Source organism: Taudactylus pleione, unplaced genomic scaffold, assembly GCF_031769625.1.
Source record: "Taudactylus pleione unplaced genomic scaffold, aTauple2 ptg000361l, whole genome shotgun sequence".
Taxonomy (NCBI): domain Eukaryota; kingdom Metazoa; phylum Chordata; class Amphibia; order Anura; family Myobatrachidae; genus Taudactylus; species Taudactylus pleione.
In genome coordinates, this window is record NW_028284762.1 from 1,129,159 (window position 1) to 1,258,172 (window position 129,014).

General features: G+C 48.1%; 1 protein-coding gene across 1 annotated transcript; it reads left to right on the forward strand.

Moving 5' to 3' along the window:
- The first annotated feature begins 49,222 nt into the window (after window positions 1-49,222).
- Window positions 49,223-111,299, forward strand: MAEL (maelstrom spermatogenic transposon silencer). Its single transcript, XM_088444390.1, has 13 exons — window positions 49,223-49,476; window positions 68,958-69,056; window positions 84,438-84,473; window positions 86,963-87,029; window positions 88,436-88,591; window positions 88,932-88,973; window positions 89,074-89,201; window positions 89,315-89,369; window positions 95,551-95,692; window positions 96,263-96,325; window positions 109,018-109,153; window positions 109,353-109,407; window positions 110,168-111,299. Exons 1-13 carry the CDS (start codon window positions 49,345-49,347, stop codon window positions 110,314-110,316), a joined length of 1,260 nt encoding a protein of 419 aa, XP_088300516.1. The 5' UTR covers window positions 49,223-49,344; the 3' UTR covers window positions 110,317-111,299.
- The last annotated feature ends 17,715 nt before the right edge of the window (window positions 111,300-129,014 follow it).

Consider the following 129,014-nt stretch of genomic DNA (forward strand, 5'->3'; position numbering starts at 1 on the left):
CAGCAGCGTCATTGACCACGTCACTTGGTTATTTTTAACTCAGAACTGCTTGCAAAATAGCGGTTGAAAAAACCAACCACAAGAATAGCGAGCAGTTCATACGCTGTACGATGTACTCGATTAATCTATTAAATAGCGGACATGACGTATGGTGCGAGCAGCCAGGAGGCGAATTTTTCAAAATTACAACCGCAAGTTTTGCTCGCTCGTTCAGACTTAGAGGCTTGAACAGACCGCAAAGTGCGAACGGTTCATTTGAATAGCCACCCCCTTTTTAGAAAACGAACGACCGCAAATAGCGAGCGGCTCTGAATCAGGGCCTTTGTTAGATGTCCACAGCCTGTAGATGGTGCAAGAATTTCTATATTCTTTTAAAACATCCAACAATAATTTGAATAAGACATTCTTTTATTCAGTCATTTCTCAAGATCGGTTTATACTATCTATCTCACGGACATTTTCTTTTTTTGATTTGGACATTATATATTTAATATCTTATGTATTTTGATTTTTTATGTACTGTTTTTATTTTTTATGATTATTGTCATTATATTTTTTCATCATTTATATTGGTTCAATCGATTGCTTTTTTATTAATACCAATGAAATATATGTTTCCTATATTGTGGATATTATATTCAAATTACCTTTTTCAATCAAGCCGTATAGAGTCATACAGTGGATTATGAAATGTATTGATTCATTGCATATGTATTTTTAGGTATCATCTGCATATATTGATAGGTTCTCTAGTGCTGTTCATACCCACTTCCTCCCTATAATATATCACTAGCTGACACCTCCACCTGAACTAGCTGCTTCCCGACAGCGCCAACTGACATCCTCTCCTTTTTTTCTATTAATGTATAAAAATCTTTCCCTTTTTCAATCGATTGCAGATTGCCACAATCGATGGAAAAAGGGAAAGATGTTTATACACAATCGATTGCAAATTGCACGATTGCTGCAATCAATCTCTGATGTATGGGGGCCTTTAGATCCTGTCTCATCAATAATTTGGAAATCTAAATTTTTCAATTTCCTACATGTGTTGTATATTTTTGTACAATAAGGCAAAATCCCCCCCATAATGCAGCCAGAAGGGCCCTGCGCAGATCAATGTGAGAGGTGGAGGTGACATCACAATGCCATCTGTGACCTCATCCTGGCAGGGTAGAAAGGCAGCAACACACTGATAGTGCCCTAAGTCCTGTAACATCTTCAGGAATGGATCCCACCGAGCCATCGCTGCGTGAGTATAACCTTACATCCGGCTGTTTCCTAGCACTGAGCAGGGACAGGGGGCAGATAGGTCTGTACTAAATAATGATCTATAGGGCTGGTGTTAAAATCATAAGTATGTATATTCCAAAGACCGTGATTAAACAACCTGTGGCCCTCCAAGTGTTGTAACTCTATAACGCAGGCATGCTGGGACTTCTTGTGCTACAACAGCTGGCGGGTTACAGGTTGTGGACCTCTGCTGTACATAGAACAATTTTTTGATAATGTATTGGAAGGGTAAACTGGGATTTGTAGTCCTACAAAAGATGAAGAGTCACATGGGTTATTGGAATCTGCTGTAGGCCAAAGCATAGATTTTACTGTAGAATGGGAAATCAAGTACTTCCTAATATTACATTACTGGCCTCATCGCGGAGTGTCCGTGTGTGCGGCATGGAGGGGGAATGCGAGACCCCCTTATCCCCAACCTGATCACAGCTGCTCTGGTGAAGGCCACACACATCCCCAACCGCCGATGAGAAAATAACTGCAATGTCAATGATTCATAAGTTTTACAAATTAGTTTTTTTGAATTTAGATTGTGTGTGTGTGTGTATATATATATATATATATATATATATATATATGTGTATATACATACACAAACATCATGGGGTGCTCCTTTAAAAGGCATATACCCCAAAACACAAAAAATCCCCCAAAAAGGGCACTCGCCGCTCTTCATGCAAAGAGATTTGTTCTTTTATTTCAACTCACAAATCATCATTTATTGACAATTTGTTCAAACAACAGTTTTTGTCCATTTTCTGGCATTTGGGAGCAAATTGCCGATTGTCATTTGCTTTCATTCCTTACCAGATTTTCATTCCAACCAATCATCTAGTTGGATGGTTGGACTGAAAATCTTTAGGTGTGTACCCAGCCTAACTTGCCACGGATTTCAGAGCAATTCATCATTGCTCCGGCGCGGTGACAGCTGATCCGAAATTCAGCTATCCCGCCAGAGGCTTCACTGCTCCTTTTCGGAGCTGTAGGTTGCTCATGCACACGAGAGCCCCGACGTCCGGCGGAAGGAGCCGGACAGGTGCGGAGGGATCAGATCCCTCTTCGCGACTCGTGACTCCTTCCCATAGGGAAGGAGTGGGTATCGGGAGCATTCGCCATCTGAAGATAGTGAATGCTCCCGCACTCAGGGGTCTTGGATCATGCATGCGTAGCCGCGCCGTCGGGGAGTGGTTATGTAACGCAGTTACTTCTGTAGCTGCAATACTAACCGAGGGGAAAGCTGCTTTTCAGAGCAGCCGTCCCCGCACCGAGGCAATGATGAATTGCCCCAATGTACACTGTCCCTCGCAGCGAGTTCAACACTTAATCATCTGAGGCCATCGGTGATATCTCATGCTTTACCTTCGTGATGAATGGCCCGATAATGTTCATTTTCACCTGATTTTGAAAAAAATTAAGCGATGATGAATAGGCCCCATAGTCACAGACTAAAATCTATCTATAGACAGCAATAGCAACAGCAGACACCAGCAGCCTACGAGATGGCACTGCAGTAAGCAATGGTTGCGTCACGCCTGAATGACGTCTTCCCCAGCAATAACAGCTCTTACACTAACACTGTAGCATTGGGGCTCAGCGATGCTACAAAGAGACTAACGGCTCACACATCTCATTTCCTGTTTATGGTCATCTAACATATCACTGATTTATATATAGACTTATTTCTGTCTAATTACAGCTAAGATTAGGCCCAGGCACCGTCCTTCTAAGCTGGTCGTCTGCCTTCTCCACGACGCAGTGTACCAGTGCCCCATGACGCACCATAATCACCAGCATGTCTGTGACGGACGAATAAGTGCAGGACCGTGTCCCACCTATAGGGGATATAACCATTTCTGGCCGTACGAGTGCCCTCTGTGCGCCCACCCAATGATGATAGTCACCAATAGTAGCTGAAGAGGGAGCAGCCGGTCTAACCCGCAACATCACAGAGGTCAGAGGAGCCGATACTGTATGATAACTACAAATGAGGTGAGGCCACAACTTACTGTATGTACATTACATAGGGGATCGTACCCTATACATCCGCGTTACATCAGTGGTGGGCAGCAGGCGGCTGCTGGTTTATTACACATAGGGGGTCTCTGATTAATTGTGTTGATGTCACTTATTATTGAGATAAGAGTGAGGTGTGGCCCTTTTGAAGGTCATAGGGTCACCAAATGTGGCCCCAAAAGTGTCTCTAGCTGCCGATCACTAAATCGTACAGTGGACAGTCCTGCCTGGGTCTATCACTGTAAATATATTACGGGATATAGTTATTATCCGGGTGGTCGGGATACCAGTGCTGGAAGAATCCCAACACCAGTCACAATCCCGGCGTCGGCACCCCGACCACCGGCATGCCGACGGTAAGTATTGGGGTTAGGGGGGTGGGTTAGGCTGTGGGGGGGGGGGGGGCGGTGGTTAGGTTTAGGCTGTGGGAAGGGGGGATTACAGTTAGGGGAATTGTAATATACCAGGGGTCAGGTAACTTTTTTACCTCTTACCCCAAAATATATTTGGATACGCCGATGTTACCCCCTTGATTTGAAAGGAAGGAAATCATATAGTAGTGCTCCCATATAATGTCCCTGTAGTAGTGCCCCCATATAATGCCTCTGTAGTAGTGCCCCCATATAATGTCCCTGTAGTAGTGCCCCCATATAATGCCCCTGTAATAGTGCCCCCATATAATGCCCCTGTAGTGCCGCTTGTACAAAAAAAAAAAAAGGTAAAAAAACACTTACCTTAATCCCCGCTCCTGCATCCGCCGCCATCCTGTCTGCCCGGCTGCTCCTCAGAACTATGGGAGATACGTCATGACGTCTCTCCCATAGTGCACATGGAGAGAGGCGGAAGCTGGAGTTCAGAAGAGAACTCCAGCTTCCATCAACCAGAAGAGAACTCCAGCCTCCATCAACCAGAAGAGAACTCCAGCCTCCGGCTAACGCGGCGCTGCATTAGCCGCTGGTCAGACCTGCCTCAAGGGCAGGATGGCTGCTCGAAGTGCGTCGATGTTACTGATATTTACGCAGGTAACCGAAGTCGTACGCAGATGAGAAGGCCGCAGTGGGCGTCCCTATGCTCTGCTTATCTTTGGAACTATTAGCATGTTTTCGCTGCTGCGAATTCATTAGCATCCATCGCTGAATCAGGCCCATGGAGCGCTACCTCCGATCTGTGTACCAGGATCACACGTAATCATATATCACTGCATTACACCATAGAGAGTCTCTCATACTGTACTCCAAGATGTTACCGCTATTCTACAAGATGCTGCCTCCGCTAGGTTACAGTAGAAGCCGCAGCGATTAGTGTTGGGATGAGCTGGTCACAGGCTGAAATGTTTCTTTATTTCTAAATTTAAACTATTTGTATCCGCAGGATGGAGCTGGGACCTCCTCATACCCACCGTGACGCCTGAACAGTGGAGCTGGTTTAGAGTAACATATTGCAGCAGAGGCCATTCAGAACACCTGGTGACCCCATACGGGACATGCCGCTGGCACAAAGCAGGGTAATTGCTCTGCAGTCTGGGTCATCACAGAGCTAATATGACCCACGGAACCACAACATAGGTTGGTCAGGTCTACAGTCCCTATAGAATGACTGGACACGTAGCATGACCCACGTGGCTGGAGAAACACCGCGCAGCAACCAGTCTGGTGATTACATAACTAAAGCCCAACAAACAACAGGGTTCCAGCCACACCTGCAATGCCAATCTGAGAACTGCCGACCCAGGGCGCCATTACTGGGCTCTCGTCATAACACCTTACGTCTCTAATCAACACAGCACATGAATAGGCCCCATAGTCACAGACTAAAATCTATCTATAGACAGCAATAGCAACAGCAGACACCAGCAGCCTACGAGATGGCACTGCAGTAAGCAATGGTTGCGTCACGCCTGAATGACGTCTTCCCCAGCAATAACAGCTCTTACACTAACACTGTAGCATTGGGGCTCAGCGATGCTACAAAGAGACTAACGGCTCACACATCTCATTTCCTGTTTATGGTCATCTAACATATCACTGATTTATATATAGACTTATTTCTGTCTAATTACAGCTAAGATTAGGCCCAGGCACCGTCCTTCTAAGCTGGTCGTCTGCCTTCTCCACGACGCAGTGTACCAGTGCCCCATGACGCACCATAATCACCAGCATGTCTGTGACGGACGAATAAGTGCAGGACCGTGTCCCACCTATAGGGGATATAACCATTTCTGGCCGTACGAGTGCCCTCTGTGCGCCCACCCAATGATGATAGTCACCAATAGTAGCTGAAGAGGGAGCAGCCGGTCTAACCCGCAACATCACAGAGGTCAGAGGAGCCGATACTGTATGATAACTACAAATGAGGTGAGGCCACAACTTACTGTATGTACATTACATAGGGGATCGTACCCTATACATCCGCGTTACATCAGTGGTGGGCAGCAGGCGGCTGCTGGTTTATTACACATAGGGGGTCTCTGATTATTTGTGTTGATGTCACTTATTATTGAGATAAGAGTGAGGTGTGGCCCTTTTGAAGGTCATAGGGTCACCAAATGTGGCCCCAAAAGTGTCTCTAGCTGCCGATCACTAAATCGTACAGTGGACAGTCCTGCCTGGGTCTATTACTGTAAATATATTACGGGATATAGTTATTATCCGGGTGGTCGGGATACCAGTGCTGGAAGAATCCCAACACCAGTCACAATCCCGGCGTCGGCACCCCGACCACCGGCATGCCGACGGTAAGTATTGGGGTTAGGGGGGTGGGTTAGGCTGTGGGGGGGGGGGGGGGGGGCGGTGGTTAGGTTTAGGCTGTGGGAAGGGGGGATTACAGTTAGGGGAATTGTAATATACCAGGGGTCAGGTAACTTTTTTACCTCTTACCCCAAAATATATTTGGATACGCCGATGTTACCCCCTTGATTTGAAAGGAAGGAAATCATATAGTAGTGCTCCCATATAATGTCCCTGTAGTAGTGCCCCCATATAATGCCTCTGTAGTAGTGCCCCCATATAATGTCCCTGTAGTAGTGCCCCCATATAATGCCCCTGTAATAGTGCCCCCATATAATGCCCCTGTAGTGCCGCTTGTACAAAAAAAAAAAAGGTAAAAAAACACTTACCTTAATCCCCGCTCCTGCATCCGCCGCCATCCTGTCTGCCCGGCTGCTCCTCAGAACTATGGGAGATACGTCATGGCGTCTCTCCCATAGTGCACATGGAGAGAGGCGGAAGCTGGAGTTCAGAAGAGAACTCCAGCTTCCATCAACCAGAAGAGAACTCCAGCCTCCATCAACCAGAAGAGAACTCCAGCCTCCGGCTAACGCGGCGCTGCATTAGCCGCTGGTCAGACCTGCCTCAAGGGCAGGATGGCTGCTCGAAGTGCGTCGATGTTACTGATATTTACGCAGGTAACCGAAGTCGTACGCAGATGAGAAGGCCGCAGTGGGCGTCCCTATGCTCTGCTTATCTTTGGAACTATTAGCATGTTTTCGCTGCTGCGAATTTATTAGCGTCCATCGCTGAATCAGGCCCATGGAGCGCTACCTCCGATCTGTGTACCAGGATCACACGTAATCATATATCACTGCATTACACCATAGAGAGTCTCTCATACTGTACTCCAAGATGTTACCGCTATTCTACAAGATGCTGCCTCCGCTAGGTTACAGTAGAAGCCGCAGCGATTAGTGTTGGGATGAGCTGGTCACAGGCTGAAATGTTTCTTTATTTCTAAATTTAAACTATTTGTATCCGCAGGATGGAGCTGGGACCTCCTCATACCCACCGTGACGCCTGAACAGTGGAGCTGGTTTAGAGTAACATATTGCAGCAGAGGCCATTCAGAACACCTGGTGACCCCATACGGGACATGCCGCTGGCACAAAGCAGGGTAATTGCTCTGCAGTCTGGGTCATCACAGAGCTAATATGACCCACGGAACCACAACATAGGTTGGTCAGGTCTACAGTCCCTATAGAATGACTGGACACGTAGCATGACCCACGTGGCTGGAGAAACACCGCGCAGCAACCAGTCTGGTGATTACATAACTAAAGCCCAACAAACAACAGGGTTCCAGCCACACCTGCAATGCCAATCTGAGAACTGCCGACCCAGGGCGCCATTACTGGGCTCTCGTCATAACACCTTACGTCTCTAATCAACACAGCACATCTTCTGGGCATCACTCATGGGCTAACAAGTGCCCTAATCCTTCCATCACTTCCCTAAGACAAAGCAAGAGTCTTGTTACTGCCTGATGTGCCCATTTGTCCTGACATCTGCGAGCACGTCTTGCTGTCACTACATCTCAAACCTTTCTTATAACAGGGAACCAGAATTCTCTTACTCTCTACCATATCGCTCCACTTCTGACCTGGAGTATAAAGAGGACTCTTCAGCAGCTTAAGACAACATTCAGACCTTGTTACTAGGGATACGTTGGTATGGCATAAAATTAAAGGCACAAATCAAGGTCCATTCTGCTTATGTCTTTATTGCAATTACAGTTTAAATCTAAATGTAAGTAAAATACAGGAATGTGTATCATATGTCAAAGAATAATTGTAGCATTAACCATTTTAGTGCTAAGGATGAGTGGGGCTTGTTCTCAGAACGTACCTCAAAAGTGCAAAAGCAATATGACTTCTACTTACAATTATGGGCCATGGGGGAGATTGGAGGGAGGCTTTATGTGACTTGTGTGTGACTGGGAGGAGGCTTTATGTGACCTGTGTGTGACAGGGGGGAGGCATTATGTGCTGTGTGACTGGGGGGAGGCATTATGTGTTGTGTGTGTGACTGGGGGAGGCATTATGTGCTGTGTGTGATTGGGGGGAGGCATTATGTGCTGGCTGGGAGGAGGCATATGTGCTGTGTGTGAATGGGGGGAGGCTTTATGTGCTGTGTGTGACTGGGGGAAGGCATTATGTGTTGTGTGTGTGACTGGGGGAAGGCATTATGTGCTGTGTGTGTGACTGGGGGAAGGCATTATGTGCTGTGTGTGACTGGGGGAGGCATTATGTGCTGTGTGTGACTGGGGGAGGCATTATGTGCTGTGTGTGACTGGGGGAGGCATTATGTGCTGTGTGTGATTGGGGGAGGCATTATGTGCTGGCTGGGGGGAGGCATATGTGCTGTGTGTGAATGGGGGGAGGCTTTATGTGACCTGTGGGGACCCATATGAAACCGCCACCGGCGTTACAATTAAGTTGTGTTTTTTTGCCATACCTAAGGGCCCACACGAGGGATGGAGAATATGACCGGTGCTGGGGGAAGGGTGATCAGAGCCAGGGGGTCACGTGTGGCATCAGCGTGTGTGTGTGTGTACAGCCGATCCATACAGAAGTCTCAGTACTAGAGAGCTGAAGGGAGGCTCCATCCCCTGCCTTCCTTTACCTGCTGCTCAGGCCGATCTTAACAATTGCAGAGTCTCTCCACGTCTACCCGGTCCCGATTAAGTCAGAAGGCAGTGATGTCAAGGAACTGATGGATTCCGGGGGTGCACACTGGGGTATCCCTTATGGGGCCGGTGTGTATGTTTCAGGTGAGCTGCTATTATTGCACAGGCACTGAAGGAGGGGAGAAAGTGGTGTACTGTGAAGTGAGCAGGGGCCAAAGGATCGGGTAAAGTTGGAGGGGGCAGGCAAGATGCAGGGGGTAATATGGTTGATGGAGGTTATAGCAATGGGGGACGATGGAAGGGAATGAGGTAAGTACATGGTGGGAAGCGAAAACTTATGGAAATAGGCAGGTGAAGGGAATGAGTGAGGTAAAGAATAGGGGTGAGAGCGAGGAATGAGAGAGGCAAAGTATAGGGGTCAGAGGAATGAGGGAGGTAAAGTATAGGGGTGAGAGCGAGGAATGAGGGGTGAAGCCGGCAGGTAATAAAGGGACTGTAGGTAAAGAGGGCGGAGGTATAAATAGAGAGGCTGGTGTAAAGGGAAGAGGAAGCACTATAGGCAGAAAATCAGAGGGTGGTGTATAGATCCCCTTCAGTTAATGTATCCAGGTGTGATGTCGAATGAGGGCGGAAGTGTGGTTCCGTGCCCTTAAAGCGCTGTTAATTTATCCCAAATGTAGTATCTGGCCCCCAACAGTAAAAACTTGTACCCTTGCGAGCTCGCTACACTTCGGGCATGGTGGCGAGCGAAATACTATTCCCAACAGATGTCCAAGCGGATAGTAAATGACGTCAGGGCACATTTACTGAAGGGGATCTACCCCTAACCAAAATGAGATGTGAAGGAAATGAGGCATTTACAAAGGCAGAGGAAAAGATGGGTAACAAGTATGAGGTGTGGGTTTAGGGAGTTAAAAAATATTGAGGTTATTGAAGGAGTAAAGGCAATCAGGCATGTAAAGAACGTAACATAAAGAGGCCCCTAACAACAATTCAGACTGGCTGGGGATTAACAGATAGACAGTAAAAAGGTTGACAGTGTCTAGATAGACCCCAGATGTTAGACGGTGAATGGGTCGACTGGGCGAAAAGGTTGACATGTAAGAAGGTCGACAGGTACAAATGGTCAACGTGAAAAATGGTCGACATTTTTTTTTGTCTTTTTTTTTAGCCCTAACCCTCCCCTTGGAGCCTAACCCTAACCCTCCCTCCTGGTGCTTAATGCTAACCCTCCGGTAAGTGCCTAACCCTAACTCTTGGTGCCTAACCCTAACTGTCGGGGTAAGTGCCTAACCCAAACCCTCCCTCTTGGTGTCTAACCCTAACTGTCGGGGTAAGTGCCTAACCCTCCCTCTTGGTGTCTAACCCTAACTGTCGGGGTAAGTGCCTAACCCTCCCTCCTGGTGCCTAACCCTAAAAGTCGGGGTAAGTGTCTAACCCTAATTCCCCATGAGGGAGGTAAAGAATAGGGGTGAGAGCGAGGAATGAGGGGGGGAAGTCGGCAGGTAAAAAGGGACTGGATAGGGACTGTAGGTAAAGAGAGAAGAGGTATAAAATAGGATTTTGGTACTTACCGATAAATCCCTTTCTCCGATTCCACAGGGGACACTGGAGCCTCAATACAATGGCGTATAGGAGTGTGTTAACCGGGAGCTGGTACCTTTGAATAAAAAACTACTGGTAGCTAGCTCCTCCCCCTCTATACCCCCCCCCCCAGGTCAGTCTAAAAACAACTGTGCCCGAGGGGAGCTGGAAAGGAAGGAGAAGGAGACAGAAAACCTACATTAATCACATATACATAAGAAAACAACATATACATGAAAACAAGAACAGGTCAGTCAGACAAAATTAAACGCAAACTAGCGTCTGAACCTGTAAAAATAGTAACAATGCAGGCAGAACAGCGTAGGGTGGGTGTCCAGTGTCCCCTGTGGAATCGGAGAAAGGGATTTATCGGTAAGTACCAAAGTCCTATTTTCTCATTCATCCACCAGGGGACACTGGAGCCTCAGTACAATGGGGACGTCCCAGAGCTTACATCCTGGGTGGGAGAGCGCTGAGTGCCCTGCAAGACCGCACAGCCAAACTCCGAAGCGGAGGCCGCAAAAGTATCAAAACGATAGAATCGTACGAAGGTATGCGTGCCTGACCAAGTGGCTGCTCTACAAAGCTGGTTTAAGGAAATCCACCGAGCAGCCGCCCATGAAGGACCTACCGAGCGCGTAGAATGCGCCGTAATAGGACCCGGTGATTGTTTGGAAGCCACCACGTATGCTTGCTTGATAGTGAAGCGAATCCATCTAGAAATGGTCTGTTTGGAGGCCAGCCAACCTGGACGGGCCACATCAAACCGAATAAACAAAGCATCCGATTTACGGAGGGAGGCAGTCCTGTCAACGTAAATCCGGAGTGCTCTGACTACATCCAAGGATTTTGAATTGGAAGAGCCATTCTTAAACACCGGAACCATGATAGGCTGGTTTATATGAAAAGCTGTCACCACTTTGGGAAGAAAAGCCCTTTGAGTACGCAGGTCCGCCCTATCTTCATGGAAAATAAGATAAGGAGGGCGGCAGGATAAAGCACTGAGTTCTGACACACACCTTGCCGAAGCGAGAGCCAACAGCAGAACCACCTTCCAGGTTAAGTACTTTATCTCCACTCTCTGTAATGGCTCAAAAGTATGAGACTGGAGGAGGGCCAACACCAAATCCAAATCCCATGGTGCTGTGGGAGGCACAAAGGGGGGTTGAATCCTCACAACTCCCTGGAGAAAAGTCTGTATATCCGGAAGCAAAGCCAATTTTCTCTGAAAGAAAATGGACAACGCGGATACCTGTACTTTTAATGAACCCAGACGAAGGCCTGCTGTGAGACCAGCCTGAAGAAAAAGAAGGAGACGTGACACCTTAAAGACTGAAGGAGGAGAATTACATCTCTCACACCAAGCCACATATGTCTTCCATATGCGGTAGTAATGTTGAGAAGTGACTTCTTTCCTAGCCTGAATTATTGTGGGAATGACACTAGACGAATACCCTTCTTTCTGAGGACGGCCCTTTCAGTAGCCAGGCCGTCAAACGAAGCCGCCTTAAGTCGTGATAAACAAATGGGCCCTGACGAAGGAGGTCGTCCTGAAGATGCAGTGGCCACGGCTCGTCTAGTAACAGATTCTGTATCTGGGAGTACCACGCTCGTCTGGGCCAATCTTGTGCTATCAAGAGCACCTTGATCCCTTCTCGCTTGATTCTTTGAAGCAAGCCCAATGACCGGTATGTTTCCCTTTCTTTTGTTTAAAAAATTATTTTTAATTGGATATACAATGTCTTAGTTATTTGCCACTGATACATATCACACATGTCAAAACACTCATTCTTGGGGATTTTTGGTTTACCCTAACAAGGGTACTTCGTCCTTTTTGGGTAGCCTTTTTGTGTGTTCATTTATAATTTAGTATTGATACCATCTTAGCATTTGCCAGTACTTGTTTTTTTTCCGCAAAACTGGATCTTGTTTGCAACTAGATTTATTTGTTTAGTTTGTTTATTAAACTTATAATGTAAGGTGTCATTTCATTAAGGATCCCTTTTTTTTTTTACCAACAGAGGACCAGAGGCGGTTGCATGGTATGCAGGAGGGCTTGGCCGCCTTGCTCGGCCACGTCATTGCCATGCTAGTGGTCCTGGACCACATGGCGGCGCTCCTTCGGAGCTGATTTTTTATTTTTTTGGTATTCTGTTTTGTATTATTTCAAAAATAAAATAGCGTTGTAGGTTGAGTCTAATTTCTTGACTGAAAATATTACATTGTTTAACCTTCCATAAGTCCACTATTTGGTCATGTTCTTTAAAGTTAGGTAAATTAGATTGTACAAAGCGCTACAAAGTATGTAAGCTGCCACATTAAACACCTCACCATACCAATAAGTTTGTAGAAAAACCAACAGTTTGTTGTTTTTCTTGTGGTGGGTAATGTAAATAGAAACTGAAACCTGCTTAGGCCTATTTTTAACAAACTACTGATTCACCCTAATACCTTTGTTGTTTTTTCAAAGCATGTTCAAAGACTTAACCATTTCACACATTACAGGATTCGGCATTATGAAAGGTGGCATTTTTTGAGCCAGGTTACACGTGCTTGTAATGTGTAAATAAACAGTCTTTATAACGGAAAAGAAAACTTTAATACACAGCAAACACAAACAGAAAGTGAATTGTGACAAGCAATTCACACAGTGAAAACACACTACAAAAAACAACCTACACCAAACTCAAAAAAAAAAACAACACTCAAGAACTGTTGAAATAAGTAGCAGGCCAACATGAATTCACAAATGATGCAATGAAATAATTTTTCCACAAGTTAGTTCCAATGTGGCCACATGTAGACAATTTAGTGGATCAGGTAGTAGGCATCGTTTTTACATGGTTTTTAAAGGAAGACAAGAAAAAAAAAAAAGAAAAACAAGATTAAAAAGGCACATTACAATCGTACATGTAGACATTGGGACAATTAAGTAAATGTTTGTCAAAAATTACCTGAAAAATCTGGCCACCAAATCATCGCGTATGGCCCCCCCACATACTGACCTCCGACCAACCTCGGGGGGGCCATCCTCAGGTAAGGCATCCTCTGGCTGCATTGGGACACCACTCCTTATGGCGATGTTGTGAAATATCCCACACAGGACCACAATTTTCGAAACCATAGCCGGCAAATACATGAGTTCGCCACCACAGCGGTGGAGGCATCTGAATCGGCCTTTTAAAAGGCCGATACAGCGCTCCACCACCTGCCTGGTGGCTGTAAGTGCGGAATTATACTCACTTTGTGGCCCTGGTGTGGGAGCCAAATAAGGAGTGAGCAGCCAGGGCGTGCAAGTGTAGCCACTGTCTCCTGTGAAAAAACAAATACAACAATCAGGATCACTGTGTATCAAGCTTTGCATTGGTTTCAACTAAAGGGCTCCACTTACCCAGAAGCCACACATCACCAGCTTGTAGGTTGTCTAATTTATGCCAAATCCCTGATTGCCGGATGACGAATGAGTCATGTGCACTCCCGGGTAATTTTGCATTCAGGGACAGGATCTGGAGGGAGGCATCACATACCACCATTACATTCAGTGAGTGATAGTGCTTGCGGTTCCTAAAAATTGCCTCCAGCCGTGCTAGAGGCTGAAGTGGTATGTGAGTACCATCCACAACCCCTATGATGTGTGGGAAGCCAGCTATTTGGTAAAAATTGGCCTTCGCCACACTAAGGGAACCCATATCCAATGGCATGTTAATAAAATGATGGAGGTGCTTGAAAAGGGCCTCCATCACTGCCCACAGGATCCTTGAAAAGGAGGATTGGGAGATTCCGGCCACTATTCCCACCGTGGTTTGAAAGGATCCTGAGGCACAGAAATGTAACACCGCCATTAATTGCGTAAGTGGTGGTATTGCTGTAGGACTGTCAATTTGCCACTCCAGATCACTCTCTATTAATGAGAGTGTCTATGATGATTTGTGGAGGAAGACGGTATCGTCTTAAAACCTCATCATCGGGAATTCCAAAAAGGGTGACACGTGTTCTATATATCTTGGGCCTTGCACGCCTACGATGCCTACGCCTGGGACGAGGTTGGTCGGGTTCCGGAAGCATGGCCAAAATAAGACGACCAACATCAACCTGAAATGGTAAGCCAGGTAGTTAATGTTTGTTGAAAATGATCTTTCAAAAAAATACTTATCTTTGCCGCAAAATCCAAAGATGCTTACATGCCGGGGTATTGTCATGAGTGCAACAACCTACATTTCTAAATTAGAAATTCGTTTTAGAATTTTGGGGGGCCAGATTTGAATTTTTTAAATTTGGCAAAATGCGTTCAAAGATAGGGTGGAGCACACATTATTTGGAAAATGCACCCTACATTGAGTGGACAAACAAGAATGCCCAAATTTATAATATAAAAATCATTCTTGCGCTAAATAGTTTGCATTTTTACATGGGGAATAAGGAAACATTAGTGCGCTAAATAGTTTGCATTTTTACATGGGGAATAAGGAAACATTAGTGCGCTAAATAGTTTGCATTTTTACATGGGGAATAAGGAAACATTAGTGCGCTAAATAGTTAGTATTTTTACATGGGGAATAAGGAAACAGTGCGCTAAATAGTTCGCATTTTTACTTGGGGGATAAGGAAACATTAGTGCGCTAAATAGTTCGCATTTTTAAGGGATAAACAAAGGAAATATATTTGGCTAAACATTACGCTATATTTAGTGTTAATACATGATTGTTAAACTTAGAAATAAAACAGTAATGTACAAAATATATGAGAAGACCAACACATCAAATTTGGAAAATCAGGAAAAAAGATAAACTTACAGAAATTCGACTAATAAGTCACAGTCCAAAAACTTCAATGGGGCCCAGCCAAAATAACTGTAAAAAAGTAAATAAAAAAAAAATAAATAAGAACATTTGGTTTGTAGATCCCTTATTTTTTAAAGGAGTTGTAAAAAATACTTACTCAAAAAATACCCGACAAAGAAAATAACCGCAATAAAAAAAAGCGAATGGAAAATAAGGAAAAATAAACAAGAACCAACTCCTACTCCAAAAACCCGCCTCAATCCACTAATCCCGCCAACAATCCACTACTACACACGAAACCTCCAACAATCATCACCCGCCACCTCGACTCGAGTCGCCAAAAGCCATAGTCTTTATTTTCCCGCTCAAATTAAGGACGGATCATAGGAGCGCACAATCAATGATGCGGACGAATAATATGGACGCATGTATAAATACGTTATGGAAAATCCAAAAAGGTCTGCAGTAGTTCAAGTTGGTGTGCTCAAAATGGCTACAGAGCAGCAAAACAATGGCCAAGAGGCGCCCGGTAAGTATTTGACTCTTTTGGCTTAAATGATTATTTAGAACCAGAATTTAGAGAAAATTGAACATCTAAATTTAAACAATGTTTTTGAAAAAAGGTGTTGAGGATGCCATGGAAGAGGCTGCTGGGCCGAGTAGGCCAACAAAAGAATCCCCCCAAAAAAGGCAGCCACAATTCACAAGAAAGGAGATGGAGGTTTTGGTACAAATGTGTGTTGACATCCTGCCACAGGCAGATCGGAATATGGGTGCAAGCCAGAAGTGGAAAATGTGGGAGGATATAGCCAGTGCTGTCAATAGGGTGGGTGAGTTTGAACGTCTACCCCGGGATGTTAAACGCCGGTACGTAAAAACTACATTTTTAAAAAAAGTGGTTACAGGGCCAAATACTGCAGGAATAATGCCAACTTTTTCACCCACAGATGGACCGATTATAAATATCAGCTGAAACAAAAACTGGCAGAGAGGGCTAGGCATGCAAGGGGGACAGGTGGGGGTCCCACCCCTGTGTCATTGGAGTTGAATGACTTGGAAGAGCTGGCACAGGGGTGTGTGCAGTATGAGGAGGTGTGTGGCGTGTCCAACATGGATACGGACATGCCAGACTTTGCGGCTACTCATGTTGTCCCAAGTAAATGTTGTTATGTTACCAACTCTGAAATGTGTTTGTGACAATATGTAGATTCTAATGTTACTCTTTTCTCATTTTTCGCACAGAGACACAGGCGGATGAGTCTGCTCCAGAGGGGAGCCTTGGCCGCAGAATTTCTGCTGGCTCTGCAGGGGAGGAAGCAGTAGATCCGGCTGGGGACCCTGCAGAAGCCAGTCCAGGGCAATCCCCCTCGCAGGCAGTGGCCCTCCTCACGGATCGCAATTTTAAATCGGATCACCACACGGAGATTCTGCTGAGGATGGACGCCAGTCTGCTACGGGTGGCGGAGGCCATGGAGCAAAATGCTGCGGCCAAAGTGACCATTGGTCAGGCCCTGGCGGAAAATACCAGGGCCAACATCCGAATTGCCAATGCCCTGGAGCAGCTCGTTCGCCAGCACATGGTGGAGCCGCCCTCCCTTCCTGCCGGAACATCAGGATCCTCCACCTCTGGCACAACAGCCATCCCTCCAAATGTGCCTAGCCCTCTGCCTACTCCAGAGGCCCCAACATCTGCCTTTGGAGAGGCCAGCCAAAGGGACATCCCGGACCCGGTCAGGCTCCCACCCTACCCCAGCCAAACGGGGCAAAAAGCGATGACAGCACTGGCTAATTTTCCCACAATCCTTCTGTGTGCTTGCCCCATATTCCTTAAGGGCCAAAACTTCCCTCTCCTTTCTTGTGAATTGTTTTTAATGTGTGTTATTTTATTTATGCAAAATGCCACTAATTTTGGGCCTGATTCAGAGCCGCTCGTAAGCGGCCGCTCGTTCGTTTCGAGCGATGTTTGCCCAACTGCGCATGTGTACGGATCCTAATACGCATGCGCGAACCAGTCAGTGCGGCCGAAAATTGTTTGTTCGCTAAATAGCGAATGCCTGCTATTTTGAGTGACAGAATGAGGCGTATGTGGGTGGTAACAGGGGAAGGTGCTTGAAAACGGGGAGTGGAGATCAGAACGCTGGCGTGCTTAAAGGTCAAAACGGGCGTTTTATGGGTGTGCATAATTAACAAAGCAGCATCATTGAACACGTCACTGGGTTATTTTATAGTCAGAACTGCTCGCATGATTGCGGTAGGAAAAACCAACCACAAGAATAGTGAGCAGTTCATACGCTGGTCGATGTACTCGATTAATCTAATAAATAGCGGACATGACGTAGGATGCGAGCGGCCAGGGGGCGTAGTTTCCAAAAAAACGACCGCATGTTTTGTTCGCTCTTTCAGACATAGAGGCGTGAACAGACCACAAAGAGCGAACGGTTCATTTGAATAGCCACCCCTTTTTTCAGAACGAACGACCGCAAACAGCATCCGGCTCTGAATCAGGCCCTTTGTGTTTTCAATTTTTGGCACAATTATTGACGTAAGCCAGAACTGCAAACTGGCAAATGCACATGAAAATATAAAAATGGGTGTAAAAAATAAAAACAATTCAAAATCTGCTCCATTGTAATGTGACATTATTCTCAAAATGGTTTTTAGGTAATCCCGGCCCCCAAAAAAAAACGAAAAAAAAAAAAACAACAACAGATTACAAAGGGTTAAAAACCATTTAGGAGTTTAAAGGAACACTTTGCCCAAACAAAATGGATAAGAAATTTCCGGGACCATTAAAAATGTAGCTAAAACACAAACATGATGACAATATTGTTGCAATAACACAAAACCCCCCCAAAAAAACAAATAAAAATAGAAAAATTGGTACGCTAATTGATTGTCTAAGCCAGAAATTAGCAGCTGAGTACTTCACCTGCGTACGGTTTTGTGCTACTAAAAAAAAAAACTAGTTGCTAGACACATTTGTTTTCAATTCGAAGTTGATTGCTTTTCTGGCCTGAAATGATAAATCGAAGAAACATCGAAGAGGCACGGGAAGGAGGACGAGACCATCAACATTGTTGTAGAGTATACCAGACCACAAGCTGTGCTAGCAGTTTGAACGGAAAGTGGATCAGACAGTGACGTATGACTTGTTCCGATCACATTTGCCGTTCGCATGAGATAACTTAGGGACGCCCACAAAATGCCTCGCCACGCCTGCATTTTCCCATCTCCACCCCAGTCACCGCCCAAAAACGGCCTGTTCTGTCAATCACATTTGACATGTCACTTCCTGTTCGCTATTCGACGAATGACTTAAAAAAAGCTCGCAATCAGCCGTACGCACATGCGCAGTGTAACACCAGCGCATGCGTGGTTTCACAACATCGGAATGCTACGAGCGTACTGCTGCTTACGAGCGGCTCTGAATGAGGGCCTTAATCCCCTCAGCCAGCTGCAGCGCCCAGGCTTCAATGGCCTTATTCACCCAACAACTAACTAGTGCTGGACGCATCAAAACCCCTGCAACTGTATACAAGGATTTTAATGTGTGTTCCATCTTCCTATCCGAGGTCTCTTTTAGGGAAACCGCGCCAGGCACCGGAAGCACCGTTTTCTTAGAAAGACGGGCTACTGACGGGTCCACTGCTGGAGGAGTTTCACATAATCTCCTACTGTCAGGTGGAAAAGGGTAATAAGACAGATATTTCTTAAGCTGCATACACACACGATTTTTTTAATGAACGATTTTAGTAAACGATTTTTTCCCTTGAAAAAATTAACTAAAATCGTTTACTAAAGTTGTTCATTTACTAAATGTCATGAACGATTTTTATGAACTACAAACGATTTTTGCATATTCCCTTAATGAAAATCGTTGAGTTGACAAGTCTGACTGAACGACAAACTACAAACTACAAATGTGAATGAACGATAATCGTTCATCGTTTGACTGAGAAAGTGAACGATTTTTGCCATCAATTATCGTTAAACGATATCGTTTAACGATAATCATTAAAAAAATCCTTGTGTGTGTATGCAGCTTAAGAAATTTGAATTTTTTTGTCTGGATGTTTCCATGCGGAAGAGAGAATCAGTAACCTCTAAATCCCCTACATGCAACACCTGGTGTACTGCTGAAATTAAAGCATCCATGCCCTGAGATGCAGGTTCGGGGTCCTCAGGAATGTAAGTTTCCTCTTCCTGAACCTCGCCCTCTTCAGTGCCCTGCAACTCCTCATCTGACTCATCCCAGTGTAAGGGATTATGAATCACTCTCTTACTAAGGACCTGAGCAGGAGAAGAAGAAGCAGGTGGAGCCTGGGACATTGCTTTTGTAAGTCCCTCAACAGATCTGGCCAGAGAGCGAGCCCAATCTGGTTCAGCTGCTGTTTGTCTCAGCCTCTCCCTGTCCTTACGAGCTGCTTCCAGCTCTGATGACAGATTTGATATAACTGCAGTCAATTGATCAGACCACCTAGGCTGGACTACAAGATCAGTATCTTGAGGTAAAGACACACATTTATCACACAGTAAGGAAGTATTAGACTGTCCCTGTGTGAATTTTTCACCACAAGTCTTACATGAAAAAGACTTTTGTGCAGCTTTAGACCCCTTGGTAGACATGTCTATAGTACAAACACCACACCCACAGACAGAGAAAAGAGGACAGTAAGACTGCAATAACAGATTACAATCACACAACACAGAGACCCTACTGAAGGGGGCACAGAGGGAGATAAACTATAATGTTTGCAGCGCTAACAGAATAGTGCTGATAACAAGAATAAAAATGCAAGTGCTGATACACAGAGTACTAGCCTGACTCCTGCACAGCTCTCTCTCCACCCTGTAGTGCGTGTAAAATGGCCACCAGCGTCCTTCTGGAAGCGCTGATGGGAGGCAGGAGCAGAAGGAAAACTTAGGCTCCGCCCCCCCGCTATGGCGCTCTCAGCGCTAGCGAAGCGCACTGTGAATGCCCGCCTAAATACTTGTCCTGGCTCCTCTGCTAACCAGGGAGCCAGGGAACACTAACCTTAGCCCTGCCTGTGCTGCCGGCGGCAGCCATATGCTACTGGGTCCCGCGACGTGCACTGCATGCAGCGCGTCTTTGGGTACCCAAGAGACTGAGGTCTCTGTAGCAGGAGACCTCAGCGCAAACCGCATGCAGCAGCGGTGAGGATCTTCCCGGCAGCTCCCTCGGCGCAGACAGGCAGGGGCAGTAGGCTGCCTGTCTGTCCTCATGCTGATAGAGATCATATTTTCAGATCCCTAAGGAGGCTTACGTCCAGCTCCCAGGGCACATTTTTTAGACTGACCTGGGGGGGGGGTATAGAGGGGGAGGAGCTAGCTACCAGTAGTTATTTATTTAAAGGTGCCAGCTCCCGGTTAACACACTCCTATACCCCATTGTACTGAGGCTCCAGTGTCCCCTGGTGGATGAAGGAGAAAGATGAGGTTTCACTTTTTTCTCACCCTATTTAGGTTACATGGGCCTAAAGGTCTCCTTACATCTGAGATTGATTGCAGCAATGGTGCAATTTGTAATCAATTGTGTATAAAAATCTTTCCCTTTTTCAATCGATTGCAGATTGCCACAATCGATTGAAAAAGGGAAAGATGTTTATACACAATCGATTGCAGATTGCACGATTGCTGCAATCAATCTCTGATGTATGGGGGCCTTTAGATCCTGTCTTATCAATAATTTGGAAATCTACATTTTTCAATTTCCTACGTGTTGTATATTTTTGTAAAATAAGGCAAAATCCCCCCTATAATGCAGCCATGGGGGCAGAGCAGAAGGGCCCTGCACAGATCAATGTGAGAGGTGACATCACAATGCCATCTGTGACCTCATCCTGGCAGGGTAGAAAGGCAGCAACACACTGATAGTGCCCTAAGTCCTGTAACATCTTCAGGAATGGATCCCACCGAGCCATCGTTGCGTGAGTATAACTTTATATCCGGCTGTTTCCTAGCACTGAGCAGGGACAGGGGGCAGATATGTCTGTGCTAAATAATGATCTATAGGGCTGGTGTTAAAATCATAAGTATGTATATTCCAAAGACCGTGATTAAACAACCTGTGGCCCTCCAAGTGTTGTAAATCTATAACGCAGGCATGCTGGGACTTCTTGTGCTACAACAGCTGGCGAGTTACAGATTGTGGACCTCTGCTGTACATAGAACAATTTTTTGATAATGTATTGGAAGGGTAAACTGGGATTTGTAGTCCTACAAAAGATGAAGAGTCACATGGGTTATTGGAATCTGCTGTAGGCCAAAGCATAGATTTTACTGTAGAATGGGAAATCAAGTACTTCCAAATATTACATTACTGGCCTCATCGCGGAGTGTCCGTGTGTGCGGCATGGAGGGGGAATGCGAGACCCCCTTATCCCCAACCTGATCACAGCTGCTCTGGTGAAGGCCACACACATCCCCAACCGCCGATGAGAAAATAACTGCAATGTCAATGATTCATATGATTTACAAATTAGTTTTTTTGCATTTAGATTGTGTGTATATGTGTATATATATATATGTGTATATACATACACAAACATCATGGGGTGCTCCTTTAAAAGGTATATAGCCCAAAACACAAAAAATCCCAAAAAAAGGGCACTCGCCGCTCTTCATGCAAAAAGATTTGTTCTTTTATTTCAACTCACAAATCATCATTTGCCGACAATTTGTTCGAACAACAGTTTTTGTCCATTTTCTGGCATTTGGGAGCAAATTGCCGATTGTCATTTGCTTTCATTCCTTACCAGATTTTTATTCCAACCAATCATCTAGTTGGATGGTTGGACAGAAAATCTTTAGGTGTGTACCCAGCCTAACTCGCCACGGATTTCACAGCAATTCATCATTGCTCCGGCGCGGTGACAGCTGATCCGAAATTCAGCTATCCCGCCAGAGGCTTCACTGCTCCTTTTCGGAGCTGTAGGTTGCTCATGCGCACGAGAGCCCCGATGTCCGGCGGAAGGAGCCGGACAGGTGCGGAGGGATCAGATCCCTCTTCGCGACTCGTGACTCCTTCCCATAGGGAAGGAGTGGGTATCGGGAGCATTCGCCATCTGAAGATAGTGAATGCTCCCGCACTCAGGGGTCTTGGATCATGCATGCGTAGCCGCGCCGTCGGGGAGTGGTTATGTAACGCAGTTACTTCTGTAGCTGCGATACTAACCGAGGGGAAAGCTGCTTTTCGGAGCAGCCGTCCCCGCACCGAGGCAATGATGAATTGCCCCAATGTACACTGTCCCTCGCAACGAGTTCAACACTTAATCATCTGAGGCCATCGGTGATATCTCATGCTTTTCCTTCGTGATGAATGTCCGATAATGTTCATTTTCACCTGCTTTTGAAAAAATTAAGCGATGATGAATAGGCCCCATAGTCACAGACTAAAATCTATTTATAGACAGCAATAGCAACAGCAGACACCAGCAGCCTACGAGATGGCACTGCAGTAAGCAATGGTTGCGTTACGCCTGAATGACGTCTTCCCCAGCAATAACAGCTCTTACACTAACACTGTAGCATTGGGGCTCAGGGATGCGACAAAGAGACTAACAGCTCACACATCTCACTGTTTATGGTCACCTAACATATCACTGATTTATATATATACTTATTTCTGTCTAATTACAGCTAAGATTAGGCCCAGACACCGTCCTTCTAAGCTGGTCGTCTGCCTTCTCCACGACGCAGTGTACCAGTGCCCCATGACGCACCATAATCACCAGCATGTCTGTGACGGACGTATAAATGCAGCACAGTGTCACACCTATAGGGGATATAACCATTTCTGGCCGTACGAGTGCACTCTGTGCGCCCACCCAATGATGATAGTCACCAATAGTAGCTGAAGAGGGAGCAGCCGGTCTAACCCGCAACATCACAGAGGTCAGAGGAGCCGACACTGTATGATAACTACACAATGAGGTGAGGCCACAACTTACTGTATGTACATTACATAGGGGATCGTACCCTATACATGCACGTTACATCAGTGGTGGGCAGCAGGCGGCTGCTGGTTTATTACACATAGGGGGTCTCTGATTGTGTTGATGTCACTTATTACTGAGATAAGAGTGAGGTGTGGCCCTTTAGAAGGTCATGGGGTCACCAAATGTGGCCCCAAAAGTGTCTCTAGCTGCCGATCACTAAATCGTACAGTGGACAGTCCTGCCTGGGTCTATCACTGTAAATATATTACGGGATATAGTTATTATCCGGGTGGTCGGGATACCAATGCTGGAAGAATCCCAACACCAGTCACAATCCCGGCGTCGGCACCCCGACCACCGGCATGCCGGCGGTAAGTATTGGGGTTAGGGGGGTGGGGTAGGCTGTAGGGGGGGGGGGGGGCGGTGGTTAGGTTTAGGCTGTGGGAAGGGAGGATTACAGTTAGGGGAATTGTAATATACCAGGGGTCAGGTAACTTTTTTACCTCTTACCCCAAAATATATTTAGATACGCCGACGTTACCCCCTTGATTTGAAAGGAAGGAAATCATATAGTAGTGCTCCCATATAATGTCCCTGTAGTAGTGCCCCCATATAATGCCCCTGTAGTAGTGCCCCCATATAATGTCCCTGTAGTAGTGCCCCCATATAATGCCCCTGTAGTGCCGCTTGTACAAAAAAAAAAAAAAAAAGGTAAAAAAACACTTACCTTAATCCCCACTCCTGCATCCGCCGCCGTCCTGTCCGCCCGGCTGCTCCTCAGAACTATGGGAGATACGTCATGACGTCTCTCCCATAGTGCACATGGAGAGAGGCGGAAGCTGGAGTTCAGAAGAGAACTCCAGCCTCCGGCTAACGCGGCGCTGCATTAGATGCTGGTCAGACCTGCCGCAAGGGCAGGATGGCTGCTCGAAGTGCGTCGATGTTACAGATATTTACGCAGGTAAGCAAAGTCGTACGCAGATGAGAAGGCCGCAGTGGGCGTCCCTATGCTCTGCTTATCTTTGGAACTATTAGCATGTTTTCGCAGCTGCGAATTCATTAGCGTCCATCGCTGAATCAGGCCCATGGAGCGCTACCTCCGATCTGTGTACCAGGATCACACGTAATCATATATCACTGCATTACACCATAGAGAGTCTCTCATACTGTACTCCAAGATGTTACCGCTGTTCTACAAGATGCTGCCTCCGCTAGGTTACAGTAGAAGCCGCAGCGATTAGTGTTGGGATGAGCTGGTCACAGGCTGAAATGTTTCTTTATTTCTAAATTTAAACTATTTGTATCCGCAGGACGGAGCTGGGACCTCCTCATACCCATCGTGACGCCAGAACAGTGGAGCTGGTTTAGAGTAACATATTGCAGCAGAGGCCATTCAGAACACCTGGTGACCCCATACGGGACATGCCGCTGGCACAAAGCAGGGTAATTGCTCTGCAGTCTGGGTCATCACAGAGCTAATATGACCCACGGAACCACAACATAGGTTGGTCAGGTCTACAGTCCCTATAGAATGACTGGACACGTAGCATGACCCACGTGGCTGGAGAAACACCGCGCAGCAACCAGTCTGGTGATTACATAACTAAAGCCCAACAAACAACAGGGTTCCAGCCACACCTGCAATGCCAATCTGAGAACTGCCGACCCAGGGCGCCATTACTGGGCTCTCGTCATAACACCGTACGTCTCTAATCAACACAGCACATCTTCTGGGCATCACTCATGGGCTAACAAGTGCCCTAATCCTTCCATCACTTCCCTAAAACAAAGCAAGAGTCTTGTTACTGCCTGATGTGCCCATTCGTCCTGACATCTGCGAGCACATCTTGCTGTTACTACATCTCAAACCTTTCTTATAACAGGGAACCAGAATTCTCTTACTCTCTACCATATCGCTCCACTTCTGACCTGGAGTATAAAGAGGACTCTTCAGCAGCTTAAGACAACATTCAGACCTTGTTACTAGGGATACATTGTTATGGCATAAAATTAAAGGCACAAATCAAGGTCCATTCTGCTTATGTCTTTATTGCAATTATACAGTTTAAATCTAAATGTAACTAAAATACAGGAATGTGTATCATATGTCAAAGAATAATTGTAGCATTAACCATTTTAGTGCTAAGGATGAGTGGGGCTTGTTCTCAGAACGTACCTCAAAAGTGCAAAAGCAATATGACTCCTACTTACAATTATGGGCCATGGGGGAGACTGGAGGGAGGCTTTATGTGCCTTGTGTGTGACTGGGAGGAGGCTTTATGTGACTTGTGTGTGACTGGGGGGAGGCATTATGTGCTGTGTGTGACTGGGGAAGGCATTATGTGCTGTGTGTGATTGGGGGGAGGCATTATGTGCTGTGTGTGACTGGGGGGAGGCATTATGTGCTGTGTGTGACTGGGAGGAGGCATTATGTGCTGTGTGTGATTGGGGGGAGGCATTATGTGCTGTGTGTGACTGGGGGGAGGGATTATGTGCTGTGTGTGACTGGGGGAGGGATTATGTGCTGTGTGTGACTGGGGGAGGGATTATGTGCTGTGTGTGATTGGGGGGAGGCATTATGTGCTGGCTGGGGGGAGGCATATGTGCTGTGTGTGACTGGGGGGAGGCATTATGTGTTGTGTGTGTGACTGGGGGAAGGCATTATGTGCTGTGTGTGACTGGGGGAGGCATTATGTGCTGTGTGTGACTGGGGGAGGCATTATGTGCTGTGTGTGACTGGGGGAGGCATTATGTGCTGTGTGTGATTGGGGGGAGGCATTATGTGCTGGCTGGGGGGAGGCATATGTGCTGTGTGTGAATGGGGGGAGGCTTTATGTGACCTGTGGGGGCCCATATGAAACCGCCACCGGCGTTACAATTAAGTTGTGTTTTTTTGCCATACCTAAGGGCCCACACGAGGGATGGAGAATATGACCGATGCTGGGGGAAGGGTGATCAGAGCCAGGGGTTCACGTGCGGCATCAGCGTGTGTGTGTGTGTGAACAGCCGATCCATACGAAGTCTCAGTACTATAGAGCTGAAGGGAGGCTCCATCCTATGCCTTCCTTTACCTGCTGCTCAGGCCGATCTTACCCATTGCAGAGTCTCACCACGTCTGCCCGGTCCCGATTAAGTCAGACGGCAGTGATGTCAAGGAACTGATGGATTCCGGGGGTGCACACTGGGGTATCCCTTATGGGGCCGGTGTGTATGTTTCAGGTGAGCTGCTATTATTGCACAGGCACTGAAGGAGGGGAGAAAGTGGTGTACTGTGAAGAGAGCAGAGGCCAAAGGATCGGGTAAAGTTGGAGGGGGCAGGCAAGATGCAGGGGGTAATATGGTTGATGGAGGTTAAAGCAATGGGGGACAATGGAAGGGAATGAGGTAAGTACATGGTGGGAAGCGAAAACTTATGGAAATAGGCAGGTCAAGGGAATGAGGTAAAGAATAGGGGTGAGAGCGAGGAATGAGGGAGGTAAAGAATAGGGGTGAGAGCGAGGAATGAGGGGTGAAGCCGGCAGGTAAAAAGGGACTGGATAGGGACTGTAGGTAAAGAGGGCGGAGGTATAAATATAGAGGCTGGTGTAAAGGGAAGAGGAAGCACTATAGGCAGAAAATCAGAGGGTGGTGTATAGATCCCCTTCAGTTAATGTATCCAGGTGTGATGTTGAATGAAGGCGGAAGTGTGGTTCCATGCCCTTAAAGCGCTGTTATTTTATCCCAAATGTAGTATCTGGCCCCCAACAGTAAAAACTTGTACCCTTGCGAGCTTGCTTCGCTTGCTACACTTCGGGCATGGTGGCGAGTGAATTACTATTCCCAATAGATGTCCAAGCGGATAGTAAATGACGTCAGGGCACATTTACTGAAGGGGATCTACCCCTAACCAAAATGAGAGGTGAAGGAAATGAGGCATTTACAAAGGCAGAGGAAAAGATGGGTAACAAGTATGAGGTGTGGGTTTAGGGAGTTAAAAAATATTGAGGTTTTTGAAGAAGGAGTAAAGGCAATCAGGCATGTAAAGAACGTAAAATAAAGAGGCCCCTAACAACGATTCAGACGGGCTGGGGATTAACAGATAGACAGTAAAAAGGTTGACAGTGTCTAGATTAGACCCCAGATGTTAGACGGTCAATGGGCTGACTGGGAGAAAAGGTTGACATGTAAGAAGGTCGACAGGTACAAATGGTCAACGTGAAAAATGGTCGACATGTTTTTTGTCTTTTTTTTTTTTAGCCCTAACCCTCCCCTTGGAGCCTAACCCTAACCCTCCCTCCTGGTGCCTAACCCTAACTGTCGGGGTAGGTCCTAACCCTAACCGTCCCTTCTAGTGCTTAACGCTAACCCTCCGGTAAGTGCCTAACCCTAACCCTCGCTCTTGGTGCCTAACCCTAACCCTCCCTCTTGGTGTCTAACCCTAACTGTCGGGGTAGGTGCCTAACCCTAACCGTCCCTTCTAGTGCTTAACGCTAACCCTCCGGTAAGTGCCTAACCCTCCCTCTTGGTGCCTAACCCTAACTGTCGGGGTAAGTGCCTAACCCTAACCCTCCCTCTTGGTGTCTAACCTTAACTGTCGGGGTAAGTGCCTAACCGTAACCCTCCCTCTTGGTGCCTAACCCTAACAGTCGGGGTAAGTGCCTAACTCTAACCCTCCCTCTTGGTGCCTAACCCTAACTGTCGGGGTAAGTGCCTAACCGTAACCCTCCCTCTTGGTGCCTAACCCTAACAGTCGGGGTAAGTGCCTAACCCTAACCCTCCCTCCTGGTGCCTAACCCTAAAAGTCGGGGTAAGTGTCTAACCCTAACTCCCCATGAGGGAGGTAAAGAATAGGGGTGAGAGCGAGGAATGAGGGGGGGGGAGTCGGCAGGTAAAAAGGGACTGGATAGGGACTGTAGGTAAAGGGAGCGGAGGTATAAAATAGGATTTTGGTACTTACCGATAAATCCCTTTCTCCGATTCCACAGGGGACACTGGAGCCTCAGTACAATGGGGTATAGGAGTGTGTTAACCGGGAGCTGGCACCTTTAAATAAAAAACTACTGGTAGCTAGCTCCTCCCCCTCTATACCCCCCCCCAGGTCAGTCTAAAAACAACTGTGCCCGAGGGGAGCTGGAAAGGAAGGAGAAGGAGACAGAAAAGCTACATTAATCACATATACATAAGAAAACAACATATACATGAAAACAAGAACAGGTCAGTCAGACAAAATTAAACGCAAACTAGCGTCTGAACCTGTAAAAATAGTAACAATGCCCGATTCCCTGTGGAATCGGAGAAAGGGATTTATCGGTAAGTACCAAAATCCTATTTTCTCATTCATCCACCAGGGGACACTGGAGCCTCAGTACAATGGGGAAGTCCCAGAGCTTACATCCTGGGTGGGAGAGCGCTGAGTGCCCTGCAAGACCGCACGGCCAAACTCCGAAGCGGAGGTAGCAAAAGTATCAAAACGATAGAATCGTAGGAAGGTATGCGTGCCTGACCAAGTGGCTGCTCTACAAAGCTGGTTTAAGGAAACTCCGCGAGCAGCCGCCCATGAAGGACCTACCGAGCGCGTAGAATGCGCCGCAATAGGACCCGGTGGTTGTTTGGAAGCCACCACGTATGCTTGCTTGATAGTGAAGCGAATCCATCTAGAAATGGTCTGTTTGGAGGCCGGCCAACCTGGACGGGCCACATCAAACCGAATAAACAAAGCATCCGATTTACGGAGGGAGGAAGTCCTGTCAACGTAAATCTGGAGTGCTCTGACTACATCCAAAGGATTTTGAATTGGAAGAGCCATCCTTAAACACCGGAATCACGATAGGCTGGTTTATATGAAAAGCTGTCACCACTTTGGGAAAAAAAGCTCTTTGAGTACGCAGGTCCGCCCTATCTTCATGGAAAATAAGATAAGGAGGGCGGCAGGATAAAGCACTGAGTTCTGACACACGCCTTGCCGAAGCGAGGGCCAACAGCAGAACCACCTTCCAGGTTAAGTACTTTATCTCCACTCTATGTAATGGCTCAAAAGTATGAGACTGGAGGAGGGCCAACACCAAATCCAAATCCCATGGTGCTGTGGGAGGCACAAAGGGGGGTTGAATCCTCACAACTCCCTGGAGAAAAGTCTGTATATCCAGAAGCAAAGCCAATTTTCTCTGAAAGAAAATGGACAACGCGGATACCTGTACTTTTAATGAACCCAGACGAAGGCCTGCTGTGAGACCAGCCTGAAGAAAAAGAAGGAGACGTGACACCTTAAAGACTGAAGGAGGAGAATTACGTCTCTCACACCAAGCCACATATGTCTTCCATATGCGGTAGTAATGTTGAGAAGTGACTTCTTTCCTAGCCTGAATTATTGTGGGAATCACACTAGACGGAATACCCTTCTTTCTGAGGATGGGCCTTTCAGTAGCCAGGCCGTCAAACGAAGCCGCCTTAAGTCGCGATAAACAAATGGGCCCTGACGAAGGAGGTCGTCCTGAAGAGGCAGTGGCCACGGCTCGTCTAGTAACAGATTCTGTATCTGGGAGTACCACGCTCGTCTGGGCCAATCTGGTGCTATCAAGAGCACCTTGATCCCTTCTCGCTTGATTCTTTGAAGCAGGCGCGGAATAAGCGGAAATGGAGGGAATAGGTAGATGTAATGAAACTTCCACGAAGCCGTCAGTGCGTCCACTGCAGCTGCCCGTGGGTCCCTTGTTCTGGAGTAGTAAACTGGTAGTTGGTGGTTTAACCTTGACGCCATCAGGTCGGCTTGAGGACAGCCCCACCTCAGAGTTAGTTGCTGGAACACCTGAGGATTGAGTGACCCTTCCCCTGGATGAACGTCCTGCCGACTGAGGTAGTCGGCCTCCCAGTTTTCTACTCCTGGGATGAAGATCGCAGAAATCGCTACTGCGAATTCCTCTGCCCAAAGCAGAATCCTGGTTACCTCCCTCATGGCGGCTCTGCTTTTTGTGCCGCCCTGCCTGTTTATATTGCAGTGGCGTTGTCAGACTGGACTCTGATTGCCTGCCCCTTCAGCAGCGGATGCACCAGCTGGAGAGCATAAAATACTGCTCTCAACTCTAGGATATTTATGGGCAATCTGGCTTCCTGCTGCGTCCAGTGCCCCTGAAAATGCTTTCCCAGAGTCACTGCTCCCCAGCCCCTCAGACTTGCGTCCGTGGTGAGGAGGGTCCAATCCCACACCGCAAACCTTTTCCCCGCCAGCAGGTGGGAAGGGTTCAGCCACCAAATGAGAGATGTTCAAGTCTGAGGCGCCAGGAGAACTCTCTGATGGAGAAAGAGGTGGGATCCTGACCACTGGGAGAGGAGATCCAGTTGAAAAGGACGGGCGTGAAATCTTGCATACTGAATCGCCTCGAAGGCCGCTACCATCTTGAATTTGAAATCTCGAAGATGAGGGTTTAAATCCTTGAGATTGAGTATGGGTCTCATGGAGCCGTCCGGTTTGGGCACCACAAACAGGCTGGAATAAAACCCTTGACCTCTCTGGTGGGTCGGAACATTCACTATTACCTGAGACAATAACAGTTTTTGTATTGCCTCCTCGTTTTTCTGCAACCAGAGGTAAACCGGTTTTGAAAAAACGAGAAGGAGGATTGACCCTGAAGTCCAATTTCAGGCTGTGAATAATGATGTCCCTGACCCAGGCATCCTGGCAAGACTGGATCCAAATCTCCTTGAAACGTAAAAGGCGCGCCCCAACCCTGGGATCCCCCAAATGAGAAGGACGTCATGCGGCAGGCTTGGCAGCTGCCTTGTCCTGCTGAGTGTTGGAGGCGGCTGATGCTGAAGCTCTACCTCGGCCTCTAGAACCTCTGGAGAAGGCCGGACCTCCTCTTGAACGCCCTCTAAATCTTCCAGAGGCACGAAAGGATCGAAAGGAGGGACCTGTCAAAGGTCTTCTAGTAGGAGGAGGAGCTGCAGATGGTAGGTAAGTGGATTTCCCACCTGTAGCTTGTGAGATCCATTTATCTAACTCCGATCCGAAAAGTACCTCCCCAGTAAAGGGAAGGGCCTCTACCGCTCTCTTTGACTCTGCATCTGCCTGTCATTGACGCAGCCACAGAGCCCTTCTAGCAGATATAGCTAATGCTGAAGATCTGGCGGGTAGATTACAAATGTCCTTAGACGCTTTTCCCAGGAAAGCAGCCGACTCTGCAATCTGTTCGGCAAACTGAATTAAGTATTCAGTTTGCGTACCTGTCTTAATCCCCTCAGCCAGCTGCAGCGCCCAGGCTTCAATGGCCTTATTTACCCAACAACTAACTAGTGCTGGACGCATCAAAACCCCTGCAACTGTATACAAGGATTTCAATGTGTGTTCCATCTTCCTATCCGAGGTCTCCTTTAGGGAAACCGTGCCAGGCACCGGAAGCACCATTTTCTTAGAAAGACAGGCTACTGACGGGTCCACTGCTGGAGGAGTTTCACATAATCTCCTACTGTCAGGTGGAAAAGGGTAATAAGACAGATATTTCTTAGAAATTTGAATTTTTTTGTCTGGATGTTTCCATGCGGAAGAGAGAATCAGTAACCTCTATAACCCCTACATGCAACACCTGGCGTACTGCTGAAATTAAAGCATCCATGCCTTAAGATGCAGGTTCGGGGTCCTCAGGAATGTAAATTTCCTCTTCCTGAACCTCGCCCTCTTCAGTGTCCTGCAACTCCTCATCTGACTCATCCCAGTGTAAGGGATTATGAATCACTCTCTCTTACTAAGGACCTGAGCAGGAGAAGAAGAAGCAGGTGGAGCCTGGGACATTGCTTTTGTAAGTCCCTCAACAGATCTGGCCAGAGAGCGAGCCCAATCTGGTTCAGCTGCTGTTTGTCTCAGCCTCTCCCTGTCCTTACGAGCTGCTTCCAGCTCTGATGACAGATTTGATATAACTGCAGTCAATTGATCAGACCACCTAGGCTGGACTACAAGATCAGTATCTTGAGGTAAAGACACACATTTATAGTGTTCCCTCTAGCTCCGGCGGGAGGCAGGGCGCCGGAGCTAGAGAGGGCATGCCCGTGCGCGCACCTTCGGCGCGCGCGCGACCGAGAAGGGGGCGTGTCTATAAGACGCGTCCCCTTTTCGTCACTCTTGGGGGCGTGCCCGGCACTTACGGACACGCTGGGCAGCCTCCAAGCCCTGCAGACAGGGAGACTAGATGCCGGGCGCATGCGCCCGGCGTCTATTCTCCGGCGGTGACAGGGTCACCGCATGTTTCTCCACCCGCGGGACACTGCGTCCCGCGGGTGAGAACGGCTCCCGCAGGCTGTGAGGGCAGGGCACTTTTTGCCCTCCTCCTGGAGGGCAGGGTGCTTTTTGCCCTCCAGAAGGAGGGCAGGGCGCCGCGCCCCGCCAAAACAGCCTAGCGGGAACGCTACATTTATCACACAGTAAGGAAGTATTAGACTGTCCCTGTGTGAATTTTTCACCACAAGCCTTACATGAAAAAGACTTTTGTGCAGCTTTAGACCCCTTGGTAGACATGTCTCTAGTACAGACACCACACCCACAGAGAAAAGAGGACAGTAAGACTGCAATAACAGAGCCCAATCACACCACACAGAGACCCTACTGAAAGGGGCACAGAGGGAGATAAACTATAATGTTTGCAGCGCTAACAGAATAGTGCTGATAACAAGAATAAAAATGCAAGTGCTGATACACAGAGTACTAGCCTGACTCCTGCACAGCTCTCTCTCCACCCTGTAGTGCGTGTAAAATGGCCACCAGCGTCCTTCTGGAAGCGCTGAGGCTGATGGGAGGCAGGAGCAGAAGGAAAACTTAGGCTCCGCCCCCCCGCTATGGCGCTCTCAGCGCTAGCGAAGCGCACTGTGAATGCCCGCCTAAATACTTGTCCTGGCTCCTCTGCTAACCAGGGAGCCAGGGAACACTAGCCTTAGCCCTGCCTGTGCTGCCGGCATATGCTACTGGGTCCCGCGATGTGCACTGCATGCAGCGCGTCTTTGGGTACCCAAGAGACTGAGGTCTCTGTAGCAGGAGACCTAAGCGCAAACCGCATGCAGCAGCGGTGAGGATCTCCCCGGCAGCTCCCTCAGCGCAGACAGGCAGGGGCAGTAGGCTGCCTGTCTGTCCTCATGCTGATAGAGATCATATTTCAGAGCCCTAAGGAGGCTTACGTCCAGCTCCCAGGGAACATTTTTTAGACTGACCTGGGGGGGTATAGAGGTGGAGGAGCTAGCTACCAGTAGTTATTTATTTAAAGGTGCCAGCTCCCGGTTAACACACTCCTATACCCCATTGTACTGAGGCTCCAGTGTCCCCTGGTGGATGAAGGAGAAAGATGAGGTTTCACTTTTTTCTTACTCTATTTAGGTTACATGGGCCTAAAGGCCTCCTTACATCAGAGATTGATTGCAGCAATCGTGCAATTTGTAATCGATTGTGTATAAAAATCTTTCCCTTTTTCAATCGATTGCAGATTGCCACAATCGATGGAAAAAGGGAACGATGTTTATACACAATCGATTGCAAATTGCACGATTGCTGCAATCAATCTCTGATGTATGGGGGCCTTTAGATCCTGTCTCATCAATAATTTGGAAATCTACATTTTTCAATTTCCTACGTGTTGTATATTTTTGTAAAATAAGGGAAAATCCCCCCCATAATGCAGCCATGGGGGCAGAGCAGAAGGGCCCTGCACAGATCAATGTGAGAGGTGGAGGTGACATCATAATGCCATCTGTGACCTCATCCTGGCAGGGTAGAAAGGCAGCAACACACTGATAGTGCCCTAAGTCCTGTAACATCTTCAGGAATGGATCCCACCGAGCCATCGCTGCGTGAGTATAACCTTATATCCGGCTGTTTCCTAGCACTGAGCAGGGACAGGGGGCAGATAGGTCGGTACTACTAATGATCTATAGGGCTGGTGTTAAAATCATACGTATGTATATTCCAAAGACTGTGATTAAGCAACCTGTGGCCCTCCAAGTGTTGTAACTCTATAACGCAGGCATGCTGGGACTTCTTGTGCTACAACAGCTGGCGAGTTACAGATTGTGGACCTCTGCTGTACATAGAACAATTTTTTGATAATGTATTGGAAGGGTAAACTGGGATTTGTAGTCCTACAAAGGATGAAGAGTCACATGGGTTATTGGAATCTGCTGTAGGCCAAAGCATAGATTTTACTGTAGAATGGGAAATCAAGTACTTCCTAATATTACATTACTGGCCTCATCGCGGAGTGTCCGTGTGTGCGGCATGGAGGGGGAATGCGAGACCCCTTATCCCCAACCTGATCTCAGCTGCTCTGGTGAAGGCCACACACATCCCCAACCGCCGATGAGAAAATAACTGCAATGTCAATGATTGATATGTTTTACAATTAGTTTTTTTGCATTTAGATTGTGTGTATATGTGTATATATATATATATATATATATATATATACACATACACACACACATACATACATACACAAACATCATGGGGTGCTCCTTTAAAAGGCATATAGCCCAAAACACAAAATTCATCATTGCTCCGGCGCGGTGACAGCTGTTCCGAAATTCAGCTGTCCCGCCAGTGTCTTCACTGCTCCTTTTCGGAGCTGTAGGTTGCTCTTGCACACAAGAGCCCTGACGTCCGGCTGAAGGAGCCGGACAGGTGCATTGGGGCTCAGGGATGCTACAAAGAGACTAACGGCTCACACATCTCATTTCCTGTTTATGGTCATCTAACATATCACTGATTTATATATATACTTATTTCTGTCTAATTACAGCTAAGATTAGGCCCAGGCACCGTCCTTCTAAGCTGGTCGTCTGCCTTCTCCACGACGCAGTGTACCAGTGCCCCATGACGCACCATAATCACCAGCATGTCTGTGACGGACGTATAAGTACAGGACAGTGTGCAACCTATAGGGGATATAACCATTTCTGGCCGTACGAGTGCCCTCTGTGCGCCCACCCAATGATGATAGTCACCAATAGTAGCTGAAGAGGGAGCAGCCGGTCTAACCCTTAACATCACAGAGGTCAGAGGAGCCGACACTGTATGATAACAACACATGAGGTGAGGCCACAACTTACTGTATGTACATTACACAGGGGATCGTACCCTATACATGCGTGTTACATCAGTGGTGGGCAGCAGGCGGCTGCTGGTTTCTTACACATAGGGAGGCTCTGATTAATTGTGTTGAGGTCACTTATTATTGAGATAAGAGTGAGGTGTGGCCCTTTTGAAAGTTATGGGGTCACCAAATGTGGCCCCAAAAGTGTCTCTAGCTGCCGATCACTAAATCGTACAGTGGACAGTCCTGCCTGGGTCTATCACTGTAAATATATTACGGGATATAGTTATTATCCGGGTGGTCGGGATACCAGTGCTGGAAGAATCCCAACACCAGTCACAATCCCGGCGTCAGCATCCCGACCACCGGCATGCCGACGGTAAGTATTGGGGTTAGGGGGGTGGGTTAGGCTGTGGGAGGGGGGCGGTGGTTAGGGTTAGGCTGTGGGAGGGGGGCGGTGGTTAGGGTTAGGCTGTGGGGAGGGAGGATTAAAGTTAGGGGAATTGTAATATACCAGGGGTCAGGTAACTTTTTTACCTTTTACCCCAAAATATATTTAGATACGCCGACGTTACCCCCTTGATTTGAAAGGAAGGAAATCCTATAGTAGTGCCCCCATATAATGCCCCTGTAATAGTGCCGCCATATAGTGCCCCTGTAGTAGTGCCCCCATATAATGCCCCTGTAGTAGTGCCCCTATATAATGCCCCTGTAATAGTGCCCCCATATAATGCCCCTGTAGTAGTGCCCCTATATAATGCCCCTGTAATAGTGCCCCCATATAATGCCCCTGTAATAGTGCCCCTATATAATGCCCCTGTAGTAGTGCCCCCATATAATGCCCCTTTAATAGTGCCCCTATATAATGCCCCTGTAGTAGTGCCCCCAAATAATTCCCCTGTAGTAGTGCCCCCATATAATGCCCCTGTAATAGTGCCCCCATATAATGCCCCTGTAATAGTGCCTCCATATAATGCCCCTGTAATAGTGCCCCCATATAATGCCCCTGTAATAGTGCCCCCATATAATGCTCCTGTAGTAGTGCCCCCATATAATGCCCCTGTAGTAGTGCCCCCATATAATTCCCCTGTAGTAGTGCCCCATATAATGCCCCTGTAGTAGTGCCCCCATATAATTCCCCTGTAGTAGTGCCCCCATATAATGCCCCTGTAGTAGTGCCCCATATAATGCCCCTGTAGTAGTGCCCCCATATAATTCCCCTGTAGTAGTGCCCCCATATAATTCCCCTGTAGTAGTGCCCCCATATAATGCCCCTGTAGTAGTGCCCCCATATAATGCCCCTGTAGTAGTGCCCCCATATAATGCCCCTGTAGTAGTGCCGCTTAGCTCTCCCTCAATCTATGCACCATACAAGCATGGAGTCCGATTCAGAGATGGACATTAATGCGATTTTTATGCAGATCGAGCGATTGTTTGCCATTGCGCTTGTGTGTAAGTCGCCTGCGATTGGTTTGCAATTACGCACACACAGAGGATCCATTCACAAAGTGAGTGACAGGTAGTCAGCTTTTGGGGGAGGGGTGGTTAATAATACGCAGTGCATAAACTACTGCGCGTCAGGAGCTCGGCTGTGTTTGCCGCTGGTCAGACCTCCCGCAAGGGCAGGACGGCTGCTCGAAGTGCGCCAATGTTACAGATATTTACGCAGGTAAGCGAGGTCGTACGCAGATGAGAAGGCCGCAGTGGGCGTCCCTATGCTCGGCTGATCTTTGGATCTATTAGCATGTTTTCGCAGCTGTGCATTCATTAGCGTCCATCGCTGAATCAGGCCCGTGGAGCGCTACCTCTGATCTGTGTACCAGGATCACACGTAATCATATATCACACCATAGAGCGCCCTCGCATACTGTACTCCAAGATGTTACCACTCTTCTACAAGATGCTTCCTCCGCTAGGTTACAGTAGAAGCCGCAGCGATTAGTGTTGGGATGAGCTGGTCACAGGCTGAAATGTTTTTTTATTTCTAAATGTAAACTATTTGTATCCGCAGGACGGAGCTGGGACCTCCTCATACCCACCGTGATGCCCGAACAGTGGAGCTGGTTTAGAGTAACATATTGCAGCAGAGGCCATTCAGAACACCTGGTGACCGCATACGGGACATGCCGCTGGCACAAAGCAGGGTAATTGCTCTGCAGTCTGGGTCATCACAGAGCTAATATGACCCACGGAACCACAACGTATATTGGTCAGGTCTACAGTCTCCCTATAGAATGACTGGACATGTAGCATGACCCATGTGGCCGGAGAAACACCTCGCAGCAACCAGTCTGGTGATTACATAACTAAAGCCCAACAAACAACAGGGTTCCAGCCACACCTGCAATGCCAATCTGAGAACTGCCGACCCAGGACGCCATTACTGGGCTCTCATCGTAACACCTTACATCTCTAATCAACACAGCACATCTTGTGGGCATCACTCATGGGCTAACGAGTGCCCTAATCCTTCCATCACTTCCCTAAGACAAACCGAGAGTCTTGTTACTGCCTGATGTGCCCAGATACCGCTCTGAGCCCACAACCATTTTCCTGATATCTGCGAGCACGTCTTGCTGTCACTACATCTCAAACCTTTCTTATAACAGGGAACCAGAATTCTCTTCTCTACCATATCGCTCCACTTCTGACCTGGAATATAAAGAGGAGTCTTCAGCAGCTTAAGACAATATTCAGACCTTGTTACTAGGGATACGTTGTTATGGCATAAAATTAAAGGCACGAATCAAGGTCCATTCTGCTTATGTCTTTATTGCAATTATACAGTTTAAATCGAAATGTAACTAAAATGCATATCATAGGTCAAAGAATAATTGTAGCATTAACCATTTTAGTGCTAAGGATGAGTGGGGCTTGTTCTCAGAACGTACCTCTAAAGTGTAAAACCAATATAACTCCGACTTAAAATTATGGACCACGGGATAAGGACTGGTAATGATGATGTCATTGCACTGATGCGCCATGACAGCACTAAGCCCTGGCCTACAGCAGAATAATATGCAGAGCCCGGAGATGAGGGGAGAACACTAAATGTGCCCCATCTCCCCCATCCTGACACCCCACACTAGGCACAGAGATATGTTGTCCCTATTAAACACATCGGGGCTAATGCAGAGATTGCAGAGTGACTCACGCATGTTTACGCACGGCACATGCTCTGGAAATGAACATGCGAATGTACAGGTGATGCGGAGCCATATGCCGCTCAGGAGCATCTCAACTTGCGGACTTTGCAGAGTTGTCCAGAAGCAGAAATCCGCCTGTTTTCAGAGGGATCTTTTGCACCAAGAATAGGGCTGGTGCAATTGTGCCCTTATGAGAACGGGTATGCCACCAAGCGCACGGATTGTATAGATGAGTACAACACTACTTATGGGTGACGATATACAATGTAAGAGCAATTATGGCAGAATTGCATTCCACACCGCAACAGCCCTATAGTATGTACTAATGTACAGAGGGCCTGATTCAGTCCTGTTCGCTATCTGCGTACGCTCGCTGGATGCATATGCAAATTTGTCAAAGTGACGCCATGGGAAGTGAACGCTCGCCAAGGCATAAGCACGCCCACCATGTCTTAGCGAGCGGCCAGTTTGTCTGAGCGTACGCCCAATCGCACAGGCAGAGCCGCCCACCAGCAACACGTCATCTCCAGGAAGCGTATTAAAACATTGGTACATCGAGCACCATCGGATGTGAACGCAGTGCTTGAGGTAGCTTTACCCTACCGCAAGCATCGCGAGGAAATCAGTGTAAAAAAATGGCAAGTGACGTGTACTATGATGCTGCCTGTTAATTATGCACGCCTCTAAAACGGCGTTGAAACACTCAGGCGCGCCTGCGTCCGCACCTCCACTCCCCGTTATTAGTGTCCTGCCCCTGTTACCACCCACAAACGGCCTCTCCTGTCACTCATTACCCTGGGCTGCCTTTGCTGGGCGAGCGAGAGGGATGCGATCGCACAGAGTAGTTTGCGCACGCGCAGAACGAAGCGTGCGCATGCACAGAACATCGGGCCACTTGCGAACGCACAGCGTGAGCGAGCGGCTCTGAATCAGGTCCAGAGACCCCTTGTTATGCGTTTCCCATTAGACTCCACGTTACCCTTTTGGAATTGGGCTGCAAAGGTGACATACAGGCAACAGGGCAGCAGGCATCTCCTTATCTGCTTGGGGGCTGCCCGGCGTGTCCGTAAGTCCTGGGCACACCCCCAAATATGACGAAAAGGGGACGCGTCTTATAGACACGCCCCTTTTCATGGCCACGCCCCCTTTTCGGGCCTAGCTCCGGAGCCCTGCCTGCCGCCGGAGCTAGAGTGAACACTATGGCCCTCATTCAGAGCCGTACGCTCTGAGCAGAGCGCACGCTCTGAATGAGGGCCGGGCTCCATTTTCATGGAGCGTCCTCCTGGACGCTCGTATAGCTGTGGGTCACCACCCACAGGCTATACGAGCGTGCTTTTTGATGGCCGCGATGGTCGAGACCATCGCGACCATCGAAATTGCGAGCCGGAGCCTGCGGTTGAGGTTTTCAACCGCAAGCTCCGGAGTGATTTTGGCTCTATCAGAGCCAAAATCACTCCCACTGACATCACTAGTGATGTCAGTGGGCCGGCTTCTGACGGGAGGCGTTCCCGTGGGAACGCCCCCGTCAGGGAGGCACGCCCCCGGCACGCCCACCAAAGGGGGCGTGCTGTCAATCAACATTGACAGCACGCCCCCTTTGATCGGACACAACGAGCGAAGGACTTTCCTTCGCTCGTCGCGTCTGGCGCATGCGCACGACGGAGCTCCCTCCGTCGTGCGCATGCTCAGTGCATAACATCGACCCACTTGCGAGCGGACAGCCGCTCGCGAGTGGGTCTGAATCAGGCCCTATGATGCTTATTATTATTTTTTATTTAACATATTATACAGCACAGAACTACTGCAAACAAATGACATGAAACAATGAAACGTACAATCTGAGGTACGCTGCATGCATAAGGTAATAAAATAGCATGAGTATGGTCCATAGACACAGGTACAGCACCAGCTCCTGGCAGCAGAGGCACAGCACTGATTCTGGCTCTCTCGGCAGCTGGTGTGCACAGCATATTAGACCATCCGGCTACAACCGCTCAGCACCAACATTTACATGACATTGAGGTGAAATGCTGACGTATGCACAGGATTGCATGTGTGTCAACTTTAAATGTAGGTTTATAACCATCACGTGGCCTATTATGAATCTATAACCGCCCAGTGGCTGGAGAGGTTTAAGCAGCAATGAAGCATAGGAAAATGATTGATAGGCAAATGCAATAATTAAAAATAAATAAATGTAAATGTTAATTACTATTATTGACAAATCAACAAATAAACCTACTATGGGGCCTATTTATCAACGAGTTTTACCACTCGTTACGTATGACAAATGGTGCTCCAGCCAATCATCTCCCAACTGTCATCTGTTTGAAAAATGACAGCTGGGAGCCGATTGGCTGAAGCACCATTTATCATACGCAACGTGTTTTATCACTCGTTGCGTATGATAAAACTCATTGATAAATAGGCCCCTATATATGTAAAAGGTGCATACATAATATAGATTTATAGGATTAGATGATGGGGTCATTACATTTGCCCAATGACATCACTGATTTATTTATTTTTTTACATGGGTGTTGCCTGGATATGGAATATTTCAGTATTACATGCTAGTATAATGGAGTTGGCATATGACAGGTCATAAGGTGGTTTAACCATCGATAGCATCTGTCACAGATACTCCTCCTAGTGTATGCAGCAAGAATGACGTTGGCAGCCATCGGAGAGATCTCCATTAGATCAGGAAAAATTGATAGCTACCAACCATGGGTTTCCAATCCCCATCCCTAAGTGGGATCCAGGGGAGTGGCCTGCTCTTCCAGACTCCCCGGGGGAGAATAGGCAAACAGGTTACTCAGGGAAAATCCAGCACCTCATAGCATAGACCATTGTCCATATTTTCCAGGAATAGTAATAGGTGGGAGGCATTATGTGCTGTGTGTGACTGGGGGGAGGCATTATGTGCTGTGTGTGTGACTGGGGGAGGCATTATGTGCTGTGTGTGTGACAAGGGGAGGCATTATGTGCTGTGTGTGTGACTGGGGGAGGCATTATGTGCTGTGTGTGCGAATGGGGGAGGCATTATGTGCTATGTGTGTGACTGGGGGGAGGCATTATGTGCTGTGTGTGTGACTGGGGGAGGCATTATGTGCTGTGTGTGTGACTGGGGGGAGGTGTTATGTGCTGTGTGTGCGACTGGGGGAGGCATTATGTGCTATGTGTGTGACTGGGGGGAGGTGTTATGTGCTGTGTGTGTGACTGGGGGGAGGCATTATGTGCTGTGTGTGTGACTGGGGGAAGGCATTATGTGCTGTGTGTGTGACTGGGGGAGGCATTATGTGCTGTGTGTGTGACTGGGGGGAGGCATTATGTGCTGTGTGTGTGACTGGGGGAGGCATTATGTGCTGTGTGTGTGACTGGGGGGAGGCATTATGTGCTGTGTGTGTGACTGGGGGAGGCATTATGTGCTGTGTGTGTGACTGGGGGAAGGCATTATGTGCTGTGTGTGTGACTGGGGGAGGCATTATGTGCTGTGTGTGTGACTGGGGGGAGGCTTTATGTGCTGTGTGTGTGACTGGGGGAGGCATTATGTGCTGTGTGTGTGACTGGGGGAGGTATTATGTGCTGTGTGTGTGACTAGGGGAGGCATTATGTGCTGTGTGTGTGACGGGAGAGGCATTATGTGCTGTGTGTGTGACTGGGGGAGGCATTATGTGCTGTGTGTGTGACTGGGGAAGGCATTATGTGCTGTGTGTGTGACTGGGGAAGGCGTTACGTGCTGTGTGCGTGACAGGGGGAGGCATTGAGGCATTATGTGCTGTGTGTGTGACTGGGGGAAGGTGTTATGTGGTGTGTGTGTGACTGGGGGAGGCATTACGTGCTGTGTGTGTGACTGGGGGAAGGCGTTATGTGCTGTGTGTGTGGCTGGGGGAGGCATTATGTGCTGTGTGTGTGGCTGGGGGAGGCATTATGTGCTGTGTGTGACTGGGGGAGGCATTATGTGCTGTGTGTGACTGGGGGAGGCATTATGTGCTGTGTGTGTGACTGGGGGAGGCATTATGTGCTGTGTGTGACTGGGGGAGGCATTATGTGCTGTGTGTGTGGCTGGGGGAGGCATTATGTGCTGTGTGTGTGACTGGGGGAGGCATTATGTGCTGTGTGTGTGACTGGGGGAGGCATTATGTGCTGTGTGTGACTGGGGGAAGCATTATGTGCTGTGTGTGTGGCTGGGGGAGGCATTATGTGCTGTGTGTGACTGGGGGAGGCATTATGTGCTGTGTGTGACTGGGGGAGGCATTATGTGCTGTGTGTGACTGGGGGAGGCATTATGTGCTGTGTGTGTGGCTGGGGGAGGCATTATGTGCTGTGTGTGACTGGGGGAGGCATTATGTGCTGTGTGTGTGACTGGGGGAGGCATTATGTGCTGTGTGTGTGACTGGGGGAGGCATCATGTGCTGTGTGTGTGACTGGGGGAGGCATCATGTGCTCTGTGTGTGACTGGGGGAGGCATTATGTGCTGTGTGTGACTGGGGGAGGCATTGAGGCATTATGTGCTGTGTGTGTGACTGGGGGAGGCATTATGTGCTGTGTGTGTGACTGGGGGAGGCATTATATGCTGTGTGTGTGACTGGGGAAGGCATTATGTGCTGTGTGTGTGACTGGGGGAAGGTGTTATATGCTGTGTGTGTGACTGGGGGAGGCATCATGTGCTCTGTGTGTGACTGGGGGAGGCATTATGTGCTGTGTGTGTGACTGGGGGAGGCATTGAGGCATTATGTGCTGTGTGTGTGACTGGGGGAGGCATTATGTGCTGTGTGTGTGACTGGGGGAAGGCATTATGTGCTGTGTGTGTGACTGGGGGAGGCATTATGTGCTGTGTGTGTGACTGGGGGAAGGTGTTATGTGCTGTGTGTGTGACTGGGGGAGGCATTGAGGCATTATGTGCTGTGTGTGTGACTGGGGAAGGTATTATGTGCTGTGTGTGTGACTGGGGGAAGGTGTTATGTGCTGTGTGTGTGACTGGGGAAGGTATTATGTGCTGTGTGTGTGACTGGGGGAAGGTGTTATGTGCTGTGTGTGTGACTGGGGGAGGCATCATGTGCTGTGTGTGTGACTGGGGGAAGGCATTATGTGCTGTGTGTGTGACTGGGGGGAGCATTATGTGCTGTGTGTGTGACTGGGGGAGGCATTGAGGCACTATGTGCTGTGTGTGTGACTGGGGGAAGGCGTTATGTGCTGTGTGTGTGACTGGGGGAGGCATTATATGCTGTGTGTGTGACTGGGGGAGGCATTATATGCTGTGTGTGTGACTGGGGGAGGCATTATATGCTGTGTGTGTGACTGGGGAAGGCATTATATGCTGTGTGTGTAACTGGGGGGAGGCATTATATGCTGTGTGTGACTGGTGGGAGCCATTATGTTTCTGTGTGCCATTTGAGTCTAATGCTGGCCATACACTAGTACGACCAGCATAAGATGAGATTCATCTTACGATTTCCCTTGAACTCCCTGGCAGTCTCGGCCGCACGATTGACACACGATGTACATCTGATCTCACGAAACGATCGATCTGCAGTTTAGGAGGGAAGGTCATTGAAAGAACACACACCTTCAAGTCCCAGTGAACGTCCTGCTCTGATAGAGCAGGAAGTTCACTACTGACATCACTGGTGATGTCAGTAGGGCCGCCCACAAACGGCAGGCATTCATTCAGGAACGCCTCCGTTTGTCCAGCCACCCCCCCTGCACGCCTACAAAACGGGGCGAGCTGTCAATCACAATCGACAGCCGCCCCGTCTTGTAGTGAGTCCCGCAGCGAGTGAAAATTCACTCGCTACACTGCCCGGCCATTGACTCGCTTGCGAGCGCTATGCGCTCGCGAGTGGGTCTGGATCAGGCCCCCAGTTTCTTGGCCTCGCAAGCCGGCCACCATCACGACCATCGACCACCTCCTGCTGCATTTGCAGCTTTGCAATTCCGTCAGATGCTGAATCACCCCCCTAGTCCTTCTGACCACATGGATATAGTCTATTCTAACCAAGTGGGTTAAAGGATCTAGGACAGGATGTACTAAAGCCTGAAACGTGGTCAAAACTCCGAAAAAAAAAAACATTTTTGGATTTTGGCCTCATTTCCATATATACCAAGCTCTGGGATACACACAGTAGCTTGGACCCTCTGGGCCTCTTATATTGTGCTGTGAGTGGGATCCAATTTGATCCCACCCAGCAACCCCAGCGGCAAGCAAATCATAACGCCGTTATATACCCGATAAGTGGCGTGATGTACCACATCCACGATGCAATGTTTAGTACATCCTGCCCCTAGTCATTTAATACACCTTCTGGCCACTTGGATCTAGCCTATTTAATATAGTTAGGCTAGAACCAAGTAGTCACCCGGCCGGCAGGGTGTTGTTGGCAGAGGCGGATTATCCACAAGGCGGTACTAGGGCCCGGGGGCTCCTAGGGGGCCCGTATGAAACTGCCACCGGCGTTACAATTAAGTTGTGTTTTTTTCCATACCTAATGGCCCATGCGAGGGATGGAGAATATGACCCGTGCTGGGGAAAGGGTGATCAGTGTCAGGGGGTCACGTGTGGCATCAGCATATATGTGTGTATGTGTGTGTACAGCTGATCCATACAGAAGTCTCAGTACTAGACAGCTGAAGGAAGGCTCCATCCCCTGCCTTCCTTTAGCTGCTGCTCAGGCCGATCTTACCCATTGGAGAGTCTCACCACCTCTCCCCGGTCCCGATTGATTCAGACAGCGATGAGGCGGAAGCATGAACGTCTGCATGAGGCAGGCAGTAAGTGATGTCAAGGAACTGATGGATTCCGGGGGTGCACACTGGGGTATCCCTTATAGGGCCGGTGTGTATGTTTTAGGTGAGCTGCTATTATTGCACAGGCACTGAAGGAGGGGAGAAAGAGGTGAACTGTGAAGAGAGCAGGGTCCAAAGGATCGGGTAATGTTGGAGGGGGCAGGAAAGATGCAGGGGGTAATATGGTTGATGGAGGTTAAAGCAATGGGGGACGATGGAAGGGAATGAGGTAAGTACATGGAATTAGGCAGGTGAAGGGAATGAGTGAGGTAAAGACTAGGGCCCTGATTCAGAGCCGGACGCAAGTGGCTGCTCGTTCGCTCCGAGCGATGTTTGCCCAACTGCGCATGCGTACGGATCGTAATACGCATGCGCAAACCAGTCAGTGCGGCCAAAAATCGTGTGCTCGCAAAATAGCTAATGCCTATTTTGAGTGACAGAATGAGGCGTATGTGGGTGGTAACAGGGGAAGGTGCTTGAAAACGGGGAGTGGAGATCCGATCGCAGGCGTGCTTATAGGTCAAAACGGGCGTTTTATGGGTGTGCATAATTAAAACTTCAGCGTCATTGACAACGTCACAGGTTTTTTTTTTGCCAGAACTGCTCGCAAAATTGTGGTAGCAAAAACCAACCACAGGAATAGCGAGCAGTTCATACCCTGTTCGATGTACTCGATTAATCTAATAAATAGCGGACATGACGTAGGATGCGAGCGGCCAGGGGGCGTAGTTTCCCAAAAAACGACCGCAAGTTTTGTACGCTCGTTCAGACCTAGGAGGCGTGAACAGACCGCAAACAGCGAACGGTTCATTTGAATAGCCACCCCTATTTTCTTGATGAGCGAGCGCAAATAGCGTCCGGCTCTGAATCAGGCCCTAGGGGTGAGAGGAACGAGGGAGGTAAAGACTAGGGGTGAGAGGAACGAGGGAGGTAAAGAGTAGGAGTGAGAGGAACGAGGGAGGTAAAGACTAGGGGTGAGAGGAACGAGGGAGGTAAAGACTAGGGGTGAGAGGAACGAGGGAGGTAAAGAATAGGGGTGAGAGGAACGAGGGAGGTAAAGAATAGGGGTGAGAGGAACGAGGGAGGTAAAGAATAGGGGTGAGAGGAACGAGGGAGGTAAAGAATAGGGGTGAGAGGAACGAGGGAGGTAAAGAATAGGGGTGAGAGGAACGAGGGAGGTAAAGAATAGGGGTGAGAGGAATGAGGGAGGTAAAGAATAGGGGTGAGAGGAACGAGGGAGGTAAAGAATAGGGGTGAGAGGAACGAGGGAGGTAAAGAATAGGGGTGAGAGGAACGAGGGAGGTAAAGAATAGGGGTGAGAGGAACGAGGGAGGTAAAGAATAGGGGTGAGAGTGAGGAATGAGGGGGGTAAAGAATAGGGGTGAGAGTGAGGAATGAGGGGGAAGTCGGCAGGTAAAGAGGGACTGTATAGGGACTGTAGGTAAAGAGGGCGGTGGTATAAAAATAGAGGCTGGTGTAAAGGGAGGAGAAAGCACTATAGGCAGAAAATCAGAGGGTTGTGTACAGATCCCCTTCAGTTAATGTATCCGGATGTGATGTCGAGTGAGGGCGGAAGTGTGGTTCCGTGCCCTTAAAGCACTGATATTTTCTCCCAAATGTAGCATCTGGCCACCAACAGTAAAAACTTGTACCCTTGCGAGCTCGCTTCGCTCGCTACACTTCGGGCATGGTGGCGAGCAAATTGTTATTCCCAATAGATGTCCAAGCGGATAGTAAATGACGTCAGGGCACATTTACTGAAGGGGATCTATCCATAACCAAAATGAGAGGTGAAGGAAATGAGGGCCTGATTCAGAGCCGGACGCTCTGACAAGAGCGCTCGCTCTGAATCAGGGCCGTCCTACCTAAAATTGGAGCGGCCTCCTGGCTGCTCGCATAGCTGTGGGTGACCTTTGGTGGGCGTGCTGGGGGCGTGGCTGCCCAGATGGAGGCGTTCCCATGGGAACGCCTACCGTCCAGGTCCGGCCCCACTGACATCACTAGTGATGTCAGTGAGAGTGTTTTTGGCTCTTTTAGAGCCAAAAGCACTACGGGCTTGCGGCCAACGAGACCCTACCGCAAGGGTCTCGTCGCAAGCCCGATGGTCGCGATGGTCTTGACCATCGCGACCATCTTTTTGGCCGCTCGCATAAGCTGTGGGTGGTTACCCACAGCTATGCGAGCGGCCAGGAGGCCGCTCCAATTTTAGGTAGGAACGGCCCTGATTCAGAGCGAGCGCTCTTGTCAGAGCGTCCGCCTCTGAATCAGGCCCTGAGTTGAACCACATAGCTCAACTCGGAGGAGTGTCTCGGGACACGGCTCTTTAGCGCTGTAGCAAGCAGGGGTGCCGGCGACTGAGTGAGTCGCTGACAGCTTCGCAACCCGCAGCCCAGAACTGGCTCTCCTGAGTCAGTGCACAACCCCAAGCCCTGGCCGCAGGGGTGCCGAGAGGGGGGAGGAGCAGGTACTAATTACCCGTGCTTGCTGGAGGGGCCCGGACCTGGCACCGCCCCCTCTTACATCACAGCAGCCCAGCACACGCTGCTGCTGTGTGCTGGGCTGCACTGAGAGACTGCTCGCAGCAGCCACAGCAACTTCCTATGCCTGTGGGGGGAGCGATCACACTGAAAACATGTTAACTGGTTTAAAGCTCACCTGCCAACTAACTTATGGCTTTTAAAGGTTATACCCCTTTTACACCAGAGCTAAAACCCGGGTTATTGCAGGGTTACCCCGGGTAGCTCCTTGCTGTAAAAGGGGACAGGGTTAAATTCCCGGGTCAAGTGACCCCGCAATCCAACCCAGGTAACTTGCAGGGTTTAACACGGGAATGAGTGTAAATGGCGCCATCCGGGACAGATGACCTGGAGCGCGCAGTCATCTCCAGGCGTCCACTTCCATGCCAAAAGAGCTGGGTCACTGCAGACCCGGCTCCGGTGTGAACTGCGCCGACTAGGGAATATCCTGGTTCGGCGCCGACTAAATTCCGGGTCTGATCCGGTTTGGAACCCTGTTCCAACCTATAGGTTAGACCCGGAATTTAGGTATAAAAGCGGTATAAAGGGGCCTATCCATTAGCAGAGATATTTCTGAGCGAGGAAAGACAAAAGATATCCCTTGAAAAATTCCGGTGGCTGTGCTGAACGATATCCGTCGTGTACATGACAGATTTTGGTGAACGATGGACGATATCGCATGACATCATTCAGTGAGTGGAGTTTTTTCTCTGCAGTGCTCTGTAGCTGCTGCTATCTTTCGTTGTTTACCGCATATAAACTGCACAATATTGCTACTATCGACCAGCTATATGCGATAATTAACCAACATGCTGGAGATGATAGATGCGATTTATCGGCCGTGGGAGTGCGCATCTGTCATCGTTCAGGGCCTATCTATAATGGGTGAAGGGTGTGTGGGGAACACGGGCCCCTGGGTCCAGGGGGGCCCAGCACCCCACACCCATAATATTACTTACCTCTCCAAAGTCCCACGTCGGCGCGGGCGTCAAGCGCTGTAAAACGACTGGAAAGTGGCCGCGGCAGCCATTTTTCCGTCGTTTGCGCATGCGCAGTACAGGGAAAATGGCCGTCGCGGCCATTTTCCTGGTGACCTGGGCATACACTATAGACTCTGGGCACACTCTACTGCCCAGAGTCTATAACTTTGGCGCTGGCCGCGCACAGCTCAGTGCGCTGCCGGACGGAGAGGAGGGGGCCTGTGTCGGAGACTGCACACGGGCCCCCTCCTCTCTAGAAACGCCCCTTGGCCTATCCATTAGCAGATGTAATGAACGATTGAACGATATATCGTTCAATCGTTCATTTTATCTGCTAATGAATAGGCCCCTTAAGACATAACATAGCTTCTATCATACTAACAAGAAGGCAGCTGACACAGGTTATTACAGACGAGTTTGCACAGGGCCCTGGGCATGAGAGCTGTGATCACATAAAGGTTCTTTAAAAATGAACCAAATAAACATATTGCTAAAACCACTGCAACCATCTTGCCTGGGGCCCCACGAGGCCTTAATCTGCCCCTGGTTGTTGCCCCCCACCCCGGAATTCTGTACCTGATGCTCACATGCTTGTTAGTCACTTATATCATTATCATCATCATCAGGGGTCCTTTAGCCCACTTGGAACCAACCCAGGGCGGGTGATGGGAGTCAGCACTAGGGCTCAGCATCCTCCTCCCCCGGGCGTGACATGACATCAGGCGGGCGGGAGGCGCCGCTGGCGGGTAGTCTGGGCTGGGAGGGTCCTGCGCGGAGCAGCCGCCCTGTCACTGTGCCCGGGAGTCAGAGGGAGACGACGCCGCCGCCGCCGCCGCCGCCGCCATCATGCCTAACAAGCGCGCCTCCCGCAACGCCTTCTTCTTCTTCGCGCTGGACATGGTCCCGATCCTGCGGCAGCGCGGACACCAGGTGGCCGGAGTACGGGAGGCCATCCCGCTGTGCTCCCCCGACTGGGCGGTGAGTGGGGCCGGGAGAGACTCCCCAACTGTAACACACGTTATATCATTCTATATTATATATAATGCACTACTGGGAGAGGCCAGCTTACATGTGATGCATCATGTCCCGGCACAGACTCCTCTCAGCACCCCACCAACCTGTAACACACAGTGGTGCAGATGTATGAAGCTCTGGAAAGTGATAAAGTGCAGAGTGATAAATGACCAGCCACTCAGCTCCCTACTGTCATGTTAAAGGCTGTGTTTGAAAAATGTCAGTTGGGAGCTGATTGGCTGGTCGTTTATCACTCTCCACTTTATCACTTCACAGACCTTCATACATCTGCCCCATTATATGTATATATAATGCACTACTGGGAGAGGCCATCTTACATGTGATGCATCATGCCCCGGCACAGACTCCCCTCCTCATCCCACCAACCTGTAACACATATCTAATATATATAATATATAATGCACTACTGGGAGAGGCCATCTTACATCTAATATATATATATATATATATATATATATATATATATATATATAATGCACTACTGGGAGAGGCCATCTTACATGTGATGTATCATGTACCTGCACAGACTCCTCTCCTCACCCCACCAACCTGTAACACATATCTAATATATATAATATATAATGCACTACTGGGAGAGGCCATCTTACATCTAATATATATATATATATATAATGCACTACTGGGAGAGGCCATCTTACATGTGATTTATCATGTACCGGCACAGACTCCTCTCCTCACCCCACCAACCTGTAACACACATTTGTATATATAATGCACTACTGGGAGAGGCCATCTTACATGTGATGCATCATATACTGAAACAGACTCCTTTCCTCACCCCACCAACCTGTAACACACATTGGGGTAGATGTACGAAGCCTAGAAGCTGTATCAGCGCATGTTATGTGCGCTGATACTGCTTCTCCCCAATGTATGATCAGGGGACTGGGCGGAAAATTACAGGGGCGCTATGCGCCCCTGTCATTATCGGCCGGCACTGCTATCTACAAGATTGCAGCGCCGAGCGGCAGGGCCATGTACGAACGGTCATACCGCATGATCGTTCGGCCGGCTGTAGCTATCGTTATCGACAGCTACAGCCTGGCGCTAGCCTATCCCCACAGCAGGGACAGCGCTGTCCCTGCTGGGGCTGCTGCGGGCTCCAGGGCTGCACGCGGGGATCTCTCGATACTTGCGAGATCCCGCGCATGCTCAGTGGAGCCGGCCGGGACTGACACACAGGGCATGAGCACTAAGCTGATGCGCTGTGGTCACTAGCGGGTAGCGTCGGAGGGGGGAGTTAACGCTCCCCCTCTCCGGCCAATGAGATGTTCTTACATTTCATCGGTAGTGCTTCCTGCTTTGCCTCGGTAAAGAGGCGAAGCAGTAAGCGGTATAGGGGCATGTTAAGTGCCGCTATCATACATCTACCCCATTATATGTATATTTCTACTTCAGGGTCCATAGGCTATCCACAGGATACCTTGGGGTATAGGTGATGACGTCAGGCATCGGACACCACACGGTTAATTTTCAACTTCCCAGGATGCATCGGGGTCCCTCTCCTATACCCCGCCCCCAAGCCAAGGTAAATCAGTTTCGTGGGTGTCCAGCCCGGAGTCGGATCACGTTCACAGAGGGGTCTGTAATGGCCCCTGAAGTTTCTTCAAAGAGCAGCTGTGGCTGCACAAGATGATCCGGTACTGATCCGGGGATGCTGGTAGGTATCTGGGGTCACAGCTAGTGGTGATCCTGGATTACCAGGACTGTGGTCGGATTCAAGGGGGCAGGTGAGCGGCAGGGTCCCGCGGCGGGCACCCGCCAGTAACACAGTCCTTTGGGTCCCCAGGCAGGGGGCTCCTTGGGGACCGGCTGCGCGTGGGGCCAGGTACTGATCCTGCGCCTTCCACTAGACCACCAGGGACAGCGGACCGCGACAGGTGCGGTACAGCGCGGCGTCCCAGGGGTTAATAGCATGCCAGGGGAGAGCGCCTTCCCTGTCTTAACAATCGGTGCCTCCACCGCTGCACAGTGCCATTCCACAGCGGTCTGAGCGGGCTGTGTCAGCGCTCCTCCCCCGGGCCCGCCTCCTCTCTGGTCCTCGGCGGCCATTTTCTCACTACATGTGCTGGGAATGACGAACGCCACTGGAAGCTGATACAGGTATTGCGGTCCGGGTCCCCCTGCATACTTCTCCTCCAGAGAAAGTTCAGAGTATGCTGCACTGTTCCTACCAGGCTCCGTGTCTGTGTAGTGGATTACAGTGTTAATAGTGCAGGGAGCTATTTCTGCATTGTATGTGACTTAAGGCTAGCACTGTTTGCCTGTACTTTTATTTCTGACTGTCAGCCATTTTACTATCCCTGTTCTTCTTCTGCTAAAGCCCTTGCGGTGCGGTGTTGCAGGGTCCTCATTGCCTCACAGTAAAATATATTGTCTGTGAGGGGAGTCACATACACTCCGTAACACTCATCATGTCTGAGAGTGAACATGATTTTCCTCTCCAGCTATTGTATACCAAATGTAATGTACCAATAGTGGAGAGTGAGGGACACACTGAAGGTGTATGTCGGGCATGTTATATAATTTCACGCCCGATTACTGTCACTGCGCCTGTGCAGGAGCCGCCCTGGGCCTGTTTTCCTATGGCACTTACAACCCTGGTGGGTCAGCTGGCGACACCCCCTGTGCTTCCCCAAATGGGGTTATCGCAGCAGTCATTCGGGTCATCACCCATGCAGGGGTTCCCTAGACAGTTGATGGTACCCCAGTGTCTCCCACTGTCACCCCCCCAGGTCTCCCAGGAACCTGCGTGGGTAAATTCATTGTCCAATACGGTAAAGCACCTGACGGACGTTTTACAGGGGGAGTCATCATTGCGGCCCGCAAAGTGGCCTTTAGTGTCTCAGATTGCTCATTATGAGGAGGATGACATGACATCTGATGACGGAGAGATTTTTGACCTCTGAGACCAAGAGCTCTCCCGTACTAGGGAGGTGGAGTCTAAGTCAAAAATGTATATACCTGGCCTTATACGGGCAGTCCGTGCTGCCTTGGTTATTACAGATGACGATCCCCCCGTGGCCAAATCTAAATACGCTTTCTTTAAGGATATTAAGGGTGATGCCACTGTATTTCCTCTATCTGGTCAGTTAGTGGATCATTTAGAGGAGGCGTGGAAAAATCCAGGTAAGCGGTACCAGCCTCAAAAACGTTTGGCTTTTGCATACCCCTTTGCAAATAATTATCTTTTCAAATGGGAAACCCCTCCACAGGTGGATTCTCATGTCACACGCCTTGTGAGGAGTGCTACATTGCCCATGCCTTCCATGTCCTCCTTAAAGGATGTCACGGATCGCAAGGTGGAACTATGCCTGAAATCCATTTATTCCCTTGCGGGGGGACATCCAGACCAGCAATGGCCGTGTGCTTAGTAGCCAGAGCCATGGAACGTTGGGCTGATAGCTTGGAGATGTGTCTAGACCCGGACTCGTCACCTGAGCAGATGGAGTTAGTGGGTAACCTCAGAGACTCAACTACGTATGTTGAGGCAGCCTTGGATATAGGGCTCCTCACTTCTAGAATTCAGCAGCAGTGGCTGCACGCCGCACCCTCTGGTTGCATTCTTGGAAGCAGACGCAGATTCCAAAAAGGAATTGGAATTCTTGCCCTTTAATGAACAGGTCCTGTTTGTCCCTGATCTGGACAAAATTGTGGCCACTCTGGCAGCGGCTAAGTCTGCGTGTCTGCCATCGGCGACAGTCCCATCAGGGTCTGGTACTACGTCCTTTCGGCCCTGTAGGGCCCAGGGTAAGTTCAAAGTGCAGTCCTTTCCGAGACAGGCAGGGGCCAAGAAACCTGCCAAGCCAAAGAAGCAGGCTTGGAGTACAAGACGTGGGAAGATAAGCCCTCTGCCTGACGGGACGGGCCTCCCCTTGGGGGACCCCAAAGTGGGAGGCCGACTTCTTCAGTTCGCCCAGTGCTGGTGTCTCACAACCGCAGACACTTGGGTAAGAGAAGTGGTCTCTCAGGGGTACGCCCTCTCCTTTCGACGGAGGCCTCTCAGTCGTTTTTTCACCATGGGCCTTCAGTCAGATCAAGACAAGGCCCAGGAATTCCGGAAGGTGATCCACTCTAATGATACTGACTTTAAACCTCTGTACAATCCTGCCTATACCTTCTAAACCTTTATACGCTCCTGCCTATACCTTCTAAGTTGACGCTATTTGCGTACGCAGTCGTACAGTAAAATAAAAACCTTCAGACATTGAAATGTGTTTCCAACGCACAAAGTATAATATTCAACATAAAAACAGGTTACACGCTGTGATCTAAAGACAATTTAGCGCAAAGAAATTATACAGACCCAAGGTACAGTTATACATACGCACGCGCCCTGGAACCAGTTACCGGCATCAGCAAGAAACCTCCGTCAACAGCATTAGCAAGAAGACTCCAGACTGAAGTCTGTACGCACATTTATACCATTGCAGGGATTGGGAATACAATAGATAAGTTTGGCGTGATTCCATTGGTTGTTCTTAAAGTTGTCTTGGTTACAGGATCATTTATTGGACAATTTCAAATGGATACAAACGGTCTCCAACTTCCCTTTGTATCCTTTTTCCCGCCGCATGCAAATCTAGTCTGCTAACATCAAAAGTACATTTAAGAGGGGTATTCAATATGAAACGTTAACTTCACTGCCGAAGTTAACGTTTCATATCGGAGTTTTTACCTGCGTTAAAGTATGGTGCGCGCTCCCGCTTATCCCCGTATTCAATATAAAATTAACGAAAACAGGAAACTCCGAAGTTGGATTTGCGTAAAGTTACGAATTTTTCCTTAAAAAAATTGTAAGACCCCCCTAAAGTTGTAAAAACATGGGGGATCACTATGGGTACCCCCGTTTTAGCCTTTAAATGAAAGTCAGGGATTTAAATAGCCGCAGCAGGTGTTTTTTTCCCGACATTGAAGAAGTGTTGCAGAAGAGCACTTAGGTTATTGTTTTCGTTTTTTAAAGTGGTCCCATCAAATTTGGGGTACATGAAAATGGGTACTAGCATATTTTTAAGTCCCTAAAGTAAGTTTTTAAAAATTCTGCATTTGTGCACCTGCCGCTATAATTCTATTGTAGAAAACACCTGCCGCATAGTTGCAGAATAGCCCTGAACTTATTTCCCTATTGTTATACAATTTTTTCCCATTTTTTTTTTATTTTCACCCCAATTTTGAAACTAATTTTTTGGGGTGTCCCTATTTTTTTTTTTTTAAATGTCATTCCCAGGGGTGCAGGCTATTTTTTTTTAAGCCTGCACCCCTGCACTTTTTTTCGACACCTATTCAATGGTGAAAAGTTATCCCCGTTTTTTATCAAGACTTTTCAAAACTGCGACAAGTCTTTGATATTGAATACAGTGTAAAACTAAAACCTGCGATAATGACTTCATAGCTCCGATATTAACGCAAAAACGATGTTATCGCACCCATATTGAATACCCCTGTTAGTGTTTTAACTTTCTACAGTCCGTAAGTTGAGAATGCATGTTGCGATCTTCTCACTGATGACACTGGAAAGCTGTTGAGACAGAGTAGATCAGTACAACACCAAATACGGTTTTCTTATCACGTACTAAACCTTAGTTGCAGAAAACAGTAATTTCTTTACAAGCTGGCATTGTGAATGAATCATGTAATAATAACCCTTTTGCGCTACGGAACTATTGCTTTAAGTGTATGTATGGAAGGGAGAACGACACTAAATAGCGTTGTGTGTCTGGGGATCTGTGGGGTACTTTGCGAGCAACAATAAGCTGGAAAGGTATCTCTGAGTGTATGGGACTAAGGGCCTGATTCAGACCCGCTCGCAAGCGGGTCGATGTTGGCCCAGTGCGCATGCGCACAACTGAGCCGGCTCCGTCGTGCACATGCGCAAGACCCGGATAGCGACGGGCAAACAGTCGCTCCGGGTCTCGTACCAAAGGGGGCGTGCTGTCTATGTTTAGTGACAGCACGCCCCCTTTGGTGGGCGTGGCTGCCCAGACGGAGGCATTCCCTGTTTGAGCCGAAAGCACTCTAAGGCTTGCGGCAATGAGACCCTACCACAAGGGTCTCGTCGCAAGCTCGACGGCTTTGACCATCACCCACAGCTATACGAGCGGCCAGGAGGCCGCTCTAAAAATCAAAGACGGCCCTGATTCAGAGCGAGCGCTCTGTCAGAGCCTAAGAGCCTGAATCAGGGCCTAAGTCGGTATTGGTTGTGTAGGGATCGTTAAAAAGCTGAACGTGCTAATAATTAGCTATTTTTCGTAGTGCACTGTTTAACATTGCATGTATGTGTTAATGTGAATGCAGGGAAAACACCACTAATTTGCTACTTTTTAGTGCTGTTCATATTTAAGTCTGTGGTGATTTTAATGTGTTGGAAAGTCATTTTTATGTATGTCAGACACCGTCGATATGTGTTTGGGGAAGATTGTTAAAAAGCTGGCCGTGCTACTTATTAGCAATTTTGCGTTATGTTTTGTGTACTATGTGGTTTTGACAAAATGGCGCTGTGTGACCTATTTCTAAGATGGAGTCTTGTCGCCATTTGCAAGATGGCGTCGTTCCAATCTAATTTTAAAACTGATTCTGTCTCAGCCAATTATCCAGCTTCGAAAACTCTATGCTTCAGGCTGGAGTAAAAATCCTCTCTGGTCCCGTTGTCCCAGAGAGGATTTTGGTATTACTCCAATCTCTTTCTGGTACAGAAACCCAATGGGTCTTACAGGCCCATCCTCAACCTCAAATCACTCAACAAATTTTTGAGGGTTCCTCGGTTCAGGATGAAGACTGTGCGCTCCATCATTTTGGCGATGGAGCCTGGGGATTTTATGGTTCGCTAGATTTTCAGGATGCCTACCTGCATATTCCTATTGTCTCAGCACACCAGCGTTTCCTCAGGTTTGTAGTAAAAGACCAACACTTCCAGCTGCCCTTTGGTCTGGCCACAGCGCCTCGAGTGTTTACCAAAGTCATGGCAGCTCACCTGCGGACACAGGGGGTCCGCCTGTTGCCTTATCTGGACGACCTTCTACTGTTGGGAAGGTCTCCAGAGGTCCTTCAGCGCCATCTGCAACTGACAGTCTCTGTGTTGCAGGCTCACAGCTGGCTGATAAATTGGAAGAAATCATCTCTGGTACCATCACAGAGGATGCTCCATCTCAGAGCCCTGTTGGACTCCCAACATCAGAGGATCTTTGTCGCTGGGTGTCTATTCACTCGGCGATGAGATTACTGGGATCCATGGTGTCGATGTTCGACATGGTGGAGTTTGCCCAGTTTCACTCCAGACCTCTGCAGAAGTTGATCCTCTCCAGATGGAATGGGTTGCCCCACCGGATAAAGACTCAGACAATGGTGCTGTCCCCGGAGGTACGTCTGTCGTTAGCCTGGTGGCTGCAGACTACGCACCTGAACAGGGGGCGCCCCTTTTGGATTGCTGACTGGGTCCTTCTGACGACGGATGCCAGTCTCCGAGGTTGGGGAGCAGTCTCGGGTCCACACTTCTTCCAGGGAAGGTGGACGCCAGCAGAATCTGCACTTCCAATAAATATCTTGGAACTGAGGGCAGTATTTCGAGCTCTCCAACAGGCAAGACATGTCCTCTACGGAAAGCCCGTGCAGGTACAGTCGGACAACGCCACCACGGTGGCTTACATAAACCGCAAAGGAGGAACCCGCAGTCAAGCAGCTCTGACAGAGGTGTCCCGCATTCTAACGTGGGCAGAAGGTAATCTCCCTGCCATCTCGGCAGTGTTCATACCAGGAGTCCTCAACTGGGAAGCAGACTTTCTCAGCCGTCAAGATGTGCATCCAGGAGAGTGGTCTCTTCACCAGGAGGTGTTTCAGCTACTGGTGAACAAGTGGGGCCTGTCGGTCAGGTGGACCTTCCAGTTTGTGTACCTCTTCCCTTCGTTCTCCCTTCTTCCTCGAGTGATTCGCAAATTCAAGCCAGAAGGCGGCACGCTCCTGCTGATAGCACCAGCGTGGTCCAGACGGCACTGGTACTCAGATCTAAGGAGCTTATCCATAGACTCTCCGATGCTGTTGCCTCTACGTTCGGACCTGTTGTCTCAAGGTCCTTGTCATCACCCGACCTCGGCCGTCTGTCTTTGACGGCGTGGCTGTTGAGACTGCCCTCTTGAGGTCATGGGGATTTTCCAGCTCTGTTGTTACCACCATGCTCAGAGCTCGGAAGCCATCTTCTGCAAGAATTTACCACATAGTGTGGCATACTTTCTTTGAATAGTGTCGACTTAGAGGATATAATCCTCAGGTTTTTAGGATATCCAGGGTTTTGGCTTTCCTACAGGCAGGATTAGATCACGGTCTTCGCCTTGCTTCACTGAAGGTGCAGGTCTCCGCCCTCTCGGTGTGGTTTCAGCGTAGGATTGCTACACTTCCTGATGTCCACACCTTCATGCAAGGTGTACTTCGCATACAGCCTCCCTTTGTTTCACCTGTGGCTCCTTGGGACTTAGCTGTGGTTCTGAGGGCTCTCCAAGGACCGCCATTTGAACCACTGGGCTCAGTGGATCTAAAATGGCTCACAGCTAAGACTGTGTTTCTTCTGGCTATTGCTTCGACCAGAAGAGTGTCAGATTTGGGGGCTCTCTCATGTTGCCCCCCATTTCTAATTTTTCATAGGGACAGGGCAGTGCTGCACACGTCCTGGGTTCCTACCTAAGGTGGTATCTAGGAAATTATAGTACCGGCCTTCAATTCCCCAGACCTATCTGCTGGTGAGGCCTCCTTGGATGTGGTGTGGGCCTTAAGGATTTATGTTGACCGTACCGGTTCATTTAGGAAATCCGACTCTGTTTGTCCTGGTTTCCATAAGAAGGGTTGGCCTGCCACTAAGCAAACTTTGGCAGGATTGATTCGTATGGCGATTTCTGAGGCTTACATTCATGAGGGCCTGTCTGTACCATCCTCTTAAAGCTCACTCGATCTGTGGGTCCTTCATGGGCAGCTTGCCGTGGTGCCTCTGCAGTACAGCTGTGCAAGGCAGCCACGTGGTCTTCTGTCCATACCTTTGTGAGGTATTATGCATTTGATACCTTCGCCTCTCAGGATGCTTCCTTCGGGCGGCGGATTCTCCTTACAGCACAGGAGCGTCCCCACCCTTAAAGGATCCTGCTTTGGGAAATCCCCAAGGTATCCTGTGGTAGGTAGGTATCCTCTACTGCTGCATATCCTTCACTCCCTTGGTCTACGTGACACTGCTCTCTCCTGGCTGTCCTCTTACCTCTCTGACTGCTCCTTCTCTGTTTCCCCTCACAACTCCTCCCCACCACAGCCTCTTACAGTAGGTGTTCCCCAAGGTTCTGTTCTTGGACCTCTCCTATTCGCTATGCGTCCTTGGTAGGTAAACTCATCCGCTCTTTTGACCTCCATTACCATCTCTATGCTGATGATACTCAGATCTACCTTTCCTCAAAAGATCTTTCCCCCTTTCTACTGACTCGTATCTCTTAACTGTCTCTCTGCTATCTCTTCCTGGATGTCCCAGCGATTTCTCAAACTTGATCAGCTCAGTCTTAGACATATTATCTTCCCACCCTCCCACATAACATCATGTCCCACTATTTCTTTATGAATAGATGGCATAACTATCTCATCTAGTCCCAAAGTGCGTTGTCTTGGAGTCATCCTGGACTCTTCCCTCTCCTTCAAACCACATATTCAGAACCTCTCGCAGTCCTGTTGTTTCCATCTCAAGAATATTTACAAGATCAGACCCTTTCTACTTCAGGGTCCTTAGGGGGTCCACAGGGTTGACCTTGGGGTATAGCTGGATCTAGATCCACGGGCACCACGCAGTTAAAGCTTTTACTGCTCCCAGGATGCACTTGGGTCCGTCCTCCTCTATACCCCGCCCCCGAGCCACAGGCACCTCAGTTTTAGTTGGTGCCCGGCCGGAGTCGGGTCACCCTGTCGCAGTGGGGCTGCAGGAGCAGCCCCTAAGCTTTATTTTAAAAGAGAAATTTTTTATATTTTTCTACTTTTTTTACACTTTTAGAGCGGCAGCATCAGACTGTCCTTTAGGACGTCCACGCTGCCGCTTCTTCCCCCCGCTGGCGCCGCGACGCCAGTACAGCTCTGGGGATCGCGGCGGGACCCCAGAGCCTGTACTAGCCGGGCTCTGGGGACTCCCTTGACTGCTGCCGGACGCGACGGGGATCAGGTAAGCTTTATATGCAGTCAGAAGCCTCCGGTCTCTGGGGACAGACCGGAGGCACTAGCGGCGGCGGGCTCCCCCTCTATAGAGGAATACCCCGCGTGTCTGCTAGACCACCAGGGTAACAGGCTGGTAGCGGGACCGGCAACCCGGGGGTTAATTGCTAGCCAGGGGAGGCAGCCTTCCCTGTCTAGCGGCTCCTCCCCTCAGCTCAGCGCGCCTTTCAACTAGCAGTCTGGTGTTGCTGAGCTGCTCTTATCTCTCGGCCACTCCTCCTCTGAGGTCTCCGGCGGCCATCTTTACTGGCAGGCATCGCAGACTCCCAGGCGGTATCAAGTGGACCGGTCCCCCTGTGTACCTCTCCCCTGCTAAAGGACAGTGTACACAGCGCTATAGCCCTCCCAGACACTGAATCTGGGCAGTTGATTGTAGCGGAAGGTGCAGTGAGTACTAACTTTTCTGCATTGTATGTGACTATTACTAGTGCTGCCTGTCTGTGACTTATTCTCCTTACTGTCAGCTTATAACTATCCCTTTCCTTCTCCTACGGCCCGGCAGGTGTGTGGGGGAAGGGCGTTTTTCTGATACCCTCTTATATAAATCACGTATTTGTGGGGTCAGTTACATACTATTGTGTGCTACACAGTACCATATCTGGGCTGTTGTGTCGCATACTGGTGAGTGCGCGGGTGTTAAAACCGTAATTCCTCTGGTGATACGTATTTCTTGTGTATTTACGGTATCATGTCTGATGAGGAGACTGAGCGCTCTGTGGCTCCTGTGCTATTTTCCTGCAGACGCTGTGCTGCTGGAGTTGATGGGGAGGACTTCTCAGGATGGTCTGTGCGGGCGGTGCCAGCTGGTACCGGGCCCCTCCAACCCCCCTGTGTCACAGGACCCTCCTTGGGCGATGTTTTCACAGGTGCTGGCGTCTATTGCGGACCGGTTATCGGTCCCGTCAGTCCCTTCTAGGGCGTTACCCCAGGCCACCATCCCCCATTCCCCGAGTATTCCGCAGATATTGCAGTCTCCCCCCGGGGCCCAGACTGTGGGTCCTTACTCGGGACTGCCTATGTATGTGCAGTCTCCCCCAGTGACGCGTCAGTCTGTAGTGCCTTTGCAGAGTTTTGCTCCGACTGCTCCTCCGCCTTGGGTGGATGTTCTCTCCAGCTCCGTACAGAGTCTGGCTGCTTCATCCTCGGCGTTTCAGTCGATGTTGCAAAGTGATGTGCCACCAAGGGCGTCTAAACGTCCGGTTGTGAGTTCACTAGCTGCGCAGTTGTCGGACTCGGAAGTGTCCTCAGATGATGGAGAAATTCATGAGGACTCTGACTCTGATGCCATGGGGCAGGAGGTGGAAGCTAAGTCCTCCATTAATGTTCCAGCCTTAGTTAGGGCGGTGCGGGCTATCCTACATGTTGAGGATGATGCGCCGGCTCCTAGGTCGAAGTTTCCTAATTTTAAGAAGGCCAAGGTGACTTCAACTGTGTTCCCCCCTGTCTGATCAATTAACGGATCATATGGCGGCCTGGCAATTACCCAGTAAGAGGTTCCATCCACAGAAGAGGTTGGCGGCGAACTATCCTTTTCCTGAAGCTCATTGCAGGAAATGGGAGACTCCGCCGGCGGTGGATTCCCACGTTACCCGCTTGATCAAAAGCGCGACGCTGCCATTGCCGTCTATCTCCTCTTTGAAGGATCCCACGGACAGGAAGGTGGAGACTTGTTTAAAGTCCATTTATTCTCTTTCCGGGGCGGTGGCTCGTCCATCCATTGATATCTCCTGGGTGGCTAAAGCCATTGAGGCCTGGGCCAATGCCTTGGAGGATACCTTTCCTGATGAGGCTCCGGATATCCAGAGAGCGTTAGTGGGACAGATGCGGGATGCAGCTTCCTATATCGGGGAAGCGGCTTTGGAAGCCAGCCTGCTCACTTCTAGGGTGTCGGCTGCAGCGGTGTCTGCTTGGCGCTCCCTGTGGCTGAGGTCCTGGAGGGCTGATGCAGATTCAAAAAAGGGTCTGGAGGCCTTGCCTTTTAATGGTGATTTACTATTTGGTCCGGATTTGGACAAGATAGTGGATACTTTGGCTAAGTCCAAGTCGGCTTTCCTCCCTTCGGCCTCTGCGCCGGCTAAAGTGAGGAGCTCTGCCTTTTGGTCCTTTCGGGTTCAGGGTATGTCCAAGGGCCAGTCCTTCCCGAGACATTCGGCGACCAAGGCCGCACCCAAGCCCAAAAAGCAGGCATGGAGTGCTCGGCGCCCTTCTTCCAAGCAGGAGGATAAGCCTGCTGCCTGATGGGACGGGCCTCTCTCTGGGGGACCCCAGAGTGGGAGGCCGACTTCTCCAATTCGCCCAGTGTTGGCACAATACCACCACGGATGCCTGGGTTCGAGAAGTAGTCTCTCAGGGGTACGCCCTGTCTTTTCGGTTCAGGCCGCCCCACCAGTTTTTCTGCACGAGTCCTTCTCTGGACAAGACCAAAGCTGGCCAGATTCAGGTAGCTATAGAATCCTTGCTACAAGCAGGGGTCATTGTTCCCGTTCCGCAGTCTCAGCGCGGGACGGGGTACTATTCTACTCTGTTTCTGGTGCAGAAACCCAATGGTTCTCATCGCCCTATCCTGAATTTGAAGTCTCTGAACAGATACCTCAGAGTTCCCTGGTTCAGGATGGAAACGTTACGTTCCATCATTCTGGCGATGGAACCCGGGGATTATATGGTCTCCCTCGATATCCAGGACGCCTATCTCCATGTGCCCATAGCTCCGGCACATCAGCGGTATCTGAGGTTTGCTATCCTGAACCATCACTACCAATTTCAGGCGTTGCCTTTCAGCCTTTCCACGGCTCCGAGGGTGTTCACCAAGGTGATGGCAGTTATGGCTGCCCACCTTCGGGGTCAGGGTATACGACTGTTGCCGTACCTGGACGATCTTCTGCTGTTGGCGAGCTCCCCGGAGGTGCTTCTTCGACATCTCCACCTGACCATTGCTTGACTTCAAGCTCACGGATGGTTGATAAATTGGAAGACGTCCTCTCAACGGATGGTCCATCTGGGAGCACTTCTGGATTCTTGTCAACAAAGGATTTTCTTGACTCCGGAAAAGGTGTCCTCCCTACAACTGAGGATACACAGTTGCCTGAGCAGTGGCAGGGTGTCGGTCCATTCGGCAATGAGAGTCCTGGGGACCATGGTGTCGGCATTCGACATGGTGGAATTTGCCCAGTTCCATTCCAGGCCCCTGCAGGGGCAGATTTTATCGGAATGGAACGGGTTACCTCACCGGATCCGATCCCAGATGCTGGTGTTGTCCCCGAAAGTGCGCCGGTCTCTGGCGTGGTGGCTTCAGTCGGCTCATCTCATCCAGGGCCGCCCCTTTTGGATCCCGGACTGGGTTCTGCTCACGACAGATGCCAGTCTCCGGGGTTGGGGGGCAGTGACAGGCTCGTTGTCTCTTCAGGGCCGTTGGTCGGCGGAGGAAGCCATCCTTCCCATAAACGTTCTAGAGCTGCAGGCAGTGTACCGTGCTCTACTGTCATCAGGCACCGTTCTTCACGGAAGAGCCGTTCAGGTGCAATCGGACAACGCCACCACAGTGGCGTACATAAATCACCAGGGAGGGACTCGCAGTCGAGCTGCGATGTCGGAGGTGTCTCAGATCCTGGCTTGGGCGGAGTGCCACCTTCCGGCGATCTCTGCAGTCTTCATCTTGGGAGTCCTCAATTGGGAGGCGGACTTCCTCAGCCGGCACGACGTGCATCCCGGGGAATGGTTGCTTCACCCAGAGGTGTTTCAACTTCTCGTGGACAAATGGGGACTGCCGGAGTTGGACCTGATGGCCTCCCGTCACAACTGCAAGTTGCCCGTGTACGGCTCAAGGACCAGAGACGCAGGCGCAAGCCTAGTGGACGCGCTGTCTGTGAAATGGACGTTTCACCTAGCGTACCTGTTCCCTCCGATCTCCCTGCTGTCTCGGGTGCTCAGAAAAATCAAACAGGACGGGGGCACGTTTCTGCTGGTGGCTCCAGCGTGGCCCAGGCGTCCTTGGTACTCCGATCTCAGGAGCTTGTCCGTAGACGCCCCGTTCCTTCTGCCTCAGCGTCGGGACCTGCTGTCTCAGGGGCCCTGCCTTTACCCGGATCTGGGTCGGCTGTCTTTGACGGCGTGGCTCTTGAGACAGCCGTCTTAAGGTCCCGGGGTTTTTCTACCTCTGTCATCGGTACCATGCTGAGGGCGCGTAGGCCTGCTTCGGCACGGATTTACCACAGGGTGTGGCACACTTACTTTCAGTGGTGTGAGTCCAGAAACGTTGTTCAGGTGTTCAGGGTTTCTAGGATTTTGGCATTTCTACAGTCCGGTCTTGATCTGGGCTTACGTCTTGCTTCCCTGAAGGTTCATGTGTAGGCTCTGTCGGTTTGGTTCCAACGACTGATCGCTACCTTGCCTGATGTTCACACCTCACACCTTTTTCCAAGGTGTGCTTCGGATTCAACCTCCCTTTGTGGCTCCATGGGACTTGGCGGTGGTTCTTCGGGTCCTGCAGGGACCTCCTTTTGAACCTCTTGAGTCTATTGACCTCAAGTGGTTAACACTAAAAACTGTGTTTCTCCTGGCAATTGCTTCGGCCAGGAGGGTATCTGAGTTGGGGGCGCTTTCCTGTAGTCCCCCCCCCTTCTTAATTTTTCACCAGGACAGAGCAGTGCTTTGCACTCGTCCTGAGTTTTTGCCTAAAGTTGTCTCTAAGTTCCACATTAATCAGGAACTGGTGGTGCCAGCTTTTCAGTCACCTGATCTTTCAACTGGTGAGGCTCCATTGGACGTTGTCCGTGCTCTACGAATTTATGTTGATCGGACTGCTTCGGTTAGAAAGTCCGATTCCTTGTTTGTCCTCTTTGGTTTTCATAAGAGGGGTTGGCCTGCCAACAAACAAACGTTAGCCCGTTGGCTTTGTTCTGTTATTAGGGAGGCTTATATACAGGAACGTTTACCTGTTCCGGCCTCTGTTAAGGCTCATTCCACTCGGTCTGTGGGTCCTTCTTGGGCTGCTAGACGTGGTGCCTCCGCTGTTCAGCTGTGCAAGGCAGCCACTTGGTCTTCCATTCAGACATTTTTGAGGTTTTATGCGTTTGACACCTTTGCCTCTCAGGATGCCTCCTTCGGGCGCAGGATTCTCCTTTCTGCTCAGGAGCGTCCCCGCCCTTAGTTGAACTGCTTTGGGACATCCCCAAGGTCAACCCTGTGGACCCTGAAGTAGAAAACAAGAGATATGGTAAGAACTTACCTTTGTTATCTCTGTTTCTACGAAGTCCATAGGGTCCACAGGGCGCCCGCCCTGACGCACCTGGCTTCAAATGGGCTGTGTGGCTGGTCACCGGTTTTCTGTCTCCCATTTCTGTGAGTATGGTTTCTTGTGTGTTCCAGTCTTCCTTCTCTCTGTTTAGTCTCCTCCTCCGGCCTTGGCTGCTTACCAACTGAGGTGCCTGTGGCTCGGGGGCGGGGTATAGAGGAGGACGGACCCAAGTGCATCCTGGGAGCAGTGAAAGCTTTAACTGCGTGATGCCCGTGGATCCAGATCCAGCTATACCCCAAGGTCAACCCTGTGGACCCTATGGACTTCGTAGAAACAGAGATAACAAAGGTAATTTCTTACCATATCTCTTGTTTTCTCACCCAGGATGCCACCAAAACCCTCATACATTCACTGGTCATCTCCAGATTGGACTACTGTAACCTCCTCCTATCTGGCCTCCCCAAATCCCATCTCTCTCCTCTTCAGTCTGTGCGCAATGCTGCTTCTCGGCTTGTCTTCCTCTCCAAACGCTCTACATCTGCCTCCCCTCTCTTACAAGCCCTCCACTGGCTCCCCTTCCCTTTCAGAACCCAAATCAAGGTTCTCACACTCACTTACAAAGCCCTCACCCATTCCTCTCCCATTTACATCTCCCTTCACTCTTCTGTCCGCCCTCTTCGTTCACTTAATACATGCTGCCTTTCATGCCAATTGATTACTTCCGCCCACTCCCGCCTCCAAGATTTTGCCCACGCTGCTCCCCACCTTTTGGAACTCCTTCCCTCTCCCCATCAGACTCTGCACCTCTCTACAATCTTACATACGAGCTCTTAAGACCCACTACTTCATTAAAGCCTTCCAGCTCTCATCCTAACTTGCTGCTACATCTTCCTTTCTCCCCGCTTACCCCATCTGTATCACTCCTGTTCGTCTGCCCCTCCCTTAAAGAATGTAAGCTCTTTCGAGCAGGGCCCTCTACCCTCTTGTGCTTCTCCCTACTGTCCTTTAATCTCTTACTCCCATTAGGGCAACCAACACTCGGCTGCTTATGTGGGCGTAAAGGTCTCTAATATACCAATGTTTATTATACATGTCCATGTCCTGCTTTGTATTGTAAGTCACTGGTTACTTATTTGTTCATGTACTTTGTAAGGCGCTGTGGAACACTTGTGGCGCCATATAAATAAATGATGATATAATAATACCCTATGGACCCTGAAGTAGAAAATAAGAGATATGCTAAGAACTTACCTTTGTTATTTCTATTTCTACGAAGTCCATAGGGTTCCACAGGACTCCCGCCCTGTAGCACCTGTACTGCTGATGGGCTTTGATCTGGTCACCGGTTTTTCCGTCTCCTTCTGGTGAGAATGTGATTCTTGTGTGTTCCAGACTTTCTTCTGTTCTCCTCCTCCGGTCTATGGCTTGTTACGATACTGATTTACCTTGGCTCGGGGGCGGGGTATAGGAGAGGGACCCCGTTGCATCCTGGGAGGCTGAAAATTAACTCTGTGGTGTCCGATGCCTGACGTCATCACCTATACCCCAAGGTATCCTGTAGAACCCTATGGACTTCGTAGAAATAGAGATAACAAAGGTAAGTTCTATATATATATAAAATCAATCACTACTGGGAGAGGCCATCTTACATGTGATGTATCATGTACCTGCACAGACTCCTCTCCGCACCCCACCAACCTGTAACACATCTAATATAATATATATAAACCTGTAACACATATATAATATATATAAACCTGTAACACTTATACAGTATATGTATTTATATTTTATAGCGCACTACTGGGAGAGGCCATCTTACATGTGATTAATCCTCCTATGTGTAACATGTCAGTATGCTGTATTTACTGTCCTGGGAGAGACCAGCTATAATAACATGTCAGTATGCTGTATGTACTGTCCTGGGAGAGAACAGCTATAATAACATGTTAGTATGCTGTATGTACTGTCCTGGGAGAGACCAGCTATAATGTGTAACATGTCAGTATGCTGTATGTACTGTCCTGGGAGAGACCCGCTATAATAACATGTTAGTATGCTGTATGTACTGTCCTGGGAGAGACCAGCTATAATAACAACATGTCTGTATGCTGTATGTACTGTCCTGGGAGAGACCAGCTATAATATGTCAGTATGCTGTATGTACTGTCCTGGGAGAGACCAGCTATAATAACATGTCTGTATGCTTTATGTACTGTCCTGGGAGAGTCCTGCTATAATATGTCAGTATGCTGTATGTACTGTCATGGGAGAGACCAGCTATAATATGTCAGTATGCTGTATGTACTGTCCTGGGAGAGACCAGCTATAATAATAACATGTCAGTATGCTGTATGTACTGTCCTGGGAGAGACCAGCTATAATAACATGTCAGTATGCTGTATGTACTGTCCTGGGAGAGACCAGCTATAATAATATGTCGGTATGCTGTATGTACTGTCCTGGGAGAGTCCTGCTATAATATGTCTGTATGCTTTATGTACTGTCCTGGGAGAGTCCTGCTATAATATGTCAGTATGCTGTATGTACTGTCATGGGAGAGACCAGCTATAATATGTCAGTATGCTGTATGTACTGTCCTGGGAGAGACCAGCTATAATAATAACATGTCAGTATGCTGTATGTACTGTCCTGGGAGAGACCAGCTATAATAACATGTCAGTATGCTGTATGTACTGTCCTGGGAGAGTCCTGCTATAATATGTCAGTATGCTGTATGTACTGTCCTGGGAGAGACCAGCTATAATATGTCAGTATGCTGTATGTACTGTCCTGGGAGAGACCAGCTATAATAATAACATGTCAGTATGCTGTATGTACTGTCCTGGGAGAGACCAGCTATAATAACATGTCAGTATGCTTTATGTACTGTCCTGGGAGAGTCCAGCTATAATAACATGTCTGTATGCTTTATGTACTGTCATGGGAGAGACCAGCTATAATATGTCAGTATGCTGTATGTACTGTCCTGGGAGAGACCAGCTATAATAACATGTCAGTATGCTGTATGTACTGTCCTGGGAGAGACCCGCTATAACAGGGATGGGGAACCTCAGGCCCGGGGGCTGTATAAGGCCATCGGAATCATGTGCTCCGGCACTCAGAGTTTTTTTCTGCTCGCCTCATCTGGCTAACACTGCGCCTAGAATGCACCCTGCAGCCAGAACCTATGCAGCAGTGCCGCCTGAAGCGTCCTTAGGACGTAATCGAGCCTGCATCCGTGTCCTATCGCACTCGATCTAATGAATATGCCAATCATTACATCATGCACGATAAATCATTAGAACATGCACGATAGATTGGGTGAACATCATGCAGCTTTTGCTGCACATCGTTCACTTCAGCTGCCGGAGAGCGTTCAAGGGAGATTGCATACGACATCGGATCGTTTGCAAATCGCTCCGTGTATGGGCACCTTGAGAGTTTTTTGATTTTGGGAGATGAAAAGAAAAAAAATCTGTAACCTGCTGGGCGTGCCAGCCAAAAACGTATTACCGAACAACCATTGATGGTTCTGATGAATAATTCTTCTATTCCCATCTCTACCAAAAGTTCCTGTTTGCAAAATCCATTCTGCCCAAATGATACCTTCTAAATCGTGATGCATGTAGTAAATATCCATGTAAATCGGGACTGTTCCCACTATGGACAGTTTGTACACCTATATATGACTTGGCTCATAGAAACAACTCTAAATTATGGACCGGCCAAGGTCTTTCTGGGCAGACTCCTGTATCCTTAATGATTTACTTCCACTCCATCTACTAAGTCTTCGGCTATTCCTTCCCTACAAGAAGCATTAAGCAAACTGGTGTAGTACTCCCTCTGCATCAGATACATTATAAAGATCATTTCATATAGAACCTGGTGACTGGTTTTCCAAGATTTGTCTTGTTGCAATTTGCTAAAGTGTGTTTTTACATTTTAGATGTTGAGCGTTGAAGAGAAAGAGAGATATGCTGAAAGAGCCAAAGCGTGGAGGAGCCGCGAGGTGGAGGAGCCAAGCCCCAAAGCTGATCTTGAGCAAGTAAAATCTTGGGGGCTGTTAGAATACTGCTAGTTGTCAGGCCTTTGTGTCTTGTAGTTGGTACCGAATAATATGCAGTCTCCGTGCTGGGGAAGACATCACTCTCTCATCTATACTAATATAATAAGAACGTTGTGTCTGTCTGTCTGTTCCAAGTTGGCGCAAAAACTACTGAACCAATTTTGATGAAAATTATAATTTCGTAGTGGGAACTCATAGAAATAACCTGCACTTTGTTTCCTCTCAATCTGTTAAGGTAAAAGCTGAGCAATAACCAAAACAAAATGTATTCCCATCATCAATGCAAGAGACAGGTGTGACACCATGCGCACGGCTGGTGTGGGGGGGGAGAGGTGCTTTGGGCCCGTGGTTACTTGAGTAGGAGAGGTTGCTTGGCAGTATGTGCACAGGGCACACAGTGACATTGGTGTGAGAGGTGGGTGAATAGGAGAGGTTACATAGCAGTCTGTGCACAGGGCACACAGTGACATTGGTGTGAGTGGTGGGTGAATATGAGAGGATACATAGCAGTCTGCACAGGGCACACAGTGACATTGGTGTGAGTGGTGGGTGAATATGAGAGGATACATAGCAGTCTGCACAGGGCACACAGTGACATTGGTGTGAGTGGTGGGTGAATAGGAGAGGATACATAGCAGTCTGTGCACAGGGCACACAGTGACATGTAGTGGTGGGTGAATAGGAGAGGTTACATAGCAGTATGCACAGGACACACAGTGACATTGGTGTGAGTGGTGGGTGAATAGGAGAGGTTACATAGCAGTCTGTGCACAGGGCACACAGTGACATTGGTGTGAGTGGTGGGTGAATAGGAGAGGTTACATAGCAGTCTGTGCACAGGGCACACAGTGACATTGGTGTGAGTGGTGGGTGAATAGGAGAGGTTACATAGCAGTATGTGCACAGGACACAGTGACATAGGTGTGAATGGGTGAATAGGAGTGGTTACATAGCAGTCTGCACAGGGCACACAGTGACATTGGTGTGAGTGGGTGAATAGGATAGGTTACATAGCAGTCTGTGCACAGGGCACACAGTGACATTGGTGTGAGAGGTGGGTGAATAGGAGAGGTTACATAGCAGTCTGTGCACAGGGCACACAGTGACATTGGTGTGAGTGGTGGGTGAATAGGAGAGGTTACATAGCAGTCTGCGCACAGGGCACACAGTGACATAGGTGTGAGAGGTGGGTGAATAGGAGAGGTTACATAGTCTGTGCACAGGGCACACAGTGACATTGGTGTGAGTGGTGGGTGAATATGAGAGGATACATAGCAGTCTGCACAGGGCACACAGTGACATTGGTGTGAGTGGGTGAATAGGAGAGGTTACATAGCAGTCTGTGCACAGGGCACACAGTGACATAGGTGTGAATGGGTGAATAGGAGAGGTTACATAGCAGTCTGTGCACAGGGCACACAGTGACATTGGTGTGAGAGGTGGGTGAATAGGAGAGGTTACATAGTCTGTGCACAGGGCACACAGTGACATAGGTGTGAGTGGTGGGTGAATATGAGAGGATACATAGCAGTCTGCACAGGGCACACAGTGACATTGGTGTGAGTGGGTGAATAGGAGAGGTTACATAGCAGTCTGTGCACAGGGCACACAGTGACATAGGTGTGAATGGGTGAATAGGAGAGGTTACATAGCAGTCTGTGCACAGGGCACACAGTGACATTGGTGTGAGAGGTGGGTGAATAGGAGAGGTTACATAGTCTGTGCACAGGGCACACAGTGACATAGGTGTGAGTGGTGGGTGAATATGAGAGGATACATAGCAGTCTGCACAGGGCACACAGTGACATTGGTGTGAGTGGGTGAATAGGAGAGGTTACATAGCAGTCTGTGCACAGGGCACACAGTGACATAGGTGTGAATGGGTGAATAGGAGAGGTTACATAGCAGTCTGCGCACAGGACACACAGTGACATAGGTGTGAATGGGTGAATAGGAGAGGTTACATAGCAGTATGTGCACAGGACACACAGTGACATAGGTGTGAGAGGTGGGTGAATAGGAGAGGTTACATAGCAGTCTGTGCACAGGGCACACAGTGACATTGGTGTGAGTGGTGGGTGAATAGGAGAGGTTACATAGCAGTCTGTGCACAGGGCACACAGTGACATTGGTGTGAGAGGTGGGTGAATAGGAGAGGTTACATAGCAGTATGTGCACAGGACACACAGTGACATTGGTGTGAGTGGTGGGTGAATAGGAGAGGATACATAGCAGTCTGCACAGGGCACACAGTGACATAGGTGTGAGAGGTGGGTGAATAGGAGAGGTTACATAGCAGTCTGTGCACAGGGCACACAGTGACATTGGTGTGAGTGGTGGGTGAATAGGAGAGGTTACATAGCAGTCTGTGCACAGGGCACACAGTGACATTGGTGTGAGTGGTGGGTGAAGGTGCAGCTGCCACCAGTCTGTATAGCGCTGCTGGTCACGTGGGTGACTCCTACGACAGGGCCCCTATGCAAATCAGTGAAGCCACCGGCAACAGCTAGTTGCCTATAAATCTGTAAATCATTCTCGATGTGATGTTCTGGATGGGAAATAAATGTAATAGTAAAGAAATAACTAAAATCCCACCTGCAACATTTCTGCGGTAGGGCTGTGGTCAGATTAATGGTAGTTTTCCCTGTGTCAGTGCAGACTACGCTTTCTGAGTTTTAGGTGAAGCCTCTTTTACTTCATGAATGCCTGGCAGCCCTGACAGTGGGTTAGACGGTTTCTTATGCTGGGTACACACTGGACGATCTGTTCAGCGAACGATCTCCCTTGAAATTCCTGGTGTGCTGGATGAACGGTATTGTTCATCCACACACCAAAGATATCACCCACGATTGCAAACCCCTATGGAAAATGCACAATATCGTCCAGATGGGCCTCTATGCATACCCGATGTCATTATCGACCAGCGGGAGCATGCATCGTTGGTCGTTCATTGCATACACTCGGAACGATATATCGTTGAACAATATCGTTATGTTTCATCTCGTAGCGATATATCGTTCCGTGTGTATGCACCTTAAGTTACTTAGAGACTGATGTATTTTAAAAAAAACTCCCCAGATGGCTTGTAATGCAGCACGTGTGTTTTTCATGCCTCTAAGCTGGCTAGGTTAGGTAGCATTTTGCTTTTCTTTCTGTAGTGCAGGGGCTTTACTTCTCATTGGCCCTAGCAATGCACCGTCTGAAGCTGCTGACAGAGAACAGGCTGGCTAACCCAGGTACACCGGTCTGCTGTCTCAGGGCTCCATTTAACACCTATACTAAATACCGGCGGAATATTTTGTTTAGGATCGCTGCTGACAATGGGCTACTAAGTTTTGTGCCTCCGCACTTTCTCCCGCCAGGAACTCTGCAAAGCCTCAAAGTCTTCACTGAAGCCAGAAAGGCTGTTGCTGGGTCCCCCCATTGCTGGTTATGGGAACCCTACAAGCTAACGCCATCTGCAGATGGTCTAAGTGGTACAGTCACAAACCGCAGCCATATCCCCGAAAGTAAGTGCTATAGGGGCTATGGCTTGTTCCTAAGATCCCTAAGGGAGCAAACTTGGATGTGGTGATTTTCATTAAGTATGACTGAATTAGAGACCGTTGCTTTGCACATACCCCCCCACAGTGTCCTATAGGAAGCACCAGACCAGTTAAACGGAGCCAGGATATCTGAGCAGTCTCTAACTCAGCAGTTCCTGAAAAGCACTTATGCGTGTAGCAGGATGGGACCAGCGACCGATCTCAAACTGATGAGACTCCCGCTCGAGGTAAGATCCTAAGCGTGGGTGCTTTTATGTATGCACTGAACACGGAAAGTTAGATTAGTAACAAGTGTAGGATATTCGGAAGAAGGAGAACTTACCACATCAGTTAGACTGGGCAGCCTGTAATGGAAGTTTCCTACTGGAAATTAAAGCATTTTTTGCATAAACTGCGATTCTCAGACTAGGGCAAGAAATCGTCCTCTTGAACAATTCAAAGAGATATTTGCATGGATGAAGGATATTAATGTCGCTAAAGAAGATCTTTGTCAGACATAGGCCCGTATTTTGCCTCTTTCCGAAGGATTGCCCTATTCCAGTGGTTCCCAAACGCGGTCCCCAGGACCCCACACACAGGTCACGTTTTCCAGGTCACCCAGCAGGTGCACAGGTGTAACCATTACTCACTGACACATTTTAAAAGATCCACAAGTGGAGATAATTATTTCACTTGTGATTCTGCATGCAAGAAAACCTGGAAAACATGCACTTTTTGGGGTCCTGAGGACCGAGTTTGAGAACCTGTGCTCTATTCAAATCCAGGACGTTTTTGTCTGGGCGAAAACACTTTATTAACTCCAAAATAAACTAGAACCCATTTAAAACCTCTTGTGATAAAGGATTTACAGATGTGATGATATGAGTAGCGTATCGTAATTTTGTGTCTTATGCTGGGTACACACTAGACGATAAGTTGGCGGATCAGACCGACATTCCGGGCACATCTTCTAGTGAGTACCCACTATGTCACTGGCGATGGGCTGAAGTAGCGGTAAGAAGGGACACCTCTGTAATCCATAAGGTATGGGAACATATTGTATTGCACAGGTTCTCAAACTCTGTCTTCAGGACCCCAAACAGTGCATATTTTCCAGGTCTCCTAAAAGAATCACAAGTAAATTAATTCCTGCACCTGTGGGTCTTTTAAAATGTGGCAGTGAGTGTATATCGGGAAGCCGGCTGCCGGAATCACGACTATATCTAGACGCCTGTCATTTCCCCGATCTAAGTGATGCCGGGCGCCGCGGGGGGGGGGGGGGGGGGGGGGGGGGGGCGGCGGGGAGGAGGGTTAGGTTTAGGGCACCCGAGGGGGACTTAGGGTTAGGCACCCTTAGGGAGGGTTGGGGTTAGGCACCCCCCGGGGTCTTAGGTTTAGGCAGCGGGGAAGGGGGGGGGTTTAGGGTTAGGCACTTAGTGGGTGGATTAGGCTTAGGCACTTAGTGGGGGGATTAGAGTTAGGCACTTGGGGGGGGGGGGGGGAGGTTAGGGTTATGCACCCCTAAGGAGGGTTAGGTTAGTTTATACTAGGGATGTGCAGGCTCGGTTCGACTCGGTTCCGTTCGTTTTTTTTTACCGAATAGCCGGCGGTATTTCATACCGATTCCCACCTGTACACCTGCTGGTGGTGACTTGGAAAACGTGAACTGTGTGGGGTCCTGAGGACTGAGTTTGAGAACCACTGTCGTATTGTATGCGTGCGTCCATTGTGTGTTCTGCCATGGTGTAATGAACGAGAGAACTTGAATTATAGTTACCTGATAATTCATTGTCTTTGATATACTCCATGGCAACCCGAGTTTTCCACCCATGTTATTTAGATTTTATAATTTTCAGAGACTGCTCGTGTAGTTGTACGCTGGAAGTGGGGAAGCCGCGTTGCATACCATTCGAGGGTGTGGGGGATAGATATATAGCATTGCCAATGTCCAGATGGCACTCACAAAAAGCATACATTCATGCTGCTGGGGTGCGTAGTCTCAGACATAACTGTTGGAACAAAAACATATGCTAATATAGAGAGAGCACTCACCAGTCTAATCTATGCAAAAATTGATAGACGTTTGTTCACTCACATAGCGTCAATATTGTACATGTCGACGTTTCGGGCCTCACTGGACACTTTATCAATACCCACAGACCAAAGAGTTGCGTGCGACGGCATATATATATATATATATATATATATATATATATATATATATATATATATATATATATATATATAGTAAGGTGCATAAATATTGGGACATTGACAGAATTTTCATATTTTGGCCTCTATTCACCACCACAATGGCTTTGAAATGAAACAAACAAGATGTGCTTTAACTGCAGACTTTCAGATTTAATTTGAGGGTAATTACATCCAAATCAGGTGAACGGTTTCTATATGTAACTCCCACTTTTTAAGGAGCCAAAAGTAATGGGACTATCAACTCAAAAGCTATTTCATGGACAGGTGTGGGCTATTCCCTCGTTATTTCATTATCAATTAAGCAGGTAAAAGGTCTGGAGTTGATTCTAGGTGTGACATTTGCATTTGGAATCAGTTGCTGTCGACTCTCAATATGAGATCCAAAGAGCTGTTATTATCAGTGAAGCAAGCCATCATTATTCTGAAAAATCAAAACAAACCCATCAGAGAGATAGCAAAAAGATTAGGTGTGGCCAAATCAACTGTTTGGAACATTCTTAAAAAGAACGAATGCATCGGAGAGCTCAGCAATACCAAAAGACCCGGAAGACCACGGAAAACAACTGTGGTGGATGACAAAATAATTATTTCCCTGGTGAAGAAAAACCCCTTCACAACAGTTGGCCAAATCAAGAACACTCTCCAGGTGGTAGGTGTATATGTGTCAAAGTCAACAATCAAGAGAAGACTTCACAAGAGTGAATATAGAGGGTTCACCACAAGATGTAACCCATTGGTGAGCCACAAAAACAGGAAGACCAGATTAGAGTTTGCCAAACAACATCTAAAAAAAGCCATTACAGTTCTGGAACAACATCCTATGGACAGATGAGACAAAGATCAACTTGTACCAGAGTGATGGGAAGAGAAGAGTATGGAGAAGGAAAGGAACTGCTCATGATCCAAAACATACCACCTCATCAGTGAAGCATGGTGGTGGTAGTGTCATGGCGTGGGCATGTATGGCTGCCAATGGAACTGGTTCCCTTGTATTTATTGATGATGTGACTGCTGACAAAAGCAGCAGAATGAATTCTGAAGTGTTTCGGGCAATATTATATGCTCATATTCAGTCAAATGCTTCAGAACTCATTGGACGGCGCTTCACAGTGCAGATGGACAGTGACCCGAAGCATACTGCAAAAGCAACCAAAGCGTTTTTTAAGGCTAAAAAGTGGAATGTTATGCAATGGCCAAGTCAATCCCCTGACCTGAATCCGATTGAGCATGCATTTCACTTGATGAAGACAAAACTGAAGGGAAAATGCCCCAAGAACAAGCAGGAACTGAAGACATTTGCAGTAGAGGCCTGGCAGAGCATCACCAGGGATGAAACCCAGCGTCTGGTGATGTCTATGCGTTCCAGACTTCAGGCTGTAATTGCCTGCAAAGGATTTGCAACAAAGTAGTCTCTAATAGAGTTGTAGGGCACCCGCCAATTTTTTATATATATATAAATTACAGGGGTATTTTGGATATTGGAATATATCTATACCATATTGAAATGTCTTCAGGTGCATACACACGTAACTATTTTTTTGAACGATTTGTTGATAACGACGTCGTTATCATTAAATCGTTCAACAAAATCATTCAGTTTGAGTTATAACGATTAACGATAATCACAAATGCGCACTCCCGTTTGTAGTTATCGTTCATCGTCCATTTCAGACTGTCCAACGTGACGATTTTCATTAAGGGAAGGAACATTATTCATTCATTGTTCAAAAAATCGTTCATTACACTTCAAAAAATCGTACACTTTTTCAAGGGAAAATCGACAGAAAATCGTTGGTTACAAAATCGTTCCGTGTGTATGCACCTTTGGGAATAGGGTCCAAATCTAAACACAGAATGCATTTGTTTTATATACATCTTATACACACAGCCTTAAGGTAATTTTATACTTTATTTGTAATAATTTTGTGCCTTAAACAATGTTTGTGTACATTGAACCATCAAAAAGCAAAGGTTTCACTATCCCAGTCATGCTAAAAATATTCCGTATTTTGGAATATTTGGATATGGGAGACTCAACCTGTGTGTTATTTTATAACTCTTAAAAGAATTTTTTATCTTAAATTATAGAAATACCCTCTAGGAAGAGGGTAATACAATATCTAGCCCTAAAACATCAGAAGTACATCACTGGACTTTAATATTTTTATTTTTTTTTTTTCTCTAAAAACACTGGAACCCCTAACACTGAAATTGGATTACATTCACCAATTTTCTTCAAGAAAATATCTGGTACGCATATAAGAGGGGTTACCCTTTGTGTGTCTACCCTAATTCACTTAATTTATTACACTATTAGGTGCTTTTTCCCCTCTCCCATTCTCTAGATCTACTTAGCTGTCTTGTCCAAACCAGTACCTTGAGGAGAAAGCTGCCACCTCTTATGGAGCATACACACGGTCAGATTTGTCAGACTTGTCAGATTTGTCAGATGAACGATTTGAACGATTTTTGACTGCATTCACCTTGAAAAAGGCGTCAGAAGGACGTTGAAACGCATTGGTGCTTGATTTTGCTACATCTACCCGGTTTTTGATTCCTGGAGTCTCATCACTGGCTCTCTCTGCACGTCTACACACCGTGCCTGGCAAGCTTTAAGCCATTCTATCAGCTTGCAGTGGAATATCCTCCATACCCATCCGGGACGCAGAGCCCTCTGTTCCTTTCCCCCTGACACGGAGCCTCAGAGCGGCGTCATTCAATTCTTCCCAAGTCTCCCCGCTGGTCGGGTAGAGCACGTGCATCTTGGTCAGACGACCCATTCACTCATAGAGCACGGAGTACATTGTTTTGCCCCTCCTGTGCCGGACCTGGAGCACTAGAGCGACCACCCACTCCCCTCTGCATCTCCATCGTCAGCTGGGTCGAGATCGGGAGGTCTGCCATCTTCAGCCACGGTAACCATCATCCACATTGTATTCATATACCCAGATCTGGGTCTGATCCAACTATACGGAAGGTAATATCGACACCCATTTATTACTTTGTAACTTTTATACCGGATGATGAACTAATCAACATCAGTTCAAAAAATATATTTGTGTATGGAGGAATTCTTCAGAGGGTTTCACCAAATGTTGTTCAAAAGTCCGGGACTCTATATTCATACATTTTAGGAACCATTATTTACATGCAATTTCATTATTTACATGTGTGTTTTATTGCTCTTATTGAATTTATAAGCATTGGCTGCTTTGTCTTAATAAAGATATAATTCATTTATTATATACATTGTTGCTACTGGTTTGAGTGATTTTTAATTATACTAACAGAATCTGCATTAAAATGAATGGAATCGTCCAAGTCTGACTGCAAACACATCACATGTCAGATATCGTTATCTGACAAACGGGAACGCGCATCGTTCATCGTCCATCGTTCAGGCATGTCAGATATGTCAGATTTTCCTTCAGATATGAACGACTGAACGATTTTTAAATCGTTATCGTTCATATCTGAAGGAAAAATCTGACCGTGTGTATGCACCATTACATGGCAGAGAAGTGTGTTTGTCTTCCATGGACACGTTTGAATATTATTTGGTATACTAAAATGTCTGGAAGCACCAGGTGCCTAGACTATTGTAAATAAAAAGATATATACACAGCGCTGTGGAGGTGTAGATAATAAAAAATGTGCCCAAATGTTTGAAAAAAATAAGTAAACAATATTTATTTAGCATAACATGGTATACTGACCCTTGTGGTTCTAAACATACAACATTAATAGAGATGAGCATGATCATCATAAAAATGTACAAATGATAATATATATATATAGTATAAAATAAGAAGAGATCCACAACAGAAGGAAATTTATAAGGAAAATCCTTTTGATTTTTGAAAGTTCCTTTGGTCAATTGCACTCCAAAAAAAATGTCAATTTGAATATGTGAATTCACAGTGTAGCTCCGTTTAGACACAATGGCCCTCATTCAGAGCCGTACGCTCTGAGCAGAGCGCACGCTCTGAATGAGGGCCGGCCTCCATGAAAATGGAGCGTCCTTCTGGACGCTCGTATAGCTGTGGGTCACCACCCACAGGCTATACGAGCGTGCATTTTGATGGCGGCGATGGTCGAGACCATCGCGACCATCGAATTTGAGAGCCGGAGCCTGCGGTTGAGGTTTTCAACCGCAAGCTCCGGAGTGATTTTGGCTCTATCAGAGCCAAAATCACTCCCACTGACATCACTAGTGATGTCAGTGGGCCGGCTTCTGACGGGAGGCGTTCCCGTGGGAACGCCCCCGTCAGGGAGGCACGCCTACCAAAGGGGGCGTGCTGTCAATCAACATTGACAGCACGCCCCCTTTGATCGGACACAACGAGCGAAGGACTTTCCTTCGCTCGTCGCGTCTGGCGCATGCGCGCGACGGAGCTCCCTCCGTCGTGCGCATGCTCAGTCCAGAACATCGACCCACTTGCGAGCGGACAGCCGCTCGCGAGTGGGTCTGAATCAGGCCCAATGTTCCAAATAAATGTATCCAAAAAAATGTTAATAAAGATATATGGATCCACAATGCAAATAAATTGAGAACGTTTATTGGAATTCAATTATAGGTAGCTCCGTTGAGACACTAAATGTTCCAAGTAAATGTATCGATGAAAGGTGAAATCCTTCTAGAATGGTTATGTTATTCCAGCCTTAAAGGAATTATGCCGTGTGATGGATGTGCCGGCGGTATAATTAATACCAGAAGAACAATGTAGCAGGGCTACCAGTGTGTGGGTAAGGAAAAACAAATCTTTTTACCTCCTTCTTCCCACGGAAGGAACCGCCGTGAGTGTCTCTTGTTTTTCGGTAGTTGTCTCCTGCGGGAGAATGTTTGGCTGAAAGGTGGCCAGAGTCTCCGCTCCCAGTCTCCGTCTCCTAGCGGGGAGTGTGTAATGACTGGGTGGATCCGGTGCGGGTGACGGAGCACTCGATCTTCGTCCCTTTGCTGTAGAGAGACTTTGTAATGCCAGAGCACTGTCTGGAGGTCTAGTGTCAATAGCAGAGCTCCCGACCCTTGTACTCCGTCCTTAGGCGGGGAGTGCAAATTCAGCGTGATGTGGATAAGTTCAAATAAAGCCCTAACACGTTTCTTCCCTATTGGGATTTGTTCAGAGGGATGTGTTGTGGATAAGCTCAAATAAAGCCCTAACACATCCCTCTGAAGAAATCCCAATAGGGAAGAAACGCGTTAGAGCTTTATTTGAACTTCTCCACATCACGCTGAATACCCCTCGGTAATTGAGTGCCGCCTGTCCCTTTTGTTGTGAACTGTGAAAATATATATGTGTGTGTGTGTGTGTGTGTGTGTGTGTGTGTGTTTTATATATTTATACCAGGGCTCAAGAAAACCCGTAGGCCAGGTCGCCCTGGCGACCAGATTTGCAGCAACCCCCTGCTGCTGCTGCTAGTGTAGTGCAGACCGTGAGCGCAGTCCACACTACACAGTTTACAAACACGTGTTTGTTATAGCAGCCAATGAGAGTCAGACACGGCTCCCCCCCCGCAGCAGGTGATGGGAGAGACGTCAAGACGTCTCTCCTATAGTGCAGGAGAAGAGTGGGCCGAGACTTGAAGCGGTCAGCGTCAGGAGCGGGGATTCAGGTAAGTTTTTTGTGTGTGTGTAAGGGGCACTGCATAGGGGGTATGACCGCTACTGGGGGCACTGTACAGGGGGGGAGGGTTGGTACTGGGGGACTGTACGGGGGGGGGGTGCTACTAGGGGCAGTGCATAGGGGGGTACTACTCCTGGGGGCACTGTATAGGGGGGCTACTACTGGGTGGACTACTGCCATGGGCAATGCATAGGGGGAGCACTATATAAGGGGGACCACTACGGGGGGCACTGTATAGGTGGGGTGGCTGCTACTGGGGGTACCGTATAGAGGTTGACCGCTACTGGGGGCACCGTATGGAGGGTGGCCGCTACTGGGTACTGTATAAGGGGTGGGGGCGCTACTAGGGGCAATTCATAGGGGGGACCACTACTGGGGGCACTGTTAATGGGGCACTGCATAGAGGTCCACCACTGGGGGGGGTTTACCTGGGATACCCAGTTAGTGGTGTGGCCATGGGGGTTGATTGCCTGGGGCGTAAATGCTCAGTAATGCTGCCCTGGGGGGATGGTGGTCTGGCTCCTACACTTTCATCCTGGCTGCTGGGTTTTAGAAACATTCGTCAAGCCCTGTTTTCTACACAAACCACTTGCGGCGGCACTCTGGTATAAATAGGTGACACAGAAGCAGCATAAACTTCCAACGTGTCGATGCACAAGTTTACTGCATCGGCCTCGGCATAAAACTTGCCGCAAGTGGTTTGTGTATGTTTGGGCCCCATTTGATAAGTGGCACCTACAAAGACACCAGGGATTTAGTATTTGGATAATGGTAGTGCCGCCCGTCTGGAACTAATAAAAAAAAAAAAAATATATATATATATATATATATTATAAATCCCAGGGGCTCTGCACTCACCATAATAACTAATAATAATAAACAGTGGGGTTTTGGTTCATGAATTGATCAATGCATTTAAGCTTGCAGTCCATCGTCACGGGACCCCACTTTACTGCAAGTCCCTACTCTATTGCTCAGAATTATAACATGGACATAGCCATCACGTTAGTGTTAAACTCAGGGTATGCTATCAAGGTTTAAAGCTCACAGCAACTTTGCTTTTAAATGTGAGACAGTTTATTATTATTATTTATTATGGTGAGTGCAGAGCCCCTGTGATTTCTATTTAAACAATGTGGTCACATACCATGTTGCACCCCAAAGCTAGGAATGGTGAGTGCCGTGGATTAGTGCTTTTTGTTTATTATGATTAATTTTTATAATTAATCATTTTTGTGATCACATTTTCTCATGCACCACTTTTAACTAGTTATCTAACTTGTGTCAGCTGTTTTCCTAGGTGCTTTGCAACAGGTGTGCTTGGTAACTGTCTCACATTTAAAAGCAAAGTTGCTGTGAGCTTTAAACCTTGATAGCATACCCTGAGTTTAACACTAACGTGATGGCTATGTCCATGTTATAATTCTGAGCAATAGAGTAGCGACTTGCAGTAAAGTGGGGTCCCGTGACGATGGGCTGCAAGCTTAAATGCATTGATCAATTCATGAACCAAAACCCCACTGTTTATTATGTTTATTATTATTATTAGTTATTATGGTGAGTGCAGAGCCCCTGTGATTTCTATTTAAACAATGTGGTCACATACCATGTTGCACCCCAAATCTAGGAATGGTGAGTGCCGTGGATTAGTGATATAGATATATATATATATATATATATATATATATACACACACACATATATACATACACTCGCATACATACATACACACATATATATATATATATATATATATGTGTGTGTGTATGTATGCGAGTGTATGTATATATGTGTGTGTGTATATATATATATATATATATATATTTTACACACACACGATTGAATCACCCTGTGGAGGTGAAACAATACATGACAATACATATTTCTTTGTCTTCCTGACGACGGGGCACGGAAGCCCCGAAACATTGAAGTAAAGTTTGTCTTTTTTTTTTATCCAGCTGCAGTGCCGTGTATTGTTTCACCGCCACAGGGTGATTCAATCATCCGTTTATGTACTATTTGACAAGGGCACGCAGCAATTTATACTTCTATACTTGGAGTGCCAAACCCACAACTCTATATAGGTGTGTGTGTGTGTGTGTGTGTGTGTGTATATATATATATATATATATATATATATTATTATTTTTTTTTTTAAGTAGGAGGTCATAATAGCGCCCTCTCTCATGTTTTTTGGTGTTTTAAATGAATCCTTCTAATTGGATTTTTGGAGGGAGGAGCAGCTTGTAGAAAAACTTGGGGTTTTCAGTGTAATTTTAATTTGAAGCGCAAGTTAAAGGCAACAATCTGTTATAGAGTGTGTGTGTGTGTATATATATGGAGTATTTAGAAGAAGAGGGATGATGAGATGACTATGAATTGCTATTTCCAGAACTCCTCTGAGACGTTAGTCTGTCCCTTGTACCCACAGGAGTAGGGTCCTTCTCTCCCAGACCGGACACTGGCAGCTGGACTTACTTTAATTTCAAATTGTGCGCTATTCTTATTATACAACCACCACGGTGGCCAGCAGCACCAATACAACCGGCCGAAAATCTGTGTGATTGTGGGGGGTTCCTCTCTGTCCCCAATCAGAGGAAAGGTGAGGTTCCCCAATCTCTGCCATTACAGTCTAGGTTTTAAAGATAGTCAGGTGCATAAATATTGGGACACTGACAGGTGTTTCATATTTTGGCCTCTATTCACCACCACAATGGCTTTGAAATGAAAGTTAGATTTAGGATTGTTTAGTTTGTCCCATTACTTTTGGCCCCTTAAAAAGTGGGAGGCACATATAGAAACCGTTGTAATTCCTACACCGTTCACCTGATTTGGATGTAATTACTCCTCAAATTAAATCTGAAAGTCTGCAGTTAAAGCACATCTTGTTTGTTTCATTTCAAATCATTGTGGTGGTGAATAGAGGCCAAAATATGAAAATTATGTCAATGTCCCAATATTTATGCACCTGACTGTATCCATGCTTGAGTCCTGATGGTTAAATCTATTTGACTGAGGTACTAATTAAGTCACCTGTGCTCAAGCACAGTGTGGACTGTAGTGGCAGAGTTTGGGAATCTTTGGACTTATGCTGGCCATACACGCTACAATTATCAGGGCGATCCGCCTGATATCGGCGGATCGCCCCGATAATTGTAGCGTGTGTGCGGGCGACCGAGGGTTAAATATTGTTCGGTCGGGCATGCAGGATTGTCCAGCATGCCCGTCCGATGCGATATTTACCCGGTAAACTGTCGGCCGCATCGGGCAGTGTATGCCCTGCGCGGCCGACAGACAGACATTTCCTGTGTTCCTTCCTACGGAAGGAACAGGGAAATGTCTCCTCCCCCGGGGGCGGAGCGCGGATGTCGGGCTATACATCTGAGATTTCTCTCACAGTGTATGCCGGCGACATCTGCGGCTGGCATGCTGCCAGATAAAATGTCTGTCGGTCTGACAGACATTTTATCTGGCTGTGTATGCCCAGCATAGTGGAGCGTACACACGGTCAGACTTGTCAGATTTTGTCAGATGAACGATTTGAACGATTTTACCAAAGTTTTGAACGATTTTTGACTGCATTAAAATGAATGGAATCGTCCAAGTCTGACTGCAAACCCATCAGATGTCAGATATCGTTATCTGACAAACGGGAACGCGCATCGTTGATCGTCCATCGTTCAGGCATGTCAGATATGAACGATTTTCCTTCAGATATGAACGACTGAACGATTTTTAAATCGTTATCGTCCATATCTGAAGGAAAAATCTGATCGTGTGTATGCACCATAAGGTATATAACGCTCTATTTATTTATTTTTATTCAAATAAAGTAAAATATTTATTGAATTGAGGATTAAACATGTTTGTTTATTATTCTAGCTGGACTTGAATTACTTCTATGCTTGGAGTAACGCTTTGCATGTGTTATATGGGCATTAGATGGCAGGTTTGCATTATATTTAGTTGCAGTACTGTGTCTGTCTTTATACCCGCAGAGAACGTCTGTGTCAGAACGAACCTCTCAGATATGGGTAAGCACTACTGTAGCCTGATGTTTCCAATTCTCTGTTCTCTTTTACTGGTTTGGTTTTGGCTTTGATTCTATGGGGGTGGAGGAGGAGGGGGGGGGGGGGCAGCTTTTTTCTCAGCCGGGCATCACATGGAATTCAGTTCTACCTATATGTGCCCCTGGTATCTCTTTATAATGATGGCATTCATACTCTGATTATTAGTCCTATTCTATAATGATCTTGTGAGAATGCTAGTTGTTCCTTATACTTAATTAAATTACCAAAACTTAAATATCCTGAGGGCCCTAAATGGTTTAGCTTTATTTGTATTTTAGCAATAAATCTGTTTCTGCTTATTAAGGCAGGGTTGTTTTGTAACTGAGGGGGTCATTCAGACCCGTTCGCGAGCAAAGGACGCTCGCAAACGGGTCGATGTTGCCCCCCTGCACATGCGCACGACGGAGGGAGCTCCGTCGTGCGCATGCGCGAGACCCGGACTGCGAGAGCCAAGCTGTCGCTTCGGGTCTCGCACCAAAGGGGGCGTGCTGTCGATGGTGACTGACAGCACGCCCCCTTTGGTGGGCGTGCCGGGGGCGTGGCGGCCAGTCGGAGGCGTTCCCATGGGTCTGAGTCCGGCCCCAGTGACATCAGTAGTGATGTCAGTGGGAGTGATTTTGGCTCTGATAGAGCCAAAAACACTCCTGGGCTTGCGGCAGCGAGACCCTACCGCAGGGTCTCGTCGCAAGCCTGATGGTCGCGATGGTCTTTGACCATCGCGACCATCATCATGGACGCTCGCTATAGCTGTGGGTGGTCACCCACAGCTATACGAGCGTCCAGGAGGACGCTCCATTTTCATGGAGGAGGGCCCTGATTCAGAGCGAGCGCTCTGGTCAGAGCGTCCGGCTCTGAATCAAGCCCTGAATCCTGTATATGGTGCATTACTTAAATATTGTAACTTAAGCTGGGTACCCACCATACGATGTATCGTCCTGACATGGACCAGAACGATATATCGTGCCCCGCTAATGCAGCCTGCCCTGTCCTGTCCCCAGGTAGGAAGAGTTGCAGTTTCCGATCACCGCTGGATGAATAGATGCAGTGTGCATCTATTCACAATGAGGGGGTGAGCTTGGGGGAAACCCAGCACCTCCATAAGTGTTGGGCACGCCCCCAAGAGTGACGAATTGGAGATGGTCGTCCCTACCCTCTTTTTGGGAAGGAAGCCCTGGTTGCACCTCAGCACCCTGTCCTGCCCCTGGTCTGGCGTGAACACTAGTATGTACCTTTTGTAACCATTTTCGATATAAAATTTTTATTATAATTTAGCATGCTACGCCTATTTGTTAATAAAGCATTTTCCATTAGCCTTATGGTGTGTACTCATGTAGCGAAATAATTGAGCGATTTGAACGATATATCTTTAAAATCGTAAATTTTTTGGTCCCTACCAACTCACCATCGACCAGTGATGCGCGGCCACGTATGGATGATAGCGATATCATCCATCGGCCATGCATGCAGGTCAACTTGCTCGATATCGAGCAGGTTACTATAGAGTCCTGCGATCGTTGACCGCGGGTCGCTATAGTCGTCTTTGACTTGGTGGTGTGCTGGATGATCGCTATTGATCATCCAGCACACCAGGGAGGATGTAGGACGATCAGCCAGCGATATGGTATCGCTGACTGATCGCTACGTGTATGCACCATAAAGCTGCATACACAAATTATTTTTTGAACGATTATCGTTAAATGATATCGTTTAATGATAATCGTTTGAAAAAATTGTTCACTTTCTGAGTCAAACGATTATCGTTCATGCGCGTTCACGTTTGTAGTTCAGTCAGACTTGTCAACTCAACGATTTTCATTAAGGGAATATGCAAAAATAGTTTGTAGTTAAAAAAAAAAATCGTTCATTACACTTTAAAAAATCTGACAGATAATCGTTCATAAAATCGTTGGTAACAAAATCGTGTGTGTATGCAGCTTAAGTCGTATTTTCTCCCGAACCCAGCCTTTCAGGAGACTATTAGACCACTAGGGCTACACTTGAAACTGCTAGACATCAGGGGGTTAACCGGCTAACAGCGTGGTGTCTGTTCGCCGAGCCTGCGCAATTGGTGATAATTTACGGTATAACTGGATTGCTAGAAGCAGGGGGTAACCAACTAACAGACTGGGAATTGTCACCGAGCCTGCGGAATTTTTTTTTTTTTTTTTTTAAAAACAAAAAGTGAGAGGTGGTGATGGTAACAAGAAGTGTTGTTAATCTAGGTATTCAAATTACGGCGCTCTGGGCATAGTCTGAGAGCAATTACGTCTGCGATACTTACTGATGTCCCTGACAGATCGCACTACATTGTGTCTTTTTGGACCTGTAATAGCTTAGCTGACATAACCTTTTATAGCCACATAGCAGCCAAACACATTTTGTCAGTCAGTCTAAAACCATTTGTGGAAAGGTTTACAATGTATTACTAATCACATGACTGTAACACTTTAAAGGCGCAGCAGAAAGAACAGTCCAGAAGGGCGTCACAACATCGGGAGCAGTTACATAAACGGAGCGAAGGTATAATTGTATTCACGCTTCCTTTAGGTGGCGCTACAGTCTGGTTATGAATCATTTGTTATTTGTAAGAGCCCAAAACCTGCATAGGAAAGGTATGGGCTGATGTAGCTGCTATGTGTATGAATAAAATAAATTTTTTGTAAAATTTAAAGTGTCATTCACTGAAACACTCCTCAAGCTCTAGCCAATCGCAAGCTTTCCCTCGCTGGCAGGCTGTGATGGGTTCCCCTTATACACAAACCTCACTGAGCCAATCACAAGCTTTCCCTCGCTGGCAGGCTGTGATAGGTTTGTGTACAAGGGTAACCTCAGCCACTCTGCAGAACAACTGTAGCGAGCAGATGCGTTGGATTTAAAGGTGGTTTAGCCCCTTTTATCCGTTAGATTGCTAAAGCAGATGAACTGATGAACAAGGATATTTTATTCAGTTAAACTTTTGTGTGTATGGGGTGGCAGGCCGCACATTATGTTCAAGCGCATGTGTTCTATGATAGGTTAGGCAAAAGTTGCATTTTGTTTTGCATTCGAATTTCTTGCTCCACAAATCCTGCACTTGCGCGAGTTTCGGCTCGCAAGGCCGTCTATTTGTTGGACCTTCTTCAGCTTAGGGGGTCAATCCAATTAGGTGCAAGTTGCTGTTTTCTCTGCGAATTAATTTTGCAATCCAATTAGCAACTCGCATTGAACCACTCAGAGTAAACTTCTTTTCGTTTGCACCTGCCTGAGATTTAGGGAAATTATTTTAAGGCTGAAATGTTGGGACACCGTGCAGAACCCCTTGGACACCAATTCTGCCCCCCTCCCAACCCAAAGACTGATTAGGTAATTGGAAGTTTCCAATTAGATTAATTACTCCAGTAAGTACTTGTACATTTTGGGGGTTTAAAGACACTGGCCTGAAACTCTTCAAAATCAACTATTTGGTTGCTTTATGCAATTTAATTACAGTATTTCATTTTTTATTTTTTTTTCAAATTGCCTTTTATATTTTTTTGTTACCTCAAAGTATCCCAAAAGCACCTTTGTTTCTACTTTTTTTTTTTGTTTGTTTTCCTTTATTCGTATAAAAGTAAATGCATAAATCACCCATTTAACACCATTTAAATACTTCCAGTACTTTTCTTATGCCCACTAACCGCTTATCTGTATGATTCTGCAAATAAAATTGTCAGTTTTTTTGGGTTGCACTTCTCACATCGCATTTGGCTGACAAATTGCAAACCCCCGCTGCGAGTACCGTGAATAGGCATTTTTAATTGGATTGGAGCAATTCTCTTGCACGCGCATTTGTGCAAAGTCTGCGAGTTTCATTAAACAAACCTGCACCTAATGGAATTGACTCCTTAATGTACGACCCACTGACAACCTAAATGCCTTCATGTATCTCGCTGACATTTGTTTCATAGGTATCGAAAGCAAAGTGATTTACATCATTAACATATTCAGCCACGGAGATATGCCCGGCCTGTGCCTTCAGCCATTCGTCCCCTGCGAGATTGGCTGCGTGCGCTATTCACTGCTAAATGGCGTCATGGATACTTTCCACAACTTCATCGACCCAGGTGAGGTGCTACATATCTCTCTTCTCGTACAGTGGGTGAATTACTTTAGTTTTTATTTCTGTGGGATATGTATGTAACTTAAATCTGGGGACACACCTTTATGTAACTCTATGGATTGTTATATTTCCACTTTAAATCTAGTGGTTACCTTGCTGTGACCAGCAAATCGGAGCCTGTTGCATGTGGTCCCGGCCCTGTGTTATTATTGTGTACCCATAAGTGAAATATGCTGGCACCATATAAATAATCGTAGTAAATTGTTATTACTCATACACGCTGGTAATCACTAGCGCAGGCAGTAGGGAAACAAACGGTGACCTTGTCTCTGATCTTTTCCCAGGGGAGCTGCCGCTGGGTTTCCGCTACCACTGTCACGCCGGAAGTAAGCGATTTTGCGGAGCCTGTGAATGCACTGTACTAAATGTGACCCCACCCGACAGCACTGAGTTGTGTTGCTGACGTTGTTGCCGTCTTTCTGTCAGGTGCTGCCACACATCAGATCCCGGTGTCTGGATTTGAGCTGGCAAACAAGGACTACCACAACATGTTCCGCTCTCTGTGCGATTTTGCCTGCCCTCCCCCGGGTGTGCTGGCAGAGGTTTATTGCAGGGTTAGTTTCCGGGATGGGTCACGGGGTTATCTTGCCCACGGGCTCTATTCTAAAGAGCCGCGGTGTGATTATTCTGTGCTGTGATGTGATTTGTCTGTCTTTCTACATTGCAGAACAATGACATGTACCGAGTAAAATGGTGTCTGCAGTGGCTGGCTGGCAAAGCTGGTAAGGGTCATTTCAGTGCACTTGTGAGGAAGTATCCCGCTATAGGACAAATGGCATCTACCCTGTATAGCGTCTGCTGGGAACCATTAAGCCCCCTAAGCTCCAAAGCCATTACAAAAAATGTAAATCATTCCAGGCCACGGTTCCCCACCTAGTAACCAAATTCAGGTCGGGTCTCTGCTTTCTCGAGATCTACACTGAAAGGATTTTAATCTGCTGATCCCATATGCAGATCCTCATGAGCTGAAATGGGAGAGGGTTATAGGGGAGACACTTGACCCTGCAGCCTGGATGGTGTGTGTGTGTGTATATTTCATAGACAAAAAACCTTACGGTTTTACATGTCCCATTAAGGCTTCTTACACGTGATCTGAAATTTCACAAAACCTACTGAATTTGTGCCGCTCAAACTAGAAAAAGCAATGAAATTCCGATCATTAAGCCTGACGCCTTAATGGACGTGTTCCTTGCGCAATACAGATATGGTATGCCATCACACCCTGTGGTTTACTGCAGATTCAGAACTCTCACAGAATGAGATTGCTGTCACTCACAAAATGGTGGAGCTGCTAATTCACAGAATTGTGTGTTCATTGGAATACACACATGCAGTCTATGCAACTGAGGTCTGAGCAGTTATGTGGCTCCCACAACCCACTCAGTGCCAACAATCTTCCCATTCCCATTCAATCACCACAACAATCTCACTGGCTTCCAACATCCTTCTCACTCCATACATCTATTTAATTTAGAGTACACGTTCAGCTCCCTTAGTTTTAAAACTATCATACTCTGGTTATGCATGTACTCTTTCTTCCCCAATATGCCTCCATGCTGCTATATATTCCCCAATCCCTACTGCTGTGTGTTCTCCCATTTGTGTTAGTCTGTGTTCTCTCATCCGCACCAATCTGTCTTTACCAATCTGCACTGCTCTGTCTTCCCATGTTCATGCCACTCTCTACCCCATCCATGTCGCTGTCCCCCCCAAACTGTGCCACTCTGTTTCCCCCCATCCACACCACTGTTTTCCACCCATCTGTATTACTTTGTTCCTCCACCCTATCCGCACCACTGTTTTTTACCCATCTGCATCACTTAGGCTACCCCCCCATCTGTACTGTTTAATCTTCCCTCCTCTAAATGCCTTTTTGTCTCGCCTATCCACACTGCTCTGTCTCTTCCCCCCCATCCAAACAACTTTTATCCCATCTGCACAGCTCTATTTTCTGCTTAGACCTCAGTTGCATAGACTGCATGTGTGTATTCCAATGAGCACACAAGTTTTTGAATTAGCAGCTCCACCATTTTGTGAGTGACAGCAATCTCATTCTGTGAGAGTTCTGAATCTGCAGTTAACCACAGGGTGTGATGGCATACCATATCTGTATTGCACAAGGAACACATCCATTAAGGCATCAGCCTTAGTGATCGTAATTTCATTGCTTTTTTTCGTTTGAGTGGCACAACTTTAGTAGGTTTTGTGAAATTTCAGATCATGTGTAAGAAGCCTTAATGGGACATGTAAAACCGTAAGGTTGTTTGTCAATGGAATTTCATTGCTTTTTTTTTATAATTAACCATCAGGGTATTGACGTGCAAACCGGGCCACCTGCAGGGCAGAATGACAACAAATAGCTACACTAACACGGGTGGAGGAGCAGACAGCACACAGGAGGTGTTTTAAGGGTGCAGAGGGAGAGACAGCTGCAGGGGCAGGCTGCAGGTGTGTGGGGCAGTGGAGGTGCGGAGCAGTGGCAGCAACGGGCGTGCACAGAAGCATCAGCGGGCGACGGAGGGACTTGCTGGTGCTGGGCATGCACCTGAGAAAATCAAATCAATAAGACATAGATGCATGGACGTATCCATGAGATCCATCCATGTAAAAATGAATGTGTAATATAAAAAAATGACGTGCCTCCACAGCACAACCAGCATCGGGCTTTGGAGCCCCAGTGCTGGTTGTGCTAAACACGGGACAAATGACGTAGGGGTTCCCTGTATTAAGCACAACCAGCACCAGGCTAGACAGAGCCAGTCTTGGTTGCCTAGTTACAGGGGACGAGCAACGTAGGGGTCCTCTCGAAAAAAAAACAATGTTCCCATAGAGAAATCCCGAGGGGGCATGGTGTTTAAGGGGCTGCACCTCAAAAGCTATTGGAGGCACGGTGCTGAAATTTGGCATGGGCTGGTAGAATTGTCGCTCGGTGCTGCATGCCAAATTTCAGGGCAAAAACATGAAAAATTAGGACTTGGGAGTAATTTAAATTTCCAACTGTCAGTATTTTCTGACACTCAATTAGGACTTTATATTTGGGAAGGCATAACTCAGGGTAGGGGGCAAATTTACACTCTGGGTTTTTTTTATTAGGTAGCTATTGTTTCAGGGTAGGTGCTTTTGGGGTTTAAGTAACTGACAAAGTTATAGTTTTTAAACTATTACCTCACGAATCCGCTATTATAGAGATAGGAAGTTTCAACTTGATGCGCAGCCTCGTAGGAGCCTCAATCAGGTGTACTCATTGCGGCTTCACTTGGGTGCACCAAGATGGCAGGTCAGTGCAGGTGGTAGTGGCGGTGGGCTCGGGGAAGGAAGCAGCCATAAGCTGCGGCTGGACCTGGGGATAGCAGGTGTTAGCTGCGGCTGGGACCCATGGGTGTTAGAGGCAGCGGTGGTGCAGGTGGCAGGACCCGGGGGAGGTAGCAGCAAGAATGATGCAGGCTCGGATCTGAACGATCCGCGATACCTGTATTTAAATAAACACAGAAGCAGGGATGGGTCAGTGAGACCCATCTGTGCTTCTGTTTAATTTAAAAAAAATCCCTGTGTGTAAAAAAAAAAAAAATGGCATGGCCCCCCTCCCCAAAAATAACAACAAGCATCGGGCTTTGGAAAGCCAATACTGGTTGTGCTAAATACAGGGGACAAATGGCGTAGGGTATGAAGCACAACCAGCACCAGGCTTTTCAGAACCAGTCCTGGTTGCCAAAATGCGGGGGACAAATGACGTAGGGGGTCCCCTGTATTTAGCCCAACCAGCACTGGGCTCTGAGCTGGTTCTGGAAAAAGAGGGGGGAAAAATGCGTAGTCCCCCTGTATCACAGCCAGGGGAGCCTTTTCACCGGGCCCCCCAGCCGAGGCATCACCCCTGAAAGCTAGTCAGCCCAGGCCGGGGGAGCTGGGGACCCCCCCAATAATGGGGTCCCCCTCTCCAGGGCACCCCAGGCTGATGGCCCGGGGCTATCCCCAGCACCCCTAGGCAGTGGGTGCTGGGTTGATTGTCTTTTGCAGTAGTACTACAGGTCCCAGCAGGCATCCCTGCATACTGGCACTTGGAGAACCACAAGTACCAGCAGGCGGGGCATTAAGGGCCTGCTGGTACTTATAGTACCCCTGCAAAAGAAATATTAAAATAAAACAGACATGTGGGAGCGGCAGCCTTTAAGCTCTTTTTCATGGCTGCCGCTTCCCCAGGACTTCTACTGCGTCTTCACCTGGAGGACGGCGGCCTTTAAGCTCTTTTCCACGGCCACCTCCATCCAGGGCTTCCGCGGCGTCTTCTTACTTCAGCTGGTCTTCTCTCCAGCTCCCCAGCCAACGACTAACTGCACGGCGCCTCGCGCTGGCAGTATATAAGCCAGCCGAGGGGGCGTCACGAGCTGTGAGTGGCTCGGGGTGGCCATCTTTGAATTTCAATAATGGCGCTGAGGCACTGTTTTTGAAAAGAGCACGCTCTGTTCTCACCATTGAAGTCAAACTGAAATCCCGGGCGAAGCTGTCATTCGGGTAGTAGTGTACTTAGGGAACACTACTAATGTCCGTGGGCTCGGGTAATTGCGTTTATTTTTTTTTGCCAAGACCCTGGATTGCCTACTTTGGAACGAATAGGACAGATTAACGCATAGGAGGAGGTGAGTATGGAATTTTTATTACAGGTAATCCATAGGATTGTCTACTGGAGAAGAGGACAGATTGGCTTCATGGATACTAGGTGAGTATCTGAGATAGTGTGTGCATGTGTGTGTGCGCGCATGCATGTTTCAATAAAATTTTACTTTTCTACGGTGTGTGTTTTCTGTGTTTTTTTTAATATTGCTTTTGCTGTGGAACTACAGGTACCAGTAGGTAGGCCTGTAATGCCCCGCATGCTGATACTTGTGGTTCTCCAAGTACCAGCATGCGGGGGAGGCTTGCTGGGAACTGTAGTTCCACAGCAAAAGACTATATTTATATTTTCATATGTACCACACTTTACATAATCAACCTAGGACCCACCGCCCAGGGGTGCTAGGGATAACCCCGGGCTATCAGCCTGGGCGTGGGGTGCCCTGAGGAGAGGGACCCCTATATTTGGGTTCCCAGGGATCCCCGGCATGGGCTGACTAGCGGTCAGGGGTGATGCTACGGCTGGGGGGCCCGGTGAAAGGGCTCCCCTGGCTGTGGCATCACCCCCGCTAGAAAGAGTCCGGTGCTGGTTCTGGTAAATACAGAAGGGACCCTTCGCATTTTTTTCCCCCCTGTATTTCCAGAACCAGGGCCGGCTCAGAGCCCAGTGCTGGTTGCGCTGAATACGGGGGACCCCTATGTCATTTGTCCCCCATATTTTGGCAACCAGGACAGGTTCTGAAAAGCCTGGTGCTGGTTGTGCTTCATACGTGGGACCCCTATGTCATTTGTCCCCTGTATTTCGTACAACCAGTACTGGCTTTCCAAAGCCCGGTGCTGGTTGTTATTTTTGGGAGGGGGCCACGCCATTATTTTTTTTTTTTTAAATCAAACATAGAAGCACAGACGGGTCTCACTGATCCCCTCCCTGCTTCTGTCTGGTTTTTTTTTAAACACCGATACAGGTATTACAGATATTCCAGATCCGAGCCTGCATCTGTGTGCCGCTACCTCCCCCGGGTCCTAACACCACTGCTACACTGCCGCCGCTACCGTCCCCGGTTCCCGGCCGCAGCTAACGCCCGCTAACCCCTACCCCCTCATCCCGACCGCAGCAAACGCGCTCCTTCTCCCCCGGTCCCTGCTACCTCCCGCAAAAGGCAGCCATCTTGCTGCACCCAAGTGAAGCCACAGTGAATACACCTGCTGAAGGCTCCTGCTGCACAAGGAATTGAAACTTCCTATCTGTATAATGGCAGATTTGTGAGGTAATAGTTTAAAAACTGTCACTTTTTAAATTACTTGAACTCCAAAAGGCCCTATTCTGGAACAATAGCTACCTAATAAAACAAGTCTAAATTTGCCCCCTACCCTGAGTTATGCCTTCCCAAAAATCCCCCATAGAGAACAGCAGAAAAGTTGTCCTAACAGAGAATGTCAGAAAAAAGTGACAGTTGGAGATTTAGATTACTCCCAAATCCTCATTTTTTTAAAAATGTTTTGCCCTGAAATTTTGCACGCAGCACCGAGCGACAGTTCTACCCGACCGTGCCAAATTTCAGCCCGCTAAACACCCTGAAACACGACCGTGCCCTTATAATATTATAATAAAATTTATATATATATATTATACACACAGCTATCAAAAAATCTCAATATGTGCAGAAGTGAAGGAAGATTACAAAATGGACCGTGCTTATTTCTTCTGTAGCTGGTACCTAGTTATGTGTCATTTATCCAAACAACTCAGTCCCGTTGGTGTAGGTCGTAAGTGCCAGGTTGCTATGGCAGCAGAGGTCCTATAAAATTAAATCACTTAACAAAGTTTTAAATGGGAAGTAGAGTATCCAATGTCTAATCTAACGCTCTGTTATTGGCGCAGCTGTAGATGTCTTATGACTTCGTAAGGATACTGTATCTTTCTTCAGTACTCTGTCCCATTATGTGTCCTCTCTCCCAGGCGTTGCCTCTTCCGCCCAGTGTAACCTATGTAGTGTGCCCAAGATGGCAGCCTCACCTGGTACCTTCGTTTGGAAGAAAGAATAATCCTTTGAATTGAAGCCCCTAAATGGGGCTGCCTCACCTCTGTATTATGTTCATGTCTCCTGTAAAGCGCTATATAAATGTTTTCGTTCTCTCAAGCTTAGTACATAGTGCATTGTGCTGCAGAGAAGGATTGAGCTCCCATTAGGACAATGCTCTGTTGACTTAGACACAGTAGCGGGTTTTGTCTGCACTTCTCAGCAGGCACTGTCCTCCAGCTCCCATATGTATCTCGCGTGTAATGTCTTGCAGGAATGAGAAATCCATTTCAGCTGCAGGACGTAGAAAGTTTAATCATTCGGTATTACAACGTAAAGCTCAAGGAAGAGCCTTCAAAATCCAGCGTGCACCGTCTCCTCGATGTCGTCCACTGGGATTATGCCAACAACACCAGGTGATGGCGGATTGTGCGGAGCCCTCCTTGTTGGGGGCTTTTCCTCCAGGCTTGCCTGAAATATGACGTATTTATGTAAAATAATAGATAACCCTTTAAATGAAAATCTTAAAAAATAACAGTATTGCATTTAAATATCTGTGTCATGTCATACACGTCCATAGCTGCATGCATAAAACTACGCCCGTAGCCGTCCATAGCTAAACACAGAAACAGTCAGAGGTCCACGTTTGGTTCATATGCAGCAACCGAACCACTTACGCTAACTGGTTAGTATGACACCCCAATGCTTATTCATGGAAAAGCCAAATTTAGGAGGTCACCAGCCTCCCCATCTCCTGCAATCATAGTTACATGCACACCACTCTAGAAGGGATAGTGAGCTGTGTAATATGGAGGAGTCACAGTCGCAGCCTGAAAATCGTTACATTATTCTGTAAAACTAAATAAGTTGAGTCAATTAGGAAATGTGTAATTTTTCTTTTCTTTTTTCTATATATTTGAAGTAAGGGGGAATTGTAAGTGCTGTAGTCAAAGTCCTGAATATCAGCTTATGGGGTCTATTAACAGGTGCAAATGGCACGAGGACAATGACATGTGGTGCTGTGCGCTGGCAAGCTGCAAGAAAGTAACGTAAGTAGGACACTGTGTCCGTGCACTTTCCTACACATCCATCTCATCCGCGGTGTAAGGTAAACTTCTTTTACTCCAGGCAATTTGCAGAATTGAGTAAGGTCGTGCTTATGTCAGAATAACAAGAGATATGGTAAGAACTTACCTTTGTTATCTCTGTTTCTACGAAGTCCATAGGGTCCACAGGGTTGACCTTGGGGTATAGGTTGGGAACCAAATCCGGGCACCACGCAGTTAAAGCTTTTAGCTCCCAGGATGCACTGGGTCCACTCTCCCTATAACCCCACCCCCAAGCCAGAGGCACCTCAGTTTGTAAGTAGCCAAAGGCCGGAGGAGGAGAGAAAAAGAGAGAGAAAACTGGAACACTCAATAACCATACTCACCGAAATGGGAGACGGAAAACCGGTGACCAGCCACACAGCCCATATGAAGCCAGGTGCGTCAGGGCGGGCGCCCTGTGGACCCTATGGACTTCGTAGAAACAGAGATAACAAAGGTAAGTTCTTACCATATCTCTTGTTTTCTACTTCAGGGTCCATAGGGGGTCCACAGGGTTGACCTTGGGGATGTCCCAAAGCAGTTCAACCAAGGGTGGGGACGCTCCTGTGCTGAGAGGAGAATCCGTCGCCAAAAAGGAAGCATCCTGAGAGGCAAAGGAAACCAATGCCTAGAACCTTAAAAAGGTGTGGACAGAAGACCACGTGGCCACCTAGTAAGGTAAAACAGCGGAGGCGCCACAGCGAGCCGCACACATGGCCCGAGGAAAAACAAGCATCAACAACAGGAAGGCCTACCCATGGGTAGGCCCCTGAGGAAGACCTACGAGGCCATCCAGCCAACATTTGGTTATAGGCCGGCCATCCTTTCCTGTGAAAACCAGAAATCTCAGACCACCAATAAGGAGTCCGATTTCCGTAAGGAACCTGAACGGATCACAAAAATCCAAAGAGGCCAGACCACAGTCAATGAGGCCACACCAGCCGAGAGGACTGGGGACAGAATGGCCGTACCATAAGTTCCAGAATAATATGGAACCTGAAAACCACTAAGAAGCAACACAGGGCGAGAGCAACTCCCACCCTGACATGATGCCCTCCAGAAGAGGGAGCCACATGAGAACGCTCCCAATTCAGACACTCTCCTGGTTGATATAAACACCCTGAGAGAAAGAGAGAGCCTAAGCAATAGACCATGTAATGGCTATCACAACCAGCGGTTCCATTGACTGTCCCCGGAGGTAACGAAGAACCACTACTTACTCCCCAGGAGTCCCTAGGGAGGACAAATGGAGGCATAATCAAGAAAACACTCCAAAGGATGAACTGGATACCAGAGTGGAGCAATTCCATATCTTAACCATACTGACAGTGTAGAGATCCGCACTGTCAGGAAGACCAGGCCAAGTGTGAAACCCAAGCCAGCCGGAAGGAATGCCAGAATATCTGGAAATCCTGGACACCGGAGGATTGTATCGACAGGTACAATACCATAAGATTTATGGCTGCCACAGTTTGTGGTAGGTCCCAGCAAAAGCTGATCCATGTGCTCTAATCATTCCAACGATGACAAAGCCAGGGAAGCCGTAAGACCACTGTAAGGACACAGTCAAAGACAAACGACCCAGGTCCAAGGCAAAACCAAAGACCCTGAGACAACAGGTCCGGGCAGTGAAGCATCAGGGATGGAGTATCGATGTAGAGACTCCGAAGATCCAAGTACCCCTGACATCTGGGGCAATCAGGAGCCACCAGCAGGAAAGCATCTCCGTCTCGATTGAAAACACTTCCAAAGACCTTGAGGAAGAAGGGAGACCGGAGAACACAGGTACACAAAGTGGAAGGACCACTTCACCGACAAAGAGTCGCTGAAGGTTGCTTCAGAATCCCCAAAGCTGAACTGTAACACCATAGTGTGATAAAGTCAGAAGGCCATGAGGGTCACCTCAGGGGGGCCCCCCCTGCTCACCAGGAGATGAAACCTCTCTTGGGGAAGAGACTAGTCCCCGGGATGCACGTCGTGACGGCTGAGGACTCCCGCTTCCCAATGGAGAGCTCCTGAAATGAACGCTGCCGAGATGGTCGGGAGGAGACCCTCGGACTATGTCCGAATATGTGACATACCTGTCATTGCCACCCAACGAACAGTGTTGCTAAAAAGGAAGCCACTGTCCTGACCCTGTCGGACTGAACCTTTTCAGGTTCACCGGGAAACAAGAGTTATGCCAGAGTAAGTTAATTGACAGGGTGGAATCGACAGACGTCCAACTGCACTGAAAAGGATTCGATCCAGACACTGTCCATAGCAAAGAAAACCCTGGACGAGATGGCCATAGCCACCCGGACAGGGACCGACTTGCCTCCGGAGAGAGCATCATCGTTTGAACAGTTATCCGACAGAAAAAACTCATTCCATCTGGAGATGAGCCAATTATGGAAAGGCCTGGAATGGAACTGAGCCCATTCCACCATGCATCCCAGAGTGTAAAGACATCTGTCGACTGCGCAGACAACCATGTACTCCTAATGGAAGAGAGGAGATTCCGTCTTACGCCAGAAGAATTCTCAGATTCTGAGAATCCAGCAGGGATCCTAGATGAAGAATACCCAGAGAGGGATGCAGGGAGGACTTTTTCCCCGTTGATTAAACGTCTGCACCCTGAAGAAGCCACAGTCATCCTGACCTGGCCGTAAAGTACCCCGGTGATCCCGCTAAGAGCAGGAGGCCGTCCAGGTACAGGAGCATTGGGATATACTGAACAGAAGAACTGTCAGAAAATCCAAAACGCTGGTAAACCCCTGTGGGGCTGAGGACAGTCCCAACAGGCAGAGCCCGAAAAATTGTAAGTGTTGCTGTGATACAGCAAACCTCAGCCCATGCTGAGGAAAGGTCTCTGTAAGTACCCGTAGGCACGCGTCCTGTATATCCAGTGATACCATAAAGTCCCCAGGTTCCAAACATCGTATGATGGAGCATAGGGATTTCCTCCTGAGCCCAGGTAGCTTTAGGAACTGGTTCAGGGAATTGAGACAGAGAATAGGCCAAAGAGGACCATTCAGCCACCGCACCAGAAAGAAAGCAGAACAACCAGTCCCTCACTGAGATAGTGGGGATGGCCTAATTAGCTCCGCTTACCGCAACAACTGCATAGCTTTCTGGATCTGTAAGGCCCTTGTAAAGAGGGCGTACCCTCCTACCCACGTAGCCGCGGCAACTTGACACTAATACCGGGCGAACTGAGAAAATCGGTATCTCCCAGTTGTAGGCCTGTCCCGTCAGGCTGAAGAGATATCCGTAGGTTCAGAAGCAGGATCGGCTGGCAGTCCAGGCCTGCTCGGTACTGGATATGTCGGCCCTTGTAGATGCCGACAGTCTACGAAGAAACAGACCTTTAGGCTGACCCAGAGGACAAAAAAGACTTAACAGACTTAGTCTGAGGCCTTGTAGTGGGCATAGCTGAAAGCGGTAAACTTGTCGTTAGTAATACTGCCAATGTTACTACAATCTTGTCAAGGTCAGGACCAAACAATATCAACCCTAAAGATGGTATCTGCACCTCTGCATTCCCAGAGCGCAGCCATAGGGTATTACGGAGGATACAGTCGCAGCCGGAACTCTGAAAGTTAGGAGACTGGTATCCAATATAGGCATTTCCACCTATGACAACAGCATATATTACGTGAGCGACCAAATACATTTGAACCCCCGACGTGTTGGAGGGGAAAAAACGTTACAAATGCATCAACCCATATGCAATAGTATTAACCAACCATGCTATAGCCATGGTAGGATGGATAACAACTCCTGAAAGCAAGTATACTGATTTCAGGCAGAGTTACCACCTACGGATCCGAAGAATCCGACCACGCAGGAATGGGAGGCGTAGTAACGTCTGTAATCAGACGAGTAACACGCCCATCCCCCCCAGGAGGGGCTCGTGATGACCCTCAGGGAATTTGGGACAGGAGGCCAAACACTGTTGTAACACCTCCTATCTGGCAACAGCCAGAGTCCCGCTATGCGATCCACCCGCTAGTCAGCAACAGGGAACCCGAAGGCACGCAATACTGAGGGTGTATGATACAGGTGCAGGTCAACATTCACTCTAACCAGAATGGACCTGTTACCAGCCCTAAAGCAGGGATAATAATACCTGAAATAGGCTTCCCCCCGTGTAAGAGGGAAAGAGCCCCGAACAGTACCCAGTTCACGGCAGAGCCAACTGGGAAGTAACCACAGGGCGTCAACCACGCCAATTAGCGTTTCGTAGAAAACGACATCCACCCAGGGTGGCTGTTGTGGTAATCCCTGCAAGGGGAATGACAGACTATTGTGGCACCAGGGGGAATTCATATACTGCGAAAAACCCCTGCAGGGAGCGGTAGTCTGTGTCACAGGGGAAGAGAGCAAGAAGCTGCGAGATACCCTGAGATGAAAAGGGCAGTATGGTGAAGTAACCCCAAGTGAGGTACAACAATGGGGCCCGCCCGGCGATCCGCAATTGAGAGGATCCCGAGAAAACAAACCGCCCAAGGGGGTCGTGAAAGAGGCCGGCACCAGATGACGCCACATACAGAACCCTTTATGAGTCAAATCCTCCGCACTAACACCTGCAGCACATGACTTGCAGGATAGTAAAAATGGGTGCAGTATAACGCTCTATCTCCTGGTCAGACATATCTGACCAATCTTGGCGGAAATATTAAGCAGCGCTATACTGGTCCTGACTGATGCCAAAAATTAGCTGCAGGGACCCATTTTCAGCGTATGCAACACACAGTTCCATCTAAAATATGGCAACGTGCAGCACGCAACAGTATGTGACAAACCACACAAATATTAACAAGTATATAAATGTGAGGTCTCAGAACCACCCTAAGTACAGCTGTATTAGGGCAGATAAAGAAAAGGGATAGATATACACTGACAGGTGAGAGAATAAAGTACAGTCAGCACTAGCATAAGTCACATACAATGCAGATATATACATATATACATAAACATGTCATATAATATACTGCACTATTACACTGCATTCAACTGCCCAGATTCAGTGTCTGGGAAGGCTACAGTGCTGTGTACACTGACCTGATGGTGAGGTACGCAGGGGGACTGGACTCACTGCCATCTCCAGAGATTTCTGCTGCACCACAGAGATAAAATGGCCGCTGGAGACCTCAGAAGAAGCGTGGCCCGCGGAGGAAGCAGCTCAGCGACGCCAGACTATGGATACTGAAAGGCGCGCTGAGCTGAGGGGAGGAGCCGCTGTAACAGGGAAGGCTGCCTCCCCTGGCCGGCTATTAACCCCCGGGACGCCGGCTCCCTGCACCGATCGTTAAGTCCCTGGTGGTCTAGTGGACACACGGGGTATGGGGGGCCCGCCGCCACTGCCGGCGCCTCCGGTCTGTCCCCTGAGACCGGAGGCACAGGACTGCATTTGAAATGCGCGGATCACCGCAAGCGGTGATCCGCGACCTTACCTGCTCCCCGTGGATCCGGCAGCAGTCCTGGGCGCCCACAGAGTCCGGCTAGTACAGACTCTGGGGTCCCGCTGAGATCCCCAGATCTGTACTGGCGTCTCAGCGCCAGCGGGGTGACGGAGCGGCAGCTTAGACGTCCTATGGACAGTCCGACGCTGCCGCTCTGAAGAGTCCAAAGTCCATGGAAAAAACTTTGTCCCTAAAAAAATAAAATAAGCTTAGGGGCTGCTAATCAGCTCCCCCTGCGCTAACGGTGACCCGACTCCGGCCGGGCACCAACTTAAACTGAGGTGCCTCTGGCTTGGGGGTGGGGTTATAGGGAGAGTGGACCCAGTGCATCCTGGGAGCTAAAAGCTTTAACTGCGTGGTGCCCGGATTTGGTTCCCAACCTATACCCCAAGGTCAACCCTGTGGACCCCCTATGGACCCTGAAGTAGAAATATTTAAGTGCAATTGCACTTATCCTGCCATCGTGTATCAGCCATGCCCTTATCCTGCCATCGTGTATCAGCCATGCCCTTATCCTGCCATCGTGTATCAGCCATGCCCTTATCCTGCTATCGTGTCTCAGCCATGCACTTATCCTGCCATCGTGTCTCAGCCATGCCCTTATCCTGCCATCGTGTCTCAGCCATGCCCTTATCCTGCCATCGTGTCTCAGCCATGCCCTTATCCTGCCATCGTGTCTCAGCCATGCCCTTATCTTACCATCGTGTATCAGCCATGCCCTTATCTTACCATCGTGTATCAGCCATGCCCTTATCCTGCCATCGTGTCTCAGCCATGCCCTTATCCTGCCATCGTGTCTCAGCCATGCCCTTATCCTGCCATCGTGTCTCAGCCATGCCCTTATCCTGCCATCGTGTCTCAGCCATGCCCTTATCCTGCCATCGTGTCTCAGCCATGCCCTTATCCTGCCATCGTGTCTCAGCCATGCCCTTATCCTGCCATCGTGTCTCAGCCATGCCCTTATCCTGCCATCGTGTCTCAGCCATGCCCTTATCCTGCCATCGTGTCTCAGCCATGCCCTTATCTTGCCATCGTGTCTCAGCCATGCCCTTATCCTGCCATCGTGTATCAGCCATGGCCTTATCCTGCCATCGTGTATCAGCCATGGCCTTATCCTGCCATCGTGTATCAGCCATGCCCTTATCCTGCCATCGTGTATCAGCCATGCCCTTATCCTGCCATCGTGTATCAGCCATGCCCTTATCCTGCCATCGTGTATCAGCCATGCCCTTATCCTGCCATCGTGTATCAGAAAATAGCTACTGCAGTATATTATTTAGATGCTTGAATGCAATGTAAGATCATGCAGCTTGGCTGTTTCCCCTCCTCTGTAATATAAGCATGGAGAGGATGGGGCAATAGACTAATAGTGTACTATTAGAGATGCGCCAGAACGCTGATACAGGGTATAGAATTCCGGAATAACCTCTTTCCAAATATCTTAGTGATCCTTTTATTCTTTTTGCTTAAAAACTGAGAGCTGCTCACCCTCCCCAATTAATAAATCTTCATAAAAGCTTTTGGTACTTTGACCCTTGTCTTTAGTTCACTGTTAATTGTGACATAGGGGTCTATTTACTAAGCAGTGTTAGGAGACAGAGTGAAAAGTGATAAGGTGCCAGCCAATCAGCTCCCAACTGTCATTTCTACTTCAGGGTCCATAGGGGGTCCACAGGGTTGACCTTGGGTATAGCTGGATCTGGATTCACGGGCACCACGCAGTTAAAGCTTTTGCTGCTCCCAGGATGCACTTGGGTCCATCCTCTATACCCCGCCCCTGAGCCACAGGCACCTCAGTTTTAGTTGGTGCCCGGCTCGAGTCGGGTCACCCTAGCGCAGTGGGGCTGCTTATGCAGCCCCTAAGCTTATTTTTTATTTTTTAAATGAAGATTTTATTTATTTATTTTTACTTCTTCAGAGCGGCAGCATCAGACTGTCCATCTGGACGTCCACGTTGCCGCTCCAACAACCCCGCTGGCGCTGCGACGCCAGTACTGATCTGGGGATCGCAGCGGGACCCCGGAGTCAGTACTAGCAGGGCTCCGGGACCTCCCACAGACTGCTGCCGGATTCTACGGGGACAGGTAAGCCGCGGGCAGCGCATTGCGTTGCCCACGAGGAAAAGGCAGTCTCTCACCGCCGGTCTCTGGGGACAGACCGGCGGCGCTAGTAGTGGCGGCGGGCTCACTCTCTTTAGGAATACCCCACGTGACCGCTGGACCACCAGGGAATAATTGCTGGAAGGGAGCCAGCGTCCCTGGGGTTAATCACTAGCCAGGGGAGGCAGCCTTCCCTGGTTTAGCAGCTCCTCCGCTCAGCGCGCCTTCTCTCATGCGTGCTGGCGTTGCTGAGCTGTTCCTCCTACGGCCACTCCTCAGAGCTCTCCGGCGGCCATCTTCTCGTGGCAAACGCAGATCTCCCAGGCGGTGCATGGACCGGTCCCCCTGCGTACCTCTCCCCTGCAAAATGACAGTGTTCGCAGCGCTATAGTCCTCACAGACACTGAATCTGGGAGGTTGATTGTAGCGAAAGGTGCAGTGAGTATTATCTTCCTGCATGGTATGTGACATTTGCTAGTACTGCTGTCTGTGCTAATTTTCTGCTGACGTCATCTTATACCTATCCCTTTCCTTCTCCTACGGCCCGCAGGTGTGTGGGGGAAGGGCGTTTTTCTGTAACCTCACTTCTATAAAACAAAGTATTTGTGAGGTCCGTCACATACAGCGGTGTGCTACTCAGTACCATATTGTGGGCTGTTTGTGTTGCATACTTGGGAGTGCGCAGGTGTTATACGCCTCACCTCTTCTCGGTGATGCATATTTATTGCAAATTTATTGTGTCATGTCTGATGAGGAGATTGAGCTCTCCATGGCTCCTGTGTTGTTTTCCTGCAGATGCTGTTCTGCAGGGGTTGATGGGGAGGATTTATCACAGGATGGTCTGTGCGGGCGGTGCCAGCTAGCGCCTGGCCCCTCTAAACCCCCTACGGTGCAGAATCCTCCTTGGGCGATGTTTTCGCAGGTGCTGGCGTCAATCGCGGACCATTTAGCGGTCCCGACTGCAGTCCCTAATAGGGCGTTGCCCCAGCCTACCATCCCCCATTGCCCGGGTATTCCGCATTTATTGCAGTCTCCCCCCGGGTCTCAGACTGTGGGTCCTAATTCGGGGTTGCCTGTGTATGTACAGTCTCCCTCAGTGGCGCAGCAGTCCATGGTGCCCTTTCAGGGGTATCCTCAGACTGTTCCTCTGTTCAGAGTCTGGCAGCCTCGTCTTCGGCTTTTCAGTCGATGTTACAAAGTGACATGCCCCCAAAGGCGTCCAAGCGCCCCGTTACGTCTTCACTGGCTGCGCAGTTAACGGACACGTACGTGTCTTCAGATGACGGAGAAGTACATGAGGACACTGACTCGGATGCCATGGCCCCAAAAGTGCAGACTATGTCCTCCATTAATGTGCCGGCATTGGTTAGGGCGGTGCGGGCCATCCTTCACATAGAGGAGGATGCACCGGCTCCTAGGTCGAAGTATCCTAATTTTAAAAAGGCTAAGGTAACTTCGAATGTTTTTCCCCTGTCTGACCAATTGACTGATCATATGGCGGGGGCCTGGCGGTTCCCCAGTAATGGTGGGTACACACTGGGCGATTTAAAGTGGACGACTGAACGATAACGATATCGTTCAGTCGTCCACTTTATCGTCCATTTTTAACCCCAAAACGATGAACGATAACGACGACGCGCGTTCCCGCGGGTCGTTCGTCATCATCGGGTTAACATGCAGGCCAACCTGACGATCTCGTCAGGTTGCTGCATGTTGGGGAATGGGGGAGAGAGCCCGGCGCTGAACGATATCGTTAATGATATCGTTCAGCGGCTGTGCTCAATTTCATGAACGACATTGAGCACAGCCTGCCGGGGACACACTACACGATATCGCTCAGGGAGCATATCGTCTAGTGTGTACGCACCATAAGAAATTCCAGCCACAGAAACGGTTGGCTTCCAACTATCCTTTTCCTGAGGCTCATTGCAGGAAATGGGAAACCCCACCTGCGGTGGATTCCCATGTCACCCGCTGCTTAATTAAAAGCGCTAAATTGCTATTACCGTCTATCTATTCTCTGAAGGATGCCACGGACAGGAAAGTGGAGACTTGTTTGAAGTCTATCTATTCTCTCTCTGGGGCAGTGGCCCGTCTGTCCATGGCCATCTCTTGGGTGGCTAAAGCCGTTGAGAGCTGGGCCAACGCTTTAGAGGATACTTTTCCAGACGATGCTCCGGATATCCAGAGAGCGTTAATAGGACAGATGAGAGATGCGGCTTCCTATATTGGGGAAGCATCGTTAGATGCCAGCCTGCTGACCTCTAGGGTTTCGGCTGCAGCTGTGTCTGCTCGTCGGTCCTTATGGCTGCGGTCCTGGAGAGCTGACGCAGACTCTAAAAAGGGCCTGGAGGCCTTACCTTTTAATGGGGAGTTGCTGTTTGGTTCAGACTTGGACAAAATAGTGGATACTCTGGCTAAATACAAGTCAGCCTTCCTCCCTTCCGCCTTTCGTCTTCAGGGTAAGACCAAAGGTCAGTCCTTCCCGAGGCAGTCGGCGACCAAGTCCGCCTCTAAGCCCAAGAAGCAGGCCTGGAGTGCCAGGTGCCCTTCTTCCAAGCAGGAAGTTAAACCTTCTGCCTGATGGGACGGGCCTCCCTCTGGGGGACCCCAGAGTGGGAGGCCGACTTCTTCAATTTGCCCAGTGCTGGTACAATACCACCACGGATGCCTGGGTTCGAGAAGTGGTCTCCCAGGGGTACGCCCTGTCTTTTCGGCACAGACCGCCCCACCAGTTTTTCTGCACGAGCCCTTCTCAGGACAAAATCAAAGCTTTGCAGATTCAGGAAGCTATAGAGACCTTGCTGAAAGCAGGGGTCATTGTTCCCGTTCCTTAATCACAACGAGGGACGGGGTACTACTCTACTGTTTCTGGTGCAGAAATCAAATGGTTCTCATCGCCCTATCCTCAATTTGAAGTCTCTGAACAAATTCCTCAGAGTTCCATCATTCTGGCGATGGAACCTGGAGATTACATGGTCTCCCTGGATATCCAGGACGCCTACCTCCATGTTCCGATAGCACCTTCACACCAGCGGTATCTGAGGTTCGCTATCCTAAATCATCACTACCAGTTTCGGGCGCTGCCCTTTGGCCTCTCCACAGCACCAAGGGTATTCACCAAAGTGATGGAGATCATGGCCGCACATCTTCGGAGCCAGAATGTACAGCTGCTGCCGTACTTAGACGACCTCCTTTTGCTGGTGAGCTCTCCGGAGGTACTGCTTCAACATCTCCACCTGACGATCGCTTGTCTGCAAGCGCACGGGTGGTTGATAAATTGGAGAAAGGCCTCCCTGATTCCATCACAGCGGCCCTTAGTTGAACTGCTTTGGGACATCCCCAAGGTCAACCCTGTGGACCCCCTATGGACCCTGAAGTAGAAAACAAGAGATATGGTAAGAACTTACCTTTGTTATCCCTGTTTCTACGAAGTACATAGGGTCCACAGGGCACCCGCCCAGACGCACCGGGCTTCATATGGGCTGTGTGGCTGGTCACCGGTATTCCGTCTCCCATTTCTGTGAGTATGGTTTCTTGTGTGTTCCAGTCTTCATTCTCTGTTTAGTCTCCTCCTCCGGCCTTGGCTGCTTATCAACTGAGGTGCCTGTGGCTCGGGGGCGGGGTATAGAGGAGGATGGACCCAAGTGCATCCTGGGAGCAGCAAAGCTTTAACTGCGTGGTGCCCGTGGATCCAGATCCAGCTATACCCCAAGGTCAACCATGTGGACCCTATGGACGTCGTAGAAACAGAGATATCAAAGGTAAGCTCTTACCATATCTCTTGTTTTTTCAAACACAGCCTGTGAGATGACAGTTAGGAGCTGATTGGCTGGCACCTTATCACTTTTCACTCTGTATCCTAACACTGCTTAGTAAATAGACCCCTTAAATCCTTCATTCTGTAGGTCTGGCAAAATGAAAAGGAAAAGCAATGGGGTTTGTAAGTCTGAAGGGAACTGTAAGCTCTGTCCCTAGTCATCAACAACGAGGACTCACTGCACCATAGGAAGAGAACCCACACTACCAGGCTTGATGGGTTGGGTATGGGATGCCGGTGCTCAGGATTCCGGCGGTCAGAATCCCAGACATGGTTAGCATACTGACATGTTGACACTAACATCTCCCCTCCTAGTGCCTAAACCAAACACCCCCCCCTCCCCCTCCGTTGTGCCTAACCTTAACCCTCCCTTTAATGCCTTATCTCTAACCCTCCCCCCAACCCTCGTTATCTCGGCGGTCGGGGTGCCGGTGCCGGTAATGTAAACCCCGGCATTCCGACCGCAAGGATGCCGAACGTATCCCGGGTTGATTGCCTCCATCTCCAGGGCCAACACAATTATATTCAACCTCTGTATTAAACACAAAGTGCTGCCACTACTAAGAGAGAGTCCGTGAGCTGCCACTCTTCTGGAAGTCTCCCCGACTGATCCCAAAATGGAATCACAACCTTAATTAGTCATATCCTGGGAACCAAAGTGTTTTCTCATATAAATAGTGTTCTAAAAAGTAAGAACTCTTTAAAAACACAAATGCAGCCATATTACACTCTACTCAATAATGTCCTGTCACAATACTTATTGAATAAAAATGGTGATAACCATTTTATATGCAATCCAAACGAGGGCACCATCTAGTGTGTAGGTACCAGTACGGGGGAGTTTGGGCACGTTAAGTGCCCTCCCCAATCTACCACCTCTAGTATAATCTGCGGTGTGCAGCTTGATAATGTCTGGCAATCTAGAATGGGGGGGGGGAGATCATTTCCTCTTCCGTGGACATCATAAGTGCATGGCAGTTCTCTGGTGATTATGTAACAGCGGTCTTTCCTCTTTCATACAAGAGTACCCCTTTGGGTGCCATGATGGGGAGATCGAGCACTTCGAATGCACTTTCCCTTATTTTATTGGCTTTTGAAAATATCTGTATGTAGCACCTGGAAGGATGGGGTCACTGCCGCCTGGTTTGGTTACTTGTGATTTCAAGTGTTTGGGGAAAATGGAATCATTGGGGCAGAGAACGGAAAGTTCGACAACACAGCCCAGTTATATCTCTAATATAGTCATGCTTTGTTGTCGTACCCCTCCCTCCCTTTCCATCTTCCCAGATACTGTATAAGCAAGTCCCTGGCCTCTGCATACGGCATAGTCCTCACACCAGCTCACTTGCCGAACCTTGGCCCAGAGGACATCCAGCAATCTTCCAGTGCGAAGACCATTGTCCTCGATGCTAAAAGATATCAGGTCAGTTTTTCTTGCTTATCACGCATTAATAGATCTCTATGTACAGAGTCCTTGCCTTTTCTACGGGCCTACACTGTACCATGTGACATCATTGGGGGGGGTCTAATGATTTTGCTGTTTTAATTGCTGAAATGGCTGCTGCAGATTTATCTCTGGTAGCAGCAGAAGTAATGACGTTTGCTCTATGTCCTTTCTGCAGAAAAGCATGGATAATAAGCTCCCCGGTGACCACTTCAATCAAACAGAGTGTATAGGTAACGCACATGTTTTGATTTTTAGTACAAGCATTGGGGTGTGCAGGCGACTGGGGTATTGCTTCAGTTCTGCAGACAGGGCAGCATTCAGGTGCGGACAAATGCTTCCCCTCCTGCTACACGGAGCAGTTTTTGATTACTAGGATAACATCTTGGAATCATGAATATGTAAGGCCGCCTTTGCCATGTAAGGCGTATTCTCTGTACAAACGTGTTAGTGTAATTCCTGTACGCCGCACTCTATACAGCACCAGTTTAGTCCTTTTCTATGTCAGCGTTAAAGAAGGAGCACTCTGCCTAAATCAGAGATTTACATAAACACCAATCACAAGCATATCACAGCTACGTTTTACTGTATTTACCCTTGATGGATCCAGCGGAGCTCCTCGCCGTGACATCTTTATACATTTAATGTCTCCTACGCAGATTAGTGACAGCCGTTGTATATCGGCTGGAACTTTCAAGAGACTGCAGCCTATAGATAGTGAACCCCAGTCCTACCCGCTGGCTTGTAGGGCCTTGACTGGCTGATTGTCTCACTTTTGCCATTGATTTGTAAGGTACCTCAGAGATGGACAACTGGGAATAGTGAGCATAACTTACAGCCAAGGGGGCCAGTGATTTCATGGTTATAGGTAAATTGCACAGTGTGGGTCCTCCAGTTTACTTCTTTTGAGGGTGAAATAAAAAATAACAGGACACTTTTTTTTTTTTTTTTTAAGTTCTCATTCTAATCTTCCTTCTATTGTAAACCTCCTAGAGAACGATATGGGATGGCTAGGAGGACGGACCACTACACCCAGCATGGGGCGAGGAAGAGGAATACTCAGATTGCTGGAGGCCCTGCCAACGTCTTCCCTACCAGCGGCTCACCCTACTCACCACTTTTGCGCATCTGATAGGCAGTAGAGCCTGTAAGGGAAATATTTGAGAGAATACAAATACTGGGATATTCCACCGTGATCTGTTATGTGATACATGATCCTTCCTATTGGGGAAGGCAGCCTAACTTTTTTCTTTCTTCCAAGGCGGCGTTCTGAATCCAGAGTAGGCACTCGCTACACTTAATCTAAGGTATTTTTGGTTTAGCAGTGCCGAGCTGGAAGGACAGTTTGCCTGTGTTGCTTTTGTGTGTCCGCAGTCACACTCTGATTTCTGTTATATCCATTGCATAGTCCTCTGGAAGGGCAACAAATCTAGAACTACCTGGCCTGCAGCAGGGGAACGCAAGGGGGACTGGAACCGGAGGGAAAAGGGTATTGAGAACTGGAATTTGGAATAATGAGCGGATGAGGCCCCCCATCTGTTGATGCAGTTTAAGTAGTAGTTACACAGGCAAAATTAGATGGATAAATAAAAGCTTCAGTAATCTTATTACAACTTTAAATGGTCATTGGCATAAATAGTGGGGGTGGTGCACTGAAGAGCTTGCAATCAAAACACTCACGTTACTGAAATAAGTATTTTGGGTGGATATGTGTAAATAGAGACGAAGGGTGAGTCTAGATTTACTAAAGCTTCTAAAAATGACAAGTGGCGGTATTACTCACAGCAACCAATCAGATTGTAGCTATCATTTCTCTATTGCAATCTAGAAAATATTAGACATATTGTTGCCATGGTTTAATGTTACTAAGCAGGACGTGTGCACACTGATGCCACTGGGAAAAGCTATTCCTTTATTGTACACACAGGACTTCTATAATGGTTTATGTTCATTTGCCTTACACCAGATGTAGTGTTAGAGTTGGCCATTCATGTTTGGTTACTGTAATGCTTGTTGTCTGCAATGCAGTTTCTCTGTAATGTGCAAAAAAATAAAAATTGCACCCTTTATTTTACATGTGAAAAGTTTGCAACAAAAATAAACCCGTTTTGTTTTGGCCATCTGATATGGAGTGTCGTGGTGCGTCAGTAATTTATGTTTGACCTAAAGGGTCATCCCAAACCGGACAGCCCCAGTAATCTGCCTGATAGAAGGGTGAAACCCACCAAAGGGATTTAAAATGAGAAAAGCTATTCAGAAAGGCTGGCTGTACAGAGGGAAATGTAAAACGTAAACAACATGTCGGCCATTGAATGGAGACTTGGCGTAGACTGCATAAATGGATAATGATTCACGAGTGCGGCCTTCTCCTCTTTGAAACGTCACACATGACCCTTCTGCTGGTCATACACTAGAACAGTGGTTCTCAAACTGTCCTCGGGGCCCCACACAGTTCACGTTTTCCAGGTCACCCAGCAGGTGCACAGGTGTAATCATTACTCACTGACACATTTTAAAAGCTCCACAGGTGGAGAGAATTATTTCACTTGTGATTCTGTGAGGAGACCTGGAAAACATGCACTGTTTGGGGTCCTGAGGACAGAGTTTGAGAACCTGTGAACTAGAACAATATCATTCCAACCTGCCAACTAGTTGTATGGTTGGAATGATAATCTTAAGGGGCATAGACACTAGACAATGTGCTGAAAGATATTGGCTGTACACACTGAACGATATCGTCAGATTGGCCTGCATGATAGCAAACATTAACGTACTGCGGAAGGGCACGTCATTGGTCGTTTGAATACACACTGGACGATTTGTATCGTTCATATCGTTCACTTTTATAGTCTAGTGTGTATGCCCCATTCTTGTTTATAGAGGAAACTAGAATAATGGAGTTCTATTCTCCTCCCCCCCTCCAACTGAACAATTAGCTGTCAGAAGTTTGTCTACACTGTCCCCTCAACTTCTGCTGTTTAAAAATAAATTTGCCGGTGCTGGTTGCTGTCTGTTTGTCCTTTTATGCACGGCCAGAGTTTTGTACCTAGCTCCACCAAATTCGGACAGGTGGTGTAGTTTGACCAAGATTAGGTTTTTGGCTATGTTTGAAGTTCATCAGGGCCAAGGAGATCTACATGTTGTCCACCAAGTAAGCAGTGGAGTCTCTTATTTGGCATTTTGGTTTAAGTAAGTTCACTCAGGATGTCTTCCGGTGCCTAAAACTGCACTGATCTGAAGGCACAGGCTGATATGTACCAGTGGGGGGCAGGCAGAGCTCCAACGGAAGAGCAGTGAGTCAGAGGATCAACTGTCACACTGCACCTGCACTGACAGTTACTTATTTCCTCCCAGCACATTTTCATATGTTGGTCTCCAATGTAAAAAATCAAGGATGCAGCTGTACTTCAGGGTCCATTCTTTAACCCAGGCAATGCTGGGTATCTCAGCTGGTAATTAATAAAAATACTACACAAGTGGGGGGGCTTGCGTTAAACAAAAAGAAAGGCAGTATGCAGTACCCAAAATAGTTAAAAGATTGTAATGGGAGTGCAGAAAAATGGCTGCTGAAAGCCATGTTTTGTGCAGTGACTTTATGAATATGTCAGGCATTAGATAATGGTCAGACATTAGGTGGAGGTCAGGCATTGCATTAGGTGGTACAGGAATGTGAACACTAGACAAGCCATAAATCCTCAAGGCGTTGTCTTTAGCTATAGATCAATGTGTAGCTTTCTTATCAATATTTAACCAATAGAGTAGCTTGAAACCGCATTATACCTATATTTGTAAGTGGTGTCTGCAGCCTGATGGCAGCTGGTATAAAAAGTTCAGGATAAAGGAGATTCGGTAGCCTTTTGACTTTCTCTCGATATGCAAGATTCCAGCTCCGAGGTGTCTGAGGGGGCTCCTGGAAATGAAACAATTTATGCCCTAAGTAGATGAACCGACGAGCAAGTTGAGTGTTTATAATTATTTTCTTTTACTTTGTAATAAATGTCTTTTTAACTGATCTTTATTTTTGTGGCTCGATTTACGTCTTTGTATCCAGTAATCTGATCTTGTTCCACCGAGAACAAAGATGGGAGCTGCCAGAACTACTTGTCTATCTTAAACATTGGCCCTATGCTTACATAGAGGTTCACGCAGGTTATTTCAGGCCAATCCGTGGGGACTGCTCTATAAGCAGAGGGCCAATGTTAAAGATAAGCAATTAGTTCCAGCCAGGACCAGCCAGAACTATTTTCTCTATTTTGGGCACTGCATGCTACCAGTTTGCGTTGTAGTTTTTCCTCTCCTTCATAGGTTCCCTAGTGTGTTTTTATTTAAAAAATATTTTTAACCTAAACTTTTTTTTTTTGTGTGTGATCTACAGATTACAGCTGCCCCTGGTCCCGTCATGCTGGCACTTTTGGTTCTCTCTTGCCAGCTTGTCTCTGCTGCTGTTTTTTGGCAGCCGGGCCAACACATAGCCTAGGGCAGAAAAGGAAATTACTAAAATATAGTAAATATGTGCGCTGCAATAAGCTTTTTCTTCTACAGGGTCCATAGGCTCCACAGGGAGACCTTGGGGGTATAGGTGATTGCAAAGTCATCCGGGCACCACGCAGTTAAATTTTTCTCCCAAGATGCTCTGGGTCTCCCTCTAATACCGCGCCCCCGGACCAAAGACACCTCAGTTTCGTTGGGTGCCCGGCCAGAGTCTGGTCACTGACACTCGGTGGGGCTGTTCCAGCCCTGGAAGATTTTTGAAGATTGTTCAGTTCTTTTGAGTGGACAGTCCAGAGGACGTCCGCGCTGCTGCTCTGTCACCCCGCCGAAGCCAGTACTGAACCGTGTATCTCAGCGGGAATTCCTGGGTTTGAGCTAGCAGGGATTCCGCGAGTATCCCTGGACTGCGGCCGGACGTCACGGGGAGCAGGTAAGCGGGTCACTGTGTGCAGTGACCCGCTGGAAGCAGTCCTTTTCCTCCGGGTGTTGGGGACCATCCGTGGATGACGGCATGTGGAGCCAGGCATCCCGTTGCCTGCGCTGCCACTCAGACCACCAGGGATTCAGGCTGAAGCGCTTTCCAGCATCCCGGGGGTTAATTGCTGGCCAGGAAAGGCAGCCTTCCCTGTTTAACAGCCGGCTCCTCCCCTCTCCTTTGCACTGCGGTCTGGCTAGGCTGAGGCAGCTTTACTCCAGAACGCCCCCTCTGAGGTCTCTGGTGGCCATTTTCTCTAAGGCTAAGTTGCAGATCTTGCAGGCAGTGCGGAGCCCAGGTCCCCCTACATACCTCTCCTCCATTGTGGTCAGTGTATGTAGCACTATAGCCTACCAGACACGGAGTCTGTGTAGTTGAATAGCAGTGCCATTTGTGCAGGTGTTTTTCTGCATTGTATGTGCCTTTATGCTAGTGCTTTCTGTCTGTATTCTTTTCCTTCTGTCAGCCATATTACTTTACCTGTACTTTTTTCTTACTAAGCCCTTACAGTACAAGTGCTGTCAGGGTGTGCATTAAGATTCACAGTTCTTTCTATCTGTGTGGTGGGTCACATACAGTGTGCAAACTATCCTCTCCATTATGTCCGGGGAGTGATGATGATGTGCAGAACTCTGCTCCTTACCTGTAGTCATGCCAAATATGTGCTGCAGGGTTAGGTGAGGGAGACTTAGTACGTGAGGGTTTATGTGTGAGATGTTCTACTCCTCCAGGGCCCTCTACTTTCTCAGCCACCTCACAGGAGCCCCCTTGGGTGTGCTTTGCTCAGGCATTGACTGCCATTGAGGAACGTGTGGGGTTCCCACAGCAGGTATTTGTACCCTCTCAGAGCCTGCTTCAGCAGGCTGCACCCATACAGGTTGTTTCTGGACCTCCATGGGTGGATACTCTCTCTACTAGAATGCAGAACCTGAGGGATATGCTTCAGGGGGATGCATCCCTTAGACCGGCTAAGAGACCATTGCCGTCATCTCAGTATACACAATTTGCTGATGATGACATGTCGTCTGATGACACGGAGGTTCCAGATATGTCTTAACTCCGAGCCCTGTACACGAGAAGTGGAGCCCAAGTCTAAAATTTATATCCCGGGTCTGATACAGGTTCTCAAACTCTGCACTCAGGACCCCAAACGGGTCATGTTTTCCAGGTCTCCTCACAGAATCATAAGTGAAATAATTAGCTATACCTGTGGATCTTTTAAAATGTGTCAGTGAGTAATGAATACACCTGTGCACCTGCTGTGTGATATGTAAAACGTGACCTGTGTGGGGTCCTGAGGACCGAGTTTGAGAACCACTGGTTTAGAGGACAAGTCTTGTTTGGTCCCGACTTGGGTACGTTGGCAGCAGCTAAGTCTGCATGTCTGCCTTCTGCTCCTGCTTCCTCTGGGTCCCGGACCTCGCCCTATCGGCCCAAAGGTCAGTTTTTTCCTAGGCCGTCAGTCCCCAAGAAGACTCCATCTGGGAGCTCTGTTGGATTCACAATAGCAGCAGATCTTTCTGACTGCAGAAAAGATCTTCACTTTGCAGACGCAAGTACACAGATGCCTCGACCGTCGCAGAGTGTCCTTGTGGACAAGTGTGGCCTTCCTGGACGTGGACCTCATGGTCACCTGACACAATCACAAACTGCCATTGTACAGGTCCAGAACAAGAGATGCCAAGGTTCTCTTGGTGGACGCTCTGTCAGACAAGTGGACCTACCAGTTTGCTTACCTGTTTCCTCCAGTCTCCTTTCTTTGAGTAATTCAGAAGTTCAAACAAGAAGTAGTCACTGTCCTGCTGGTGGCTCCAGTGTGCCCCAGACGTCACTGGTACTCAGATCTTCAGAGTCTCTCCATCGACATTCCGTTGCTGTTGCCTCAGCATCCGGACCTGTTGTCTAAGGGTCTTTGCCTTTACCTGGACCTGGGTCATCTATCTTGGACCTTAGGAGGGATGTCTCAAGAGCCATGCAGTCAAAGGATTTTTCCGGCTCTCTGGTTAACACCATGCTCAGAGCACGTAAACCAGCCTGTGCTAGGATTTACCACAGTGTGTGGCATACCTACTGTACTTTCAATGGTGTCGTTCCAAAGGTTACGAACCCCTGGTGTTTCGGATATCCAGAGTTTTGGCTTTCCTGCAGGCAGTTTTGGATCTTGGTGTCCGCCTTGCCTCACTGAAGGTGCATGTCTCTGCTCTGTCAGTGTGACTCCAGCCAAGGACTGCTCCTCTTCCTGATATCCACACTTTCCTCCAGGTGTCCTTCGCATTCAGCCTCCCTTTGTCCCTCCTGTGGTGCCTTGGGATTTGGCTGTTGTCCTTAGGGCAAGAACCCCTGTTCTTGGTGGATCTCAAATGGCTTACAGCATAGACTGTTTTTCTTCTGGCTATTGTTTCCGCCAGAAGAGTGTCAGACTTGAGGCTCTCTCGTTTTTTAACAGGACAGGGCGGTGTTTCGGACTTGCCCTGGGTTCCTTCCTAAGGTGGTTTCTAGTTTCCACATTGAGAAAATTATTGTACCGGCCTTTAATTCTCCAGACCTCTCGGCAGGCCACATTGGATGTGGTACGTGCGCTCAGGATTTATGTGGACCGTACCAGTTCCCTTCGGAAGTCAGACTCCTTGTTTGTACTTTATGGATTCCACAAGAAGGGATGGTCAGCCAATAAGCAAACTTTGGCTAGGTGGATTCGCATGGCGATCTGAGGCTTACACTTCAGAGGGCCTTCCAGTTCCTCCCTCTACTACTGCTCATTCTACTCGGTCTGTGGGTCCTTTCGTGGGCAGCTCGCCGTGGCGCCTCGGCTGTTCAGCTTTGTTAGGTGGCCACGTGGTCTTCTGTCCAGACCTTTCTGAGGTATTATGCATTTGATAGCTTTGCCTCTCAGGATGCTTCCTTTGGGCGGTGGGTTCTCCTCTCTGCGCAGGAGTGTCCCCACCCTTAAAGGGACTCCCAAGGTCTCCCTGTGGACCTATGGACTCTGTAGTAGAAAATGAGAGAGATGGTAAGAACTTACCTTTTGTTATCTCTTTCTACAAAGTCCATAGGGTCCACAGGGCACCCACCCTGACGCACCTGGGCTTCGCTCTGGTCACTGGTTTTCCTCCTTCCATGTGAGAATGTGATTATTTTGTCCTCTGGCCTTTGGCTTCCTACGAAACTGAGGTGCCTTTGGCCCGGGGGCGGGATATAGAGGGAGATCCAGTGCATATTGGGAGAAAAATGTAACTGCGTGGTGCCTGGATGACTTTGCCATCACCTATACCCCCAAGGTCTCCCTGTGGAACCTATGGACTTCGTAGAAAGAGAGATAACAAAGGTAAGTTCTTACCACATCTCTAATTTTCTCCTAGCTGCTATTATAATTTTCTGAAAATTTAATCTCATCTAAATAAAACAAGACAAGTAAAAACTGGCATATGTGGTCTATAACCTAAATATATGGTTGATAGATAGTGGTATATCACAAAACATCTGGGCACTGGAAAAATACAGCATATATACAATTCTGGTATATCAAAGTCCGGTGGAAAATATTAGTCCAGCTAATTAAGGTGCTGTTACTGGCTTGTGGCAACGATGGTTCCAATCTGCTTTAAGAGTCCCAACGCAGAAAGTTAAATCTTTGGCTGTAGTCCCGGTGATTAAAGTGCTGGTTTTCCAAAACTCGGACAGTAGCCCATATAAGATGGGGAAGCTTCCCATAAAGTAATTGTGTCCAAGTGTAGGATATAGGCTAGGGAAGACTTGGCACACTTGTGGCTCTCTAGCTGTTATACTAGAGAGCCAAGTCCCAGCATGCCCTGCCACAGTTTTGGCATTCCCTAATGGAATTTCTACCCAGAAGAGGGGAGGGGATATGTTTTGGATTTTTTGCAGACCCTTCTTCCCTGGGAAAGCCTGTTCTGGTGCTAACTGGCTTGTGCTGTGTGGATTCATGGTTGTGGGGGGACCCTTTCTAGTTCAGCAGTCTAGTGCTGGTAATCCTGCTTTCAGGAGGGACCCCATGTCTGTTTTCCCCCAGATTTTGGGGTAACCAGCAGTGAAAGTGCCGGTTAGAAAGTGGGAGAAATTCCAAGTATGTCCCCTTCCTTATATTTAATCGTCAGAAGTAGACATTGTCCAGCTAATGCGTTGCCATCACAAAAGATTTTAGTTAGAGAGAACTTTGCTGGTTCCCTCATTAAAAAGTTGCTTACGCATACAGAGTCACCGTTTAGTTGGAACACCTGCGAGTCTTCCCGTATATTAAAGCGGCAATCATTTTAAAGGCAAAACCAAGCTGGTTTTGTCCTTTAAAATGATTGCCGCTTTAAAAATATGGGAACACTCGCATGAGTTCCCGCAGTGGCACCAGATTGCACCGAATTGCATAAACCACAGTGTGTCATTTTCAAAAAATGGTGCCATTCTACAGGTTTTCCCATCACTGGATGATGTATGCCCTTGGGGTGGGAGGATTTCACACTGTGTGCAATACCATACAGGATCTCCTTACACAACGCTGGCCATACACCTTAAGATTATCTGCTCAACCATCCTGCTGATTGGATGAATTCGGACAATGTATAGAAGCAAATGCTCATTTGCTTCCAAACACCAGAGAAGACCAAAACCGTTGTTCAGACGGCTTTTGGCCATTTTCCAGTGTTTGACCATTTGCTCCCAAACATTGTAAAACGGGCAAAAGCTGTTTAACCAATTTGTCTGAAAAGCTGTTTTTTCTTTGTCTTTACCGGTATTTGAGAGCAACTGGTCGTTTGGCATTTGCTCCCATATATTACCAGATTTTTGTTCCAACCAGCCAACTATTTGGATGGTTGGACAGATAATCTTAAGGTGTGTTGCCATCTGCAGGGATAAAAAGGGGTGCTAAAAAAGGGGTGAGGGGGTTCCCCTTCAGGTTGAGAGCTCTACACAGCTGCTTTCCTTTAGCAGCATTACGTAACACACGTAGCCATGTTCTTTCTCCTCCAATCACACCACATCCTCATCATCAGTGTTCTATAATGAGAAATCCAATTATGCATTGAAGTTTTAAAATCTAGGTACATTTAATACAACACAACGGGCTGAAGTCCCTTTACCAAATTGCATATCTGCAAATCCCATGCATGAGAGCACATCTGGGCTCTGGTACAAAGTGAACAGCTGTATCTCAAAATGTAGATACAGGTGTTCCCCAGGGATCTAGTGGCTTCCACTATCAAGATCATAAGTTCTTGTATGTAGGAGCCCAGCTGGGAAGCACCATACCAACATGTTTCTACTCTGAAGAGTCTTCATTAGGTGCAGACGCAGTATCAATCCCAGAAATAACCAGTTACTGACCTTACGGCTCGTGTGTCCTAAAAGACCAAGACTGAATACAGAAGCCCTGATTAGAGCCAGACGCTCTGAAAGAGCGCTCGCTCTGAATCAGGGCGTTTTTTTTTATGTTCTTTTTTATGGAGCGGCCTCCTGGCCGCTCGCATAGCTGTGGGTTGCCACCCACAGTTATAGCAAGTGGCCATGATGATGGTCGCGATGGTGAAGACCATCAGGCTTGCGATGAGACCCCTGTGGTAGGGTCTCGTGGCCGCAAGCCCCAGAGAGATTTCGGCTCTAACAGCCGGAATCTCTCCACTGACATCACTGGTGATGTCAGTGGGGCCGTCCCCAAACAGCATGCGTGCTCATTGGAACGCCTCTGTTTGGGCAGCCACCCCCCCCCCCGGCCCACCCACCAAAGAGGGCGAGCTGTCACTCAACATCGACAGCTCGCCCCCTTTCGTGCGAGACCCGAAGCGACGGACTGCTCAGTCGTGCGCATGCGCTGTGGGCCACCATCGACCCGGTTGCGAGCGCTCAGCGCTTGCAACCGGGTCTGAATCAGGCCCAGAGTTCCACACTAATTATACAGTATACTTTCCATGTTTCACCAAAGTAATGGGTCCTCAAATTTTGTACATACAAACGTGATTTATTCAGAAATGTGATTATGTAGGCTGCGCTAAGTATGAGGAGCAGCTCTTATGGATTTTCATAAATTTAAGTATAAAAAAAGAGCACTTGTATAATGAGTAAAATGTAACAACTATGGATCTGAGAAAATAAAAGATAAGAAAATGATATAATAGATTTGTGCAGCACTATTACTTACACCTGACCAGGGGCGGATTGGCCATATAACTCAACTGGCCCAACGGGATTGTGGGGCCGTCTTTTGCTTGTGGCCCCACCCCCAGTAGTGTCTCACCCTTCTCGCATGACAGGCAGCCCACCAACATCTGTCAGTGGCCTGCCCGCGGAGGAGACCCTATTTATTGGAAGAGGAGGACTCTGGGAATCCTGAAGTTGGGATCTGCATTCCAAATACTGCGTTCCACCAAGTGCTACAGCGAACGCAGGAGTGTGGACGAGCACCCCACTAAGTAGACCAGCCCCAAATGGACCCCAAGATAGCGGATACGTGGGCCACCAGCCACATCACATACAGAGACCCCCGATGCTGCTCCACTGAAGAGACGGGTGGTCACTGGTGTAAGGTACAAACAAAGCGCCAGACATTCTGTTCCAACTTCCACTGCCGCCTCTACTGTACACAGCAAGGGTAAGCTATTATTTGACTTTCATAAAGTTAGGTGAGCAGCAGGATTGAATTTCTGTGCTCCCGCCTCTTTTACCATCTAGTAAACCGGAAAAACCAACATGTATGTCATTGCCATTACAGCTGAGTTTCCAGCATTTAATTGCGATCACACAGATGTTATCTGCATCTGTGGCCGCTCTTACACAGCTGTTCATGCTGTCATACAGGAATTTCAGGTCTCTCTCGTCTTACATATTGGTTAATTCAAAGATCCATTCTACACTTATTCTCACCACTCTCTGTGCCACTACTCCTTATACCGGGGGTCTTCAAACTTGGCCCTCCAGCTGCTGTGGAACTACACATCCCAGCATGCACTGCCACCTTTTTGATATAACAGCATGCTAAAACTATGTGCAGTGCATGCTGGGATGTGTAGTTCCACAGCAGCTGGAGGGCCAAGTTTGAAGACCCCTGCCTTATACAGTCTTTTATTTCTTATTTCCCCATTCTAAGGGCATTGTGCCAAGGATACGCCTTTTGGTCTATATGTTTTCTGTTGGCAATAAACAGGGAATTTCCAATCCTTAGGGCAGCATTTAACCCTTCACTGCCACCATACGTTTGCTCCAATAGATCTTTTTTAATATATTTCAAAAACACATCAGTCACTAGGTATAGAAGATTTCTTTTTCAGGGTCCATAGGGCTCCACAGGGAGACAATGGGGTGTAGGTGGGACTTGGAGGACCGGACACCAACAGCAAAGCTTTTTTTCTATCCCAGGATGCTCCGGTCCTTCCCCCTATACCCCACCCATATCCTGAAGGCAACAGTTTCATTGGTATCCGGCTCAGGAGCTGGATCACCGTTAGAACAGTGGGGCTGCTTTTAAGCAGCACAAGCTTTATTTTCAATTTTTACTACAAAGCAAGCAGTGCTAGGCAGGCCCCTGGACGTCTGCACACCACCTAGAGGTCCCTGTGGTAGCTCCTCCTATGGGAAGCCCACAGCAGGTACTCCCTGTGAATCCTCTGCCTCCCCCATGGGTAGACGTACTTTCTACCTCAGTGCAGAGTCTGGCGGAGACCTCTACAGCCTTTCAACTGATGTTGCAAAAGGAGAGACCCTTACCTAGTAAACCTACTAAGCGTGCTGTGTTATCTTCCCAGTCCACCCAGTTATCAGATTCTGATTTATTATCTGGGGAGGCAAAAGACGCAGACCTCTCTCACATCTCAGGAGAGGAGGAACCCCCCTCTAAATTGAATATACCTGCAATTGTGAGAGCTGTAAAATCTATTCTTCAAATAGAAGATGCAGAACCCACTCTTAAGGCAAAAGAGCCACTCTTTAAGCGACAGAAGGTTATTTTGCCGGAGTTTCCTCACTATGATCAGCTATCTGATCTTATGAGTGAAGCATGGAATATGCCAAATAATAGGTTTCAGCTACCTAAACGCTTGACTTCTTTTTACCCTCTTCCAGCTACTGATTGCACTAAATGGGAACTACCCCCTGCAGTGGATTCCCACGTGACACACCTGGTTAAGAATGCTACCTTACCTATACATACAGCAACCTCCTTAAAGAAGACTACAGATTGAAGCTTGCCTGAAGTCTATTTACTCTTACAGGAGCTATTGCTCGTCCTGCCAGGGCTACAGCCTGGGTGGCAAAAGCCATTGGGAGTTGGGCAGAGGCCCTAGAAGATACATTTCCCTCTGATGCTTCCAGGGAACAGCTGTCGTACATCTCTCACATTAGAGATGCAGCCTCCTATTTAGGAGAAGCAGCTTTGTATACTTGTCGTCTAGCTTCTAAGGCATCTGCTACTTCCATTGTAGTCTGCAGTATCATTTGGCTTCGCTCATGGAAGGCAGACTCTGCTTTAGAGTCTCTGTCTTACTCCGGGGAGATCCTGTTTGGCCCAGAATTGGACAATATTGCGACTACCTTGGCAGCTTCTAAGATGGCGTTCTTGCCCTCTGCATCTACTACGAAGCCTCGGATGTCATCCTTTCACCCTCAAGGCAAGGCCAAGGGTCAATCTCTTCCACGGCAGCAAACATCAGCCAAGGCATCCAAGCCTAGGGCCAAACAAGCCTGGGCTACTAGACGTCCACCTACCAAATCGGATGACAAGCCTTCAGCCTAAAGGGGTGGGCCTCTACCTGGAGGCTCCCAGGGTGGGAGGCAGACTTCTTCAGTTCGCCCAGTGCTGACATCAGACCACCACAGACGCCTGGGTACAAAAAGTGGTCTCCCACGGTTACGCGCTCTCATTCTTGAGGTGGACCCCACCAGGAGTTCTTTTGCACAGGATCTCCAGACCCAAGCAAAGCCCTGCTCCTCCAGAAGGCCATTCAGTCCTTGCTGCTCTCGGGAGTAATATTTCCAGCCCCCTCATCACAGTGAGGGACGGGTTATTATTCTACCCTTTTCTTGGTTCAGAATCCCAACGGGTCTCATCGGCCTATCCTCAACCTCAGGCCTCTGAACAAGTTTATCAGGGTGCTCAAGTTTTGTATGGAAACCCTACGCTCTGTTGTTATGGAGCCTGGGGACTTTATGATGTATCTGGACATTCAGGACGCTTACCTACATGTACCTATAGTGCCCTCTCATCAGCAGTATCTCCAGTTTGCTGTCCTACAGCAACATTACCAATTTCAAGCACTGCCTTTTGGGCTTTCTACAGCTCCTAGGGTCTTTACCAAGATCATGGCAGTTATGGCGGCCTATCTTCGTCGTCAGGGGATCAGACTGCTCCCGTACTTGGATGATCTCTTGCTCTTAACAAGTTCCCCAGAGATTCTTCACCATTGCCTTTCTACAAACGCACGGTTGGCTGATCAACTGGAAAAAGTCTTCTCTAATGGTACATCTGGGAGCCTTCCTGGACTCTCAGGCTCAGAGATTCTTCCTGACAGCAGAAAAAATCTCTGCACTACAGCACCGAGTGCACAGGTTACTCCACAGATGCCAAGTGTCAATTCACTCTGCAGTGCAGACCTTGGGATCCATGGTGTACACCTTCGACATGTGGAGTTCGCTCAGTTCCACACCAGGCCCCTGCAACACCTGATCCTCTCCAGGTGGAATGGTCTGCCCCATTTGTTCATATCTCTGGAGGTTCGCCTGTTCCTATCCTGGTGGCTACAAACATCCCACTTAAACAAGGGTCGCCTCTTTTGGATCCCGGACTGGTCAGCTCACCACAGATGCAAGCCTCAGTGACTGACCAGCACTCCTTTCAAGGACGCTAGACTCCAGCTGAGGCTATCTTGCCAATCAAGTCCTGGAACTCCGAGCCATCTACAAAGCCCTCTGGATATTCTTCAGGGCAGGCCAGTACTAGTACAGTCTGAAAACGCCAAGGCAGTGGCCTACCTCAATCACCAATGAGGCACTCGAAGTCTGTCAGCCATAGCAGAAGTGTCCCGCATTCTCACATGGGCCGAACGCCATCTCTGCAGTGTTAATCCCATGGATTCTCAATTGGGAAGCGCATTTCCTCAGCCATTATGACGTGCATGCAGGGGAGTGGTCTCTACATCCAGAAGTCTTTCAGCTCCTGGTGAAAAAATGGGGTCTACCAGACGTGGACCTCATGACCCAACCACAAGCTCCCAGTGTATGGGGCCAGGACAAGGGACCCCAACGTAGCCTTCATGGACGCATTATCTGTGAGGTGGACCTTCCTTTTAGCGCACCTCTTTCCTCCATTCTCCCTTCTTCCTCGTGTTCTTCGGAAGTTCATGCAAGAAGAGGGCACGGTCCTGTTGGTAGCTCCGACTTGGCCCAGACAACATTGGTACTCCGACCTTCAAAGTCTCCCCATAGACGCTCTTCTCCAATTTCTTCTACGACCAGACCTGTTGTCTCAGGGTCCCTGTCTACATCAGACCTGGCCCATCTGTCACGGCTTTGCTCTTGAGACATCCCTCCTAAGGTTTCAAGGGTTTTCTAGCTCTGTGGTCCAGACCATGCTCAGAATGCATAAACCGGCCTCTGCCAGTAGTTATCACTGTGTGACCCTCAGGTTTTTAGGATTTCTCGAATCCTTGCCTTTCTTTAAGCTGGATTGGATCTCAGACTCCGCCTAGCCTCTCTGAAAGTGCACATCTCTGCTCTGTCTATCTGGTTCCAGCGCAGAATTGCTCCACTGCTATGTGTTTACACCTTCCTGCAGGGTGTTCTTCATATACAACCTCTCCCTTTGTCCCTCCTGTGGCTCCATTGGATTTGTCAGTGGTTCTCCACGCACTTCAGGAACCTCCATTTGAACCCCTGGATTCAGTAGACGCCAAATGGCTCACTGCGAAGACTTTCTTCTGGCTATAGCATCTGCCCGTAGGGTATCGGATTTAGGGGCGCACTCCCCATTTCTGATATTTCATCCGGACAGGGCTGTTGTTAGAACGCGCCCTGGCTTCCTTCCCAAGGTAGTCTCTCGTTTCCACCTTAATGAGGAAATCATGGTTCCGGCCTTTCAATCATCAGACCTCTCGGCAGGTGAGGCCTCTTTGGATGTGGTCCGTACTCGGAAGATCGACATGGACCGTACTACTTCCATCAGGAAATTGGACTCTCTCTTTGTCCTATATGGATTCCACAAGAAGGGATTGCCAGCTAACAGACTCTGGCCAGGATGGCTTCGCATGACTATCTTACAGGCTTGTGCACGGACTGGCCTTCCTGCGCCAGCTACAGTATCTGCTCATTCTACTCGCTCTGTGGGTATCCCGCCGTGGCGCATCTGCCGAACAACTATGCAAGGTGGCCACGTGGTCTTCTGTCCACACCTTTCTTAAGTTCTTTGCCTTTGATACATTTGCCTCTGCGGATGCTTCCTTTGAGCCCTGGGTTCTCCTCTCAGCTCAGGAGCGTCCCCACCCTTGAACAACTGCTTCAGGACATCCCCATTGTCTCCCTGTGGACCTTGAAGGAGACAAGGAGAGAGTTATGGTAAAACTTACCCTTGTTAACTCTCTTTCGTCAAAGTCTATAGGGTCCACAGGGCACCCGCCCTGATGCACCTGGCTTCTATGGGTTTCTTCTCCTGGTCACTTGTTTCCTTCTCTGTGCGAGAGTGCGATTCCTAGGTGTACCAGTCTTCCTTCTCTCCTCTCCAGCTCCACAACAAAACAGAGTTGCGCTCAGGCTGTGGGTGGGGAATAGGGGGGGGGGGGGGGGGAGGAGGACCGGAGCATCCTAGGATAGGAAAAAGCTTTGCTGTTGGTGTCTGGTCCTCCAAGTCCCACCTACACCCCATTGTCTCTTTGTGGACCCTTTGGACTTCGAAGAAAGAGCGTTAACAAAAGTTTTACCATAACTCTCCTTTTTCCACTGTAAGGGCATTATGCCAAGGATACCCCTTTTGTCCTATTTGTTTTCTATTGGCAATATACAGGGAATTTCCAATCCTTAGGGCAGCATTTAACCCTTCACTACCACCATACGTTTGCACAGATAAAACTTTTTTAGGTACTTGTGTACTTTACGGACTCATTGCAGAGAGAACCCAAGTGTCCTACACTCATTATTATCTATCATGGTAATGTCTAGCGTCATTCCCTACCATCCAAGTGGGCATAGAGGGGGAATATAACCTTGTGGCGAGCTCACGAGGGACAACTTTCTTCTTTAGGTGGGGACAAGTTTCGGTACTTGTGTATTTAAAGTACACAAGTACCATTTAAAATATTCATTAGGTTCTCTCTGCAATGAGTCAGTAAAGTACACGAGTACCCTTTTTTTAATATGTTCCAAAAAGATCCATCAGTCACTAGGTATAGACATACAGTATTTGTCCTCTTTAATAAAGTGTGAATTGTGGGCCTGATTCAGACCCGGACGCTACTGAGTTTATAACCATAGTGTTCGGATGATCAGAGAATGCGCATACGCAGAACCTGTTCTGGGATCTCGCTCACAGATCCCCCCCAAGCCACAGCATGATCATATGCTGTGGCATTTGGTGGGTGGAGCGGGGGCGTACCTGGGCAGCGTTAGATGCCTCCTGTAGTATTTAAATATTTGCTGGACGGTATTGCACAGTCGCTGCTTCTTTGTGACTGCAATATCATCCACATCTGAATCACGAAATCTCTGGAAAAATCAATGATTATTCTTATCAGCTGCCACCTGATTACATAGATTCTTATCACCTAACCAATCAATTGCCACAAGCATGTGTTATATCTCATCGAAGACATTGTGTAAAACAACAACAAGCACCATGTGTACTGTTGCCTTTTTATAGACAGGTCATAATATTACAGGGTTCATGACTGTATATGATAAATAGAATGTATAGACCCAATGGCTTAAGTGGCCCATACATTATTATTATTATTATTATTATTATCCTTTATTTATATGGCGCCACAAGTGTTCCGCAGCACCTTACATAGAACATAGAACTAATAGGTGAACAAGAAACAAGTAACATACAGTACATTACAGTACAGGACAAGGACACAACTTATATACATTGCTGAAATAGTGATTAAAGCACTCACATTAAGCTGCCGGGAATTGGCGGTCCCGTGTTAGGTGCCCTAATGGGGAGTAGAGAGTAGAAGAAAATGTAAAGAGAAGCACATGAAGGAAGAGGTCCCTGCTCGTGAGAGCTAACATTCTAAGGGGAGGGGCAGACAGACAGGGGAAGATGGGAAGGAAAGAGCATGAGGTGGGTTAGGATGAGTGCTGGAAGGCCTTGATGAAGTAGTGGGTCTTGAGAGCCCGTTTGAAGATTTGTAGAGAGGTGGAGAGTCTGATGGGGAGAGGGAGAGCATTCTAAAGGTAGGGAGCAGCACGGGCAAAATCTCGGATGCGGGAGTGGGAGGAAGTACATCAGCAATCACAAGAGAGCGATTCACAGATCCTGTGATTTTTTTTTTTTCCCCAATCCAAAGATTCCCCAATAAACCAATCTGTGCTCATACATTATAGATATTTTTCAGCAAATACAGATCTGCCAATTTTAAAAGGCCCATCATTTTACTAGTAATTGTCGGCAAATCGGCTGATCGCTACCATACACCAAAAAAGGGGAATTAGGGACTGAGAGGCCTATTGCGAACGGACTGTGATAACATTCTGACTCACCGCGGCTACCAGAGCAATTCATCATTGCTCCGGCGCGGTGACAGCTGATGCGATATCAGCTGTCCCCGCGAGCCGCTTCACTGCTCCTTTGTCGGAGCAGTGAAGGGAGTGCACTAGACGCAAGCGCCCAGACGTCCGGCGGAAGGAGCCAGTTTGGAGGGATCCGAAAAGGTTGCCTCATCGCAAACCTGGACCTCCTTCCCATAGGAAAGGAACAGGATGCAATCCCGGAGCAGAAGCCCTCTGAAGATGGCAAATGCTCCGAGCAGTCAAGCTCCGAAAATGACAGCGGGCCATTTCGGGAGAGGAAGGTAAGCAGGAGATATCTGTGATACTAGTGTATGGGGACAGCGGGCCATTCCGGGAGAGGAAGGTAAGCAGGAGATATCTGTGATACTAGTGTATGGGGACAGCGGGCCATTCCGGGAGAGGAAGGTAAGTAGGAGGGGAAGCAGTAGAGAAGCCGATGGACGGAATCCCAACCAGGTTTAGGCGGCGGGGAAGGGGGCGGGGGTTGGGGGGAGGTTAGGGTTAGGCACCCCTAAGGGAGGGTTAGGGGAGAGAAAACGCTAGTCAATACTTACCTTTCGACGATCGGGATTTTCACTGCTGCCGGGATGCCGCTGTCAGGTAAATCATACTGAATCCAAGCAGGAGATATCTGTGATACTAGTGAATGAGTACAATGGGCCATTCCACAAGAGGAAGGTAAGTAGAAGATATCTGATACTAGTGTATGGGGACAGCAGGCCATTCCGCAAAAGGAAGGCAAGTGGGAGATATCTGTGATATCTCCTGCTTTACCTTCTTGATGAATGGCCCAATAACTTAATATTTACAATTGCAGGCAACTGCTTTTGTGAAAATGACGTGATGATGAATAGGCTCGGGAGTCATGTCTGGTTGCTTCTGGTCCCAAAATTCCTCTGTCTCATAGTGGCACGTAAACTTACATGCTGGAATACACACGCCAGCTATATGAAAGGTTCAGAATTGTTTGTGTCTGGATACCATGCAAGCTTATAAATTGGTGGGAGGAGTTACTGGCATTTAACCACTTAACTGGCCGATATTTTTACAAGAAAAAAGTCCCCATAATTGTCTATTTTATTTTACTTAGTAAGTAAGAGCTTTTTAAACCTGATTCAATATCATTTTATTTTTAAACAAAATGTAAAATCG

Coding starts and splice junctions, on each gene's coding strand:
- MAEL (XM_088444390.1), top strand. CDS start 49,345: ATGCCTAACAAGCGCGCCTCCCGCAACGCCTTCTTCTTCTTCGCGCTG. Junction 89,370..95,550: donor GTGGCTGGCTGGCAAAGCTG/GTAAGGGTCATT, acceptor AATGTCTTGCAG/GAATGAGAAATCCATTTCAG. Junction 96,326..109,017: donor GCAAGCTGCAAGAAAGTAAC/GTAAGTAGGACA, acceptor CCATCTTCCCAG/ATACTGTATAAGCAAGTCCC.